At 35.9% G+C, this 126,517-nt stretch overlaps 2 protein-coding genes across 2 annotated transcripts; one reads left to right on the forward strand and one right to left on the reverse strand.

The window, feature by feature from the left end:
* Window positions 1-31,722: 31,722 nt before the first annotated feature.
* LOC132557990 (SLIT-ROBO Rho GTPase-activating protein 1-like) lies at window positions 31,723-66,681 on the forward strand. The gene is made up of 21 exons (XM_060222520.1): window positions 31,723-32,307; window positions 38,145-38,328; window positions 42,870-43,035; window positions 44,085-44,147; window positions 49,006-49,164; window positions 49,875-50,003; window positions 51,171-51,392; window positions 51,974-52,075; window positions 52,208-52,375; window positions 52,645-52,745; window positions 53,214-53,275; window positions 53,386-53,394; window positions 53,435-53,469; window positions 53,998-54,058; window positions 54,424-54,501; window positions 55,039-55,170; window positions 55,475-55,577; window positions 55,790-56,005; window positions 56,349-56,425; window positions 60,625-60,805; window positions 62,414-66,681. The coding sequence occupies exons 1-21, from the start codon at window positions 32,187-32,189 to the stop codon at window positions 63,426-63,428; spliced, it is 3,384 nt and encodes a 1,127-aa protein (XP_060078503.1). The 5' UTR covers window positions 31,723-32,186; the 3' UTR covers window positions 63,429-66,681.
* Window positions 66,682-76,246: 9,565 nt separating this feature from the next.
* Window positions 76,247-91,319, reverse strand: LOC132557985 (uncharacterized). The gene is made up of 6 exons (XM_060222516.1): window positions 91,252-91,319; window positions 83,569-83,676; window positions 80,981-81,124; window positions 80,008-80,112; window positions 78,906-78,966; window positions 76,247-78,783 (listed from the first exon to the last, which is right to left on the reverse strand). The coding sequence occupies exons 1-6, from the start codon at window positions 91,252-91,254 to the stop codon at window positions 76,493-76,495; spliced, it is 2,712 nt and encodes a 903-aa protein (XP_060078499.1). The 5' UTR covers window positions 91,255-91,319; the 3' UTR covers window positions 76,247-76,492.
* Window positions 91,320-126,517: the final 35,198 nt, after the last annotated feature.

Consider the following 126,517-nt stretch of genomic DNA (forward strand, 5'->3'; position numbering starts at 1 on the left):
GATCACCATATGTAGAATTGAGCAATATTAGCATACACACCCACTTGTAAGTCTGATCAAATCCCTAACAGCAATATTATGACTGAAGAAGAGTTTAAACTAGATCATTATAAAATAGTTTATCTATATCCTGTTCTAGCTCGTATGCTGGTCAAATCTCTATTGTTTTTGTGAATATGAATATAGCAATATCACATCGCCAAAGTTCCAGAATCTAATGCTTTATTTGTACTTCGCTGTCATCAGATATCTCCATGGCCTTAAGTTTTGAGAAAGTCTCAACTAAAAGATTTTAACTTTCCAACTCTGTCTAGATTTGAAGGTGCGAACAGGTTGTCATTTAACAAAACTGAGCATGGTCAGATTTCATGCTCATTCTGACTGTGCCTATATATCATATCTTTGTTCTGCATGTACAAGACCCTCAGGTTCAAATTGGTAACCCAGACCATAACTAATTGAGTCATCACCACGTTGCGGACAGGGTTGGTAATGTTATTATACACCTATTGGGTGATCTCAACTGGAAATTGAGTTTTCCTGGTCAGATATTGGTTAGTAGTCAACCTCACAGTTTTGACCTTGTCAATGTACTTGACTTTTCAAACAACGGTCATACATGCACTAGGCAGTCTTGCTTTATAAAATTTTATCAAAATTCCGTCATGTTTGCAAGGGAAATGTCATTTACTCTCTATGCAAGTTTTCTGTGGGAGCCTGTGTAACCTGTAGTTCAGAGATAGGGTGATGTCTCTCAGTTGACCTTTTGTTATAACACATCAGGCTGTAGACATGTAATGTGGTTCTATAGGAATTACCTATTTACACACACCCATACGGGCATGCCCAGAGAAACATTCTTTTAGCTGCAGAAATTGAAGTCGATGGAAGAAAAAAAAAATGGTTTTAAGTACCTAAGATAAGAAAGCAAGTAGTATAATACCAGCGCTTATGTTGGCAAGTTTGATTTGGACGTGATTACAGCATCTCTTGTTATCAGCCACTTTTAATTGCACACACATGAAACTCAAAGATTCCAATGCCCTGTGCAGCATTCAAGTCTATAATTACTGTACAAGGCTTGACTGGTAACCTTGAGGCCGTAGAAGATGTAGTTCCTAATGAGTCGTTGATGTGAACATAGTCTCAGCCTTACCCAGAATACAGGTACTAACTACACTTGAACATTGTCACCCTGACATTGAATTGCTTGTCAGTGAAAAAACCTCTACCTCTACATCACTGCTGCAGCACTTTGGGACTTCTTGTCTACGGAAGTATAACACACGTTATTGCTTTCGTTGAGGGTAACCTTAGTAACCAATTTACACTTCTTTGCAGTATGACTTTCTGAAGTCTGCTGATTATTGCTATAACAGTTGCAGTCATGATGCTTATTGTTGATCAAACAGAGCTGTTAATCGTTTTTATGCGACATTCCTATCACCAGTTATAATACTTGTAGTCATGTCAAAAACACCTTTCCCTCAAATGAGGTGACATGGTTCATTTGATATTTTCGCAAGTCTATTCAAGTAATGTACTAGTAGTAAAAACAGGCTCTGAATCATGAGAATTCTAGAAACAGCTATATCTAATATTTAGTAGCATTTGTATATGTAAAATTAAGGATTGCTCGTTTAAGAAGTTGTAACCGTCTTCCTTTATAATTGTATTGATGAAGGAGTCTGAATTATTGGTAGTCATTTAACATAGCATTGATAGAATTGTTTTAATTTAGGCAGTGTACATTCATGTTTGGAAAGTTAGTTTTAGCAGCAGTATAAGAAGTAAAACCTTAAATGACAAAATAATTCCTCATACTTGGGCCTTCGAGGACTTCATGTTGCAACACTTAGAATTGTAGGAATTTCAACGGGAATGGCTAGAGGTGATATTTGTCAACTATTCAAATTTCAGATAAACTTAATTGAAATTTTGTGCCTGTTTCCACCGTAGTTGGCTCAAATTTCTAAATCACCACTCCACATTTGATTTATTGATATCCCTGGACTAGATAGTTTCCAGACAGTATTATGTGTGTGATTTGGAAAGTAATTGCTTTCCAGGGGTTTTGTATGACTATATATTGAGTCGCAGTAAAATTTCTGTTCCCTGAACATGACTTAGACCGAAGAATCTGAGGCCGAGTACATTAAATACGAGGTCTCTTTAGTGATGATCTCTGTATAGCCATTGGCTAAAAATCTGTAAACCTAATTTTAAACGACAATTTTAAGACAACTGCAGTAACCAGTAATTTCCTTAAAAAAATGCATTAACTTATTTTATAATGTTAATGTTATGATGTTACCCATTTGCTAACATTGAATATTGTCTAATCTGCTGAATTGTAAGGAAAGGTTTATAGTTATATTTTAAAGGAGTCTAGTCGGTCTTTTTCTTTGCCAGTCACAAAGATCTAACCTTTAAATTTTTTCAGTATAAGACACTTAAAGAATTTAGCAGTGAATACATTAAACAATAGCATTTTGATAAAGAGAAGTCAGTTCATGAGATCAACCATGCATAGAATTCTCCCTTCAATTGTGTTTTGTCATGAATAATTCAGTTTGTTATCTGTGAAGTTATACATTTAAAATGTAGGTAATGAGTCAAAGTGTTGGTACCTTACAGCCTTTTCATTGTGATTCCCCACCCAGTCATAATATGTCAACAGCTTGTGTCACAGATCTGTACAACACCAAAAGGGGCATTTGTCACAGTAGCAACACATGTCATTACTATGTTATCTAATTACACTGAAGTGATCAAAGACGGTCAAGACTAGCAGTCTGTTGCAGTTCCTTATGACCCCTTCAAGCTTCTTAGTGATCTTGACCTGTGGTTGAGGATTCATAACAGTCTGCTGCAGTTCCTTATGATCCCTTCAAGCTTCTTAGTGATCTTGACCTGTGATTGTAGATTCAAACATTTATTTTTCTAACCCATTAGGTCCCATGTCAATACTTTGATGTGTGTTGAAAGTGTTGGTGACAGGTAATGGTTATATCATGATTGTTGAGACAAAAGGTCACGCTATTAAATTTTGTGATATGGGAATCAAACAGCCATGTTACCAGTAAACTATCGATATAAAGACAGACAGACTGTACAATCTCCCACCAGGGAATGACCAAGGACTCGAATCTTTTTTTTATGTTTAGCATAGAAAATTCTGTAAGACTTTTCCAGGCAAGTCCAGAGCATTATTTCCAAAATGTTGGTGATACCCATTACGAAGAGATATAGTTCACATTGGTGCTCAAAATTTGAGCAGGTGCACCACGAGTCCCAGAAATCACAGCAGCATTGATAACGACAACAGAGGTTGTCTAGAGTTATTTGCTAATATAAAAACAAAGAGATTTTGTCTTTCATTATGCATCAAATTTAAGAGTGAAGTGATCCTTTTACCAATAAGTGGTCATCACTGACAGCAGAAAGCTCGAGATAGTCCAGATAACAATATGAGCCATCAACCTGTATTTGTCTGCTATCAATGACTGACATAATAGTGCTAAGATTACTATGGAAAAAATTAAAAAAGATATCTGTGTGAATAACAAGGTCTCACTATAAATTAGAAATAAAATTATTCACACACAGAAACATGTCCTTCCCTTCACATTTATAATACACCTCTGTACCAGAATCAGGGTCACCTTCAGATATACTTAGAGTTCAGTTGTTTATAGGGTAGAAAGATATAAATATCTTAAACATTGATAGAGCATGGTATCTGTTGGGATATGGAAATTTGATTGGAGTGTATTATGCTATCTTCTTGCATCCTGTTTTATTTAATATCATTACCAGCTTAATTAATTGGATGCAATGGCTGAAAAAGTGTTTTGTTTTGTTTACAAGCATGCTGTCATATCAGGATTAAAATCATAAAAAGAATGAAATCTTACAGTTTGAACAGACAATGAAGTCTACTGCTAAAGTTAAGCACATTCCGCTAGAAAAGGTATATCTGTACCACTGCGTTAATAATACTTCACTATAAATACAATAGGTTACACTGTGATATGGTATGTGAAGTCTCCTTGAAATCTGAGGTGTTTGACCTCGGTGTGCGTTTTGTCAGTAGGATGCCGGATTGTGGTAAATCTTTACAGAGGCCTGTTGGGTGTGATCAGATTCTGGTGACACCTGCTCCCAGAATTTCTCCTACATACTGAATATGATGACGCTAACCTCTTGTTTATTTAAGATAGACAAATGAATGGAGGGATTTTTCTTCTCGTGCATATTTAGAGTTTGTTTAAGATAGACAAATAATAGGATTTTTCTTCTCGTGCATATTTAGAGTTTATTTAAGATAAACAAATTATATATAGGAAGGATTTTTCTTCTCGTCCACATTTAGATAAGTTAGGACAGAAATGGTTATTTATATAGGTCATAGACAGAGTATATTGAATAGCTAGTGACAAGCAAGACATTGAATTCCGATCAAGAGACATTTAGAGTTTAATGCAGACATTACTCTGTTGCAGGTAAAGAAATATAAATGAGATGGCCCTTTCTTGTGAAATAGTGAATTGAATAGCTAGAAAAAATTGACTTTCGATCAAGAAACATTGAAGTAGTTCCACTATCCAGATATCACAGGTTTCAGAATATGTATGCGAAGCTTCTTTCAAGATAAGTACTGGATGTTAAATGTCATTTTATGATCAGGACACAAAAAGACTGTTTAGGCATAGTTTCTTAAAGGCTGTAGTTATGATGTGTGGGTGTATCGTAGGTGTAATTGAATCCATCAAAATCATTGCTAACATGTAGGCGCACTCAGAACAAACTGTAAATAAATACCAGTACCTGGTATTGTTTGTTTACAGGCATTATAGCCAGGTATATATAACTGGACCAATATATTGTTACCCATATATTTGGCATTGTTTGTTAGTCATCCTCGGCTACACTACTGTATGTATGCTCATACAATACACACTTAAAAAGGAAATTTTAGTTTTTTTTAAAATTATGATCTGACTATAAACACACAAAAAAACCAAACATTTTTATGAACGTTCATACTCAGACTCCAATATCAAAGAGGATTTGTGTACTGTACTAAGCAATAAAAACACAAAGAATTAAAACATCTCTCCCTGTTTAAGGAATTCAAATTTCATCTGGAATTATGAAATATCTTAAATTAGTTGATGCGAGTAACCTGAACAGTGCAGGTATTTATATATATGCAGCATTTCTGTCATAGAATCATAGAACCACATCACAAATTTGGTAAATATTTGTCCGTTCCTTATAAGCACAAAAAATGATATTTAAGACCTCCTTAATCTACTGACGAGAACAAGTACTACGTTTGTGATGGCTTGTTCTATTTTTTGAAACACTGAACATATGACATTGTTAATGCAGAAACATGTCATATTGTCTTCCATTTTGCATCCAGGGCAAGTCCATTGTCAGAGTAAAACTCTTCCATCATTTTACGTAATGTTGTGATTTATTGTCTAGTGGATATGAAAGCGAATATTCAGGACAGACTTTTTTCTGATATTGGATAATATCAACCATGCCATAAGATTCAAATGACCTGTGAAAATCTTCTGACATTTGTATCTTTACTCCCTTGATAGAGGTGTAGACACAAAATGAAACCTTTAATCAATTGATACACTCCAACATTATTTGATGTTATTTGCTGGATATTTCTTTGAGTATAAATTGCCATCTGAGTGTCATTTTTGTGAAATATATTCTTCACATATTATACAAAGATCACAGAAAGGAAACAAGTATTAGTTGGTGTTTTTTGGGGTGGACTTGGTCTCGATTTTCTGTTGATCCTGAATAATTCTTTTTCTATTAGCTCTGGCAGTCACTACAGATCACAGTCAAAGTGTGAAAAGTTAATTAGTGTGTACTTGTTGATTGAATTTTTAAAATCAAACCTTGTTCTATTCAATTCATTGAGCACAGTGAAAACAACATAATTTTCTGATCAGGAGATGCCTAGTTTGACCTGCTTAGTATCTACATTAGGTGGCAAAATTTATTATCTGAAAAGATTTTTTTAGTTGTGTGTTTCGTTTTTTTTTTCCCCCCCCCAAAAAAACCACCTGCATATTATACACAAGTGCACACAATAGACGAATATGGTAGCATAGCTTGAATTTTACAATGTAATCTTGTCAGGCTCTGTAACTTGTGCTTCTAATTTCTCAAGAATCTCAGAAATTATTGATGTAGAAGAATTTTTCTTCTTGAGAAACTTTGATTATAAGACTGAATTATATTTGTGATTGAATTTTCTAGAGACTGGGGCCAGTCTCAAGTCACCAAATTGTACATACTTTAAAGTTTTAACTGCTTACAGCAATATGATATTAGAGACCACTTCATCTGTTTTCAAACGAGAAAAAAGTTAAATTGTTAATGTTGCTTGTATACTGCATGTATCTTAGAGGTGGTGACCTATCTAAATTGTACTTAATGCATATACTGGATACAATGAACGAGTTTGAGATTTCTTAATTAGCTCAGCGCTACTGCAACTTAAAAGCCAGTATATCAAGTACAAGAATTCTATAAATATCACAGCTAGCCAGGAAGTGCATCAGGAAACTTAGACAGAGATGATTTCATGATGAAAGCTCTGTATCTATAGAAAAACATCCTCAGTAGGTATCATCAGCTTAGATTAATCTCTGTAGGAAAGTACAGGAAGACTGATTATTAATGTGTATTTCATCATATAAAATACCTACATTATACATATAATATTGTGTTAAGGGTGTATGCTACCCAGTCACATACTTTTATAGTTATATTAGTAATCTCCCCTGAAGGACAGAGTAATGGATTGATCTGTGCTGACATTGTATCCTTTAGCAAAATCCTTTATTCCTATTGGTCTGGATTGTATGTCATGGGCCTTTCATATACGTTGTTCATGTAGGTAGCCACCAGCTACTAGAAGAAAACCCCACCTGACCACAGCTGTTCACAGGACAATAAACCCAGAAAAAAAACAGAAACATAAAAATTGAAATCATTTATGACACTTCATTGTGATGAATTTAGAGTATGGCCCTTGATTGGCTTTCATCTAAACTCTCTCACTTGATCCTCCCCAGGGGCTGTTATAAGGGTGTAAGACCTTGCATGAACTAACATAAAACAATCCCAGATAGTTGAAGCATTGTCCTTAAATTTCATCATTAGCTGTGCATTAGTTAATAGCCATAGAATCTAAAGACTGAAAAATACATATGTTCCAAAATGAGTATAAAATTTGAAGAAGGATAATAATTGCCCCACTTAAGAATACTTAAGACCTGTTTTTAATGTTTTTCTCTGGCTGTCACTTTCATGTTGTTGCTGCCTTCCTATAAGCATCCATCTACATATGTAAAAAGCTTAAACCAAAAACAAAATAATAAAAATGTAAACTCCTGAGGTCTAGGTGAGCGGCTGTAAGTATGTCAAACTATATCACAAAGAGATTGGTATGTGATGACATGTGGACAGGGGCAGTTAATATTGCCTCCCATCAGTTTAGTCCGATTTTGGGCCTTGTCACCACAAATACTTAGGAGGATAGGGCAAGGAGTGCTTCTTTGTGTATGTGTATTGTATATCAAATGCTTCATTCACTTTATCTGTGTCAAGTGCCAAAGTGTGTTTTGCGAGGACCAAAAAGCTAAAGAAATGTTGACAGGGTACAACTAAACGGTAAAATATGAAACCGTACATATTGTATATGTGTTTTTAAACCTCTGAAGATATCAGCTGAGACACACATATAATTTACATAGGACTTGGCCCCAGGGATTTTTACTATCCATAGATCTAATGTGACGTCCCTGGAGATGCATGGCATGAGTTGTTAGGACGACTGTACACACGTTTGTTAAAGTGATCTCGGGGGAAAGATCCCATTTGTCTGCAGTTTATACTTATAGGCCAGGATTAAATGGTGATGTAACTTGGTGCAGGGTATACAATTTTACATTAATACTTTCAGATATAGTGATATTGATGAAAGATAAACATTCTAATGTTAGAATAATGATACAACCTGAAGGATTGATATTTTTTTATATTATTTCTCTTGGTGGTAAAAAAGTTTTAAAATACCTTTGCTTGGTTTGAAATTAAATAGGGTTATCTGTTAACTGTCAGATGGACAAAGTTCCTGATCACCTAACATAGGTGTCTCACCTTAACGATCAAGCAGTTCTGGGGTCTGACTTATCTTCAAGGTAAACAGGTCTTAAAAGAAGTTAGATTTTGTCTTCCTATCTGGAAAAGATCAGATATCTGTGTCTCTACTCGTTGTCTGACCAGTATCACTGATCAGTATTTTTATAGGTTAAAACAACATTTGTAGTACAGGACAAATTCTGTGGAAATGTTAACTTGATAATCTCTCAAAGCAACAATGACACTACTGCTAACACATATTTCTTAATTCCTGAACACTTATGCTCCATTAATTCGGGCTATATATGTCGCTAGCTTTCTGGTGTCAGTAAGTACTAGACAGGACAAGTCGTTAGTATTGGTGGATCATAATGACCTTTTAAATTGAACATAATCTGGAAAATTCAAGTTAGGCAGTTGCAGTCAGTCTTGGATATGTTTTCAGCGGTTTTTGATCGTTAGAAGTCTAGCGAAGAGTAAATGCTTAAGGATGATAAAATTTACTTATGATCCCCATTTAAATATTGACTTGCCTGTAATCAATAACGGGGCCTATGATAGCTCAGTGGATGTTAAGCTGAGAAACATACCAGTATGGGTTAACATGATTGTGTCAATGGGCCTAACATTTTACCAAAATTGCTGTGGATGGCATGTGATGGACCTTCCATATGTTGGTCATTGAGCAGCTACTAGAAAGAGACCAGGTCTCACAATGACCCCAAGTGTTTATGGAGGGATAACTCAGCAAACAAGCTGTAGTCATTGGTAAATCAAAATGAACACTACACCACTATACTTCATGTTTGTGTTTACTGATGCATTACTTAGATCACATTGTTAACTATCATTATTCCCTACTGATAATTTATGTTCCTCTAAATCCTGTTCCATGTCAATAAGTCACTTTTCTGGAGATAATAATTTAAACACTGAAATATTAAACATTTATCTATGCTGTCATGACATTGGTCCTTGTCCACTGTTACCCTGTCCCAGGATTGTTTACACGGCCTCAGGCCTCAGGTCAAGAAGTCGGGTGAGGTCTCTAGTCACACCTTTAACCTTGATCCCTGTTTATCAGTAATAAGAGCAACTATTGCCCTGATAAGGTGTTTAAATAAGGACAAGTATAATTAGGTTTACTATCTATACACAATATGATAATGGATGGATATCCTCATGCACTGTAGATCTAAATCTCAACAAATCTATTTTAATCAAAACATATTCAGAAAATGTTTACCACTGTGACCAGCCAGGTATTCAGTTCCTGTGGGACTCTATTCTACCTGTGTAATCCTTGTGAATCTGAGTAATACCTGCCTTCAGGAGCTGGGGTGATGTCTTTGGGTCTGTGTGTAAAAGTTTTGAGTAAATACCTATGGGTGAGGCTGTGTGAGGCCATTCAGTAACCAAGACAGGTCTCTTCTTAGTTGGAGATATTAAAATTGAAAAATTTATGTATTGAAAATTAGTATTATTTGATTTTAAATTTGAACTTTTGTGTCATATTACAACTTTTCATGAAAAATTCGCAGGAAACTACTACTTCAGCACCACTTAGGATTCCCTTGATGTGTACTAGGTACTGCCAGTAAGATCGACCAGTCTCAACAACTCTTAATGAGAAGGCATGTGTAATGATTTCCCTTCCACAGGCCTCATTCAATTAGCATTATTCTTGGAGCTGATTGGATTACGAGTATCATTGTCACTTGTTATTTTTTTCTGATAAGGAAATAAAGCATTTAAGTCTCTCTGAAGAAATTAACAGATCACAGCTGACATTTATAGAACAAACACATCACTGCAACTTGTCATGCTGCGATCATTTTAGAACTATAACAGAATTTGGTGATTACTTTCCTTTTTTTTGTAGCTGTTTTGGAGAAGACATTTTTTAGCAGATCCAAATATTGTAAAAGCAGTAATTAGCTCTGTCATTTATAGGAACATTTCTTTATCAGGCAATTATCAAATATACATTTTATTATTCCAGTCCATCTCTAGCTATTGTGAGTAAAAAATAACTGTGTTTTCACTGAAAGTAATATGTCAATTGTATACAATTGCATTTCGCAAGTCATACAGTATCATTTCATACGCTTTAGTGTTAAAATTGTTCTGTTGTTTCTCTGTGTTCATTATATACTGTGCATAGTTATAATATAATTCAGTAGGTATATAAGAAATCGCCAAAAATTTTTCAAAAGCATTTTATCTGACCTTTATTAACACCAGCTCAATTGATATGGTTAATGTATCAGCAGCGTTTTAGATAGCGATCAGTGCTGAAAAATGTCAGGGGAATACCTATCCAGATTCTCACTGGCACATTGACAGGTCAGGTAAAGTCAACGGCTGATTGACAGGTCAGGTAAAGTCAACGGCTGATTGACAGGTCAGGTAAAGTCAACGGCTGATACTGGCGGTGACATAAGCGCTGCTGCATCTCATCCCACAAGTGTTCTATAGGCGACATATCTAGTGACATTGCAGGCAAATTCAGCACATTCATATTGTTCTGGATCAAGAAATCGGTGAAAGCCTGCGTCAAAAACGCAGTTCATGGAGATGAACGACCCGGAAATACATATCTTTGCAATTAGACGTTACACATGAATGTGTCCTGACCGAGCCCAGTCTCTGGTGGTATCAAACTTGTTGCTGTCTCCAGTATTACCAAATTGTCTGCCAATGATGTACACCAGCTTCGATCATGCCTACAGTATGGCATCTGTCAGTTTCATTCAATCTTGGTATGGCGTGTCAAAGACATTTTTCAAAATTATGCTGGTTTTGTGTGTTACAAGTATTAACCTGCTTTTACACAGATTTAGGCGACAAACGTGTTTGCGATTGACTGCTGGCAGAAAAAGAATGTGAAAATGAAGACGTGGGCCAGACAGACAAACAACTCTTGCATTGACCAGTGAAAATGCAGAGAGGCATACACAACTTACATATGTGAAGTTTCAAGCTTTAATTGATAATATTGAGCAATACATGAAGATTTTACATTGTTTTAAGCTTATCCCAAGAATGAAACCTGCAGTGCTATATGTATATCAGCATATCGCTTGTTCTAATGCTGTCTCTGTGTGTTCAAATAATGGAGTTTTGTAGCAATGTAGCCATACCTGGTAAAATAGAGCTTTTAAAATCAGCCTTACAAAACAAAAACTGACTGCTTGGCATTTTAATTTGATCAATAGAAGTTAAGTGATAGAAATGCTAGGTACCAGGAGACAGCACTGAATCCAGGAATTCTGGATAGAGGAAGACGGAGGAGGGGGGAGTGGAAGGGGGGAGGTTAGAGGCACCATATAGACAAATAGACATATGACAAATAGAGGGTAGATGGTAAAAATGATTTAGACTCCATGAGAAAACCGTGAGTAAAAATAAATGAAGATTTTTTTTCCAGAGTTAGTTAAGTACATTAACAGGGAGAATCATAGACCAGAGAGGGTAAACAGTTAAGTGATTTACTGAAAATGATGCTGGTATATACATTGCCTTGTGGCCCAAGGGAGTCTTTTCTTACCACGGCTGTAGATGCAGAACAGACTTCACATAGAACTGGACAATTTGTGAGGATGAAAACAGAGAGTTGATGTCATTTTCCATAGAAACTGGCCTCACATGACAGTTAATGCTTCCGTTTTCTGTTACAATGTGTTGAATATTAATGTAATTCAGATTCATAGCTAAAAGCATATTTCATCAGTAGTCATCACACTCCTGTGTCACCTCATGAAAGGTTGATGTGTGTTATGTCAGGGAAAAAAGGAGGTGATATGTCAGGTTATATCTGTAAACAACTCGCTTTCAATTTCAAGTTGTCATGGCTGACTGCAGTGACCACACATGTAAACTGGGACAGGCTTGGTAAGAATAAGGACAATATTCATAGATTCGTTGAACCATTTGATTGCCTAGGCCTGTACAAAAGTTGAGGAATTAAGTTAACCTCAGCACATTTCATTCAGACTCTCTTCAGTGTTTCCCAATGCAAATACACCATAACTGGAACAGACCAGCCCATCACAATCATGTTATATATAACCTCGTCAAAACTAGAGATAACACTGAGAAAATTGGTCAAGCGTCTGTTCATTACAAAATAGTGCTTCATTCTGTTGATCGTCTTGTTGTAAGGAACTATCTTCACATTTCACTGCTGAACTATGTTGTGAGTCTTTGATGGAGCTAAAGCCAAGACCATTTGTAGTCCAGCCAGTAGATTCAGCAGAATCAATCACTTCAGGAAGTGATTTCAGCACTAACATCATTGAACAACAAAAAATCAATACTTTTAATGTTCCATTAAGACAATAGAGTAGCTTATGTATAAATAATGTTCATCAGGACAATGAAATAGTTTTTGTATAAATAATGTTAATGTTCATTAGGACAATGAAATAGTTTTTGTATAAATAATGTTAATGTTCATTAGGACAATGAAATAGTTTTTGTATAAATAATGTTAATGTTCATTAGGACAATGAAATAGTTTTTGTATAAATAATGTTAATGTTCATCAGGACAATGAAATAGTTTTTGTATTGTTGCTGGGTTTATCATTTCATGAACATCCTGTGTAATTGTGAGATGGGGTCACCTTGTAGTAGCTGTTGTCTACCTCCCTGAACAACATAAGGGAGGCTGTCACATGTCATCCAGGGCAATTAGGGTAAAATGTGTTGTCCGAGTACACGATGACAGGTCTGTAACTCAGCTTCCTGTGAGACACAAACTGCCAAGGTTTGGGAGCATCTAAGCAATCACCTGGGATCTCTACCTGTCACACTCTGGCCTTTGTATCTTCTAAACAACACTTTGTAAATAGATTGGTTTATAACCCAGGATCAGATATGGCTGAAACATAAATACAGTATTGCTGGTAAAGAAAAACGGAGATGCTTTGGGTATGACTGATTTCTTAAAGTTGATCACATACTATTGATTTTGGATTTACAAATCAATTTTAACAACAATAACTTTCTTAGTTCAATCAATATCTTTAAATGATAAAAATACTCAAGTTATTTAGTTCAGTGACTGCTGATTAAATTCGGCTTAGTTCAACTATAATTCGGAATTTGTAGAGTGTGGTAGGTCATGCCCAAACTGTGATTAAAAATCACCATTCTTTGGGTGTAAATTTGAAGCGGATGAGATGGAGCCAGCTGTTTGGATAAGCCATTGTTTCCATGGACATGGCTAACAGTTCGGGTGAGACAGTTTATGATTCAAGCTTTAGAAGGCTTTACACTGTATACCTAGTGTAATACTTTTTTTGTTGATCTCTTACAGGGTTTCACTGTAATGTCTGGTTTCAGTCTCCATGTTTCAGCCGTCGGTAATCTGTGTGTCACAAGGCTGATGGCCAGTGGGGAAATGCTAGCATTAGGATCAATAAGGTTAATATAAGAAATTGTCCAACAGAAACAGATAGAATCTTTAGGATATATCATTTCCTAGAACAATATCTAGTTATAAAAGTCAGCATTACTTCCTGAACTTTTATGTCTGTCATGGTGGCTCTTAACTGGGAAATCTTTATCACAAGGACAAGAACTGAGAATTTTATGAGAAACATCCCATCCTAAAGGAGAGAACTGAGACATTAACTAAAAAATGGCCAGCCCTTTCATGATAGAAAATAGAGTTGCTGTACTGAGAAATTTCTGTCCTTGTTGTGTGAGACATATTAGACTTGTGGACTAGTTGACATATTATGTAACCTTGTGGTAAAATGATTGCCTAGCTCAATCTCCACGACACACACATGTATCATAAATCTGTAATCCCTTGGGAGCATTAAATGTAAAATCATAGAACAAACAGGTTTCATCCATTAGACTAGAGGTCAATGTATCAATATCAATTTTGCAGCGTTGAAAAATTTCCCAAATACATCACTTATTGTGAATAAATTTTCTTTTCTGAGTGTTTGTGATTTTTATACAAGTTGTTATTTGAAATAAAAAATCTTCTTTTTCTCGTCCTACACAGAACAACAAGCTGAATATATTCATGGCAGTAATTCATAAAAAACTATTAGCCAGCTTTCACAGTTAAAATGAAAATGAAACAAATATTCGTGGCCATGACTTGACATACATTTGAACAGGTTTTTTCTTCTTTTACACATCCCAGACTATCATGTGGTCAAATTGATCATTAAAATTCATTTATTTTGATCAAATTTAGCATGTAAATGCATTAAGGTATTGCAAACTCTGTAACAATTTTTTTGAGCTGTATGCAGGAATAGTACAGGTTACATGTACTTTGTACCAACTATTGTATGATAGTAACATCAGAAAGTGTCACCAGAAAAATGTGTTTAACATCTTCGGCACCTCCTGTAGAATTAATTACCTGTTTACCTTGTAAATGTTTAATGAGTCCAGGTTCCTTTAAGTTTTCTGTGCTGTTATTTTTCTCTTAAAGTTACGGTTGAAGTTTTACACACTTAGGGCAATTTTTACAGAACATTTTAATACATCAGGATTTAAATGCATTATGCATTCCCAGTGCAACATGGAGTAATACGACTATCAGGAACTGCAGCCAGATCATAGTAACACAAAATGGCTCGGATAGTTTGGCTTTTTATAGACAGGGAAAGTGTTTTACATTTTAACAAGATTTCAGTTTTATCCTTTCTACATGTTGGTACATTAATTTTAAAATTGTCAGTACTTAATGACTGGATGTTAATGAACTTACACAATGTATTTTTGTTGATGATAGTTAAGTCTGAATAAGGAAATGTACATAGCTATTAAATACCTATACCAGGATACCATACTCCTCCAAGGTCATTAATTATATACTCTGTGACGTCTAATGACAGGGCTGCTAAAAGTTGTCTTCCTGTCTTCCGCACTGCAACTTTAATCATGGTCACCATTTAGCCATTTATATTGTTACTTATTCATTTCAACAGATCTCATTGGACAAAAGAAAATGTGGCTGCAGACATCCTATATTTGTCAAATGAGATTGAGTACGTACAACTCTTATACAGGTGCTGTCATGTGTTTGCCCACCCAGACATTGAAAGTTCTCACTGACCTTCATTTGTCTTTCACTGTAAATCTGGAATCTCTTCAATAACATTGCCTTGTCGGGTTGTTTTTTCTGATAGATGTTGAGATTAGAAGGAGATGAAGACTGTTTATTTGATTAATTAAAGTTTGTTATGTCTGCAAGTGAACAATTCTGGTGTACATTGGTGCAATTTATTGGAAGTTCTTGTAGAGAATTTTTTTTGTTTATAATACAACCCCAACTCTTGCCCTCAAATTCTTTCATGAAGACTTTGTTAGCCTGTTAGGAATGCATTTTGAAAGATTTTCAGTGTGAAGGGACAGCTTTTGTTATAGAAATGTGATTCCCACTATCAGGATTGGTGTCAGGACGCAGGATAGGGCCAGGCCCTCATAGATAGTGCCACTTAGGAACTGAAGGGTTTACTATTCAGTACTGACTTTTATAGAATCCACTGGAACTGGAACCATCTTAATTGAGTTAGGAATGAAAAATGTAAACTAGCACCATAAACCAGTGCATTACATGTCAATATGACATAGATAAAGTCGTGAGGGGAAAACTTGAGAGGAGAGTGTGGGCCAGGCAAAAAACAGAAAGAAACTCACTGCTTTGTTCATGTTGTATAAACCCGGAACAGCCTATACCATAGACTATGATACTTACAAAGTGAGATTTTACCATTATTGTTCAGTAGACATTACCATATAGAATCTCTAGATCCTTTCATTCCTTGTACTCTATTTTCAGATCAGGTTAGATCTTAGTTGCCAAAAATTACAAACTCATTGACTGAATGTGGATGTTGGCACCTGTTTCTGTCTAAATATTACCGGTGAAGCCTGACACCTGTTACTCAAGTCTAAATATTTCCAGCCAAAGTGTTGTCGAAAGAAAAATTGCTGAATGAAGATAATCATGATTTCACCAAGCTGTTTAGACATTTTTACTCTGATGATACTTTTATGTAATTTAGACTGTTGATGATAATTTCTGAAAGACAACATCTACTTATTTTAATGATAAGTATAGATTTCAGCATAGAACAATGTCATGTTTCAGTCATATTTTCTTAAGATGTTAAATAAATTGACCCTTTTGTTTTAAAATTGCTTTGAATGTTGTAAGGATAGACAAATCAGTTATATAGCCATCTTGTTGTTCAATGTGTACAAGAGGTATCAATTGATGTATATATACATATTTCATGTATATCCTCATGTTGCTATGAGGACCAGACTCTTGTTGATGATAAACATATTTTCTCGTTTGTTTCCTTTAACCAAGCAGTGTAGTGTTCTGTACCTTATTAGATTAAGATCTACCTGCCTTAAATTCTACAGATAAAACATAAAAGAGTACATACAGTACAAATAGGGCATCCGTTCAGGGATTGGAAGTGTCTTACTACAGGAACAAGTTGAAATCTACTGTTTCTTTAAATGGTTGTTATGGTTTTGTAACCTTGCTTACATTTGATTGCCAGTTTTTAATTTTTGTTATTTGAAATACCTGCTTGTTTCAGGTCCTAATTTGGTGTTTCCTGTTGTTGATAATTCAACAGGTTGCTTTGGAAGAATTTTGGTTACCATGGTATTTTAGCACCAACTAGTGGCATGGTATGCTGTATCAACATTATTACAGCTGTCATCACATGCGATGATGGTTATGAGAGGCAGAGATCATGATATCTATAGTGTGGTAATAACCATGGCTGGCCCTATAGTTAGGTGTTTGTGTAATGAGGAATGGCCTTCTGAGGTGTGGGAAATGTTTACAACCAGTCTGGTCCAGAGAGATACACATCCTTAGCAACATACACTACCACATGTTGTGTGTTGTCCAACCTTACTCTGGACCCTCCACCAACACCACAATATTTAGACAGGGTGGGACTCTGGCCAGTACAATGTTTGTATAGCAAAGTAGACCATTTCATGGTTTGTTTGCTTCCAAGTACCAACACTTAATCTTATTGGGAGATGGAGAAACGGAATAGAGGTAGGGAGAGGGAAAGTCATGGATGGAAAATAGAGAACTGGATAGGGTCAGGTTCAAGAGAATGTGGTGCTGAGAGAAGAAGAAAGAAAGAAGGAAGAAAGGAAGGGGGAAAGGGCAAAAGACAGAAAAACAGGTTGGAGGGGTTAGATAGATGTTAAAGAGAGGACTGCAAGTCAGAGAGATTATATATGCAGACAGAAGCTATGATATGTAAACAAGAACAAAAAGGGCATTCCTTCATAGAGCCTGGTGTGAATTAGATGTATGTTCTGAGTTGTCCACGAAAATGTCCACTTAGCATATAGATGATGCCATACAGAGTATTGTATTGCTGAAACAGTATAGCCAGGATATATAAATCATTGTCCTCTAGAGGTCTAAGTACTGGTATATAGCTGTTCACTACCAGTGATGGGTCAATATAATGGCTAATGACATATGTGGTAATGATACCACTATAATAATTGCCCATTATCGAGTCTGATAATTACCTGTAGTTCTGACCGGTCTTTGATCTCATGTTTATTTGTTTGTGACCTTCCTTCCTGCTGTTTGTATATGAAATGTTCCTGACGTTCTTTCCTATATGATTTAAAGCTCAAACAGACATATGTTCTATGCATCATCTGATTTTGTTGTACATTGTACTTATATGAATTAAAGCAACCATAAACACACAGATGTTTACATGTACAGCAAACACATGTTATCCAATTTCGTCCTTGCCCTGAAATCTGTTAATAAACCAAAGTCAACCCTGTCTTGCTACGCTGTAAAATCCCAAGGTATAAAATGTTCCAACCTGTAATTCAATCAGATAGACACTACCAACACTGATAAATCAAGTAAAAATAAGTAGCAAGCAGTCTATGGTATTGATTTGAAAAAGGTAAATCTACCACTACAGTAAGATTCAGCTCGGAGATGGGGAATGGGAAGTAGTCACAAAAAGCAGGAAAAAGTGTAGGGGACGATGAGGAGGATTTGGAAGGTTGGGGGGGGGGGGGGGGGGGAGTGGGATGAGATCGAGGAGAGGGAAGCGACAGAAGGAGAGAAGACTGAGGGGTGAGGGAGACTGAGGGTGAAAGTGGGACACTCTTTGAGTGGGGAAATTATCTTTATAGCATGAGTCAGATTACAGGATCATCACTTCTACCAGTACTCTTCTTTTTCTGATGTCTGATCGGTGTGTAATTGGTAGCTTTTGGTAGGAGACAATAAATTATTGGCCTTTCTGTAGACATTTTATCTATCTGATATATATATCTCAGTAGAAAATACAGACTGAGACATCTAATTTTTTTCTATTTTTTACTGTGGCCTCTCCAACAATCACAACCTTCCCGTTACTACAAACTGCGGAATGCTTTTAAGATTGATTTAGAATTTTATGCTCACAAATCAAGAGTTGTGTTTTGTAGTTTCTGATATAAATACCAAGTTGGTAACCATGTTTCTTCTTTGTAGTGAATGTATATTGTGGTAGATCATGAAACCTTTTTCATGAGTGTTCGGTAGGGGATGAGGGTTTCTACAGTTCTCTTTGGAACCGGAAAAGGAGTTTAGTTATATCTATAAAGAGTCCTTTGGGAGAGAGAGGAGAGGTTGAGGTCCCCTTGAAAATTGATGGAAATGGGATTTAGGGGTAATGGATTATTTGGGTTCTTGAACAGTGATGGGAGCCAGCAGGGGTCCTTTAAGTATTGATATGTGATAGGACAGCAATATTGGTAGGATCTTTTAACAGCTAGTGTTGTCCTCTACCTACCAATCATTTCTAGGATGGATGAATGCATTTATATAGTTCATGTACTACCTAATGTATGGTTCATGGTTCGAATACCATATATATTGTTCATACACCCAGGATTATGGGTTATATTAAGCAGGTGTGTGGACAACCAGATTCCTATTATGTATGTGTTTCAGCTGATTATTATCTAAAATAGAAACAGAAATGAATATTTGTTTCCATCCATCATGATCTGTAACAATAGACTATCAGTCTCCTGGGGATAACAGAGCTAGGATGCTGATCTGGCAGAGATATGAGACATAATTTCATACATTAAAAACAACATTAATTTGGTCACATCATTACTGTAGTTGTGATGGATAACCAGGAAGTCCTGATGCCTCAGCCATGTGATTTGTATGTGTTGAAGATCTGCTTCACTTCAATACCCATCTAATCCTGCTAATATTTGTGAACATAATTGCTATTCAGATTTTAATTTACTATTCCAATGGAAAAAAAAAATCAAAATCCCAACAACATATTTCAACACATTATTTACTATCAGGAGAAATCTTTAGGTTATCTACAGGTTATTGTGTTGCCTTGGAAACCGGTTTAAGCCAACACAGAGCTCTTTGTTCTCAAAGTCAAAAGGATATTCTTGCATCAGTTTACAGAGCTTTTCAGGGATAAAACTGCATTGTATGTTGTAGAGGATGATACAGTATATTGAAGCTTGGCCCTCCTGTGGAGTACAGATACTTCTAGCTATATGCCTACACATGCAGGACAAACCAAATATGTATTGATTAAAATCATTGACTTAGAATTAATATTTTGAAGTTGTAAAGTAAATTTTCAGAAATCCACAGATCATGTCAGCAGCTGGTGTGATACGTTGTCATTTAGTGTTGGGTGGCTTCAGTCAACAATAAATGATATTTTTAGCTTTCATTGTCAATTTCACACATTTCTTGTGGTTGTCATAGAGACACCATACATCCACTCATTAGTGACAAATGGAACAAACGGAAGCCTTTATATGAAGAAGGGAGACTAAGTACAGCAACATGCACAATGATCTTAGGAAATTGTCTTTGGTTTCATACGGTTGTTTTCATTAGTTCTCCAAGATAATACATGGTCATGTGTGATTGTCTTCAGCAATCAAGTCTCAAAAAGGACTGTCCCCTTGTTATAGCAAGTGTTAAATCTTAGAAAAGGGTGCTTGTGTCTAGGTCACCGGGCTTAATTCTACCAGAATCATTGTCATGATTTACAGATCTGCATCAAGCTGGGTGTAAATTTATGAATAAATGGATTTGGGAAATTCATCTAATTATCAATTACAGTAGCTGTATCCAGCCAGGATTCACTATTTGTCTTGGTGAATTCCACTGAAATTGACAGAGATTAGGTGTAGTGACTTTGACCACATGGGGGTTTATATTATAGAGGCCACTCAAGTCCTGCAGGGGTTAATTCTGACCAGACTCTCTGATTATAAGCTGATAGGGCCTGACACATGAAGGACTTGCTTGGGTCATGGGAAATTATACAAGGAGCTAAGCCTAAACAAGCTGACTAGCTGACACAAGTTGTTGATTTTTTGGGTGCAGCTCCTAAGGCAAATCCTTTGTCATAGAAGTGCAAAAGTTTGACAGCTGGTCAGAAACGGACAAATTAACCAGGCTTATGACCCTTTGCACTGTAATTCAGTTAATGTTCTTGGTCTTTTGTGAGATATGCATTAGAGGATATGATAAGGATGTGGCAAGATAGGACAGACAGGAAAAATATGGACTGGTTGCTTTTTAGATGGAGAAATTTAAATGGATGTAAGGTCTCTGGCATTATGAAATTTTAAGGAAATATGTATGACTGGTCCTAAGTATCCATAGTAGAGATAATCTACCCTGCCTCAAAGTTTTATCCCTGGTCCTAAAGTTATATCCATAGAATTTGCCTGGTCCTAGCTTCTCAGTCCTTAAGTTTTATCTTATGGATATGTCTGGTCCTAAAATTCCTTTAGGAGACATAATCTAGTTAGTCCTAAACTTTAATCTCTGGGGTATACCTGGTCTTAAATTTCTTTAGGAAAGATGATCAGCTCAGTCCTAAAATTTTATCTTTGGGGCATACCTGGTCCTAAATTTCCTTAGGAAAGATGATCAGCTCAGTCCTAAAATTTTATCTTTGGGATATGCTTAGTCCTGAATGTCCTTAGGAGAGGTACATAAGCTATAGATGAGGAATGAAAGTGGACCTTATAGTTCATAAGTTTAGGGAAGAAGGAAAGAGGTTTGAAAAGTGGAGTGGAAGTTTGTATGGACAGGAGGAGATGGGATAAAATCAAAGGCATGAAGCTTAAGGGTTCAGACCTTGAAGGCTGTACAAAATGGCCAGGGATAACAAAAATAGGATAGAATTCAGAAAATTGGAAGGGGATAAGTACTTCACCCAAAGGCTATGGTTAAGATTAAAAAATAGTACAGTATTGCATTGGTCTGTAAGCGGGAATGAAAACCGATTCCATTAATTATGTATCACTTTTCTTGTTGCCTCCCATTAAAATAGATTGTTTATTCTCCATTAACCAGATTAGGGACTGACTGGGTGAAAGATGATGGCCTTGTCATGATGGCGTGTATTTTAGGAAGAAAGGAGTGACCTGATTATCTGGGTCATCCCTAATTGTTCAGAGGTCAGGTCTAATTGGGGCTGACAGAACAAGTATGTACTGAATCTCAGTAGGTGCTCAGCTTGGTGCAGTACATTAGAGCAGACACAAAAATGTACATAGTAAACAGACTCACTTCTTCATGATCTCTGAGGAAAACAGAGCTCCAAATTTGATTACAGACAGCATCAGTTAAAAGTGATAAGAATTCAGAAGTTCCTACTGTTTATTTGGTAACATTGGCATACCAGTATATTGTGATCTAAATTGAATGTTTCTTAACCTCAAGCTATGTAAGCATAGCTGAACTCCAACTTATTTTAATGAGAGTGGATGTGTGTTTATGTATGGGCAGCTACTGTACAATGTTTAAATGTTTCTGGCTGCGGTTGTAGGGAGGCAGGATAGACATTGTGACAGCCACTCAGACCTGTCTCTGAAGACTTGATTACGCATGTGCCTCCTGTGAATCTCTTATCAATCTTGGTAGATTTGATTTGAAAACCTAGTGAGATGTAGACTCTAACCCAGACAAATTGTCACCTTTAGTATTCTCTTATTTACAGCTTGAATAAATTTCTGGTAAGCATGAGGAAAGATGGAGTTACTTCCCTTAGGCTGTTATGTAGTTATACTAAAATTCTCTCTCTTCATAATGTTACTAGACTGATATTTCTTCTTTTAGTAAGTACATTGCTTATTTATGATATTGACACATGAACCTTACGCAGAAAATACATCGACCTGATATGGTTTGATGAATCCTGAAACGTGAATTTGAGACCTTATCAGCTATGTGTCGATGAGAAAGTCCAGCACCTAAACCTGATATACATAAATGATAAGGTCATGATGTTATATTTACACCTTAAAGGTCACACAGTCAACTCATTCATTTTAAAGGTATCCATTTTATATAAAAATTGTGTATTAAAGTCAAATTTTCATCCAGTTTTACTGATCCAGATTTTATGTTTACTGAATTTATCTGAATGATGAGAACCTTGCTAACTTTTATTTTAATTATTAAAATTACCTGTGTATGTTTAAAGTTTTATTTCATAGTAAGATTCAAAACATATTGATTAGTCTGTATGTTTTATCTGTTTACATTGTTAGGTCTGTCTACTCTCTCTGTAGAAAAATTCTGTAATTTAAATGCTGCACGTGGAAGTTGTCATTTTCAGGTTTATACATATGTAATATAGTTAGTATTCTAACTGTCAGAGACACCTTTAAAGTCTTCCTTTCGGTTGTATCTGTTGCAGCATGTGTTGAGTCACATTTGAAGTTCAATTTAGTTCCAAATGCCCCCTCTACCTTAGAGTCACCCTCTGGAAATGTCATGAAGAAATTGAAGCTGTCCATTGATTGCTTTTAGACATGAAAAATTTACAATAGCTCGGCTGATGTCTTCTTTGTAAAGTTTGAGAAGTTACTACAATACGTCCACATCAACATGTGTAGGTTTCCAAGGCATATATTTATGAATGGTTGAAAAATATTGTAGAGCCACAGGCTCATGAATTTATGTTAATGTAATAGTAGATTTTTCGAGACTTTATTTAATTATCTGTTTTAGTGGTAACATTACATTTCCTGAGATGTATTTGTGGAGTTATAATCATAGCTTCCTGTGGCATTAGTTGGTGGAAGTCCAGATTGCTTGGGTATATATATCAATGATAAAGATATTTGTTAGGAGCTGGAGTAGATACTATCTCTCACAGGAAATGTTCTCAACCTTCCGGCACAGTTATCTTATCAGCTCATCCCAGGTGTCTGAATCAGTCCAGCATCACTCACATCTAACATCATAGCTTGAAGTGGGCAAAGGGAGATAAGTCTGTCATTTCTAGGCACCTGTCAGTGATGAGAGGTAATAAGTGTCATTGAGACCTGAGCAAGATATAAAACACAAACCATATTTCTGATATACATAATTTGAGTTGTGTTGCTTATGAATGTTAGTATTATCAAAGGAAGCTATGTATGTGTGTTTTTGTTTGTTTTTTAATAATTTTTATGACAGTTTTTAAAATTCTGATCCTGTACAACTGTACAAACTATGTATGTTGAAATTTCTGTTAAAAGTTCATTTAGTTGACTTATTTAGGTCTTCTTGTTATAGATATTTGTTACAGTGATACGGTTTAGAGACTGGTGATAATAGATGATGTGTGCGACTCACAATCAGTATATTTAACTCGCTGAAAACATGATTTAAAGTAATGTTAAGGTTTGTAGATGTATATACATGTGTCTTTTCATGGTGTTTCCAATTTCAAATTTTTGATTAGTCACCCTGAAAAAAGGAATAGTAAGATGAGATATCGCCCTCCTTTGTTGTCAACAATTCATCTTTATATTTCAGAAGATTCCCATTGTCTGATTATCAGATAAGCATGAAAAGTCAGTCATGAAAACAAAATTTCCTGTTTATTTGAAATATAATAAGTGGGATTTAAGATAAAATCTCAATATCGCTTTAGAGCAGATTGGTTGATTGTTTAGTTGCAAGTTTTCTGTCTCAATAACGCTTCCTATTACTAAAAATAGAACAGGTATGATATTCTGTATTTTTTGTATTATGTACTTCAGAGGTCATAAGTCAGGGGTCACAAGGTCACAGGAGGGACAGACAAGTGGTGATAATTGAATAATGGACAAGTGACCATAAAGATGTCCAAGGGCTATAGTCACTTGTATCACTTAGAAGGTGTTAACTGACCCATAAATAACCCTGGGTCATCAATAATATTGACCACCACTAGACATCAATAACCAGCTGTCCGGTACTGGTCAGTGTCCTGTGACTGTCCCAGGTAGATTCCGCTGTATAGCAGGAAACATGCTCAGTCAATACGGTACATCAGATTAAACATTTAAACCAAATGATTCAAATGGATCTAATACAGGGAAATTATTGAAACATTAATTTAATCTATTCAGTATATATTTGTTTTCTAGTCATGTGCACCTGTACCTGTTTCTGAAATAATCTATCTGTACATAATTCTCTGTGTGCTTAAACTTACCTGTACAATGTCAATAAGATTCCGGATTCAAACATATTATGCTGTTAAACATTGATTTTCATTGCCTCACCCACTAAGCAGACTGCAGTAAGTGAAATCAGATATTCAATTTGCCAGTTCATCAGGTGCATTCACCCACATCAGTGTGGGTTGTGCATAGAGTCTTTGTGTCCAAAGAAATATGTACCTTTCTCATGCTGATATTGCAGTTAAAATACACATAGGAAGGACTTGAACTCTGACTTTATTTCTCTGTCATTATCGTTGGTACATGACCTAGCTAGGCCCTGATTTTGAAGTTGAAGGTCACTTGGGGAGGGTTGTACCCTCGCTGACAAGGATGGTTTTCCTGGTTAAGGCAGAGTTATTAATGCCCTGTCGACAGTATTGATTTCCAAGTGTGGTACAAGTCTCCTGCTCAGTTTTGAGATATAGAGGAAGCAGCCTAGGGTCTTTGGTTATAACCATGGGAGTCTGAGACCGAAGAGACAAGGAATTGGAGGAATGATGACGCTGACAGCGCTACATCAACCATAAATTGAGTGTGACTTTCTTTGTCTTCTGGGAGAACAATGAGGATGCTTGATGTGGCCCAAATAAGAACTGCTGTTTCATGAGTTCAAAATCTTAATTAGAAATATTGCAAATCCGTTAGAAATTTAATTATTCATGTAAAAAAATTCCAATAAAAGTTGATGCAAGAAATTGCAATTTTTGTCTGTATTGTAGAAATTAATGTTGATGTGCATCTTAAATTATCAGTGTATTGACATAACTGTAGATTGGTTAAGTCAAGCATGGTTCACATTCATGTTGGAATTATATTCAAACTTCGTCCTCAAAATAGTTTCAGATGCAGTTGTTGCTAATACAATTTACTTTCATGATTACTTTGAAAATATTTTTCTCAAAAGCTTTTGTATTGCAAATCAAAAGTCATATAAATCAAACATTTGTAGGCGCTGATATGGTTTGGTAACTCATGATCTTCAGTTCCTTTATGTGGTTCATTAAATCAGCATTTTACTGGTCTGATAGACAATAATGTATAATCAAGATTTTGCCAATTAAATTTGTGTCATAATTACGTTTTGTATTCAAATTAATACCTTCCTTTGTAGTGTTAATGCTGTGTCACAACTACTAGATTCCCTGTGTAAATTCCAAAAAAAGATATGACTAAACCTAATTTGATAAGTGATTTTTTAAAAAAAATTTGTGTACAAAGATTTCTTTTGATGTATTTAATTAAACTGTAATGTTCTGCAGATCAAAGCTGCCAGAAAATGTGAAGGTCAGACATAGGATGCAAAAGGAGTTTCTCGTATTACAGCTGTATCTCAATAGTAGCCGACAGAATTAGTCATTACCTTTGCAACATAACATGACTTCATGCATCAAGGTGTGCCAGCAGATCAGGTGTGACAGACCACCCTGAAATGACTCGGCAACATAAACATTGGACATGTACAACTAGCCAATGTTACCATGTCACCTCACCTGGATATAGAACATATCTATTGCCTCACCTGTAGAATAGTACAAAATTTTACCTGTCATTTAGTACTTACATGTGCAGCCTTTTCATATACAAGCTGATATTGATATCAAAGTGAAAACATTGTTTTCTCCAAGCACCACAATGTATAGATTTAATCGTATTGAAAAAATGTTAGAATATTGAAAATTGAATTAAACAGGCCACTTGAACCTCTTGTGAAGGTGGTTTGGTGTAGAAGACTTGAATTTGAAGTGTGACTCACTGTTATTAGCTATAGAGGGATATTGTAGGTCTTTCTGCCTCATACGCACATTTTAGGCGTGAGGATACAAAATAAAACCTAGTGTTTCATGTCCTCAGTAACCTGCATCACCCTGTTTATCCCCACACATCATCAGGGGAGGTGATACAGCCTGTGTAGTGTACAGCATCATTATAGATAACAGTAGCAGATACATGTACATGATTCACAGCTATCTATTTCCAGTTTCAGGATCTAGTTTTACATATAGGTGATACTATCTTCATATATATGACGTTACCAATTATTTTCTGCTTCCTGATCAGAACTTTGAGTCATTTAGCTAGTTTGGCGCTCAGACTCCCTTGTTTAATGGCTACATAAAGCAAATGGTAGTTTTAAAATGTGATGTTAGATTCCAAGACCTAGACAGAGACTTCATATTATTATGGCTTGGTGTCGATTCATTCACATTTTGTGTGGCATGGTTTATCCAATGAAGGTTATCGGTGTATCTCCCTTCAGTACTGGAATGTTCAAGGAACCAACTTCTAGAGTATTTGATGTAAAATTTGACCAAAAATTAACCAATATTAAATCTGATACTCAGCATCTGCATCTTTTAACATTGAAAGAATGGCAGAAAAAGGATTTGAGTTTGAAAATAAAATTGGTGTGGTGTGGTATTTAATGATTTCTCACTTTTACAGTGGATACCGTGTTCTATTTCATATTCTCAACAGAAATGTTCACAGCATTGTTATCTCATTCATCAGCATTGAACAGAGATTTCTGTATCTGTGACAACTGACCCAATAACATATCACCTTCACCCGAGGAAAATGCTGATCATTAATGAAGTTAGTGGAATTAGTGAATTAATGACGGCCATTGTGTGATTGGATTTAAGGCACATTGTCTCCTCACACCATTTCCATGGCCTCATACTAGCTTGTAAATGATGGATGTCCTTCGGACAAATCCTGAGCACTACATCATTCTCAATTTGGTGTCCATGGAGACCGTGTCATCTTTATAATTGTCATCATCACTAAAGTATTACACAAAGAAATACTCTAAAGTGGCTATACTAGACCAGCTGTTCAGGATATTAGCAAAGTTCAAATTATCGGGAACATCAAAATAATCAAATTTGTACAATACGTCAGTGATCAGTCATGCATGGGGTCAATTTTGATTTTAATGTATTGATTAATAGGTTATACAACAGTATTGTGGATGTTGTGCTGTGTACTTTTTTTAGCCCATCATCATTAGTCAGTGGGCTGTTCATATCATCCTTTATCCATGGTCCATGGTTTGTGCGTTAACAATTTTCATCTCTATTTCTTCAGACATAGTGGACGGATCAGCCTTAGTTTTCACTTGCAGGTTCCCCTTGGTCCCTAGTTGATTTGGGACTGAACACAAAAACAAAATGACTGACTGGTGGCCATCTTGGATTTTGACAAAGAAAGTTTGTTATTGCTATTACATGAGAATTACAGGATGGATCTCTCTCAATTTTCATGTGTAACTTTTCCTTGATCACTACTTCACCCTTTCGATTTTGGAAATCAGAAAAACAAAATGACTAAAAGGTGACCATCTTGGTTTTGGCATTTAAATACTATTATAGCTCTTTCTGCTAAAGAATATTCAAATTTATGTCTTTAAGAGTGTGAAACAGGAGAAAAGAAGGAAAAAGATCAAACTTTTAAATAACAACTAAAGATCAAACAATGGTTGGTGACAAGATCCCTCTGGGATCTCTTGTTTGTAAATTATACTATTTCTAAGTGATTTTCTGAAGAAAAAAATAAAAATACCTTCGTGAAGTTTAAAATGTTCCTACACTACATGTATTTATAAAACTTTCTGAATCAACATTCTTCCTGACCGCATGTACTGTTATAATTACTAGGGATATCCTTCCAGACTCAATGTTGATACATGTTATACACACAATACTATGATGAATGTAGAATGAAATTTTACTCTCAATTATATAGGGGCGTATATTGAAGTTGATACATTTGTTCTGTAATATAAAGGGTGAGTTTTAGCCTGTGTTATACAGGGACATTCTACAGGACAGAGGTCTAGACTGTTTATACACAGGTATATGTTGCAGTTGTCATTGGTAATGGAATTTACACTTAATAGCTGAAATGGGAGATTTACTCCTACTTAGTTTTGTCAATATAAGCTTCAGCATGGTGGTGAGTAGAGGCAAGGCTTCTCCATAGTTACAGAGAAGACAGACAAAATATAGTATTGATCAGTGAATGGTTGTGTACGCAATACTCCTGCACAGCTATGTATGTGTGTGCGTGTGTTAGAGTGTTGTATCCAAGAATGATAACAGGAACGCCTCCAATTCCAAGTTCTGTGGCCATTGAAAGCTTGGATGAAGAATAGACATCTGACAATGAAGATGAAACCTGATTGGAAGGTGTGTCCATCACGAAAGTGTGTTGGAGTTGACCAGGAAAGATCAAGTATGTGATGTGATCTGATATATGAGGACATCTACATTGACATTTTACAAGGACATCTGTATGATCTACAGATAATCCACAAAATATTTCTATCATCAGAACTTTAGAGCATTGACAGGAAATATTTTGAATCCTAAATGTGACATATTTGTGGAAAACTGGCGATAAGGAATGATTTTGCACATGAATGGTGATTTTCTGATATCTTTGTGATGCATGTGTTCTTCGATGATTGACAGTAATATTCTCTACAGCTTCCTGTGAAATCTGGGTCTCAGAAAAGCTTTCAGTCAGTGGATGATGTGTTGATAGATTGTGGTTTTATAAGGAAGAGATACAGCCCTATCATTTAACACTAACTGAACTGGATTATGAAAAAATATACACTTGGAAGAAATAAAACTTATAAATAAGATTAGGGAATGATGAGTGTGGCCTTCATTTCTGATGTGAAGACCTTTATTGATGGTTTTGGACAGATTCACACACAACTGGTCTTCTAGTCTGCCACAAAAATCAATACTGCTACTTTACATTGTTTTGATTCCTATGTCCAATCCTATATGTACATACACCAGCCCCCACCTTAAATAACTGAATCTACCTGTAAAAAGACCGTGGTTATGGATACCTCTACTCAGACTAGTCAATGGAAAGACTAATGACGCAGACATGATTTTATAGGTTTAGTCAACAAATCTTTCAATGATAACTTTACTCTAGTGATGGACTGAATGTCTTCAGCATGAGCTTCATCCTTTCTTTGTTTGTAAACAAGTTTATCATACAGATACTATGGGAGAAAAACAAGATGTGATAATTGGATGAACCAGTCATTTGTTGATGATGGAAGAGATACTGGGAAAGTGTCTGGATTGACAGCTCCGCCTTCCATCATCTGGCCAAACTTTGTCATCTGGTATCTCACTGATCCAACAGATTTGATATGTGCATGACGTGGGGCTGGAATTAGGCTTGTGCATTTTCGGATAAGATAAAAACTAATAAGCTTGGATATAGAGTTGAGCCAGATGGTGTAGTTCATGAGAAAACACTGTATCTGCACGTGCAAGCTGTTATATGATCTGGTGTATGGCATTCTGACCAATATTTGTAAAATTCTTTGGCATAGAAGAACACACGTCTAGAATTGTCTCTCAAAATACATTTGTTAGCATCTGTGTAGGAGATCATTTCTTTGTGAAGAGGGACATTGCTGTAGTGAGACTGTTTCAGGCTGAGGGGACAACAGATGAGGCTGTATCACAGCTGTGAAAGGAGTCTGTCCCAAGATCTTCATATTATTGTAAACAGAAACAGGAGACCTCACCGATTGATAGTCTAAACATACACTAAGTGTGGAGGATCTAATCACTGCTATAAAAACATTTTAGCTCAAGTTTACCCCAGGAGCTAAGGAAGTTCTGTGACTCAGTTTAGGTGTAAAATTGTTGTGAAAGCCTTTCTGCATCAGCTACAGTGCAGTACAGGAGGACAAGGGCTGGTGTATTGGTGTTCATTGGACAAATGTAAATCATCAGGGCTTGTGTACATTCCTACCTAATCCCCGCACATGGTCCTTACAATAGAAAAGGATTTGAGAGAAGTTTTTCTATGGATTAAAACTACTGTGTTTAGTTTGACTTTCGTTAACCACAGTGTAGTAAAGATCTAAGCACGGCAAGTTTTAAGCATTCTGTACACAGACTTCAAACGGCTGTGACTACAATACTCTCTATTTATTAATGAATTGACTGTGATGACAGAACCTGTTGACATGCGGCCTGCACTCCACACTTGGGCGACTTAAGCATGAATATTTCATACCATAAAGCTGAACAAACTTGTTCAACTGTTCTTTTGTATACAGAGGGCATTTCAGAAATACTGTTCCCAAGGATTGTAACGGTATAAAAATTTGCTTTTATTGCCCAGTTTTTTATTCATAAATCATACAAAACCAGGACTGGATGTGATGCATTATGTGAAAACATCAGATGTTTGTGATAAATTCAGAAGTTGTGTCAATTAGTCCACTGAACATAGTTCAGATTTGTGTCATCAATTAGCTTAAGAACAATATAAGTCCTTTATGCTGGTTCGTGTATCAAGCACCTGTTTCTACACTGCTAATTCATGTATTGAGCACCTGATCCTTTAGGCTATACTGACTGTGAAGAGGTGTTGTAATTATTGGTGTATTTCATGCAGTAGGAAGTGTGGACACCCTAGTGAGCTCTAACTTTTTGAGGGTATGCCTGGTATATGTTTGGGTACTAATATTAGATATGTGATCCAAAGAAGTAGGTTTAGAAGGACCCCATATCTATAGATACATCTATGCCAGTGGCAGCCATATATACTGGCTGTACAGCTGTCTAGGTTCACATCTCAGTCGGCTGCAGAAGGCAGTGATATTTCACTTCAGTCCTTACATTTATGAGGCCGACCCTTTAGGACTGGTTTGTTGTATCCAGTCATTGTGTGCTACTGCTGGTACCCCTGGATGTCCATTGTCATCAGGCTGTCAACATTCTACCATTGTTATCTTACTCTTGTCATAACTGGGCCACAGATGGAGGGATACAATCTGTGATCTGTGTGAGATTTTATGATATTCTGATGATATTGTGTGACAACAATCTGAGGAAACTTTATGGATACTTGGCTGTGCATAGTTTATCTGTCGTAGAGTCTACTTGGACCAACTTGGGCCATTGTTATTCTTGGACTATGTAAACACTGCCTTAGCACAGAAGTACATGGCCCCTCTGTGAAAGAACACGACATCAAGTTAGGCTAGTGGACATTGAGTTAGACAAGGAAAGCTTTAAGCTATAAATATTTCCTTAATGGAGAAAACTGTGCTGAATTTCATTTCAAACATCTGTGGAATTACATCACATGACTTCTTCACATAAACAGTTAGAGCTTAAGTTACCAACAGAAGGAGCTTTTCTGTTTGTGAAGTGTTTTATACATTATATAAGTTAAAGTGATCCTTGACCATTAGTTCAAACTGACCTGTGGCCTTGGGCCCTCCCACTGACCACTACCTGGAGATTTGACCATATGTGACTGGGGATGTAATACACAGATCTCTGAGTACAGTGTGTATCTATATATACCCCAGGTCAACCAATCTTCTAACTACCTGTAATTAACAACTTAGACTGGCAATGAAATTAACCAGGATCTGTAAATAGATGTGCGGTCAGTAACCCAATACACATGGTCCTAGGTCCACTGGGCAGTCTTCATAACCTCAACATGCCCACCAAACAGAGATACTCCCTTTTTGCCTGTACCAGGCCCATGGAGGACTTCATGCCTATTGGTCACAGAGTCTGGGGTAGGTACAGAACACTTGGGTCAGTTCCCATTTCATCCAAGGTGCATCTGTTATCTGTAAAGTGTTGCAAGTTATTCATAATTCAGGCAGATTTGTTTACCCATATGTTGTTATATATAACACGATAAGTGCATACTTTATTTACAGGTAGATTTGACAACAATGGCCACATGGCCAAATACACATACAGATGTACCATCATATCACAGGTACAATATACCTTCTTTCTCTTCTGAACTTTTAACCTACTTGTATAGTTTGTAGGTATCTCCTGACTGGTATTACTGACCAGGTGTGAATTCATTATGTGTGTATGATTATGTTAAGGCCTTAAGGATATGGTTAGCACTTATACATGTACAGGTAGCACTAAACAGGAAATTCAAGATATGAATTAATGTAATGATTCATAACATGTAAGAGCATACTATAGTTAATTTAAAGACCAAAGGGTACTTCAACGACCCTGTCTAATCTCACCCCTGGGTATTCCAACAACCCTGTCTAATCTCACCCCTTGGTAACCCAACAACCCTGTCTAATCTCACCCCTGGGTATTCCAACAACCCTGTCTAATCTCACCCCTTGGTATTCCAACAACCCTGTCTAATCTCACCCCTGGGTATTCCAACAACCCTGTCTAATCCCACCCTGGGTATTTCAACAACCCTGTCTAATGTCATCCCAGGGTACATCAGCAACCCAGTCTTATCTCACCCCTGGGTATTCTAACAACCCTGTCTAATCTCATCCCTTGGTATTCTGACAACCCTGTCTAATATCACCTCTGGATATTCCAACAACCCAGTCTTATCTCTCTTTTGGGTATTTTCAGATAACCCCTGTCTAATCTCACCCCTGAGTATTCCAACATTCTGTCTAATCTCACCCCTGGGTATTCTGACAACCCTGTCTGATTTCAACCCTTGGTATTCTGACAACTTTGTCTTATTTCACCCCTGGGTATTCTGACAACCCTGTCTAATCTCACCCCATGGTATTCTGATAACCCTGTCTTATTTCACCCCTTGGTATTCTGACAACCCTGTCTAATCTCACCCCTGGGTATTCCAACAACCCTGTCTAATCTCACCCCTTGGTATTCCAACAATCCTGTCTTATCTCGCCCCTGGGTACATCAGCAACCCTGTCTAATCTCACCCCTGGGTATTCTGACAACCCTGTCTTATTTCATCCCTGGGTATTCTGACAACCCTTTCATATTTCACCCCTTGGTATTCTGACAACCCTGTCTAATCTTACCCCTGGGTATTCTGACAACCCTGTCTAATCTCGCCCCTGGGTATTCCAACAACCCTGTCTAATCTCACCCCTGGTTATTCCAACAACCCTGTCTAATCTCACCCCTGGGTACATCAGCAACCCTGTCTTATCTCACCCCTTTGTATTCTGACAACCCTGTCTTATTCCACCTCTGGGTATTCTGACAACACTGTCTAATCTCACTCCTGGGTATTCAAGTATCCCTATACTCAAACATATATCAATGCCTGTAATTAATGCATTTGTATCTTAAGAACATAATTGTCGTTTATTAATGTAAACAAAATATTTCATTACACATATAGAACAAGCTGAGAGAAAACAATATGACAGTCTTAGCTGTAACAGTAATTGTAAATCATGTCTCCGTTTGTCTGGCAGGTAGGTTAATACAAATTACACATAAAAACAATTGCACAGTAGAAGAGTAGAATACAGGTGGGCTGACAGTCTTGTTACAGGTGAGCAGATGTGTGTAGCGCTTGACTGATGTATTGAAGCTGCAGCTCTGTGAAGATGTACTGCTTTAATTAGGCCCTGTTTGATGAGATTGCACTGAAATGTTACAATTGCATAATGGATTCATTTCCAAGCTTGTATCATACTGGTACTCAAGTGAGTCTTGTTTTAAGTGAGGCTTGTCTTGAGTGAAACTAATAATGAGTGAAGCTTGTACTTGAATGAAGCTGGTATCCTACTCTCAATCCACATTTACACATCCAACATTAGGCTGGTATGTTTTTGTTTTTTTTTACCTGCTGGGTACTCTCATTACTTCTCCGAATGTGGGAAGAATATCCAACACAGTTTGTTTGTACATGAGTGAAGTTAAATGGCCTTTACCCTGTAGCGATATACCCACAGGTATGCAAGGTGATTGAGCAGTAGCACAGAAACAGGGTTATCAATCACAACAGCATCAGGGTAAGGTGTCCTCAATCTATATATTACAGCCACCTTGTTGGTGTTGTGATTGATAACCCTTACCAGTTTCAGTACTTCTAATGACAGTCTGTTCCTACAAAGACTTGGTTACATTGTACATCTGTGGTCTGTGGTACTACACCACTGCTTTCCGGTATCTGTAGTCAAGATTCAATATTTCATACTATTGGACATACCTAGGTGTATAACAAGGTCACACATGTTCAACATACAACAGATGTAGCAGGTTACAATGATATATATATATTGTATATTCATGTACATTATGTACAAGATATATCAAGTTTTTTTTTCAGAAAACCTTCACAGATGAGACATAACGGTGACATTTAATGACAAATAAATCCTTTTCATCTTAGATATTTAGATATGTACACTACGGTATTTCACCGCAAATAAGCCCCCTTCTGCAAATAGGCCCCCCTCCCCCACCACTTTTTCCAATTTGCCAGGAATAGGGGGGGTATTCGCAATTAAGCCCCCCCCACCCCCCATCCTTTTTTTTTGAAAAAAAAACAACACATCTGACGATAGAGCACTACTTACATTTAATTGCCAGGTGTAAGATGGGGGACACACGTATATCTCGTGAACAAGGGGGTTGACCGCAAATAAGCCCCCTCCCCTCTTTTGACAAGTCTTTTATGAACTGGGTGGGGGGTGGGGGGGCTAATTTGCGGTAAAATACAGTAATACTGAAGTATATGTAATTTTCTAAAGGTTTCTTCTGATTTGTAGTTTGTCCTTCAAATGGAGCTCTTTGATACTCCGTACATTCCTGATAAGTAATAACTGCTGCTCAAGTTTTGTTGTAAAGGACCTGTTTGTATTGAAGTTTGTATTAAGATAACTCTCTTTGGGCTGCTTTTCATCATGCAGTCCTGTAATGAATATTTTAAATACCCAGAATAATAATTTTGAAGTAACGAAAGAACCATGATGATAAGCGATTTTAGTTAATGATTTGGTATATTGCTATGGCAGGCAAAAAGGCTGAGTATCTTGTGTAATTTGTACCTCCCACCAAGTACAAGGACAGGTTGGAGGTATAGTAATTACTTTTTGTCTGCATCTGAATTTGAAAAAGAGTTGTGTGCAAGATATCTCATGAACTCATCATTCCAGCAGATTTACTAGATGTTCCTAGAATCTCCCCACTTATATGCTTCTAACACAACACTAAGTTTTGGTACTCACTTTTATGCACAATCGAGATGGTTTTAGAATATGTATTTAAGCAAATTTGGTCCCCCAGCAACAGAAGGATACTAATAATCATCACTGATCAATGATTTTACTGCCAGCCTTGATGAACTAGTGTACGTATCTATCACAAACGATTCTGATCTCGTCAAGAATAGTCCTAATTAAATCCCCTTTCAATTTAAAATGATTCAGCCCCTTGGACGAGTTATATGGGTCAGAGTAACGGTAGTTCATATCTAGTATTGCAGCATCAAGTTCAACCCAACATTTTGCTGGTCATCAATTAGGTTTTAATTTTTAATGTTCCACTTGACCAATATTGAAATCAGAAATCTGTTGTACAAGGTATGTTTGTATCTTAGGCAGATTATCTTCACATTGACACCTTACAATCATTGATTATTGTGAGGGGTTTACTTCCATTGATTTCACAAGGACTCTTTAATCCAGGAATTTGTATGTCCATAACTGTTGAATTTATTTAATAGATTAATCAGACTATATTTTTCCATAAAGTAACCATGAAATTGCGTAAGTTAAACAAAGAAAACATAAAAAAAAAACCACTGATATTGACTCCCACAATTATATATGATTTTACAGTAGGTTATCAGGTTCAAGGGTCAAAGTTCAAGGTATTTTTTATGGTCTCTAATCACGTATACCATTTTCCTGATCAGTAAATGAGGGTACTATATTTATGTTAGCCACTGCTTGTCTTGTTATTTTTCAAGAATAACTACATTTTAATGATCTTAATGATAACAATTTACTAAATGGCCTCTTGCATGTGGTCTTTGTTTTTTTCCAAGTCACAGTTAAAAAGAAGGGGTTTGCCTTGTTTTATAACCTAGCCTGTAGGTATATAGATGTATCCCCCCTCCCCAGGACTAGAATTACTCCTGTATATAAAGGTTTATTATATTGGTGACTCACCCAAACACAGCATTTTGGTGTATGTTGTTAATATCTGTACTCTATAACAAATTCAAGACAAACTTTAAATAAAAACAGTTTTTCTGGCATGCACAGCTTTCCAAGTTACCTAACCTGCCGCTGTTCAGGTGTTTAGACTTAAACACTTCCCTCATCTACATCCGTGTCAAGTTAAATTCTCGGCTTCACATGTTGAAGTTTCACACAGGCTCTCATTGTAAGAAAGACCTGATAGTAAGATTTCACGGGTAAAGTACCAATTGTTTTCCTCAATTGGATCTCTGGCAATTAGAACAAAAGCAGAAAACAACACATAGGGGTCAGGGAAGACTGAGATTGCCCTGAAGTTGGCTGACCCCTTGTTAAGGGTCAATCTCTATCCATTTTACGATTGTGATACTTGTGCTATTTTTCTCCTGATTGTGACGTCCGTGTTGATTCATGGAGCCATTCCAGTTTTTGGAGATTCTTGATATAATCGTGAAGAGTCTGTTGTGAAAGGCTAAAGTGATAGAAGAAAATTTTATGCGGAATTTTGAAAAAAACACCAACTTTATAGCATACATAACTTTGAGTCGTGGAGAAGATGTGTACCATTCATGTACTCCGAGCTGTGTGTAGACCAAGGGAATTGGACAGGGGCTCACGAATCTGTAAGGAAACCACATATTCTAATTTTGGGAAATAGAAATTGTGTGTGTAAGGATATTCTTTTCAGTACTAGATGTGTTTAATATGTTTATAGGAAAGGTGAGATATGTTCAATTTGTTCCGTTGGTGCAGAATATACTCTCAATAATACTTTTAATATAATGCTGATCAGATATATATAAGATTAATGAAAGTCTTGAAATCTATATTATATCATTGTGTTTAACCCTAAATTGTCTCAACCAGCAGACTTGTTATTAGCACATGTTTGTTTTAACCTCTGGATTGTTTTGACCTTGTTCTACGGTATCCCTGACCACTTTGTCCCATTGTTGTCCCATGTTCCTGACCATTAACGCCCATGTTATGTGAGGAGTGAACATGACAGTTGGTCTGACATTGTGGAGTGTTGATTTAACATTACGGATCACATGAAATATTATACTGCCTATTTGTGAGCCAGTTCAGTATGGTTTGGAATATTTTCACTACTATTGTTTCTGATCTAAGTACTGTCCTTTTCCAGACAAGAAAAGGTGCTTGCTGTTTGTGTACTCTGTTAGGCTATTAAGCTTGCGATTAGTGATTGTTAATTGGTGTAGTTATGATTTACATGTATAGCATGTACTATTCACTAAGAACAATAGGCAGGTCAATATTGCTTCATGTTTTCTTCCAAATTTTTCACTCATCTGTGATAGGCTACATCCTAAATTTGTATCACAATTTTTCAATTCGTCATGAGATGAAAAGGATACTTGCACAAAAGAAAATTTAATTGGTTATTTAATGGATGATGTCTTTTGTATTTACAGATATCCGTAACCAGTTAAACGAACAGCTAAGATGCCTAGAAAACAGACTAGAAATTCAAGTTGCCATGGTGACAGAGATACAAGATTTCTTCCGGAAAAAGGCAGAGGTAGAAATGGAGTATTCCAGGAGTCTGGATAAACTGGTCAAATCCACCAAGTTTCGTCACAAACAGGAGAAACAAAAGTAAGTTTCCTGGCATCATTTCAGAAAGGTCTTTATCTAAGTGCTGAATTTGGGCTGGGCTGTTTGGATTGAAGGTATGGTAAACTTCGGTCAGTTTTAAATGGCAGGTAGTTCTAATAGTTGATTTAAAAGAAAAAGGAATTCTGTTTAGTGACTGAACCCATTCTGTTATTGTTCTACAATTTGGACCATATGCGTAGGCCTATTGATATGTTTTGGATTTTAGTGACACAATCATCTCTTCTTGTGGTCAGTGCATTCACATTGATGGTAAACACTACAGAGAGTGGATTGAAAATGAACATCATAAGTTACTCTTACTGCCAAGTGTCCATGTTCATGTCTCTTAACTTTGATTAAGTTTAATTTGTTTTTGTCTCATTTGCTTACCTATAACAACATGTGGCCCCAACTCTGTATAGCAAAGAGACCCAGTTTGATAAAATAATCACATCTAGGCTGTCCCTATTTATGATATCAATAACTGTTAAACTTGCTGATATGTTCTTAAATGCTAGTGAGACAATGTCAGTGAAACATTAATTTATCACCTTTTATACACTAATTTCATACAATATTTACTGTACACGACAAAGTCACTAATTCTGTCAGAGGGCCAATAAGGTCAAAGGTCATAACATAAAACAGATCAAATAAAGTCATGACCTTGTAACAAAGGTCAATTTTGTATGTCATTAAAACCTATATACATGACATCATCAGTGACAGAAGAACAAACATCAACAGGTCGCAGAGAAGATTCCAACACATATGAAAACAAAATGGTTTCCAACAGTTTACACTTTTTGTGTTATTTCACATGTGTAACAGTGATTTTCATTGAGAGATTCTATAGCTCAGTCTGGAATGAATCATCTAAGTAGAGCTGTATTGGTCTGGACATGCTTCTTAGTAACACAATCAATAAAAGGTGTCCAGACAGAAAATTGGTATTTTAGCATAGTACAATATGGTGTAACTTACGTATCTTTATGTGTATACCAATATGCTGTCTAGTATTAGAAATATCTGCGTTATGTGTGAGACAGTAGATATATACCAGCAGTATAGGTAGGGTGTATACAGACTCCTGTGTCTTTATGGATAGATATAGTATTCAAGTATACTAGATACAGATTTTGTAACCATAGCCATTTGGATGTAGTTTTTGTAATACTGACAACTCTCACACAGACACATACTGATTTTTTTTCACTGGAAGTATTACTCAATTTGAATGAATAGACTATTATTGATAATTACTGTTCATATTGTCTGAAAGAATAAAAGATGAGAGCAGTAGCATTCATATTTTAGAATTCATGTATTCAGCTTCATTCCCAATTTTAACGGGGAAAATTGGTGAATTATTAATTGTAAAACACATTACATGATCTTTGACAGAAGCCTTTCGTGCTTTCCATGCTGGTACTCTAGTCAGATAAAGGGTAAAGGCAGGAGCAGGCCAATTCTCTGAAGTCATGTATTATTAGTTAATAGAGGTTGGAGGGACAGAAGGGGGAGGGGGGTGGAGTTGACTGGATGCCGGAGGACTGTTTTTGTTTTATTTTTTAATGTTGAGCTATTTGAAGTATAGATATTGTGTGGAGATATTGCTGTATCTAAAAAGGTGTTGCGTTTGTAGAGAGCATGCAGGGCTCACTGCAGTCAGGCTCTATAGATCAATGGTCGAACTGGTAGGGTGCAAAATACATAATCAATTGATAGCCATCATCAGCTGGCTCCTCTACACATGTGAATCCCACCGAAAAATAGCTGCTTATTGAAACAGCTTACAAAGCCATTATCACATATTATTCTCCATAGCTATATAGTCTTTCCCACAGTATTGGTACTATCAGAGCCATGTCTTTCAGACAGAATCAGCCAGGATCACAGAAAAATGCAGAAAATGGACGGATGGGGGAGGGGGTGTCGAGTGAATTTTGTTTACCTAAGTGATCTTCCAATTAATTTAGCACTGAGAAATTTTGTTAAAATACCATAGAAACCCATTTAGTCAATAAGGTAGGAATGAATCTTATAGCATCTTTCCAGATATAGGTAGGAATGTATGTGATCTTATCCTTATTGGCCTGGGAAGTTGTTAAAAAATAACCTCTATCATAGAAAATTAATAGGAAATGTTGTGGATCCTCGTTAATCTTTATACTCAATAATACTGGTCTGCAAGAACTTACACTAAACATTTAAACTGTGGAATTAAACAAGACATTCATTATCACGTTTCGACTTCTTCTTTCCCCATTCTTTATCAACCTTTGTCATCTCTCCACTTGTGCAGCTGGTTTCCATGGAGATAGAATCGATAGAGGCTATAGAAGAGTAGGTGACCTTTAACCTTTCACACAGGAAGTACCCCAGATAAAACAAGAAACAATTTTTAGCCTTCGTGAATAGCTTTAAAGACTTCCTGGATATAAAATCTTTTGTTGAATTTCTCTCACTAGGGAGGAATACAACAAATAATAAAGTAGACATAATTATGATGTGTCTCCTAACACTGGTGATTAATACTGAAATGTGCACCCCTATATTCTCATAGTAAACCATGTTAACATATCAAAAACCTATCTCCACCATTGTAAACTATGTACATGTCAAACCCCTACCTCGACCTTAGTAAGGTATGTTTACATGTCACATCCCTGTCTCCACCATTGTAAACTGTGTTTACATGTCACACCTCTGTCTCCTCTGTAGTAAGCTGTGTTTACATGTCACACCCCTATCTCCACCATTGTAAACTGTGTTTACATGTCACACCTCTATCTCCTCTGTAGTAAGCTGTGTTTACATGTCACACCCCTATCTCCACCATACATGTCACACTCCTATCTCCTCCATACATGTCACACCCCTATCTCCTCCATACATGTCACACCCCTATCTCCTCCTTAGTAAGCTGTGTTTACATGTCACACCCCTATCACCTCCTTAGTAAGCTGTGTTTACATGTCACACCCCTATCACCTCCTTAGTAAGCTGTGTTATCATGTCACACCCCTATCACCTCCTTAGTAAGCTGTGATTACATGTCACACCGCTATCACCTCCTTAGTAAGCTGTGTTATCATGTCACACCCCTATCACCTCCTTAGTAAGCTGTGTTTACATGTCACACCGCTTACCTCGACATTGTAAACTGTGTTACATGTCAAACCCTTACCTCGACCTTAGTAAGCTGTGTTATCATGTCACACCCCTACCTCGACCTTAGTAAGCTGTGTTATCATGTCACACCCCTATCACCTCCTTAGTAAGCTGTGTTTACATGTCACACCCCTTTCTGCTCCATTGTAAACTGTACATGTCAAACCCTTACCTCGACCTTAGTAAGCTGTGTTATCATGTCACACCCCTACCTCGACCTTAGTAAGCTGTGTTATCATGTCACACCCCTATCACCTCCTTAGTAAACTGTGATTACATGTCACACCCCTATCACCTCCTTAGTAAGCTGTGTTTACATGTCACACCCCTTTCTGCTCCATTGTAAACTGTACATGTCAAACCCTTACCTCAACCTTAGTAAGCTGTGTTATCATGTCACACCCCTACCTCGACCTTAGTAAGCTGTGTTATTATGGCACACCCCTACCTTGACCTTAGTAAACTGTGTTTACATGTCACAGCTCTATCTCCTCCATAGTAAACTGTGTTTACATGTCACACCCCTACCTCAACCTTAGTAAGCTGTTTTACATGTCACACCCCTACCTCAACCTTAGTAAGCTGTTTTACATGTCACATCCCTACCTCAACCTTAGGAAGCTGTGTTATCATGTCATGCCCCTTTCTGCTCCATTGTAAACTGTGTATAAGATTTTAAAACGTACAACACACCCGGTGATAGTTTGTGGTTTACTTGTATTGATTTTGTAACAAAGATGTTAATAAAAGACTGTAGCTAGCGTCACACTTATACTGTACCATGTACAATGTGGGTACCATACCATGAATGTTTGTGTCAGAAGGGATTTGAGAGCCAGGAATGGTTGATCATTTATTTTTGCTGCTGTATGTCAATGATTTAACTTGTCATTTGATCTATCTGTCAGTTTTCTATCAAGTAAAAAATATCAATACTTTTCTTAACGAAATTGAGGAAATGAATACCTACACACAACACAAGTAAGGCATGTAGATGAGATTGTCCATCTAAATCAAAAGTCTCTTTTACAAAATATCACTTGAGCCATCAACAGATTTAGGTCATATTCAACATCAAGTTCTCCTATAGATCTATTTTTAGCAGTCTTAAATCAAGGTGAACAGGTCAGAGGTCATACTTAACAACTGCTAATTAAAATTCTATAACTCAATAAATGTTTGTGGTTTTCTTTTAACATGTTAAACATTGCACTTCTCAGTTTTAAAGTTTTAAGAAAGTTGTTACAGGTATCCATTATTTACAGCTTAGACATCAGGGATTGGATGGATTATATCTGTGAGTCAATACTTTGTTTTAAAATGATGTAGAAGTGCCATGTTAATTCAGTTCTTTTGTTGCATTATAGGAGGGAACACTGGTCCATGTTCTCCACTATGTCGTGTTGGCAACAGTTACTTGACATCACCAAGAAAGAAAGCAGGGACCATGGAGTGATGAGTGAAATTTGTAACAACCAACTTGTCCAGAGAATGGGCCACATCATAGATAATTCACAAAGGATCTACCGAAGGGTAGGTATGGGCCAGGGTGGGGATAAGAACTACCATCGGGTAGGTAATGTTCAGGGGTGGGAACAAGATCTACAAAATGGTAGGTGTGATCCAGGGGTGGGGACAGGATCTACCACAGGGTAGGTAAAGTCCAGGGGTGGGAACAAGATCTACCACAGGTTAGGTAAAGTCCAGGGGTGGGAACAAGATTTACCACAGAATAAGTACAGTCCAGGGGTGTGGACAAGATCTACCACAGGGTAGGTATGGGCCAGGGTGGGGACAAGATCTACCAAAGGGTAGGTGTGGTCCAGGGATGGGGACAAGGTCTAAAAAAGGGTAGGTGTGTTCCAGGGATGGGGACAAGATTTACAGATGGGTAGCTCTATCATAGGGTTTGTATGGTGCAGGGAATGTTGTGAAAGGATCCCCTTCTTTTCTGATGAGGAACGTGTAATGGGTATATTGATATGTATGTCCTGTTACAAGGGGAAAGTCCATGTTAGTATTCATATCAAAAGTCCAGAAGTTTGGACATACACTGTGGTGTAGGACAGTATTATTGTAAGTATGGTGGGACCTACATACAGGAATCCATGTGTGTCAAGGACATGGCATAGGATGAATAGTGTGTGAAAAGTTCAACAATAGATGAAAGAGTGACATTTATTAAAGTTCAATTGGATTTGAAAACATGTGATTAATGTGACAGCATCAATTTAATAGTGAGTTATGAAATTAAAAAAGTTCATGTTTCTATAATTGCACTGAAAAAACTTGTGAAAGAACTTTAATTGCTGGAATTTTAAACTTTAATAAATGGCAATAGCATTGTACATCATGGCTTTTATGTTGGTGACTTTTTAGTTCTCAGTACAGCAATGTCTCTACGCAGCCAAAGAGTGGGTGACCTTTGACCTTTTAGATTTAAGCCTACATCATAGACGTATTTTTTGAACATATCTGTATGGAATCTAGTAAGGTCTTGTCTCCATAGGTTCATTGCAGGATAAATTTGGTATGTAAAGTCTGATTTGTCCAGTTTAAGGACTATTGTGTTTATCTTGCAGTGTCGAGATATTGGTGTGGAGAGCCATGAGGACATTATGAAAACACTTACAGAATTACAAAGTGTGAGTAGATCAGGATGTTTTCTTAAAGAAATGTTATCATATATCTATATAAATCTGTTTTACATTCATATAAAAACGTTTGAGTTTGAAAACTGTACCAGACTGTCACTTGAACATCAGGATGTCACAAGTTTTTCAAATCTCTGATGACAAGTACTAGAGCTGATAAAACTCGTTTTACCCTTTCTAATAAAGATGTTCTCCTATGTATGTAGAAAACAACTCTTAGCTGGAGAGTTTTGACAGTGTTAAACATGCATTTGAAGTAGCAGAATGTATGTTTTTGAAGTGGTAGTTATGTATTTAAGGACATGTAATCAGAGAGGCATCCACATGTAATATGATTATATAAACTATTACTACTACACAGTACATCTGTCTGGTGTTTACAGTCACAGGAAACTCTCAGCAGGAAAAAAAAGAAACAAAGAAACAAAAGTAGGCTCTAGATCAACTCCAAAGAATTAGTACATATGATATAGACTTTTGATCAGTAACACAGAATTACAAGTGATAAATCTACATATATATATATTAGAACTTCTCCATACCGTCCATGCATTAGGGAGGGTACAGTATGTAGAAATGAGGTCAGGACTCAGATAAAATTACATCAATTCCCATTGCTTTCAGCGTTTACCCTGCACATGTCAAACTGAATACAAAAACAGTTTTATAGAGTAGAAATATTTCAGTAAAGTGAAAAAAACAGTGATACTTTTATACTATATGAGGCTAAAGTTGACAAGAAATCTGTGCATTGTCTGGCAATCTTTGAAGTAACTTAACATACAGCTCAACAAAACTTTTCAGATGGTCAGCTTGTCTGAAATTGTTGCAAACAGATAGATATTTGATAAATGTGTTTTTCTTGATCATTATAAAAACATATCTCTTAGAATAATACTCAAATAATATTTCCATTCCATGTTAAAATAGTGTTATTCAATTACCCAATATTTAGATGAGAAACTTAGAATTTCTAACTCTGCATCAGCTTTTATCTGCTGCTGTCATGCATTGTCTGTTGCCGTGCATTGTGTGTCATTCGCCGTCTGTAAACTTTTTCTTTTAAACACTACTCCTGCTTAACGCCAAGAGGGATTTCAACTCAGTTTGGTCTGAGACATCATTGGGGTGGGGGATCATTTCTTAAATTTGGGAATTTCATGCAACCCCTAGGGACCAGGGGATGGAGCCTCAAATGGGAAAGTTAGTGGATATTTCATTTCAAAACACTACTCTTCCCAAATGCTTAAATGGATCCCATTCAGATTTGATCTGAAACATCATGGTTGGTAGGGAATCATTTCTTTGATTGTTAATAGGATCTCTAGGAACATAGGGCTGGGTCCCAAATGGGGATGTTAGTCATTATTTTGCTTCAAATGGCACTCTTCCTTAATGCTTGAATGAATTTCAACCAAATTTGGCCTGAACTTCATTGAGGGTGAAGAAACATTTCTTCAATTCAGAAAGTTGATTTGCCCCAAAGTGACCGGGCTCCATTAGGGAAAGTTTTGAATATTTTGCTTCAAAATGCTACTTCTTCTTAATGCCTGGGTAGATTTCTACCAAATTTGATCTGAAACATTATTGCAAGTGGGTTATCATTTCTTAAATTCAGAAAATTGATTCAACCCCAAGGGACCTGGGAGCAGGCCCCAAATGTGAAAGTCAGTCATTGATTTGGCTTCAAAACACTATTCTTCCTTAATACTTGAATGGATTTATACCAAATGTTGTCTGAAATATCATCATGAGAATTCATCAGATTTGTCCGACCACCATCTGCAAATCTGCAGTTTTTTCATCCATTCATCGATTGTCAGATGACTGTTAAAGGCCACGGCCCTCTTGTATACAATTCAAGCTAAACAAAACCAGAAAACTGATAGTGCACTCATGAAAAATTCAAAGTGTCCAGATAATATTTTTTTCTTCACATAGCAAAAATAAATGAATAAAAAAAAAAACCAAACAAAAAAAAAACAAATTAAAAAAAAAAGCTACATTTGAAACCACTGCTATTTATGAATAAAATTGTAGTTACATATAGATTTCTTCATCAGCAGGAAGTGCAATGGCAGTAGCAGACCCTTTTAACCTTTTGCTTGGATTGTAATAGCTGACATTTAGAGCTGGTCAGCTGTGAGACATTAAGCTTTGTTTACCAGGGTGCATTAAGTAGTGGTGTGCATGTGTACACATGATGCATACAGCTTACAATAAAACATAATTAGACACACACAACCATCTGGTATCGTCGAGGGAGGCAAGACTCCAAGTCTAGCTACAGGGCAGTCACAGTATTTGCTTCTGCATGTACTTATCCTGAAATCGATTGGCTGAAGCAAAAAAAGCTCATATTCTGTGAGAAAAATAGTTTTTAGAGTTGAAAAAAAAATTCAGAAAGACAAATGCATGTACTTTAAAAACAAGTACATTGTGTGTAAATGTTGGCACTAGATGGTACAATTATCACCTTTCATGTTTTTCCTGATGTTTCTGTCCATTTTCTCGGTCCATTGTTTCTGTTCATGTTTATGTCCATGGGTTCTCTCAATATTTCTGTCCATGTTTTCCGTCCATGGTTTCTGTCCATGTTTCTGTCCATGGTGTCTGTCCATGTTTCTGTCCATGTTTCTGTCCATGGTGTCTGTCCATGATTTCTGTCCATGTTTCTGTCCATTGTGTCTGTCCATGGTGTTTGTCCATGTTTCTGTCCATTGTGTCTGTCCATGGTGTCAGTCCATGTTTTTGTCCATTGTGTCTGTTCATGGTATCTGTCCATGTTTCTGTCCATGGTGTCTGTCCATGTTTCTGTCCATTGTGTCCATGGTGTTTGTCCATGGTTTCTATCCATGGTGTCTGTCCATGTTTCTGTCCATGTTTCTATCCATGGTGTCTGTCCATGTTTCTGTCCATGGTTTCTGTCCATGTTTCTGTCCATGGTTTCTATCCATGGTTTCTGTCCATGGTGTCTGTCCATGTTTCTGTCCATGTTTCTGTCCATGGTGTCTGTCCATGTTTCTATCCATGGTGTCTGTCCATGTTTCTGTCCATGGTTTCTGTCCATGTTTCTGTCCATGGTTTCTGTCCATGGTTTCTGTCCATGTTTCTGTCCATGTTTCTGTCCATGGTGTCTGTCCATGTTTCTGTCCATGATTCTGTCACTGTCTCTGTACTGATGTTATTGTACTGATGTTTATATTCTGATATTTATGTCCATGTTTATGTCCTGATTATACAGTCTGTGTTTCTGTACATGCTAAGTAATACTGCCCCATGGTCTCCTTGTTCAATACATTCCATCATGTTATACCCCTAGAGAGCTATATATTCCTATATGATGTAATTGTAACGCAATAGCTGACTTATCAACTAAAAGTGGAGTCAACCTCAGGATATGGTATCTGATGTAATGACATCACAAAGGGAAAAAGATTGGTTTGAGGGTAAAGGGAATTGTAACCATAGTGCATATAACATAGTCGTTGACTATCTTAGTCATCCTTTTTTGGTTCTGACCCAGATTATAAAGGACTAGATTAATTTGTCTGTTGTTAGGTCTTCTGAGACGAAGTCTCAAGTAAGATATTGCGATTGTCTTTTGTCTAGCAATGTTCAAATGAATGACATTGAACATCATTCAAGGTCATAGGGTCAAATTATTAAAAATCTTTAAAAAGCTTGTTCTCAATAACAAAATGACCCAGTGTCATGATATTTAGACAGTAGCTTGATGGGATGAAGGACAACCATGTGTGTTCAAATGAATGACCTTGACCTATTTTGAAAGTGAAAGGGGTCAAATGTGTTGAAATATTTAAACAACTTCTTCTCAGTAACTAAATGGGCAAGGGTCATGGTATTGGGCTAGATATGCTGGGATGAAGGGCTACCAAGTGTGTTCAAATGAATTACCTTGACCTATTTTCAAGGTCAAATGGTCAAATGTGTGAAAATATTTAAACAACTTGTTCACAATAACACAATGATCCAGAGTCATGATATTGGGCCAGTAGCATGCTGAGATGAAGGGCTACCAATTTTGTTCAGATGAATGCCTTGACCTTCATTCACAGGGTCACAGGGGTCAAATATGCTAATTTATAACAAACAACAGGCAGTGTTATCAGTTAAAAATTAAGCCTTCAAACTTTAAAAATAAAAATTTTGTAAGTATGCATATATCAGTTCTGTTCTGTCTGCCCATATGCTGGCACTGATATGGACAAGTTCTAAAACATGTCCAAAGACCTAAAGAACTCAGGTGACCGTTAATGCCCATGGGCCTCTTGTGTTAATTGTGTTTACTCTATACCACTGTATTACTACCCTTATAACTTTTACTGCCCTGTTATGCTGTAATTTTCTTGACTTCTTGTTAACACAATTTGAATCTGGTAAATAATCATTTACACAGACATGCAAGGTCCTGGTATTCTGTATCACCAGATTAATTTCTTTCGTTTATTGAAACAGATGATTCAAAATTATTGACTTGTACACAGAATATTTAGTTCTATATCTTCTATCTCTTATTTCTGTGATGTTGTGGAATATTATGATGACTTCCTAACAGTTATGTAAGTGTGTACATACCATATATTTGTCAGATATATACTATATACAAAATTACATGTGTATATGAATATAGATATTACCACAAACTCAACATTCTCAAGGCCTGATATGATTTTTGCAAGAAATCTGGTGAGATTTTTCTTGGTGATATATTTATATTCAAAAAATGTGTAATTGATGTTAAATTTTATGCAGGTTAATTTACATATAATGTTTATGCTGATTTTCTAGACATGGCCTTGCTATTTGATCTTTAACTTTATTTCAGGCTATGAAAACCTATCACACATACCAGTCGGAGAGTAAACAGGCAGAGGCCAAACTCAAGGCTGTAGAGACTCAGAAATCTAAACTGGAACTTCAGCTCTCCGGCAAAAATGTCTCAAATAACCGCAAACTAAAAAGCTTTATCCGTCAGACGGAAAAGGTGAGTCGGCCAATCACGTGTGTCTGAATGAGCAGAATGATTCAGATTGTTTTCTTGTCCATTATAGATTTGTGAATGTTGATCTGAGCAGCTGAAGACCTGATTTTCTTTGTACGTGTAAAAGTAATTCAGATAGTTCCAAAATTGTTGTCATCTGATTCAATGTTTGTAACTATGTGAAACTTCAGACAGTTTAGAGTGTTATAGACTGTGATAAGGAAAACTTGTGTTTAAGTAATAAATGAGGGATACACTTAAAGCAAGGTCTCATTGAAGGTGACGTTTTCATCATGGGGATAAGGTCACTTAGTAAGGTTATACCAGGATAGGGTGAGCCAGGGTAGGACTTTCACAAATAGACCAATTTTACCTCATCTGTCATAGGCTATGGGAATGAACTTGCTCACACTGGTAGTGCAGGCATGCTGTGTCAGCTATAAATAGATAACCACATGATGGTAGAAACACATGCTCTGATAGTGTTTCTGTGGTGTTCAACTGTTAAAACCAAAACCATCATTCACACACTAAAAAGTACTTGTAAAAAAAAAAAATAAACAAATTGGAAAATGTGCTGTAAAATACATTATCTTTTATTTAGTGAGTTCTGTTTAAATCAAGAAGTGATCATGAGTTATGGGTCATATTTTTTTATGGTCGGCAAATATTAGCATCCAGTACTAATTAAAGGTTCTATTTCTCATTTCCAGAGACAATCTAAATACTCTGAGAACAAATTGAAGGCCTTGAAAGCAAGGAACGACTACCTTCTGTGTATAGAAGCAGCCAATGCAGCCATCAACAAGTACTTTTCTGACGACATATCAGATCTTATGGACGTAAGTATGATGGTCGAAATGTTCAACTTTGGTAAATTCAGGCTCAAAAGTGCTATGGTAGTCTGAAGCTTCATCAGAATGTGGTAACTTTGCCTACATTTGATATAGGTTAGCTGTGTACTCTAGTTAGGTACAATATAAAACATGTTAATGTTGTTGATACAGCAGAGTTTTCATACCCACAGAAAACTCACCATGAATAATTGTATCAGATAGTAGCTAGGCAATATTGATACATTATGATACAAGAAACTGGTTTGAATGTTCATCTGTTTGAAGATACTGTGGATTCATTTTCTTTCGTGGGGGTCCAATTTTCGTTGTTTTCGTGGATGAGCAAATCCACGAATTTAAAAACACAACGAAATATGAACTACTTACTAAAGTAATTTTGGAATTTGACCAGGTAATCTTTGCCGACACCGGAAACGTCCACCGGTAATGACAGAAGCCCCGTAATTAGTCGGGAGTCGGGTAGCCCAGGAACATCAGGCTTTCGCAGATTCAATTTCCCGGATTTTAACCACTGTGTTAACGACATGATGGATAAGATACATAATGATATGTTCATCACTGTGATTTCTTTATACTATCGTCAGTGTGTTGTGTTTTTACTTCATAATTGTTTCTGCAGATCTTGTTTACACACCTGTTTACACACATGGTCCAATCGATACGCGTGGTGTTTTCATATGACTGCGGTACACCGACTGATCAGCACACAATGTTTATCCACTGAAAACAATTGTTTCTGATAATTACCGATTGATTACACGCCTGGATATATACTGATTTGTGGTTTGATATTAATGCGAGACACAGGACGCCATCTTGGAAAAAAACGTTCTTTTATTCTTGTCATCAGTGTTAATTCCTGTGAACATAGCCTTAATACAAACAGAAAAAATTTCGACTGGAAGCAAAAAGAGAAAATTCTAACGTTTTTATTTTTTTCCCACAGAATCAAAAATCCACGAATTTATGAGTCCATGAAACTGTCTAATTTGTAGAAACAACGAAAATTGAACCCAACGAAAATAAATGAATCCACAGTATTTTGTTGTGTCTTGACTAATTCATTTTAAGACACATTACAGTTGTTGATGGCCTGGTTTGTGTGAGATCTTGTTTATGAGCCAGTGTAACTAGATCTTTTTACTGTTACAGTGTATGGACTTTGGATACCATAACTCGGTGAAGAATTCAATGCTGATGTATCAGAATCTTCACAAGAATCTGAGTAGATGCCACCAACAGAGTGTGGACATCGTCCAGAAATGTGTGGCAGAGTTAGATGCCCAGGCCGACAAACAGCGATTCATTGAGCTCCAGAATGCTGCATTCATGCTGCCAAAGAAGTTTGAATTTCAGCCATGTAGAGGAGATGAGGTAGATTTCTCTACTTATTTCAGATACCTTGCTTTGTTTAATTGTAATTCTTTGTTGATAGGTGCACACTTTTTAATGATAACCAAATAAAATGTGCCTCGCAATGTGCCTTTTCTCAAATTGATGTAATGTTTATCAAGAAAAAGATAAGACTGCAGTGATCACTTTGTTGTCTGATTTTGTGTTTGTTCAATAAATTATTCATTTAAATATTTTTAATATTGTCATAGAGTCGTAAGAGTTATGTCCCATCCCTTACACTAACAAATTGTTCCGTATCATTCAGGCTAGAACTGCCTAGTGATTATAAAAAATATAAATTGTGAGAGTCATGTTCAGTCACTTTAGAACCTCTGGAGATTTAGTGTTTTAGTGGTACTTTCATTAGAGAGAGACTGAAAATCAAGGACCAACAACATACTAATTTGACAAAATAAAAAAAAAATTAAGATTTCAATTTGTTTTTGATAAGATTTGAGATATGATCACAATTGATGATTTAAGTTTGATAAATATAATGAGGATCAGTTGCTGCATATTAAATCTATATCATATTTGAACACTATTGTGCTGTCTTACAGGTCCAACAAATCAGTGCTCAAAAACCAGTACAGGATGATATCCTCCAACGACACCGTGCAATACAGGAACGGCTTGTCGACCTTCGCCTAGAGAATGACGAGGTAGGTAGAGTATGATGGTGGGAGAAATGGTAACAGGGCAAAAATATTTACACTTTTGAAATGGAATTAGATATGTACAAGAGCTGGTACTATTTAGATTCATGTATTCAAATGTAGAATATTGTCTTACAGACATGGAAGACGCTTGAAGCAACAGAGAAATCACTCAATGACAAAATTAATGTGGCCGACTACGATGTATCGAGTTTCTTTGTGGATGAGAATCAACCACCGCGTTCACCTCACGAAGCAGCCAAACTACGAGGGGACAGACTGGAGGTGGAGGGCTTCTACTTAGATGTGAGTGGGGAGGACATCTTAGCACCTCTCTCTCCAGCAAGAAAGTTTATGCATCTAAATGAATTAATAGATTGGTAACATTATTTCATTTATAAATTTATGTACTGATAATATACCAAGTGAAGCCAATATTCTCACACCAGTTAAAACTAGACCAGAATTTTTTACTTATATTTCTTTCTTTATAGAACAAATTTAAAGTCACATATGTTGGTTTAATTTCATTGTGCTATATGTTGATTTACATTAATGAATTGGTTTCTTTGTAGAAATTCCGCTCATACACGTTAAGCTGTAACAGAATATCACGACTCCAGGCCAAACAAAGTGCAATACAGAAATCTGTGGGTGACAATCTGTCAAATACTGGGTGAGTCCTAATTTTGATAAAAAAGAAACTTGCAAATCACTGCCATCATCAAAAAGAATCCTTACATAGGATTGCTCTCATTGTTATGACATAAATCGCTGTTGTCAGGCAAAGCCTTCTAAGGGATTGCTGCCATCACATAAAGCCTTATAAGGGAATACTTTCATGACACAAAGCCTTATAAGGGAATACTTTCATGACACAAAGCCTTGTAAGGGAATACTTTCATGACACAAAGCCTTAGAAAGGAATGAGGTCATGACATCAAAGTCACAAGGTTGTCACAGTAAGCTAGTATATTTAGATATATCCGATGTAACAGACATCAACCTCCACTCTAAAGATAGATAATAATATTCCCTACACATACATTCTTACTTTATTGAAGAATAAATCTGAATTTGTTAGGATTAGAAATTTGGAACATGACAACAATATTGATAGTTATTATAATCTTGATTTTTGCAGACGACCACCATCACTACCACCAAAGCCAAAGAAGAGAAGGATAGGTCGGAGTCAAATTGAAGAATAAATCTGAATTTGTTAGGATTAGAAATTTGGAACATGACAACAATATTGATAGTTATTATAGATCTTAATTTGGGGCAGCCGACCAATATCACTACCACCAAAGCCAGAGAGAAGAGTTGGGGCAGTCGGAGGAATATATAGATGTGAGTTAAGAGAGTTGTTTGGGGGCAGCCTGGAGGAATATATAGAGGTAAGTTAGAGATTTAATGTTGGGGCAGCCTGGAGGAATATATAGAGGTAAGTTAGAGAGTTGATGTTGGGGCAGTCAGGAGGAATATATAGATGTGAGTTAAGAGATTTCATATTGAGACTGCCTGGAGGGATATATAGAGGTGAGTTAGAGATTTGATACTGGGACAGCCTGGAGATATATATAGATGTGAGTTAAGAGATTTCATATTGGGACAGTCTGGAGGGATATATAGATGTGAGTTAAGAGATTTCATATTGGGACAGTCTGGAGGGATATATAGATGTGAGTTAAGAGATTTCATACTGGGGCAGTCTGGAGGAATATATAGAGGTAAGTTAGAGACTGGGTGTTAGATATATGTGTAAAGATGAATGTGTTGTGTGTCAAAGAGATAATTTTTCTTTGCTTGATTTCTGGTAATACTCAGACTTGTATGATACAAAAATGTTCTGTTCATGTCCTCTGGAGGCATAAGTCGCTTTGATTAGATATGATTTATCATACAATCAACCTATTTTTTTGCAGGCTACTGGTAACGATATTCCACTGATTATCAGGAGCTGTATACGAGCCATCAACCTTTATGGTGAGTACTTTAGCCATTTATATACATGATTTCAGAGTATACAATGAAATAGTTTTCAATTTCTTACAAAGTATTTGTATTAGAAATTCAGGGGTGGTGGAGTCACTGTTTATCATGTAAGCTGTGCCCTGATGACAGCCTGTTTAAGGCAGAAACAAGTGGCAACCAGCTCTAGACAGTAGAAGATAGAATAAATCTTGATGTAGAATAGACCACTATGTACATATAGATATTAACAGTTATACAATGTTTAAAATTACTCTGTTTATTAACATTTGACATGTGTTTTGTGATACATTATTTCCATTAAAAGGATTGCATAGAGTTGTGATAAAAACAAGTGTATTTTTGTTGTGATTTGACAGGTATGCACCATCAAGGTATATTCCGTATCTCAGGTGCTCAGGTAGAAATCAACGAACATAAGGTAGAATTTGAAAAAGGTGAGTTTGTATAATATTATTTAGTTGTGTTAATAGAATTTGTTCCGGAAGCAAGTTTTGACTATTAAAACCTGAAGTACATGATTAAAACATTTTATTGTTTTATATCAGAAATTTATCCTCTTGTTTGTAAGTTTCATTTTAAGAGTACAAAGAAGCATTGAAAACTCAAAATCTTGGTTTAAAGATTGTCTGCCTAGTGGACATAGTAAATGTTCTTATGTGATGCAATGAAATTTTAGTGTTTTCGGCAAATAACTGAAGTGACGGATCATTGAATCTAGGTAATCATTATCTAAGCAAATGCAGAAACCGTGTTTAGTACAATTGTATTTTAGGGCAATACTTTCATGGCAAAAAGTACTGAAATAAGACTGTTGCTAAAATATGCACATTTAGAATGATTCAGTTTATCAAGAATATGTCTGACTCTTCCATTTGATGTATGTCTGTTGATGACTGTATGTCTGTAAAAACTGTATGTTGTCCATCATGATTGTCTGATCTTTTTAACCATTTAACTGTCTGTTCGCCAAGGTCATGACCCTTTGGTTGACGTGGATCCTAGTGACATTAACTCTGTGGCCGGCGTGCTGAAGGCGTACTTCAGGGAGCTGAGGGAACCTCTATTTCCACTGCCACTGTTTGATGAGCTCATAGACGGCAGCAGTAAGTTATCATCTATATGTCAAAGATTTAACAAACTCCGAAATATGTTCTGTGTCTCTCTTACCTGTATAGATAAGATATGATTCTTAAACCATTACCTGTAGATACATAATATATCTCCCCCAATGTACACAATAAATGAATTTAAGTGCAGAATACACAGCTAGATTAATTCAAACTATTCAGAATTCATTAAAACCAAATGAGGATTTGTATGAATTCTGAAATTGAGTAAGTTTAGAGGCAGACTAAGAAAACTTAAAGTTGATCACATTGTGAATTAAGTAAACATTATATGTTACAGAGCTTGATGACCAACACAGATGGGAGAAGATTAAAGAACTATTGTCCTCACTGCCTCGCTGCATCCTGATTGTGATGAAGTATCTCTTCTCCTTCCTCAACCAGTGAGTAACACACAAATTACCTGATTTTAATACAAAGATGTTGATATCTATCTAAGATGAAGAGAAATCACAAAAAATGAGAACATTTTTCTGCAAAAATTGTAAATAAGAGATAAAAATCAGGCAAATTGAAGTCGCCTAAAACGAAAAACAGTTGTGAATATTTTATTGTTTATTTCTTTTGGTACTAATTTTTTCAATTTGCCGTTTAGTCTCTCGGAGTACTCAGACGAGAACATGATGGATGCCTATAACTTGGCAATTTGTTTTGGCCCGACTCTCCTACCCATCCCACCGGATCGTGACCAGGTGTCCTATCAGAGCAACGTTCACGAAGTCATCAAGACCATTATTATCCACCAGGAGGACATATTCCCAAACTTCGAAAACTCCGTCGTTTATGAAAAGTGTATCCTGGAGACTTCAAGGTATGGTGTGATAGAAACACTTTGGGTACATCTAAGCTTTCAAATATTTGATACAACATGAGAATGAATACTCCCAATCAGTTTGAGAACACAAAGGATTAATAATACTGGGACCTGGTTTACACTGGTCAGAATTGATTAATGATTGGTTAACAACTGATGAACCTGTAAATGATGAGACAAGAACTCATTGTTACAGAAATATTGATGAACTTTTCATAAGAAAGTATGCATAAGGAAAGATACAGTACAGATATCTTTAATGAAGTAAAAATACTAGGATGTATTTCAAACTTGACCAAAAAATGTCTCAATGTGAAAACTTGATTTATGTTGATCTCAGGGATACAACGGATGATGTCACTGAAGACGAAGATGAAACAAGTTCTATCAGGAGCAATGAGGATGAAGATGATGATGGTAAGATGGCATGTATGATGGATGTTGTGTTGTACTTCTTATAAGTCTTGTTCACAGAAGGGTTCATCTCGCCACTGTAGAGCATTGCTCAATTAATTTAGTCTAACCCTGTTGGAGGGAATGCTCAGATATTCTTATGGCAGTCCTTCCACACCATATTGGAGAATACATACTTACTGCTACAATTGAGGAAACAACAGAGTATTTAAAAACAAACATTGCATTAATTGGTACTGAAGTGTGATAAATTAATTTTGCAAAACGGATTAAGAGCAAAGTTACACCTAGGCAGTGATTTTATGAGGTGTGGGAGGATTGTAATGATATTGTATAGCAAGATTTCTTCTATATGTGTATCACCACTTGACTTACAAAAAATTAGTTGGAAAAGAAACTTTTAATTAAATTTGAAAGTAAATATATGATGAGGTTTTGATCATGCGATTCATTACTAATTTCTTGGTCCCGTTCCTTTAAACTGTCTTTTCTTCTTGCCTCTCCCTACTTCTGTATAGCCGGTTATCTTTGCAGGTCTATTTGTAGGATTTTTTCAAAGTGAGGCATGTAATGAATTTAATTTGACTCACAGGTTGCCCTGACTTTCAAACTATATCTTGTTGTGTATTAAAGAAGAAAAAAACTGCAATATTTCACCAATTTGAAATATTCTCATTTATAGTACCACCATGTATACTGGTGATTTGGTCTTCTTGTTTATACATCCATAAAAGCTACAACTATTTCGAACAATTACTATTGCTGAAAAATTGGATAAATTAAAATAACTGAAGTACATATATTCTTAATTACATCTAGAGTTACATTGATTGGTATGATGTACTGCTCAGTAATTTACTATTGTGTATATGCCCTGCAAATTTGTGAAAATATCATCCATGTGAAAATAATCGGCTATATGTTACCTGCTGAGTCCAGCTTGGTTCTGATGTCCGCCTTCAATACTTCCCTCTGCCATACCGCCAGGAAATAATATCAACATGTTCCTACAGCTTTGGTTTGAGATATGAATCCTACAATCCTACAGTGACTTTACCTGTTACATCGAGGTTAAGATTTGTACCTGTACCCAAGTCCCTACATTTGCACCAAAGAGAACAAGATAATTTTTATGCTAAGAGCATTTTCAATGCTCTTCAGCATGTTGTTTTCACTTGGCTGTAGCTGCTGATGCTGGCTTTGTGATGAATGAAGACTTAGAAGTCTACAACTGACCGCTATGAGAGAACCAGTTGCTAATTAAAATGTGTTTTGAATATTTTATCTGCACTTTAACAAAAGTTATCAATTGTGATACCTCTTTTGAATTCAAAACCTGCAAAATAATTTTTGAAACTAAATTACCAATGCATGAAAATTGAAATGAAGAAAAGTAATTGGTGCACAACTTCAGGGTCTTGGGTCACTTTGCTGTAACTCTGGGGTCATGGGTCACTGTGCCATAACTTTGAGGTCACGGGTCCCTGTGTGGTTTAGAATAAGCATCCTGACTGCTGTCTTCTGATTTCCAGGCTCTACGCTAGGTAAGAATGTAAGACTCCCTGCTCCTCTTCAGTTCTCCCAAAGACTTATTCATCATTTGCATATTTATCTGTCTTTTGTTTCAATGCAGATCTTTCATTCTTAACCTGCTTAATTAAATAATTAATACATTTAACAAGTCATAATCAGTTATTATACAAATTCTAAATTTCACTTTAGAATTTTAATGGGTTATTATATATTGATCTATAAAAATACATTTTGGCTTGTCGGAAGTAGAGAAGAGCAGTAATATAGAACATATGAAAGCTCTGCATTACTTGTGACTAAACCTCATTTGGATTTGGTTGGTTGTCATTGAGCCCTGATGGTAACCTTGGTCAAGTGTTGTAGTACAGATGCTGGGTAAGAAGGTTGGCTTGTGTAACCTGTATGTATGGTGCTTTAGGTCTAATGATCCAGATCACAGACACAATTTGTCTAAATTTTAATTTGCTGAAATTGTTATGGAAAGCTTTGATTTAGTTAGAATTTTAATATCTGTTTACTGCATCCAAATGGTTGTGAAAACTAAATGTTGTCATCCCTGATTTGAAATGAATATGCTTTTTTTAAAATAATTAAATTCCTCCGAGCAGGTGATGTCCTTAGATTAGATATTTTAAGTTGTCTCCCTTTGCAATGGCATGTACTGGAACATCATCTCAACTAATAAATTGGTTCATTTAAAACCATTTTTATGTTAAATAGTAAGATAAGAGTACAGTGTATTAATATTTGTAAAGATGAGAGCTGAAGTGAATGTGTGAAAGATGCGCTGTAAATAGTTGCTACTAATGCTCTGCTTTGTACAGGATTAAGGGGAGGCAACTGCATGGCTTCCCATGTAAACACAAGGATGGATGTGTAACACTGTATCACACTGCTCTATCGTAATGCTTATGTGGGTGTATGGCTGTGTTATAGGAATACAAGTACTCATCAACTACATAAAGTATTACAATATTTATTCTGACTAATCCTTACAGAAAATGATAAACAAAATTTCCTGTTACTGTATCTTTCCTTCAACAAGCATTTGGAATGAGATGGAAAGCAGGAAACCTTGATATCTGCTGCAGACTTTAGTGGAAATACACCGTATAGTTGAGGTTGATCAACAGCAAACATTGTTTGGAATTTCGTTGTACAATTCAGCTTTATCTATAGCAGATATCAATCGAATTACACTGTATATTTCAGGATTTACAGCATAATAGTGGAATTACACTGTATAATTTAGGTCTATCTACAGCATACTTTAGTGGAATTACACTGTATAATTTAGGTTTATCTACAGCAGACTAGTGGAATTACACTGTATAATTAAGGTTTATCTACAGCATAATAGTGGAATTACACTGTATAATTTAGGTTTATCTACGGCAGACTTTAGTGGAATTACACTGTATAATTTAGGTTTATCTACAGCAGACTTTAGTGGAATTACACTGTATAATTTAGGTTTATCTACAGCAGGCTTTAGTGGATTTACACTGCATAACTTAGGTTTATCTACAACAGACTTTAGTGGATTTACACTGCATAACTTAGGTTTATCTACAGCAGATTTTAGTGGAATTACACTGTATGATTTAGGTTTATCTACAGCAGACTTTAGTTGAATTACACTGTATGATTTAGGTTTATCTACAACAGACTTTAATGGAATTACACTGTATGATTTAGGTTTATCTACAGCAGGCTTTAGTGGAATTATACTGTATAATTCAGGTTTATCTACAGCAGACTTTAGTGGAATTACACTGTATAATTAAGGTTTATCTACAGCAGGCTTTAGTGGATTTACACTGCATAACTTAGGTTTATCTACAGCAGACTTTAGTGGAATTACACTGCATAACTTAGGTTTATCTACAGCAGACTTTAGTGGAATTACACTGCATAACTTAGGTTTATCTACAGCAGACTTTAGTGGAATTACACTGCATAACTTAGGTTTATCTACAGCAGACTTTAGTGGAATGACACTGTATAGTTAACGTTTATCTACAGCAGGCTTTAGTGGATTTACACTGCTTCACTTAGGTTTATCTACAGCAGACTTTAGTGGAATTACACTGCATAACTTAGGTTTATCTACAGCAGACTTTAATGGAATTACACTGTATGATTTAGGTTTATCTACAGCAGACTTTAATGGAATTACACTGTATAATTTAGGTTTATCTACAGCAGACTTTAATGGAATAACACTGTATGATTTAGGTTTATCTATGACAGATTTTATTGATAATGTATCTTATAAATTGTTGTTACATATAATTCAATACATGTGTGATCTTTCTATGTTCATCAGTATTTCATCAGCTCTGTATGTTATTGCCACAAGGTTTATCTTTTAAGATCTTAAGTTTTTGTATTGCTTATGATGCAGATGACATTATCTACATACATGTATTGATCAAAAGGAGACAACAACTGTTGAAACATGTTTCCAAAAGTTTTATCATTTTTTTATACAGGACTGGGATATATATACTGGTAGTAATCTTTTGAGAAAACATTCTACATTGATGTATGCTAAAAGAAAATATTTGGTTACATTTCTAGGAGGGAGTTTCATGCAGTAGTGTTCCTATTTAGAAATTTCTATTGACTTTGACCAGTTTTAATTGTGTACTACTTTTGTATTGTAGATGCAGAAATCTTTGAAGCTGTAGCTCTGTTTGATTTCACTGGACGTACAGAGCGTGAACTCTCCTTCAAAAAGGGAGATAACTTGATTATTTACAACAAGATGTCTACAGATTGGTGGGAGGGCTGCTTTAACGGGAAGGAGGGCCTGATCCCGGACAAGTACATCTCTCTTAAACATCCGTATGTATTTATAAAACTTTTATACCAGTATTTGGCCGATACATACAAATAGATTTTGTTTCACAAAATAAACATTTTCGTGATGATGAAATGCAATTTTAATAATGTGAGCTGACGTTACGTAAGGTAAACTCGTAAAATAATTTAAAGATTCATTCTTAAACAACAAGTCCATTGCTTGAAATTAATAATTTATGAAAAGATTTTTCCACTGATAAAACCTGGTACATTTACTCTTTATGAAGCATGCAGCTGTTTCCTGTAATAGTGTGGTTGCCTGTAATGGTTTTGTTTAACAAATAGTGTTAACTGAGGAAATTTTAAAGTTTAGTTATTTCAAAATAAATCGCACTTCAACACTAGATATGTATAATGTAATTAACAAAGTCAAATGAAAGCATGTTAGAGTCTTAACCACACATTTCTAACCCCAATAGTCGTTTGCTGTCGACATCGTGACCAGAAGGTATGAAGAGGGAACCTTTAGCGAATCATTTGATCAGCACTTTTATCAAATCATACAGATATCATATAAACCTCACTCATCAGAAATTACTGGTCATACATGTTTGATTACAATAAAGACGCACATGCATGGAACCAGGTCTGAATAAAGCCTGTTTTATATTTGTTTCCAAACTCCCTTAACACTCCCCGAGGGCTGACTACGTAAAATCCACTTTAGTATGATAACCTTTATAAAACAACACACTGCATGAACTAATCATCATGGTACTGTTTCAAAATATTTCCTTTATTGTGTCATTCCTCTAATCATTTTCCTGTCAGACATTTTCAACCAACTTTTAATGATTTATGGTATACATGTACATTTTATGTCATAACTGTGTAATATTGTAACAAACATTAAAAATGTATTGGTCATTACCACATATAGTGAACGTATAGTGCTTATTATTGTAATACAAATAATGTAGTTTGTAATTAAAAATTCTCTATTTTGGAAGTTGAATATTTTAATCATATTCAAGTTCAGTAGACCGTTTTTAGTGAAATGTTAGTGGTAGAACAATTTCTGTTATATTTGTAGTTATGAATACAAAAAGAACATGCAAACGTCCTAAATTTGGTTTAAAACTAAAAATGTAAACATTTAGAAAATACTCTTTTTGTTATAGGGAAAAGAAAATAAGAAGGAAATTATAGTTATACCACACATGACAGTTATGAACATATTTAAAGAATGAAAAATATTATTTCTAATATTTAGAAGCCAAATCTTATTCATAACACAGATAAATCTTCTGATTTTAGTCAAATTTGGTCAATTAAATAGAAGACACTTCATCAACTGAAAAGTATTAAAATGAAATCAGTAACTATTTTACAAAAAATAGTTCTGGTGTAGTCACTACTATAAACATTGGGGTTATATTTTAGCAATTGTTAAATGTTTTGCATTTAAACTAAAATTTTGAAATAAAGAAGTAATTTTCTTGAGAGTCATGAAACTGATTATTATTTTCTTTAATAATTTTTTTCTATTAATGAAAATTTTAATATTATGCCCTGTGAAAATAACGGCCTTTATTTTGGGGATAACAAACATTTATGTTTGAGTGTAGCACTTGTGTTGTTTACTTACAGACCAGAAGATAAGAAAAGCCACTCCGAGGATGAACGCTCCATTTCCTTGTCATCTCTCCCAGGGCGGGGCCATCAACAACCAAGTGGTGGTGAGGACTTTACTCTGGAGAAGTCTGTGTCACAGCCTAATATCTCCATTAAAGACATGTCCTCATCAGCAGGGATGAGTCCTGCCCCTTCCCCACAGACAACACCTCGCTCATCATCATCTTCAACACAGGAGCCTGCTCCAACAGGTGTCTGTGAGAACACGCCCATCTTGTCCATTACTCGAGATGGGCGCCTAGAGATGAAACGTCAACAGTCAACTTCCGACCCCAATACAGAGGAGATTAGTGCTGACATTGACAATGCGTTGGCCGAGGTAGTATCAGGACTCAAATCATTGGAGATGCAGCAACGCGGTGACAAACGTATGAGTCTTCCACTTGTGAAGCAGAAAGCCACACCCAAACACACCCCTGATCTCGTGCTTGATCTGCCTGAGGGGTCCAACTCTTCACCCCAGGAAGGCAGTGGGCCAGACAGTCCTACTAACACTGTCGCGGACCGGTTTGCCCAGTCCAACCAGGGTACACTCAAAAAGGCGAGCTCCATGCCCCGAAACATCAACCCTCCAACAGTCAGTGTTGGTAACGTTATGAGTGCTAGTGTAACAAGTAGCCATGGAGAAAATATAACTTTTGACCCTGCATATCTAGCAGATCAGCCAGTGTTTTCTACATTTGCACAAGGGCGTAAAAGTGTAAACCCAAACCGTTCCAAGAGTCTGACTGACCATGGACCAGTGGAACTTACCGCTGCTAACAAACAGGCCCCAGTGCCAGTCCTACCCCCAGTACCAGTGCTTCCTCTCTCCCACAGCATTCCCTCCGTTGGGGGTGTGACCCCACCCCCTGTGGCAGATAAACCCAAACCCCCTATAAAAGTAAAGCCCCCCGTGATGAAGAAGCCTACGAGATCCCCAGAGGTTCAGCGTCGCTTCCCTCCCCCTGCCCCCACACCACAAGACTGAGTCTTCCAGTGAGTTAGTGATGAATGACTGTGGATTTAATGTGAAAGCAGCATTGCTAGAGGGCAGGGAGTTACACTGTATTAGCAGTGCTCAGGACAGTATCCTGGCGTGGCTGCTTTGGGGCCCCCAGACAGGAGATCTGGATATATAGTGTATGTTGACTCCTTGGTAAGGCTGTACTAGATTAGGTTTACATGGATAAATGATCTGACTTTTTTTATCTAGGAAATTTCAGAATTTATATATATTATATATATACATACATTTAAAACAGCATGTACATTATGATTTTGTGAAGCCAAATCTGTCCTACTGTGTAAAGACGCATAATATTTGTATGATTTTTAAAGGCAATGCTTTACCCTCACCCTGGACTGTGCCTGTTCCAGTGTTTTGTGTACAGAAGGGTGGTTACATAATTGATTAATGGGATCAGAGTTTGTGTATGAGGTGTCTGTCACTGACAACTTCTGGTCTGTATCATACCTAACTTTACTGTGCAATATTAGATTTTAACTTTTTTTTCACTGCTTTAAGCTGTGTATTTGAATAATACACAGTGTTTCTCACTTTGAGTCCAGGTTATGCTATGCTTCTGGGCAATATTTTACTGTGTTTTAGAGCGATTCATTGTGTCACCCACTGAATCACTGCTACCAACTGATGCACCATGTTATTTAGTGATATACTAGGTTGCTAAGGAACACACTATGTAACTATGTGATACAATGTGTTACCAAACAATACACTGTGTTTCTAAGTGATACACTATGTTATATAGTTATACATTGTATTACTATGTGATACTCTGTGTTAATATGTAATACACTGTGTTACTATGTGATATGCTGTGTTACTTGGTAATACTTTGTTACTTACTGGAACATTGGTATGAGGTGATATCTAGTGTTATATGGGGATGGAAAGGATTGTGAAATAGGTTTATATGGTGAGGGCATTTTCTTCTGTGCTAAATGATATCTGCTTTAAAATCAGAAGCTATTGACAGAGAACGTGATCTAAGCTATGAGGATTTATTACAATGTCTTTAGGAGGACCACAATTTTATTTAAACATTGTGCCAAAAGCATCTTATTTTTCCTTTTTCACAAAAATCTGGTCAATCTGTCAAAAGGAGAGGCCACTTCAGGGGCCATAACTCCTACAATTACTGTTTGTAACTTATTTCTCCAACATAAGGTAAAATCTTGTTTCTTCAATATGGGGTAAAGGTCAGTATTTTTGTGAATGGGCAAAACATATCATAGAGGCATTGATAAATGTATTGTCGTAAAATCCATGATATGGTCCAAAGTCTCAAATGTTCACATCCTGAAATGCAAAAATGAACTCAAAAATAATTTAGATAAAGCTTGCATGAAATGTTGTCATTTTCGTAACTTCAGTGATTTCAATATTGTTGTTTTGTTAACTTTCTATCTATTTATTTTTTGGGCTTTTTTAACAGAATGCGAAATATGAGAATGTGAAGTGTAACAAGGATCAACATTTTGATGTGGTTAAAGCTGAACTGGGAGGTGGATTTCAAAAATATATGCAAGAAAAGAGTTTAGCAACAATATGGATGTTATATAAATTGATATCATTATAACTCTGTGTAATTTCAGAAAAAGAGTTTAACTCAATTTAAAAAAAAAAACAGATTGTAGACTTTACTACAGTATTGATAATATATGTATCTTGTCTGAAGCAGTACGGAACTTAGGATGTATAACTAGCATTATAGATTTATATTTTAGAAAGGTGCTAATAATCTAAAATTATAAACTGAAGGTTTATGTTCAAAACCTGCATACTATATCAATCAAATCATTATCATTTTAGATTACAAGACAATTCTATCACTTTGATAATATTTTGTATTTTGTAGTTGTTTTTTTATTACTTATTCCTGAAATCAATAATTGTCCTCTTCCAATGGTCCTAAGGAAGTACTTACTGTATTTTAGTTGTGTATGATATTCATTGTTGGTCAAGTATTTGAATAAGTAGCTACATATTTCACATAATTATATCAACATAGGATTAGGATTATTTTGTATTGAAACTGGATAGATGTCATTGTGTAGGAAAACATAATGTGGAATTTACCTGAAAACACTCCCGATTAATTTTATATTGGTTGTGAACTTGTGAATGAATGGATTCCAGCTGTGTTTCTGTATTTATCCTGTATTAACACCAGTACTGGGTTGTAGAGAAATACAGGACAGCAACAAGATTTCCCATGTAAGCCTGACTGCTCTGCACTTCAAGAGTGGATGTTTTGTTTATATCATTTCAGTATCATTTTAAGAAAACATAACCAAGGTGCTTTTATCATCTACCATATCTATCTATATTGTCAGTGTGCAGTGTTATAATTCAGTTAGTATCACTTATATTACGAAGAACAAGAAATATATATAATGCAGTGCAAATCTTAAATATTAAAACTGTGAGTGATCAAACACTATGATACCAACAAAACCAGTTCCTAGGACTAAGATTTCATCAATATATTGGGAAATTTAAACTTCATAATTCCTGCAAAATAACAGAATATGTGTTTACTCCTTGTATATGGAACATTTCCATAGATATATCGAAACTTCTGTAAAAAGGACCTTGTGAGAAATTCGTTAAAAAGATCCATATTTATCAAAGTAAATTCTATGAAAATGACGATGTATGTGGTGCACATCATGGAGTGTATGAATGATTGCAAGTGCAAGTATGGAGTTGAGTGTGTGTGATAATGATTTGTTTTGAGTCGTAATAATGAAACTGAAGTGGATGGCTAAGAAAAGGCAAGTTTGTCTCTATACACACTAACGTGTTTTACTAGCTTGTTTTAATGTACAATACAATGTTTTATAATGATACACAGTTTTTGAAGCACTGTATCAACATACAGTATTGAGATTGTACCGACTCATTTGTGTATCAGTATTTTACCAACATTATACTTTGTATTGTACTATGATACATCGTATCAATATTTTACTACATCATTGGCTACAACTTTGTATAATGTATGAAATTTTTGGTACAATGTTTAACTTTGTAATGTAAAATACAGTGTAATATTCTAGGTATTACTGTTGATTATCTATCCTGATTACTAATGATAATTAAACAGTTATCATCATTGACCTTACATCAGAACAATGCTCATTTTTTCTCATATATAAGATATAGATGTATAATGTGCTTTTAATCATGGACTCATGGAATAAACAGATGAGATGGATTATGTTATAACTTATTCATTTTATAATACCTGTAAACACATCGTTAATGTATTTATTATTATTTGTTTAAAGGAATAAAGGGAAAAGTTCCTTCTGCACCAAACAAGAAAAACAAATGGATGGCTCCAAGATCAGTTCCAAATTGAAGATATGTGTACATATTAATTTGAGAAAGATCCATCCATACTTTTGAAGAAAAGGGAACGAAATTCATCATTCAAAATCCAATATGGCTGCCTGTCAGCCTTTGGTTTTTGGATCAATCCCTTCAATAATGTAGAAAATTAAGTCATTAAAAATTGTCATGCTTTCAGAGTGGATTCCATGCTGGATGAAGATAAATATTTTCATGGAAGTGCATAAATGACCCTGAGCAAAATGTTTGTGGCTACAGTTACAAGAATTTTTCAAGGAGAGACAGACCAGCAGACAATGAATCACCAGCTAATGGGAATTTAGAACAAGCAGCGAACCATCAATTGTATCTGCCTTTCAATTTTCCTCAATCAGTCCGAAAAAGGATAATGCACAACTTAAGGCCAAGATAATGAAATTCATAAATAATCTGCTATAAATCCAGTACTTCTTTAGAAATAGCAATATCAAGCCATAACTTTCAAACTGAAATGGTCACTAGTCAGGTGTGTTGTTTTTCCAATCAGTTCCATAATGGAGAATGCAAGGGGCCAAGGAGAACCAATCCTTTCAATACTTCTCAAGATATAGCTATGATAAACTACATGTGTAACTGTCAAAATCCAAGATGGCCATTTATCTGCAATTTGTCCATTTTGGGACAGATCAGAAAAACAATATACAACTTGGGATCAAGAGGATCTTGCATATTATCCCATCTGTAATTCTCAAGAAATAGTGATAATGAATCTAAACTAGCAAAATAAAAAATAGAGGTTTTTTGAACATTTTGTTTTTCTAATAAGTCCCAAACCAGCAGTGCATATGAACTTTGGGAATTATCCATCAAGTACTTCTACAGAAATAGCTATAACAAGTGTTGTTTTAGGAAAGACGGATGAAAAGCAGTTTGAACAGCACCCACTAATTGATGAAAGCTAGAAGGGTTAAAAGCAAAGAATACAAACCATGTTAAAATTCATGTTATTCATGTTTATTTGTTCAATGTATGTGCAACAAAAATGACAGTGGCAATGATTTATTTACATCTGTGAGGGACACTTGGCTGATTTGGCAGGTATACTTTAAACATCACAGGTAATGTTGAACACAGTGGCAGAATAGATGAGAGCAGGGAAAGAGGTCAGTCACGAAAAACAGTGGCACAGTATGTGTAAACAAGTTTGTTTTGTGAAGGGCCCACAACCCATTTTAAGTGACTGACCACATCACCCGCATTACCCTCCAACATAGAAGGCACACACTTTTATACTGCATTACATACAACCTTTTCACTTTTCCTGAACTCCAAACCACAGCTTACAGATTCCTTTGTGAGGGAACCGACAATTTCAGTAATAAAACATGAAGTATGCAATAAAACAGTGAAAATTTATCAGACAAGAAAAGTCTCCAGTTGGAGAAATTGAAAACAGTGAAAGTTTAGTATTTCTCAATTCAAATTTTCACTTGACAAAACTAAAAGCTAAAAATTTTTTGAGAGATAAGAACATTTCAATCTCTTAATATCATTTAATATGAATGCATAGAATTAAAGCTTTCATCTCCTTGGAAATTGATCACAATTTGTAGGAGTGCAGGACTAATATAGATATAAACAAGGCAGGGAATAATTGGCAAACGGACTTGTATTTATACTGCAATAATGATTATAAACCATAGTCAAACTTGCCATATTTTTAACCTTTGCAATTTATTCAGTAAAGACAGTGTTCTACATGTTTTTCAGATGAGACAAGTACACATCATTGTGACAAGTTGCCGAGCAAGACAATGCTATATATAACTCGTATATCATTCTCGAACATTTCATTACGATAGTCATTTAAAAAATTATATTAAGATTATAAAATGATACAAAGCAATCATGACTTCAAGATTTTTGTTATTGTTAAGACAAAAAGTATGTTAATAATGTATTCCTGATGGAACAGAGGAACAATTCAGAAACCATTATTTCGTAATGAGCAATGGACTGCAATATCCTAATTGTCAGACTTATAATTTCTTACTCTGTTATGTCATAGAGTTATATTCACTTAATGGTAACAAGTACAAAGATACACACGAAAGCCATTCAGGGAGAATCTGAACGCACTCTGACAGTTGCCTTGCTATTGGCCATATCCCAGCAAACATCTATTGTCTCCTTTTTAGCATAAATATATGTTGGACACAAACTCTGAAGCGACTTCTAAATCCCAGCCAAGATCTTCCATCTCCTTGTAACATGAATGGGACAGATACTATGAAGTGACTTATGTAAGTCCCAGACAAGATCTGCTGTCTCCTTGTCCTAGGACCCAGACTCTGAAATGACTCCTGTAACTCCCACACAAGATCTACTGTCTCCTTGTCCTAGGACACAGACTCTGAAATGACTCATGTAAGTCCCAGACAAGATCTACTGTCTCCTTGTCCTAGGACCCAGACTCTGAAATGACTCATGTAACTCCCAGACAAGATCTACTGTCTCCCTGTCCTAGGACCCAGACTCTGAAATGACTCATGTAACTCCCAGACAAGATCTACTGTCTCCTTGTCCTAGGACCCAGACTCTGAAATGACTCCTGTAACTCCCAGACAAGATCTACTGTCTCCCTGTCCTAGGACCCAGACTCTGAAATGACTCATGTAACTCCCACACAAGATCTACTGTCTCCTTGTCCTAGGACCCAGACTCTGAAATGACTCATGTAACTCCCACACAAGATCTACTGTCTCCTTGTCCTAGGACACAGACTCTGAAATGACTCCTGTAACTCCCACACAAGATCTACTGTCTCCTTGTCCTAGGACCCAGACTCTGAAATGACTCCTGTAACTCCCAGACAAGATCTACTGTCCCCTTGTCCTAGGACCCAGACTCTGAAATGACTCCTGTAACTCCCACACAAGATCTACTGTCTCCTTGTCCTAGGACCCAGACTCTGAAATGACTCCTGTAACTCCCAGACAAGATCTACTGTCTCCTTGTCCTAGGACCCAGACTCTGAAATGACTCCTGTAACTCCCAGACAAGATCTACTGTCTCCCTGTCCTAGGACCCAGACTCTGAAATGACTCCTGTAACTCCCACACAAGATCTACTGTCTCCTTGTCCTAGGACACAGACTCTGAAATGACTCGTGTAACTCCCAGACAAGATCTACTGTCTCCTTGTCCTAGGACCCAGACTCTGAAATGACTCATGTAACTCCCACACAAGATCTACTGTCTCCTTGTCCTAGGACACAGACTCTGAAATGACTCCTGTAACTCCCACACAAGATCTACTGTCTCCTTGTCCTAGGACCCAGACTCTGAAATGACTCCTGTAACTCCCAGACAAGATCTACTGTCTCCTTGTCCTAGGACCCAGACTCTGAAATGACTCCTGTAACTCCCACACAAGATCTCCTGTCTCCCTGTCCTAGGACCCAGACTCTGAAATGACTCCTGTAACTCCCACACAAGATCTACTGTCTCCTTGTCCTAGGACACAGACTCTGAAATGACTCGTGTAACTCCCAGACAAGATCTACTGTCTCCTTGTCCTAGGACCCAGACTCTGAAATGACTCCTGTAACTCCCAGACAAGATCTACTGTCTCCTTGTCCTAGGACCCAGACTCTGAAATGACTCCTGTAACTCCCAGACAAGATCTACTGTCTCCTTGTCCTAGGACCCAGACTCTGAAATGACTCCTGTAACTCCCAGACAAGATCTACTGTCTCCCTGTCCTAGGACCCAGACTCTGAAATGACTCCTGTAACTCCCACACAAGATCTACTGTCTCCTTGTCCTAGGACACAGACTCTGAAATGACTCGTGTAACTCCCAGACAAGATCTACTGTCTCCTTGTCCTAGGACCCAGACTCTGAAATGACTCATGTAACTCCCACACAAGATCTACTGTCTCCTTGTCCTAGGACACAGACTCTGAAATGACTCCTGTAACTCCCACACAAGATCTACTGTCTCCTTGTCCTAGGACCCAGACTCTGAAATGACTCCTGTAACTCCCAGACAAGATCTACTGTCTCCTTGTCCTAGGACCCAGACTCTGAAATGACTCCTGTAACTCCCACACAAGATCTACTGTCTCCTTGTCCTAGGACCCAGACTCTGAAATGACTCCTGTAACTCCCAGACAAGATCTACTGTCTCCTTGTCCTAGGACCCAGACTCTGAAATGACTCCTGTAACTCCCACACAAGATCTACTGTCTCCCTGTCCTAGGACCCAGACTCTGAAATGACTCCTGTAACTCCCACACAAGATCTACTGTCTCCTTGTCCTAGGACACAGACTCTGAAATGACTCGTGTAACTCCCAGACAAGATCTACTGTCTCCTTGTCCTAGGACCCAGACTCTGAAATGACTCCTGTAACTCCCAGACAAGATCTACTGTCTCCTTGTCCTAGGACCCAGACTCTGAAATGACTCATGTAACTCCCAGACAAGATCTACTGTCTCCTTGTCCTAGGACCCAGACTCTGAAATGACTCCTGTAACTCCCACACAAGATCTACTGTCTCCTTGTCCTAGGACCCAGACTCTGAAATGACTCCTGTAACTCCCAGACAAGATCTACTGTCCCCTTGTCCTAGGACCCAGACTCTGAAATGACTCCTGTAACTCCCACACAAGATCTACTGTCTCCTTGTCCTAGGACCCAGACTCTGAAATGACTCCTGTAACTCCCACACAAGATCTACTGTCTCCTTGTCCTAGGACACAGACTCTGAAATGACTCCTGTAACTCCCACACAAGATCTACTGTCTCCTTGTCCTAGGACCCAGACTCTGAAATGACTCCTGTAACTCCCACACAAGATCTACTGTCTCCTTGTCCTAGGACCCAGACTCTGAAATGACTCCTGTAACTCCCAGACAAGATCTACTGTATCCTTGTCCTAGGACCCAGACTCTGAAATGACTCCTATAACTCCCAGACAAGATCTACTGTCTCCTTGTCCTAGGACCCAGACTCTGAAATGACTCCTGTAACTCCCACACAAGATCTACTGTATCCTTGTCCTAGGACCCAGACTCTGAAATGACTCCTATAACTCCCAGACAAGATCTACTGTCTCCTTGTCCTAGGACCCAGACTCTGAAATGACTCCTGTAACTCCCACACAAGATCTACTGTCTCCTTGTCCTAGGACACAGACTCTGAAATGACTCCTGTAACTCCCAGACAAGATCTACTGTCTCCCTGTCCTAGGACCCACACTCTGCAATGACTCGTGTAAGTCCCAGATAATATCTACCATCTCCTTGTTACATGACTGAGAGACAGACTCTGCAATGATATTAAAGTCAGAGTGATTGTACACCTGTACAGTGTAGTCTAAACACACATGTTAAGGATAATTCAGCAAAACCATTAGAATCTTTCAGGGGAGACAACTTGTTATTCTTGACCAAACCCAAGGGATTTGTCATGACAAATATGATTCCCAATCTATCACATGTTATTTAAGAATTTTACAAAACCACAAGGTTTAGACTGTTTGATTAAGACCAACAAAAAATAACATTCTCATGAACACATAACCAGTACAACAAAATCAGTAGCCAAACAAATGTGAAATAAATGTGTCTTGAATCTAGACCTGAAGGACAAATACATGTTGATATAAACCAGTACATATATTAGATCTCAAAATCATACTAATGGTCCATGGTAAAAGCACAGGTACATGGACACAATTGTATTGGTAAATGGAATTGTCCTAATATGAATGTACAAGATATCTTACTTGTCTTAATACACCCATACAGGTAAATGGATCAGTGGTAGGAACTATAGTCTGAACAAACCTGTTCAGATAAATGTTTAAGTCCTTGCAAAATTTAGGTAAATAATTTTTCAAATTCAAATGTTCTGAAACCCCTGTACCAGCAATACACTCATTCTCTGTTAAACAGCTTCACAGTGTACACTATCGTTCACCAATAGTTAATTTTTGGAACATCTAATGATCATCAAATTTTTCCAAAATATATGACATACACACTTTAAAATGAGACTGATTGAAAGGAACGAAGACAATCGTAACAATATCAGGACAGTTTTAATAATCACACCCTATTTACTGTGCATTTCAGCACAAGAAGTGCTTATCACAAGCTATTTCTGTGATGGATGATTTCATCAATAACAAAAGGAAGCACAGTAACTAGAACATAACAATGCCTGATAATACCTCACTGTTCTTTAATCACACATAACCGTGCATATTTCTGACATACAAATAATACAGCTTTTGCCTACATTCTAGCCGGTCGCATCAACCAGTAGTCATTTTTTGTATCTGAATCTTTTATCTTCCCTTTCAAAAATTTATGCATTTCTCCCATAAAAAACCCAGATTATCTAAGTATCCATACTTATGCATAAATATCATAAAGAGCACAAAACTGCTTTATCGAAGTTAATTCCTAGGTCTAGGTAATTATACTTTATGGAATTAATATCATGGTTTTTAATTAGAATTCAATGAATCTGAGTCAACAGAACTTTTTCTATAAATCAACTAAAAATCAATAATCCTTCAAAATGGAAATAATTTTCTCAACTGAAATTCTATTATTTTCTTACAATTTTCTACTTATGGGACATTACATAAATGAAATACTTGCATCAGTTTTCATGAGTTATTTAATCACAATACTGTTCAATTCCTGACAGCACTCCTAATTAATGGAAATGTTCACATTTTTATCCTACTAAAATTTTAGTCTGTGAAGACATTATTGTCAAATAAATACAGGCATCATATATATGAAGTATTTTGTCACAAAATACTTTTAAAAAAAATTAAACTTGGAAACCTTTTGGCACAAAATCATATTATGCTATCAAGCATTTACACTTTCTATTTTTTTTAGTTGATATCTGTTCACAGACTTCACATAAAACGTGTCAACCTAGATCACAATCATGCATTCTAATACATCTGTATCATGTGATCAACTGGAATCTTCGTGTGTATCATATGCAATTCTCTAAGTCTATCCATAATTTCTCCATTACTACAAAGAGGTTGAACATTAAAAAAAATATTATCAAAATAGGTCATTGTTCTAATTTGAGTCCAAATCTACATATTTTCCATCACAGATATATATATTGTGGTACTGTTTACAACAAACTTTCACACAGGCTACTTTTGTACTTGTGTTTAACTATTAATTTTCACCAAGTGTTAAATTTGTCCTAAAACAACTACATGTTTCAGATTTAACATTGAACACCCTCTATAATTCATTTTAACCAAGAGGATAAATTGGTGAAAAAGACAATAGTTAAAATTCAGTTAAAGTTATCCCGTATACAGTACATGTACAGCTTACCTAAGATAGGTTGTACAATAACAGAGCAGATCAGCCAACAACAAACAACAATCAGGCTGTGATACGGTGGAGAAATAGGACATGTTCAACAGAAACAAGAAAACCGGTAACCACAGTGTGGACATAGAAAACAATTTGGCAACTCTCTCATTCTTTGGGTTACAATGGATTTGACAGCTTTGGTTATTCCAGATATTTTTAACGGCACCATCTAATCTAAGTTAAATCATTAAAATGGGGTTTTAAAATATCACAGAGCTTACTTTATTTTGCCGAAAAATATATGCAATATCTTCAAACTTAAATGGACCATCTTGTGACAAGCTATTCAACAGGAAGTGTTTTAATATAAAATTGATCTATTTGAAATTATCACAGATAACAAATAATTCTGGCAAGATTTGTCAGTTGGATCTGCCAATATTTCTACCCATAAACAAAATGATATAGTGATACAATACAATCCAATCAATTTCATATTGAAAGGAACAGTCTTTTCTATCTTTGAAAGTTTTCAAACTTAAAACATCAAATAAATGATGAATGGTGTCAACTAAAAGAGAGAGAGACAGAGAAAAGAAAAAAGAAAAAAAAAAAACTGCAAGGCTGACAAAATAAAAAACTAATCTATTAGGGAGTCAATTCAAAAACAAATCAGCATTGTCTGGACTAATACTATTCAAAATAGAACAAACTAATACTACATAACAGAATTAAGTTTTTATGAAGACAATGATACAGTTATAAAGTTGATCTTCTATCATTACAGATCCATAAGGAGTGACAAATAGATAGGGGTAAAACTTTCTCCTAAGAGTATAGAAGAAATGTTGGCAGACTACACTTACTCTTTCATAAAAATGTTCTGGTTTCAGGAAATGTAACCAACAAATTTTACTTTTAATTTGTCTTAAAGCAATGTCTACAATCATCACCAAAATCTGATAGATTCATTTGTGAAGAAAAAGCCTTTAACTTCATAGCATAGCATACAGATCTCACATTTTCGATTCGTGCAACTTGCTCACACACATTTGTATGACATCCCGAGGATGAAGCACCAAGTGTAGCACTAAAATGATAACATCTTATATACAGTATTTACATAACAACCTTTGTAAAACACACAGTGGCCTTCCATCCTGTCTATCATCCCATCACAAGCTACCAATTTATAGCCACCAACCTCTCAATAAAGCTCAAATGTCGGAATGACGTAAACACAGTTTACTGATTGTAAAGTGTCTTCACAGGTACATACGTACACATCAAATTTTACGGGAACATGTACTATTTAAATCAAATTTCAAAAACAAGAGATTTTAAAGATGGATGATATTTGAAATTTGATACATGTGATACACATTTTGTATAAATATTCAGATATATATAGTATGTCAGATATATGAACTGAAAAAAAATAAATAAACATCTTTAAGATGATAAAAAAGCCTTGTTTTCAATCATCTTTTTTTCTTTCTCAATTTTTTCATAATAAATCTGTATTTTGGAAATTATTTATCCCTCATTTTAATACATCATTAGCAAGCATAGTCAGTAAGACTAAATACTGTATTATAGCATAATTGGAAATGAAAGAGAAACAAAAATTCCTGTTGGTGGAAAAAAAAAAAATACTGTTGCCATAGGTTAAGCTCCTATCCTTACTTCATGTTTTTATGTTGTCTTACATCTATTTCAGTCATGCATAGGTATTATCACATATTAGGTATCGGAAAGAAATACTGGTATCAAAGTTTGTGTCTTACTCCAGAGGAAAATTACCATGGAAAACAAATTATACTAAAATAGTCCTTAATATCACATTTCTTCTAGAAACAGATACTTAGGTAGATATTGCATTAAAACAGCAAAATGGAAAAAAAGATTTTCACAAATGTGGTTGGCATCACCAGACATGATTGCAATGACAATGAAAATCCACCAGCACTTTCAGGCTTGTCACCATATGTAAACTAACTAGATTGCTATAATAGTATGAAATTTTCAATGATATAAGATTCCAAATTTGGTTTCAAAGACATCTTACACTGTCTTCTCTATGTAATTTGATCACCCCTTCATTACAATCAACATTTTCACCGACAAAAATAACAGTGACAACAGTTATCTCTTTATATGAAGGTGAGGACTGATGTCACTGCTATGTTATTACTCCTTACAATGATGACAAGTCTGGTAGTCTGGTCATACTAAAATAAAACATGGTGATCTGTCACCAGGCACTATGGAGATCAATGTGAATGACCAGATGTATGTCATGGATTGTATTGACCAGAAGTCACTATCTTGTTTCCAATTTACGAAGTTTGGCTGGACTGCCCCCTGGAGACCCTGAAGACAAAATCCTCTTTGACCGTCGTGTCGGTTCAATAGACTTAGAAGGGCTGGTTGTATGAGGACTCAAGTCAGAAAGACTCAGAATTAAATCCTTTTTAGGGTTCATTCCCGAGCTCTTCAGAAGAACTCTTAGTGTTGGCAGACCTAACGATTTCTTAGGGGATTCACTTTGTGTGTGGATAGAAACACCAGGCGACTCTGAACGTGACGCCCTGAGAATACGCCGCTGTGCAGACAAGCTCTCAACACTTGCTGGGATATCTCTGACAGGTGACGCTACGTTGTATCTAGCACTATCACTACAGCTGTCTGGAGAGGCACAGGAGGAAGGAGAGGGTGGTAGAACAATGTCTTGTGCAGGGGAAGAAGATTTACTGTTGCGTAGAGACATAATCGGTTCCTCCGTTTTACCAGCAGTAAGCAGGCTTTCTAGTTTATACACATTGTCTGTAAATGCTGAAGTGGACCTTGTACGTCGTACCTCTGATTGATGTCCAACAGATGGAAACTTCCCTGGGGAGGGAAATCCTTTTACATTGAGTTTGGTCACACTTGTAGACAATACACCTTTTGTCGAGGAGGTTGGAGAGGGGTAGATTTTGTGGTCATAGTCAGAACCTGGGGAGGAGAGACAGCTGCAAGGCGAGATATCTGGTGACCTCAACCCATTTGAGGATGCGTAGGGATTAATCTGTAGTGGCGTGTTGACGGGCAAAGTCACACTCTTGACAAGTCTAGCCCTGCTATCTGTATTGGGTGAAGACATGGGAGACACAGATGGAGACCGAAACACTGGGTCATGAGTTGTCGGGCATAGCTTTCTTCTCCGGCACTCCATACAACACCCTGACTTCAGTGATTCTTCATCTGACGACATGGATAGGACAGATATGTCATCATCAGACCGTGACTTTGAGTAAGCAGGCAGATCTAGTACACCGCTGATGACTGGTGAGGAATTCCCTGACAAGGTAGAGCTCTTATTGGTCTTTGAGCTCTGTGAAGATTTCAAATTGTACTGCCGACCACACTCTGAACTCTTTTTATTACTTTTTACATTTGCTGATTTAGCAGCCAAGTTCTTGTCACCATACAAAACACCATAGGAGGAAACATCAGAAAGCAGACACCTGTACAAGGTCAGTTTCTGTTTGGAAGCCTCTGCATTCACTTGTTCTGACACAACATTGGCAAGAGACAGTGGTGGGTTGCTGTTACTGCCAGATCTTCTCTTCAGTCCCAGTAAGTTGTCTATATCCTTGGACATGAGAAGGGGCTCCTTGGGAAATACTGCCTCCTCTTCGACTACTGTTTTTTTAATGCCTTTCAACTTGTTATACATGAACCGCGACAACCATCGCCGTAGATCGCTGTCTTTAAGCTGATCCATAAATACCTTGCACTGTGGCAGACTTTTGAGGAGCTTGTAACTAGATGTGTTTATTCCCGTTCTAACTCTCCTCAAACGCTCTCGCCTCTGTTTGCTATTGAATGTGTAATCATGTGTATAATTTCCCACATGTTTCTTCCTTGCTTTGTATGTCACTGGGAATGTCACAACTCTGTGTCTCAGTTTACCAAGGGTGTCATTTTTCACTGGGGTTTTACAGAACTGTTCAGCGTTGGGTATGACTAATAGTCCACTTTCAGTGTGTATATGTTTCTGTATCCTTTGCCCCAATAATGAGGTCAGGTCAATGGACAGGAGAGATCTCCCCTTCTGCACTGACCCACCCTCCCCTTCCTCACAACTTCCACTTGCAACACTTTCTCTATCACTGTCTACAGGTTCAGAGTAGCTTAAGCGCTTCTTTGATATAGCTGCACTGTCATCTCGGCTGAGTTGGGAAATGAGAGACTTGGGAGTGCGTGGTGTAGTTGGGGACATTGGTTCATCAAGGTCAATTTTTTCACAATCTATCTCCTGACTGTATCTGTGTTTTGCACGAATCTTCTCTGCTTTTTTCTGAGGAACTAAGTTGACCAGTTTGATAAACAAATCCTTGGATGGTCGGATATTTTTTTCAGAGAGCAACATTTTGGGTAAAGGGCTGATAGGTGGTGGGCCCCGAGGGGATATCGTCTGACGTGGAGGTGTACCTACGACCTGAAGGGTAGGTGGTCGTTCAACACATTTCTCCTGATGTTGTCGCATCTCACTGCGGTCCAAGAACTCCTTTTCACAGAAAAAACAAACATAGATCTCTGCATATTGTTTGGCATTAGACTTCTTCCCTGCAATACAAAATAATGTATGTTTGAGAAAAAGATAAATGAGTTCAATACAATTTAATAATAGCATGCTTTTTAACTGTTAATTTAAAGTCTTGTTCAGAAGTAGCAGACAACTGATTTACCTTTTCCTGCCTTCACTCTAGATGCATGTTGAAGAATTGACTGAAGCATCGGGTAACTTTGCTGCAACAAGAAATGGATACTAATATTTAAACAACCTTCAATTACTAAATTGTACATCACATAATTGTACAACACACGTCTCTCAAGTATTGAGGACAATGAAAGTACAACTATATTATAAATTTGAACAATGAAATATTTCTTTGTTTCAAAGTTGTCAGAACTTGAAATAGGACATTGCAGCAAGACATAGACTCACTTTTAACAGTGACTAAAATTTGACCTGTCTACTTAACTTGACCCCTTATTGCATGATCAATCAGATTCATAACCTGTTACTGTTATGACAACACAGATAACATTTAGATTTAAGAAACACAAAGGATGTTCCTTATGATTTATTTCACTTGTTCAGAGTAAGCTGCTGTATTGACAGTAGAGGATAACTTTGAACTCGTTAATTAGGAGATACGCCAGGGTTATTATATCTATTTACTTATGCAACTGGATACCTGTCCACTATTACTGCCTTTTTGGCCTTTCAGTGGACTAGAAAAGTTAGGAAAGCCAGTAGTATGGGTAAAGTATTGAATCAAAGTAAACAGTAAGAGAAGGGAGATGGGATAGACATGGAGTCAACCTGGTAACCGTCAAAATACATACCAGGACTCTAGCAAGGCAAAGATTGTGTAGAACACACATCTGTGATTTGATAAAATAATGGTCAATGGTTTGAACAAACTCAAAATTAAATATCATTACTTAGGAAATAAAGTCTGGTAAAGACACATAATATGCTGTTATACCAAAAACAGGTCTTGGTCATCTATTTTGCATCAAACATATTACCCCATCACAACCAGTTAATAAAAATATAAATTTTTACATATGAATTCTGAAAAAGACCCATCCAGTACATCCCCAAAAATAGTGATAACATGAATTGTTTTAAGGACAAACAGACAACAGACCACAGATGAAGGGCGATTTGAATACCTCACCATCTAATGATGGTGGGCTGAAAACACCAATATTACACTTTTATGTGACTACATATCAAGGTGAATTAAACCTGTGCAATATCATTTCTGTTATACTGACCAAGCTACGTGTTTTAGCCTGTGATTTTGACAACAGTGAACTTTCCTGGCCCATGTGTTTGTAGCAGCTTTTTACCACATTCCTCAGCATATCTGTCCAGACAGTCTAAAATCAGAATAAAATTTAATAAACACTCTCCATTTTAAAGAATTGCAACATTGTCTAAATGCTGACTGCTGATGACTATTTCTCTTTAAATGTCTACCCATTTAAAAAGAAAATTAATACCAAATATACATCTATTGAGAAAATTATCATTGAACACCTCATTAAAATACAAAAAAAAAAAAAAACAAAAACAACCTGGTTTGGTTTGGCCAAAATTTATCAAACTAAAAGGAAAAAATCTTTCAGAAAACTTGTATCTATTTTCCTATGATAGATTCTCCCCTACACCCAAAGGGGATTAGATGCACTGTTTGTACAAAACTAAATGCTCTTAATCAAGGATGTCTTCAGTTTCAACAGAAGAAAAATTTTAAATAATCTGCCCTATTTCCACTATTGGGCTCTGCCCCTCCTGTCCTTGGGGGCTGAGATCCACTGTTTATACTAAACTGATTTCCCTTCCCCACTAAGCCTAGCGCATAAGGCCTTGTGGGGCCCCCAACTATGTTTTACACAAAATCAATTCCTCTTCCGCCAAGAAAGCTTCAGGTTGAATTTGGTCAAAATCTACTCAGACTTCATGACTAGTAGCAATTTATAGGAAAATTTGAAAGACACCAGACACTGAACACCAAAACGACACAGTATCCGTATAGCTCACTTGGCTGTTTGAGTGAGAAAACAAAGAAAGAATAAATAGACTAAACTATGAGGAGCTTCCCTTTCATCCAAAACCTTTATAGAAGAAGGTGTCAAGGTGATAAGCGCATGTAGCATTTTGTGAGTAATATGTCAAAGATGTGATATTAGCAAAGATTTCCACAGTGCAATCCTCTCATCATCAATACTTAGTATGGACACTAACTTCCTGCTGATTGACGTCCGTCTTGGTGTCACTCCATGGAATATCAGAGGGCCACCAGTCAGGTTTTGCATCTTTCCCAGTTAAGTCAACTGTCTTACCACGGACCAATGTCATCAGGTAGGGAATTAGGTCACGTAACTGGTTCTGGAAAACAAAATGATTGGATATTCACATAACTTCATCAAAAATAAGACAGGCATGTATTATACTGACAGATTGTTTCATTATTTATACTGTTAGACTAAATGTATCCCTATTTAAAATTTTCATGTTTTGTTCCCTTTGGTATGAATTACAATACAAAACTCTTTTTTTTTTAATAAACATATTCAATATTTGGATTAATCTGACATGTAATGTAAAACAGTCTGTCAATGAAAAACAAATCAGTGGATTGTGAGCCATATTTCATACCATTTTTCCTTTTCTGCATTAAATCTATAACCTTTATATCATTATTTTTTTGTCAACTGTAGGAGCATAACCATATATATTGTAAATCAAATATTATGTAAAAGAAAGTTAAACCACTCAACTACACCAATAGGGGACATCAATATAAAAATTACCTCTTTTGTATATATTGGAGAATATTTATAAGTACCTCCATTGAATTTTATTGGTTTAATAAGAAGGCAAGCAAATCATTAAAAGTATCACTTCAGTATTAAAATCAGTCCACAGTGATCAATTACTTTTTTCAAAACTAAACCTTACTAAGTTAAATGTTTGTTCCGACCCAAGAAAAATCTATATCTTTGCTGGTTGCTTTTTTCCAGGCATGTTACATTATCAGCAGAAACATGTATTACTTTTAGACCTGATCATGTTAGTTTTTATAGCCTGTCTATAGGCTACATAGACTATTGATCAACATGATTGATCATATGATTGATGAGGAACCTTAACATAAGTACTGATATACACCTGGCCATCAGCTGCTCTGTCTTCTTTCATCAAAGTAACATTTTCAAAAGTGAATATTATCAAATTGTTAAAAACTGCATAATCAAATGACACATGAACTTCAGATTATGTGTCAAAATGTTTCCTCTGGTGCTAACCATTTCTTACCAGTCTGGATTTGGTTATCTTTTGTCTCTTGTTATTCATACGCTTAAAAGCTTTAACCTTTATAACAATCTGTTGATTCAAAATCTCAAAACAAGAAGCACAAGGGGCCTGTCTTGCTCACCTATCTAATTTGAATATTTAGCCTTTTAATAAAGAATTTCAAATATGACACAAAATTTCTAATATAATTTGCCTATTGGGTCCTGCCCTTGTAGTCAAAAAGAATTCAGATACAATATTCATAAGAAACACTTCAGATCAAACTGGTCCAGAAGAAGGATTTTTATGAACTTGCTTTTCCCCAACTGGGCCCCTTACCTCCTTGATGCAGAACTAAACAGAACAGAACAGAAGAATACTTTGGACCAAATCTTGTCAAAAGCCGATCATTTTTGCAGGAAAAGTAGAATTTGAAATGATTTGCTTTATTTCTGCTATTGGGCCCTTCTCCTCAAAAGCATGGGACCAAGATTTCCTGCTTCTACAAAACCCAAGATTCCCCTTCACACAATATTACTTAGATCAAATTTACCCAATATCCATTCCTACAGGTGGAGTAGGTTTGAAAGAATTTACTCTATTTCCCCTACTTGGCTCTGCCCTCCTGCCCAAGGATGTGGAGTCCTAACGTCTACAGAAGATTAATTCCCCTTCACCTAAGAATGCTTCAGATCAGGCAATAACCATTCATTCCTACAGGAAGAGTAGGATTTTAAAAAACTTGCTCTATTTTCAGTAATTGGGTCCTTCCCCTCAGGCAACAGATGGCCAAGATCAACCGTTTATAAAAAAATTATTTTTCTTGACCCTATCATAATTGTGACCAATTTTGGCCAAAATCCAATCATTCCTACAGGAAGAGTAGGATTTTTTGAAGAATTTGCTCTATTACCCCTATTGGGCACCACCCTTCTGACTCCAAGTGACCAAGATCTACCATTTATACAAAGTTTTCCCTTTCATGCACTGCCCCTCTTGTCTCTAGGGGCAAAGAACCAATATTTATACAAAATTGGTTCCCTTACCCTCAGGGATGCTTCTAACCAAATTTGGTCAAAATCTGTTCTGTCACTCATTCAAGCCAGGTGAGCAAAAAATGATACCATGGAGTTCCCTCCAATATGGCATATAACGAAACACAAACATTTTAGAATCCTTCAAGCACATAACTTACATAATTAGTTACTCACACTTGAGGCATTCTTTAAAATAAAAATGATCTACAAAATTAATTTGTGAAGAAATTAATTTCTGAACAAATATCTATGAGAACAATTTGTTTGAATATAGATGTGTCTGTATATTTGCCTATTCATAAAAAAGATGATATATAAATTATCAAAACATCATCATTTCAACATTCCACCGTACATGGTGATTATCATATGCGAACGTGACACTAATTATTATTTTCAACACTGCCTAATTGCTGATACACATTGACACTTAATAGAGAACATAAAGCAATTTCGTTTGAAATAATTGGGTCTGAAAAACTAACGTTACATATTTACCAGAGTCAAAGTGTCGATGGAGAGATGGGGCAGTTGAGGAATTTGACATGCCTCTGCAGAATATGGGTGCATTCCAAGCTTGGTATCTTCTGGCATTCTGCTTTTTCTCTACAAATAAAATTAAGCACATGAAGTAACAATCTAGGGGAATGCAGGGCACTAACAATTGCTGTCTAGATGAATAACGTTTACAGGTATTTGCAAAAATTTGTTTGAAATCAAGCTGACAACCTACATCTTCATGATCATGCCTGAAGAGTAGAGATTATGGTATACTGTTCTGCACAAGGTACATCTAGACTTCTTCCAGGAAATTGTAGTATGTGAGTATAATCCTCTCAATTCTTTTGTACTGTCTGTGTAAACAGAGGATGTCTGAATAAGCCCCCGACAATGGCCAGCCACTTTAGTTAGACACCTTTATGTGAAGCTTAAAACTCACTTAACAATTACTGAGCTGATACATTATGTATACCCAGTCATCTGTAAAATCCTTTTTATCGCATTCTGTATTAAAATATGTGATTTTAACACAATTTGTTATAATTCACTGAGAGATAAAATATCCTTTATCCTTTTATGGTATACTGCAATCCTGCCTATATTTCTTTAACCCACTTTTAAGTGCATATTATTACAACAATAGTATCAATTTATTTGTATTGTCGCAAAATACAACTTTTTTTGTCATCAATTTTAAAGCTGACATACTGATCCATTTATACAAAACTTCCATACTGTAGCTGGTACATGAATTGTATCATAGTTTCATCAACTGTTGGGATATGTTTTATCAGTAACATAACAGTGACTGTTATCAAGACTACATATTTAATACTTTCTCTGGGATTATATATAAAACATACACAGCATATTTAGAACTAGAAATACACCCAGTGTGACATTCAACTTAAGTTTGTTTTTTAATGCTTCTGACATTATTTCATTGCTTTTTTGCCTCATTTTGGGAAGAACATAAGTTAATTGGGAAGGATATTTCACAGGTAAATTGCTGATGTTGGGAATTTGGTTTAAATATGAAATAAGTTTAATTGTGAATGAGGATCATTTTCAGTCCCAAAAAGTCCTAAAACAGCAATCTGTACTTGATTCCAAAAGTAAAACAGTTCAGTATGACCCACAACATATCAAACAATTTAAGTCATGTACTTACATACAATTACTGGGACATCAAATTTTCCTGGAATACCAGGAAGTTATCTTGGCTTACTAGTATTGTGTTTACTTCCTCTAAGCTATATGTCTGTCCTGTCATACACTTGTTAACCAACCAGTCCAACATGAGATAAGGATCTAAACTACAATAACATACACCTGTAGAAAGAGCAGGTGAAATGTCCCAACCACAAATCTAGGGTTCATCACAGATATAGATTAGAAACCTACTTCAAAGAATCCCGAGGGCATATTGATTTCTGCTGGTCTTTCTACTGCAGTCTATTGTATTCCAAACAATGAAAAAATACTGCTACAGAACTACCATACCGATATCCCATATATCTTTGTACTCAAATTAATGTTATTATCAATCTAATTATATGTGTTGGTGTGACACAAATCCACTTCCTGACAACCAATTGGATGAGAAGAAAATATAGAAACTCTTCATGATCAGTGTTGTATGCATTAAATTGTGCACTACTTCTCAGAATGTATCATAGTGATTGACCAAAAATGACAATTTAATCAATTATAGCTAATACACAACTTGGTGTGAACTATTTGTCAAACTAAAGTCCCATACACTTTAAGACTATGCATTTCCTTGTTATCAGACAAAGAAAAAAATGAATTTAATGAAAATAACGATGGTACCCACCAATATCCCCAGATATATTCCTAACAGATCTATCGGTGCTGGATTGTGACGGTTAACTCTGTTGAACCTGTGTCAGTGACCTATACGCTTGGCAGCGTCAAACGAAGTACAATAACCCCATTCAGGGTGAATATACACTTCAAATGTGGAACACATAGATTTTTCTGAGATTTTATTTTAATGAAGACATAATTTATGATACATTTGTTATCTGTATAGTAATTTCAGTATTATGATTTTTTTTTTAAATTCTTTCATATGAACAATTCTTATAGCTATTTAATCTTAGTTTTGATATCAAATCTGACATTTAACAACAATAATATTTATAAACCCATAAACAAATTTCAAATGTTTGTACATGTCAATCACTGCATGGAAACAATGGGACCTGCAGTTGAAGCTAACAAAATTACAAGAGAATTACAGGTGACTGAATGTTGTTAGTCTGGTTGTATAGAGGTAAAGGAATTCTATATTTCATTTGTTGGTGGAGAATACTCTCCACAAAGGAGAAAAGACCAATCACCCACCAGGGTAATTTATAACAATAGACACACAGAGTGTTTATTAATCCACACTTCATATCAATTAATTGAAATAATTTCTTGGAAGGAGACATTAAAAGACAGACAATGCATTATATTTCATTATCGGTAGTATTAATAACAAGCCTGGAATAAGGTATTGTGTTTTTGTTTTCTGTTCGAAACAATCACAATCAAACTCATACATATTAGAATGTGCCTGGAAGAATAAGAACTACTCATTAATGTCATCAAGTCTGATGATATCCACATTCAACAGTTAAATCACATTCAGATTGCCTAATAAATAAACATAAAAGCATTAACAGTCATAAAATTTAATGCAGCATCAAAATTTTATGACTTACAATTATAATACATCTCTAGCATCTTCATATAATTCTAACAACACACCACAATCTTTCAGAGTATTCTCCTCCAACAAAAAGTAACCAGGGCCATGTTTTGGGTTATATATCAGGGCTCTCACACTCCATTTTGGGACTGGGGCCCGGGGCCCTTAGAATTAGGAAAAATAACGTTTTCCTTAGAATTGGGAAAACTTGGGGTATAAATTGGGAAAAAAGATACTATTTTACATTGGGAATGGGGCCGAATATCTGCCCTCAAATCTGGCAGATTACAAAGTGGTAACCGTTAAACTGACCAAAATTCTTTGCTATAAAACATAATGGAGGGCAATTTATCAAGGTCGTCACTGAAACATTTAATAAAGTTTGCAAATGAATTATACACAGATAATCCTTTATCTTATTGATGTGTTTCAAAAAGCTAAAATAGTAAATATCAAACTTGTTTGGCTTGGGTGCCTTCACAGATCGTCTACACAGACACAATTGTGAGCTTGAATACTGCTATGGCTTCAAAGTAACCACTACAGTCCAGTAGATATAATTGTGATTTATATTAAAAGGTATGATTAATTACATCCATGAGAATGTTATTTTTATTTCAATCTTCAATTCATCCTGTATACGATTAAAAAACTCAGTTCTGTCCTGTACTAGTGTACTGAATAAGCTTCCTGTTTTTTTCTCCATCCCACCGAATTTTTTATCCACAATTAAGCCATTGGTATATAAGCTGCACATCCGACTCCCAAAGCAAATGAAAATATTAAAATATTTATCTAATTTATCAAAAAATGAATAAAACCAAAAATTTTAAAGAATAGATATTTGAATTTCAAAAAAAGAAAAACCCTAAAAAAACATTCAAATTATGTACAAAAAATTGTTTAAATATCAGGTGTACCACACAATGTTAGCTAATTATGTAATTAATACAGGATTTTATGCACTCAGAATTATTACATTTTCGTTCTGCAATATATAGATGAATGGAAATAAGCACACATGTGCAAAGTCAGTGCAGTCAAGAAGTTTGCATACCTAAAAAAAAAAAGGAAAAAAAAGAAGCTTTAAGGCTTTAAGACTGTCATGAGTTGATCAGAGTCTCAAGAGTATAAGAGCAAGTCTGCAGAAATTTAATAATTATATCAACTGAATTTTTAATATAAAGAAATGAATTATATCTTTAAACAATGCATCAAACTAATACCCCTGGATTTATCAATGACATTTTCATGAATTTGATATCTATCTCCAATACCCTGCTAAGCTATAGATAATTTCAATAGTGAAGAAACTACACTAACCATATGCTGATTTCATCATTAGATGCCCTTCCTGTTTCCCTCCACCTCTGGAACATGTCATGGCAAAAATGAAGGGTCCATGTGCGACACCTTGTGGACAAGACGAAAAAACTAGTTTGATCGTTTGTAATCTTTGAAAGGAACCATCAGCCTGTAACTGGTCAGTTTTTTCCACAAGAAACCAATCAAATTACTTCATTTGTGACTTCAATTTTGCCATGACTTGTTCCAGGGGTGCAGAAAGCAGAAAGTGATTGTAACCCCTGGAGTATCAACAATGTATGCAGTACCACTCATGATCACAGAATACTTGGTTGCATTGTGAAGAGAGCATTGATCCTTTACTGATGCTTCACTCTTGTATTATGTTTTACTGCAAGCTGGATAGCTGATAACACGGCAGCTCACTTGATAACAAAAAATACTGAAGGAAAAGATAAGTTTTTATGACAACAAAATATTTTTATTTCTCTAATAAGAGCATTGCCGCAGACACCAAAACAGAGCACTTCAAAGACTGGAATTATGGAATTGAAATCAGTAAATGGACTGAGTTACCTCCTTTTTTATGTGTTACCTTTATCTTTGGATGGAAAACCAAAAGCAGTACTCAAGTGAAAAAATAGTCTTGCTCAATCAACTTTTGAATATTTCAAAGCGAGACCGAGCAGCTAGATGAATGAAATTACAGTTATTTCCTTTACACAAATGACCTTGAAGTTTGAGAGAGATCTATCCAAGACTTCTCAAGAAACAGTAATAACAAAATTCCATTGTCAAAATCCAAGAAAGCCACCTGTCAGCCATTTTTTTCCTCAATAATTGTCAACTGTTATGTTTCTTTTCTCTCTACACCATGAAATAAGGTTTTATGTTAACCTCTAATCCTATGACCTGTTTCTTGACAGCCCTTCTTTTGTAACCAGATTCATGTAATTTCCTTTGAATTGAGCATTTTGACACTGGAACATTCCTTAACCTCTGTTAGTATTTACGATCCTTGAAAGTTGGAAACATTTCGGAATTTCCCAATCACTTGGTGCTTCACTTTTGAATTTTCAGTTGATTTTCAACAGATCCAGTATAAATAATTTCTTACATAGCTACTAGTTGGACAGATCTGTATGTTTAACTCCCTTGGCATCAATTAAACATTTCAACTATTAGCAAACAAAGAAGTTTAATCCACGGGTTGACTGACACAGAGAACTTTGATTGGGCTTACTTAACTCTAATGAAATAATGCCAATGCTCAGAAACAGCTAAGACTAACATCCGTTCAAATTCAAGTACATTTCTGTTTGGAGGACTGATTTACGGTGGAACGTTTAATAATAACAACAACACTGAAGGACTGATAGCGCATGCCATGGCTCCTTTGATTCCGTACAAAAAAAATAACACAAGTAATTTATTCTAGCGACAGTAACAATGAGTGGATGAATGGACATTTTAAGGTAGAACAGGCCCTTAACACACTCACAGAAATCAAACTGCACAAAAATGAAAAAAGGATTGCATGATTGAATTTTTAATGACTCAATTTTCATATGGATATTATCAATTTATTTCTTTGAAGATATTTAACGTGTGCTTTACTTGTGATTTGCAATAGATTACAATATTTCCACATAATATAGTTCAATTTTTATTTAGATTCTTGGCTAGAGAGATACTTCAGATAAAAGTTCAAAAAATGAAATATCACAAAATGGAAAATACTTTCGTTATCCATGAATATTGAACAAACAGTCAGCCAATTACATAATTCTTGAACAAGATAGAAAAATCTCTTATATTGATTAATAATGAAATATGGATTTTAACTGACTTTCCATTACTATCTTGTCTTGTTATAGATATATTTCCCATAGTGTTTTTGAAATGGCATATTGATGGGGAAATGGGGTCATCATCACCATCAGTTTAAATATTGCTTTGTTCTAACAAAATATATTTGGTTCATGGTTTGGTTGGTACCTTTCGACGGAATTTACTGGTTAGTATTTAAACATTTCAATAACTAGTGGATGTCAGTGTCCTGTAAGGCAAAAGCCCCTCCTGTTCAAATCTATGTATCCACACTTCTATATCTTTATCATTCCCCCTCCCCCCACCTCATGTATATATAATGAGTGTCTGCATACCAAGACTGGTCTCATCTGGCACTAAAAACACTCTTAATTACGAGGATATATAATAATTATTTCTACTAGATAGATCGACATGTGTATCATATATTAAATGTTATATAAATATATATTTCAAAAATAAATAAACAAAGCCTATTCCACACTTCTTCATATGTAATTTCTAAATCTATAATACGACAGAATAGCACAAGGCACACAACTGTGCAAATAGCAAATTTTGACCAATTTTCTTAGTGTAGACACTGCATATAATCCTTCTTACATCGTGTGCACATTGTGCTGAAATCGTGCACACATTGCACATCATGTTACATCACAAGATCCAAACAACTGTACATATGTCAACAATGCAAATATTTTCATACTCTGAGCTAACCTTAATCGAAAACTAGGCCATCATTAAAACACTTCTTTACACCTTGGTTACAATCTTTCTGTCGATGCATATGAGCATATTGTAAAAGCACAAGTAGGATGCAAAGTACAGGGTAAATTTTTTTTATTTCTGTCACAAATGAAACCTCGCATATGAGTGTGCTACAAAATATTAGAAAAGCAATTGCCATCACTACTACAGCCTCGAAAAATTAAAGTTTCACATTACAGATGTACATTCCTACACCGTTTTTTTATTTGCACAAGTCTACCAATCAGCAATTCTCAATGATCTCAATGAATAGAAAGTGACCTAAAAAAATGTTTCCCTTCTGATATACAAATTTGGAACACCTGAGAAGTATTCAGTAACTGATTCAGTTTAAACACACAAAACCTGACATATAACCATGGTAATTTTTAAAGCCTGCATAAAAGTGTCCACATTCAAAAAAAAAAGGAGGGGGGTCATGCTAGATCGAAATATTCAAATTAAATATCAGAAATGCTTTCCAACAAAATAAATGAACAAACGTATTTAACAACTAAAAAATATCAAGTGCTTTAAAAATCTAATGCCGTTTGATTAATACGAATATCTTTCAAATATATGAACAACGTCGGAGCATAAAAAAGTTTATAAAACAAAACCCGTCTAAGTAGGTCAACACCGAAGTTTAAATTCAAACACGCAGAACGCGCAAAATTACTTATACTATTCAAATGATCACGTTAGCAACATCATTGTGGGATTGTAAATAAAACAGAAATAGAGAAACGTCATAGCAGAGGGAGTATTCTTCGGAATGACATCATAGAGCGTTTTACGTGCCGAACCAACGTCACGGACGTCACAGCGGGCAAGTGCTTTAATTGACAATTCACTTCAAATGGCGTTTTTAATCGATTGAAAATATAGCAATACACATCATCTGCGATATCAGACACATTCATCGCTTAAATCCGACTGAAGGTAACTTTTGTATTGATTAAGCGTCAACGCAACCTACTCATTTGCGCCGAACAGAAGAAGGCAACCGCGACCATCAGCGAATATCACCGCTGTTTCTGCTCGAGTGAAACTCAGCGGATCGATTTGTTTGCACTTACCATTGTCGTGTGTGCTCCGGTAGAAGACTGTACATCGCTTTTATCTGTTATCCATATGGTTAGGCCGGTTATAGCTTATGAGGCCAATGGCGGTAGCTGTCAAAGACTTAGGGAAAATGGCGACCCTGTTGTTCTTCTTCGGAACATCCGGGACATCTGGTCCCGCTCGCGCTTAGCAGTGATTACCTCCCATGGACCGTTGGCATTGGTGATTGCTGTAGTCGACCGTTCGAAAGGACATTGTCTGATTATACAAGTACTGTATATGGAATAAGCGAAAAGAACATATCTTATTGCGAATGCTTGTCCTTTTTATATCCCCGAATGTCTTTTTTTATCATTGCATGGTGATATATGAAAACAACAAACATAAAAATAAGACCGACAATGGTTATCATGAAGAAGCGTACTAAAACGTATCCAGAGACAATTGTAGGACATGAACAATTGATCTAGTTGATTTACTAAAATGAAACTTATTTTACTAGCGAAAAAGAAATTATGTTCATACGAATAAAAAAATATTAGCTTTTGTTTATCTTTTTTTTCCAGTGGATATCAATCTAAATGTTTTTAACTGCATATTAGACTATGAAATATTTCCGTAAATGGTTTATCATCATTACCATAATTATTTTACTAAGACAATTATACATGATTTTGAAATCAAATCAACATACGCATAACCTTGATATAGGCCTAGTTATGACAATATTTATGTTTAATGATTCACGACATTCCCCTAATCAATCGGTATGTATTGTTGGTATATTCTAATAATTATAACGGTTTACTAAACTTTAAACTGCTGAATAGCAAAAAGGGAAAAATAAAATTTGATCAAATAGAAGCATACAACCTAGAAGTATTAAATAACTTGAGCATTCCAAATGTAACTGGAATTGAAATCAACTGTATACCGAGTCTATCGATAACTTAAAACCATGGCATGAAAACCAATCCCAGGCAATCCACTAGAAGATTTTTGAGTGAATTTGAGATACCGGAAGTCAATTAAAAGCTTTTTGTCTTACCAATACCAGTCATATTTTGTTTCTTTAAATCAATCAATCAGTCAGACTAGCCTGATATAGTATATAAGTAAAATATTCGCCAAAGGATTCTCGGGCAACAACTAACAACAAACGGTGTCAATTCTAAAAATATATGTATAAAGTATGGTCAAGTTATAAGTATTCTCCCCTTAGTGATACCGTCAAAATTGGACAATGTTCCTGTGGTACGCGAACCAAAATGCTTGTTGGTTTGTTGTTGTATACAGTTTTCTCAGTTGAGAACATGACATTATTTACTTGGTTTGACCAATATTTACATGGCGGCTGTCGTCGATGAAGCAGCAGACGCGTATTCTTCCAGAACACCTGTTCTTATACTCCTTGTACGTATTTTCATTGGTCTCTGTGTAAATCTTTCTTTTGATCAAGATTGCCCTATATTTTTTTTTAATTTGAGTTTGGATTGTGATTCTGTTAACATGTTGGTATTTTCTTGTTTCTGTGGGTTTTTTATCACGCCAATATGTAATTTATGTTATTCGATAAACACATTTACAAAAGGATTTTAATTCAGCTGATGAAGCTCACATTAGCTGATAATACTGTATTTTTTATGGTTTAGCTCCAAACAAATTGCAATTGAATTTCTTGGAGTTCTGCATAATAACAGGAAGAAAATACACCAAACTCGAATTTGGAGTAAAATACTTATTATTTTTCTTCCTCTTCGAAACGGTCAATGTACAGATAAGCCAAAAACACTCAAAAGGAGGGGTTGCATTGAAAAAAAAAATGCTCCATGGGCATTACACTAACACATTTAAATGTCAAACATAAGGTATTTTATTGCATTTTAAAGACAAAATAAAAGATTTACAAACATTGATATTTCTATGTTTACATAAATTCATTGAGTAATTATATTTTTAATGAAAGATTTTGCTTAAATTACATCAGAATTTAAGAGTCTTTAAATTTGGCCTGCGGGACTGAATTTGAGTTATTCTTGCGTTTAGCTCAAATTGAAGAAGATCCAGATTTATGCAAGTTTTATTTCAACAAAATCAGGAAGAAATGCTCATTGAATTGTTTATGTACATGTTATTCTGAGCAGAACTGCTTTCCTGAATTAGTTAAATAGATGTTGATCAAGATCAGGCTATCATTTTTCATCTGATTGCTGAATATCTTGGCTGGAATTACCACCATAAGATATTCGTTTTAATTACGAGGAATCGCATAACAGTGGGAAGCATATTCTAAATTTACAAAAAAAAAATCTTAATTCCGTCCACAGTACAGTTGGGGGAATATATATTTCAATAAATGTTTAACTTCAAATTAAGTTTATGAAAACGTTTATTGTATGTTGATCATTTGATAATTGGATAGAACCTTTACAAAAATAAAACTTTGTGTTCTTCAGAATGACGGACTTGTCCATTGTTTTACTTTTCAGGTAAAATTGAGTTGGATAAAGTTTTCACCAGAGCCTGGACACATCTGTCGACCTATTTTACCAAAATCAGTTTTTTTTCATTAAGTTTTATATACACACAAAATTATATTAAATGCTCGTAAGCATTAAATATATCCTTTTTTTCGAATATAAGCTATGAAAATCAGTACATGTATATTGTTAGATTTGGATGTAAAATAACACCAAAAAAACTCAGTATGCCAAATTTGAGGTTCAGTAGTTTTGTATTGTCAATGCCTTAATAGTCATGCATGAAAATCACATAAAATGTCGTGTTTTAAGAAGTCGGAAAACAAACTAATATCGTCCAAGGGATTATTTGATAGAGTAACAGGGAAGTGAAAGTCCCTCGAGTGCGAAGCTTTAGGGTGACAATATTCCTTTAAATACAATTAAAACCTGCAATAATAGAATATCCATTATTTACAAAGACAACAAAAGCTGGTATCATCATGTTAAACATGCTTATAAACAATCTTGTTAGTTCATTCTATTTCCAATGCAGTACCTTAGGGAAATATCATGGTATCACTATACTGTATTGCAGCTGGAATTACTATACTGTTATTTTCTACTTATCTAGTAACACCCAATAAATAGTTAATTCACTTCAAAAGTGGCATCCCCGATACTCCAGGGATTACGTTTACTATCGAATTCTACAACCCAGGAACATTTCATGACAAAATCGATGGTTCCATGTGCGACGCGTTGTTGATGAAAAGACTAGTTTGATCCTTTGATGTACATCTAACGAATCTCGAGGTCACATAACGGTTTGCTGTACAAACTTTACAGTTGGGAGTTGCTTCTTTGTAATATTCGAAGGAGTCCAACAAAAGTGGCCAGTTCAATATTGTCTTTGATTTTGACGGTTTATGTTTCAAGGATGCAGAGACCGAAAGTGATCGTAACATCTGGAGTATCGAGGACGCAAAATTGGTAACATTATCTTATTTTTTCCTATTATAATGAAAATATCCACTATTTAATTAAGAAATCAGTGACAAACATATTATTCCTCAAATAATCAAATAAAGTTAAACGACGGCAAAAAACCATCGTCTACATTGCTCAATCGGTAAAGCCTTGATGAATTACAGGCAACGTTGTTACTGAGCAACATGTTTGCAGTTTAAAATCATTTATTACGTGTACATTTCCAGTAGTAAAGAATGACCTATACACACCTATTCCTGTACTTCATATTCACAAGTATCTATTGAGTGATAAATCAGTTTTAGTAATGTCTGAACTTCCATACAGAGTCGTCGCAAACTTTGGTTGAACAGTGATTAAACAATACGGATATAGGTAGACTTACTAGTGTCCTAAAATCTTAACAAAAGCACGATTTTTGACACTATTAACCATAAAGCGCTTCTTCATAAAACTAAACATTTCGGAGTCTTGGCCTTTTGTCTAAGATTAGTTTTTCTTCCTTTCTCAAATATAGATACCGAGGTGTCTATTTTAAAGGTCAAACTTTGATTTTGTAACAATTGGTATTCTTAAAGGACCGTTATTGAACTCTTGGTTTTATTCTATATGTAAAATTTCATATTAAACGCTGTCTACTAACTATATATGTATAACGATATACTATAAGTAAGATCAAACTCAGTGTGTTAAATGACCTCAGATATACAGTTAAGTGGGCGGTGTTTACATAATACCAATATTATAAGAAGCCTATAGAATGTACGGATTGGTAGAATCATTATCGTGTTTGTAAGTAAGAAAATATATTGAAGAACATTTATGCCAATAACCATAGTCTAATATCTGTTTAAAATATATTTCACGACCCTTTTGTCATGTGATATCATCATGATATCTAACTTTGGTTGGTTTTAAGACTAAAATCGGGGCAGCGAGTTTTAGGCACATTTAACTGGGTTGCAACATGTTATTATCACGACCTCTTTTACATTTTTTTTATAAATGTATCTGTTTCAAGAATTCTAAAACTTCAAAAACTTAGAGAAGAATAAAAGTCATAATAAGTAAAGTGGAATCGCACACAAGTACACCTTATTGATGATATTCATATTGGAAATGCTTCAAGGTTGTAACATTCGAAGAAAATCAGTGACTCATTCAATGATCTAATTTCTCAAGTGATTTTGAAAATGAATGTTCTTATTTATTAACTCTTAGATAAACTCTGAAGTGAAAAGAAAACAAGAAGGGAAGTTTGTGGTTTTAGGAATGTCAATAATCTCACAATTTTATCTTCGGTATAGTTCATCTTTGTTGAGTTTTCACGTAATAGGCTTCAGTATGTTTGATAACTTAGACAAGCCAAGCCAGGTCACGTGGACTCTTTATGTCAAACATGTGGACCTAATCAGTGCCTAGACCGTTAAAGGTTATATGAGCGAAGTGTGTTATTCACATAACTTATGATCTTGAACCATACAATCTAGCAAAAATTAAAGTTCAACTAGCAACGAAAATAAGGCATAGGGTTTTATACCTTAAACATGAAAGTTTGTCAAACATACAACATGAAGTGAATAAGGACTAAGATATACACCATAAACAACTTCTCCGTTGTTTCGGGTCTCTTCAGTGATAATACAGAGGACAGCAAATATGAAAAGGAATGTCAACAAACTTTATAATTTAATCAATCTTATAGATTTTGGATATGGAATGATGTCATTTATGAACTTCGTGTACTTTGGAAAAAATTCTTTATTCTCTACTTTTTTGTAGGGAGGGTACATGTGTGTAGTTCTATAGGATGGAATTGTTGGGATGAGGTTAGGGAAGTGTACCAATGTCTTTCCTTTTATTTTCTTATTTCAACTAATCATTTTTGTTTCCTTTTTGGTTTGGTGTGTTTATCAAATATTTAGTTTTCTTTCGTTTAAGTATATTTCCTCAGTAACTTCTAGTTTTTACATATCGCTATTTTGGACGATTTTCCAAAGTTTCCTTGACGCTGTATATCATTTGTTGTTTTTACCAAGGAATCTATGCCATCAGTCTGATAACTCTAATGTCTTCATGAAAGCTGTCATTTTATCTGTTTTGCTGCTAATTGGGATATTTGATGTATCTTAAAAAACTGACACATGATAACCAAGACCTGTCACAAAATTAGGTGTTTGATAATGATGGTTATATCACTTTAACAGACAAGCTATATTGACATATCTTGTCGAACAGGCTTAACCACGATAAATTACAACATTATGATGACGCTGCACAGCAAGTTGTTCAGTATAACATCTAGTTTGTATTTCTTACTAAAAATAGGACTTCAACGCTATCATCTACGAACGAACCTAAAGCGCCACAAAACTCAAGAGACAAGGTCGAATTTCTCTCACCACAAGCGGCACACGAAGTTCCAGTTGCCAAGGACCAAACAAGTCCAAGCATCAATTCAAGATAAACCTTACTGCTCTGTGATTGGACCACAGCATAGACACATCCGAAATATAACAAAAAAGGAAGAATTTAAGACAGCAAGGAACAGTAACAGGAAAACCGGATTGTAACTACTAAGAAAGGAAAATTGAATAATAGTGACACCATAATGTTCACAATTTTAATGTAAAAGGCGACCACAATATCGTAAAGTTGATATAACCGAAATCATTGCAGATATCAAAGATGAGTCTGGTTTCTTTAATAGTAAAAATGAATATTTTATTACATTTATTTAAACAAATTGTTTGATAAAAGTGAGTTTTAAAATATCAATATATCGAAATGTGGAACTTAAAGGCACGATTACTGAAACAAGCTGGTTCGTGATCCATATATAACTCACGCAATGCAGATTTACAACTCTGTCTGATAGGACGAGATTGTTAAATATAGTGCAAAGTTTAAGCAGTATTTGGTCTTAAACAGTGGGTAACTAGGTACGTTCTTTGCTAAATTTTCTATCAATAATTTGCTTATATTCTAGAACCCAGTCCCATAAAAGGCTTCACAACGTACCAGTGTTGTGTGAAGCGGAGACGGCAACTATTGGTCTGACAAAAGAATCGGAACAAAGAGGAATGACAGCTACCGACGCCGTTTGTCATTAACATCTGTTTAGCAGAGAAAAGTTCTCGTCTCTAGGTCACAACAGCTGTAGGCCCAGATTTTATATAAAACGTGTGTGTGACCTCTGTAAATCGAGATGTCTTTAGGTGACGGCAGCTCTAGGCCCAGGTTATTTATATAACGTGTGTGTGACCTCTGTAAATCGAGGTGTCTCTAGATCACGGCAGCTCTAGGCACAGATGTTATATAAAACGTGTGTTAGACCTCTTTAAACGAGGTGGCTCTAGGTCACGACAGCTCTAGGCCCAGAATTTATATAAAACGTGAGTGTGACCTCTCTAAATCGAGATGTCTCTAGGTCACGGCAGCTGTAGGACCAGATTTTATATATAACGTGTGTGACCTCTCTAAATCGAGTTGTCTCTAGGTCACGACAGCTGTAGGCCCAGATTTTACATATAACGTGTGTGACCTCTCTAAATCGAGATGTCTCTAGGTCACGGCAGCTCTAGGCACATATTTTATATAAAACGTGAGTGTGACTTCTGTAAATCAAGATGTCTCTAGGTTACGGCAGCTGTAGGCCCAGATTTTATTTATAACGTGTATGTGACTTCTGTAAATCGAGATGTCTCTAGGTCACGGCAGCTCTAGGCACAGATTATATATAAAACGTGAGCGTGACTTCTGTAAATCAAGATGTCTCTAGGTTACGGCAGCTGTAGGCCCAGATTTTATTTATAACGTGTATGTGACTTCTGTAAATCGAGATGTCTCTAGGTCACGGCAGCTGTAGGCCCAGATTTTATATATAACGTGAGTGTGACCTCTGTAAATCGAGATGTCTCTAGGTCACGGCAGCTGTAGGCCCAGATTATATATGTAATGTGTGTGTGACATCTATTAATCGAGATGCCAAGACGCGTCTCAACTAAATGTCAGATAACAAATAGGTCAAGGTCAACCCACGATGACACATTTGCCAGAAAATTGAACAATAACGACATGGTTTGTCACAATCATTCATATCATCGACAGAAAATCGTCAGAATGAATATAGAGGAATTCAATTTGAAATGTCCATAATATTGAGGCCCCTTTATCTGTCACGGAAATCGCACGACATTAACAATTAACACTCGATATGGCTCATCCAAGTATTTCAGTTAAACTCATACTTAAACTCACTGGTATTGTATTGAGTTCATTTTCTCGTTTGTTGTTGTGAGTCAAACAAATAATGATGTTTCAATAGAGTGTCAGAAATGACGATGCTATTTTGTCAAATAGTTTCCACAGAGAGAGAGAGAGAGAGAGAGAGAGAGAGAGAGAGAGAGAGAGAGAGAGAGAGAGAGAGAGAGAGAGAGAGAGAGAGGAGAGAGACAGAGAGAGACAGAAGTAGGAGGGGAGGGGGGGAGAGGTAAACAAGGACATTTTAACTTCATATACTTGAATTGGTGTAGTGGTGTTAATGAGAAAAACATGGCCGTTAATATCGTTTAGTTGTGAGGCATCATTACGATACCTTAAGATGACGAGGAGAAGTCTGGTGTCTTTAATCTTTTACATATTACTAACATGTGTTGTTAATAATAAAGGAGAGTTTGGAAATAAGGAAAACATGTTTGGAAGCAGACTAGTCCTTCATCAATACAAACAGGTACGCGACACAACTTTCAAGGTAACACAATGGCATATATAGATCCGATAGTTTGTGTGGTTATACAGCCTTAAGCAGCTTTCTATACTCTTTTAGCTAAAATGAAATTTAAGGAAGTCGTCCCTCTTCCAGTCTACAATTATTCTTTGGAGTATATTTATCAAAGTTTCCACAGAAACGTGACTTCCGGTATCTCCATTTTTTCCAGGTCTTTGCGATATTCAAAGCCCTTTACGATAAGCCACTGTATTGCGTGGTAGAGATGACACCAAGTGCTCTAACAAAAGACAATAACAAAGAATACTGTTAACTTAGGATAACATTTGTGATTAACATTATGTAGTGTAAGGGAGTCCGTCGTTTTTAGTTCACGACAACACTAGGCCTGGGTTTTGTATTCAGGGTGGGATAGCGGTTAATCGTGGTGACTCATTCACACCGGTACGTGAGACGCAACACAATTAAAAACAATTGCTACCCACTGGGGGTCCTAAATAGGTCAAGGACGAAACCTTCAGGTAACAGTTGCTAAATTTAGTATGTATTCACATGTAATGTGTCTGTTGAATAGGTGCAGGGAAATTCAACGTAAAACAGGCGACTCTAGTTGATAAACACGAGACACGCTTATATCTTAAGTAAATATATTGATATCACTTTATCATCAAGGAAAAAAGGCGAATTTTACACGATATGAATTGCATCCAAGTATTTTATTAAAGCTCACTTTCGAGGGAATCAAATTTCGGGGTATCTAAACAAAAATACATTACTTTGGCACTTGATTTAGGAGATAAAACACAACACCAACTACTACTATAATCCACGTGAATTTTGGTCTGATTATCATTTCGTGGATATATAAATTAGCGGATTTATTGTAAACACGAAATGAATTGTCACCACGGAAATAAACGACTTTACAGTATAGATATGCCTTGTCCCACTTCGTTAGTCCAGATATCATGTGAGGTATGAAGTATGTGATAAAGTTCCAACAAACAACCCAAAGGAATCAGCAATGATATGTAGACTTCACACACAGCAATCCAACACTGAAGAGTTGTTAATAAGAGGGAAAATCGTCTTATAGTGCATTTGGCATGTGCGTAGTTTGGTTGTCAAGTCATCGAATCCCTTAGCTGACAAATATAAGTCTTGACATCTTTAATACAATATCTTTACGGGGCCAATGCGGTGTTTGCAGTACTATCAATAAATACTTTTAAAACTAAATCATTAATATATCAGAGTGAAATTAAAGACCACATTCTTTAAAGCAGATTTGTACTTCATCGAAAAAAATACAGCTGTCAAGGAAACGAGATAAAAATTGTTTAACTTGGTGAGGTATATAATTATTCATCCGCGGGGAATCCTCTCTTCTCCACAATTCATTTCTATTCAAGCGTCCAAACCGATAGGGCATATTTATAAAAAATGTTTCCATAGGAACAAGACTAATGGTACCAGGCGTACTGACAAAAGACTGTAACAAAGAGGAAGTCAACGCTATTGTAATAGCTGTAGTGCAGATAGGTCATCGTCTCTAGGCCAGAGTTTTAAAATCGTGACGAGTTATTCATACTGGCGTGTGGGACGTGACACAATACGAAACTTTAACAGGTCTGTGAAAACTGCCACCTACTAGGGACTCGAATTAGGTCAAGGTCACAATCTACAGGTAACATAGCTGTCATATTTGTACTGTTATGAACATGTATACCACTAGCACTAACAGACGTTGAATTTGTTGAATTAAAAATGTATCGACATACAATCAACAGAACCATTACATATGAATTCAACGTAAAGCTAGCGATTCAAAATGATGAGTACCAGACACACTGTGATAGTCTATAAAAGTCACTTTCTTCCCAAGAAAATTGAGATGTCTATTAATGTTACACACACGGATATGCCATTATCTTACATTAACTGGTTATTTCCTGTTTGATGTGGTAGATCCAGCCCTTCAAAGATGTGAGAGATATGACGACTGTACTAGGTACCGTAGCGACACGTCGACTTCATAAAGAAAGAGAAGTGGGGTGTTGCTAGTGAGAGACGGGGAATTTTAACTAGTATTTGATCATTTTCTGTTCTTTAATGTATATCATTTCATTTACCTTAGAATAGGAGTTTGATGACTGTCATTCAAACATTTATAGGACTAGAATGGAATGTGTACTTCTATAAATTATTGTTATAATAAACAACTTCAAGGACATAATCGCATCAGTACAGATAGGTCCGTTTCTCAGATTCTTGCGTAATTCAGAAATCTCTGCTTCCTTCTGTTGTACACTGTACTGTATGAGACGGCACCTATCGGTCTAAAAATAAATTGGGGCAATGCATAATGTCGACCCATAATGTCGTTTGTTATTGAAATATTTTTTGTGAAAAGAAGTTATTGCTGCGTTATGCCCAGGTTTTATATATAACGTGCGCGCTGACTCGTTGACATTAGCACGATACATTTCCACTAGAAAAGGATACATGTCTCGGATATGACAAATAGGCAAAAGACACTATCTACAGGTCAATATACATGGACATTGTAGTTAAATTCAACGTAATACCGGCGATTGCAGTCAATAAATAAAAGATATGCGTTGTAATTGAGCGATGGGAGTTGGGGTTAGGGTTACAAATAGTGTCTGTTGAAGCAAGTTTATCTAACCAGTCAGAGTATATCGATAGTGACATATGGCGACACAGTTCAGCAATTTCTCCGGATCATTTGAAAAATTTGACGTCATCAATAGAGCGTTACAAGGCTTGGTTAATGATTTCCTGCGAAGGTTGAGATCTTTCAATATCACCTACGAGGGGATGGATGGTTAACTTTGTCTTACTTTCTTTCAGAATGCTCTCTGTCGTGATGGCATAGCTATGAAAGCTTGAATACACCTGTCCAGGATAGGAAATATCACTGCCTTACCGCAGCATAGCGTTGCAGCAATGTGTGGGACAACTGTGCAGACAGATGACGGCGTCAAGTTTCACCAATACCTACTTATACTCATACAACGCACAAGAAACGGTTCATCTACGTTATGGTGGGATGTGTAGAACATATGTTTTAGGTATTAATATGATTTAATAATGTTTAATGGTTTGGAGTGACGCTTTAGCGCTGTCAGATACATGTAAATATTAGCTCCAAAATGGCTGGCAAACTGAAATATTTAGAGTACACCATGTTGTAATGGCCATTCTTCTTATTTTCGTCGTAAAAAGATGGACATTAATTCAGAAAAAAACAGAATTCACATTCCCAGACATCGCTCAAGATTTATTTTACATAGTTGATAGTAACACAGAATGCATTATTACGGGCCAAGTGTAATTAATGTACAAGTTACTTGTAGGTGGTCACTATGGAGACTACTTTGTAACACAAATACTCACGTTTGTTTCGACATGTATATTCCATTAATTAACATTATAGGATGTTTTGCTGTAATATATAAACAATTAATCATTTATAGATACGTTGATGCTCAATATCATAACACAATACATTACATCAACTCTAATTACGACCCAAACGCGGTGAATAAACTTTCATTTATTCGCAACGCGACACCTTACAGTGGTATATCTACATGTTTATAAACATTCGTTTACCGACAAACATTATTTCTGATAAATAACAGTTACAATGTTTTGTATTCGAATGAATATCTTCGGGAATTTATCATTATTTTTACTAAATCGTATCTAATTATAATCGTTTATTGGAAAGCGTCTTTTGTAGTCTTCTAATTATAATCTGTGTCTGAACAAAATGTGATTTCCTGAAGCAATGATATAGATCCTGTACCTTTTCAAACCACCTGTAACTAGAATATTCTCCTGTAATATACTATTACAGTAGGATCGCGGTAAAGCTGTTTTGTTCTTGTTGTGTCAACCAACAATGAATTCAAATTAATTTAGTTTACGCATGTTTGTTCTCATTTAATTAAGACATACCGTTGCCATTAATTAGAAATGATACGGATACCGTATTTAATTACTTAAGGATGAAGCACAATACTTTGCTGCGCCATAGTGATGTTAAATTAACCTGAACAGTATTCTAATTATTGCTAGATAGAATATAGAAAACATAACACCAAACACAAGAGTATAATGGGATTGTACAAAATACACAAGTGAAGAACGCATTGTTAATACGAATTAAGAGTTAGATACAGCAGAGCCACACAATACAGTAGACTGAACCATACAGCTGTTTCTTCCTTCTAGAACTCGAAAGTGATGCTACATTGTACATCATACAACTGTTTCGTCGTCCTTCTAGGACTAGAAAGTGATGCTACATTGTACATCATACAACTGTTTCGTCCTTCAAGGACTCTAAAGTGATGCTACATCATACAGCTGTTTCGTCCTTCTGGGACTTATCAGTGGTGCTATACTGTACATCATACAACTGTTTCGTCCTTCTAGGACTTATCAGTGATGCTATACTGTACATCATACAACTGTTTCGTCCTTCTAGGACTCGTAAGTGACGCTACTTCATACAACTGTGATGCTAAGGGCTTAAATTTTGAAGCCAAGGAGGTAACTGAAGAAGCCTATACACCTTTACAACATAACTTTTACACACCTGTCCATTTCTAGCGGGAAAGGTGTCCTGCCACATGGTCTCTTACTTGATGTTCTTCGTCTCCCTTTTATTGTTGATTTCTTTTTTATAGGTGACGAACGAGAAATAGAGTTGTTCCCGACTAGTGATATAATGTGTGTCCTTTGTTATCTGGACATCATCGCGCCCCTCCATATCCTTAGTGTAGCTTTATGTTGTTATCAAAATATCGATGTAATGTATGCATTTTTCTTTAACAAATTGAGAAAACACTACAAGACTTCATTTTCTGTACCACTTGTCATGTACGTGCATTCCATTTAGGGTATATGACTGTAACAGCACTTAAGCCCAGGTCAAAGGTTCAACATTCCTTATAATGTACATATGTATATATAATATCCATACCTACACAAAGGAGCTACTATACTTACGGATATCGTACAAATAACGAGTTAATATACTCACGGATACCGTAATTCATCAGGTTCACACATTTGAGGACCATCGATTGGTTGGATTGGGAACAAGACTGATATTTAGTCAATCAGAGAAAATAGCCTTTGCCTAGGTTACTGACGTCAGTAATGACAGATCACACACACAGCCTTAATACAGTTGGTATATAAAGACACATTCTTTTCAGTTTGATCCCTTTGTTGTCGTGTCCCGTCATAATTTAAGGACGAGGGTTTGTATAGACACTGTAAATTATCAAATTCCTATCAAAAATATTTTAAAAGAAAATGTCCCGTGATAAGTAAATCGGCGTATTCTTTAAAGATTAATTTTAACTGCTTTATGTCTCTGAACCGTGACAGAGCAGGGGGTACACTCTAAATAAACCGCGAAGTCGTTTATCCCAAGAGAACGCTCTGTGTTTTGTGTAATGGACCGACATAAAATGATGAAAGATAATTCTTTAAATTTGATTACAGATTATAGTATTTTTGGCATTTATAACGGACTCTTTCTTTAAATAAATGCTTACACCACCACTTTGGCCAATGAAACGTGGCGTTACAAAATGACGTCGACTCTTTTGTTATTGGTTGATAACATGAAACATTGACCGATGAAAATTCTCGTTTCACAGAAAATTGAATTATTTAATGATGATGATTAAAAGTGCACCGATTAACAACGGTAAAATCAAAGCTGACAGAAAGCACCGAGATGACACAAACATAAAATATTCGATGTTGAATGTTTCCCGTACATCTACATGGGCTGGTAAATGTCTTTGAACATGTTCGTCATCACTCGTGAGGAAGGAACCGAATCTACTACAATGTCAGGTGCCCAAGGTTTACGGTTTACTATAAAGCCAGTGTATGGAATATGTCACCTGTCTAGACCCTACATTAGATATACATCATGTACATCAATCTGATGACAGGTAAACTCGTTAGCCGACAATAATACCATCGGTCTGGTTCGAGAGGGCAGTGACCCCAACCCAGATAACCCACCGATCTCCCATATCCTTGTTGTTCAGTCATCCATCAACTGGTGCTTTAATTGTTCATGAAACACTTCTATCCAAAACATAAAGGACGTCCTTATACGTCATTTGGAAAAAAATGTTTAAAAAAGAGGAGAAAATGACATAATTCTTATTTCCTGATCAGCCAATTTGGACTCTTTAAGCATACGTTTTAATGGTGTGAACAGCAATGCTAGAATTGTGAGTCTTTGATCTGATTCTTGCTTATAGACTGTAATACTCTTTCATCACATGTAGTGCAACAAGAATCCATACCAACCTTAGCAACATCCGCATTCATTCTGACTTAATATGGTTGAAATATCACTTATTAAAACATTTCATTTGTTGTAATATGCTAAGATGTACCAACATGGCGACACAAGGAGGTTATGTAATGAATGTTTTGATATAAAGTCTGTCAAACATGGTATCTAGGCTTTACAGATTAAAGTAGAATCTTTATAGTTTCACTTCCTAACTCTAAATATTGACCCTGTGACTCGTTCAATTGCATTTTTTTGTTTTAGTTGTTGCCATTGTTGTAATTTTGTGACCTTATGTAATTATTGTCGCAATGGCATATTTTCATATACAGTGTAGTAAGTATTCGCGTATATGATGACTTGTATGCTGCCGTTGTTGAAAATACTAAGCCCTGTGTTGTCACTGTGGTTTATCATGACCTCGTGTCCTATTTTAAGATTCTGATCCTTCCTTGTTCATGTTTCATTTCTTGTGAGTGTGTGTTAATCTTTATGTGTATGATTTTTATAAGGGTTAGAACCTCTTGTTTATCACAATGACTGTTCGTCATTTAAGTTAGGTTTATTACTGCTGATTATTCACAATTATGTGTCTGAATTTATGAAGTTTTCGTCGGCGCGTGTCTGAATTTATAAAGTTTTCACCGACGCGTGTCTGAATTTATAAAGTTTTCATCGACCCGTGTCTGAGTTTATAAAGTTTTCATCGACGCGTGTCTGAATTCATAAAATGTTATCAACTCGTGTCTGAATTTATGAAATTTTATCGACGCGTGTCTGAGTTTATAAAGTTTGTATGGACTCGTGTCTGAATTTCTGTGGTTTGTATCTTTTGTAGGGGTGCAAATGTTTTCGTTACTGTTAAACTTACAACCCGTGTATGCCGTGATACACTAACTATATTGCTATTTCACTCTTGATATCACAGTTCACTGTATATACAATCGAACGCGGAAGAAATGTGTCTTCAAATTACTCGTTTTAAATACGTGCTCTTTATACGTCCACGATATACTTAAAGTGTGTTCATTGAATTTGCATTTACAATAAATATACGATACAGATCTCCTTTCATGAATGACGATGTCACATGATGAGCTGTACAACTTAAAATAACTTGGGTCAAAGTCAAGGAAGTGCTTTGATGACTGTCCTTCTTCCTTTATTTATGAAATCAATTTTTCAAATTTGTTGAAGCTTACATAAAACAGATAATTATTCCAAATGTCCATAACATGCTTACTTTACGTCATTGTTATTAAAATGATACGCCCTCTCTTAAAATCTCATACAAACTTCGTAGCTATAGTGTTAGGGTTGTTTTTGTCATTCGTTATTTGCCTAAGAATATGACGTCATCATTCCTTCTTTGATTTCCCAGGGGGAATTGTGCAAAGATTTTGAGATTTTATGGAACAGTGACGTGTTCATTTTCAGTTACTTATAACTTTTTTCCTTATACTATTATAGGTGTGAGATTTCCCTTGTTACATCTTTTCACATGTGGCTGTTCTGTTGTTAACGGGTTAGAGGAATGCTGAATCCATCTACATGTACCAAGTACAAGAGAGCTCATCTCTCACAGTAGGGCGACACCATCAATTTGTTCACGCATTTCTTGACACCACTGGTGGGGTGCCTGTATACAATCGAACATCGCAATACTCAGTATTAACTGTAGCAGAGCAAGGAAGTAAATAATCAGTCACCTTGAATGATTTAAACATAGAAAGTTCAACCTATGGGAAAAGTAAATCATTCGACAAGGTTCCTCCTTAACGTGATGGTTGAATATCAGCACTCCGTCATGGCAACTGAATGACGTTATGCCTACCATTGCGTTGAGGGAAGTCAACAAATCGTTTATGCCATGTCAACTATGCACCACAATGTGGAACACAACGTGCCAATCCATTAGGTTTGTGGCATTGTTTTCGACCATATTGGATTTAACTTCTCTCCAGTCTTCAAGGTTTCAGTAATCTGAGCCCTTCACCGCTGTAAACTTCTAGATGAACGAAACAGCTGTATGATGGAGGAAAATTGTTTGGCTCTACTGTATCTGATTCCAAGTTGTATTGAAAAATGCTATTCATTTGTGCGTTTTTTGTACAATACATACAAATCTCCTGCCTCTAGTTGAAATCCCCTATCTTACCACCTGGCGGTGAAATATTTGTTAATCTCAACTGATATCTAACACAAGTGATCAGATATCAGAACATTACCGTATTTAACATAGAAACCCTTTACAATAAACAGATACCAGTATATCACCGTAATTAACACAGAAACCTCTATAATGAACAAATATCAGTACATTACCGTATTCAACATAGAGATCCTTTATAATGAACAGATACCAATACATAACCATATTTAACATACAGAACCTCTACAATAACCTGATACATGTACATTTTAACATATTTAACATAGAGACCTTCTATAATGATCAAACACCTATACATTACCGTATTTAACACAGAGAACCTCAATAATAACCAAACACCTGTACATCACCGTAATTAACATAGATTATCTTTTATAATGAAAAAATACCAATACATTACCGTATTTAACACAGAGAACCTCAATAATGACCAAACACCTGTACATTACCGTATTTAACACAGAGAACCTCAATAATGACCAAACACCTGTACATCACCGTAATTAACATAGATATCTTTTATAATTAACAAATACCAATACATTACCGTATTTAACACAGAGAACCTCAATAATGACCAAACACCAGTACATCACCGTAATTAACATAATTTATCTTTTATAATTAACAAATACCAATACATTACCGTATTTAACACAGAGAACCTCAATAATGACCAAACACCTGTACACTAACGTATTTAACACAGAGAACCTCAATAATGACCAAACACCTGTACATCACCGTAATTAACATAGATATCTTTTATAATTAACAAATACCAATACATTACCGTATTTAACACAGAGAACCTCAATAATGACCAAACACCTGTACATCACCGTAATTAACATAGATATCTTTTATAATGAACAAATACCAATACATTACCGTATTTAACACAGAGAACCTCAATAATGACCAAACACCTGTACATCACCGTAATTAACATAGATATCTTTTATAATTAACAAATACCAATACATTACCGTATTTAACACAGAGAACCTCAATAATGACCAAACACCAGTACATCACCGTAATTAACATAGATATCTTTTATAATTAACAAATACCAATACATTACCGTATTTAACACAGAGAACCTCAATAATGACCAAACACCTGTACATCACCGTAATTAACATAGATATCTTTTATAATTAACAAATACCAATACATTACCGTATTTAACACAGAGAACCACAATAATGACCAAACACCTGTACATCACCGTAATTAACATAGATTATCTTTTATAATGAACAAATACCAATACATTACCATATTTAACATACAGAACCTCTATAATGACCTGATACCAGAAAATTAACGTATTTAACATAGAGATCTTCTATAATGAACATATACCAGTATATTACCGTATTTAACATAGATACCCTCTATAATAACCAGATTCCAGTAGATTACCGTATTTAACATAGATGACCTCTATAATGACCATATACCAGTACATTAACATAGAGACCATATACAATGACCAGATAGCACTAGATTTAAAATGCCAACAGCTAAGTTGTGAATTTGAAAGAGAGTCATCTCTGTGTCTGTTTGCAGTGATGAGAAGTTCTTTCTGCTTTAGGATTTAATATTTGCGTGCAGACACCTGTTGTTCATTTGTAAAATTATGTAATGTCTCTAAAGGCAGGTGTCGTCAATGAAACAAGAGACGCTTACATGTACCATCCGAGAAACCTGGTCTTATTCACCCTGCAATTTTTCACTGGTCTCTGTAAAAATCGTTCTTTCATATTTTGTCCTAATTTTATCAATTTTAATTTCACAAACAAGAATATACCAGCAAGTCAACAAAATCATAATCCAAAACTCAAATTAATATAATCGGAGCAAAATATCAACAAAAAAAGGTTTACACGGAGACTCATGGGAAAAATAGGTTTAAAAGACCAAGTGTCCCGTAAGAGTAAGCGTCCTCTACCTCATCGACGACACCCTCCATTTAATCTTGGCCAAAGTAGGTAATGTCACGTTCTCAAATGAGGACAAGGTTTACAAAAAAGAAACTCATTAAGATTCTGTTGAGATGCCGGTATATTCTTTGATGTCTACATATGTTTTCGAAGATATGGTGGCACCTTAGATTGTAAAGGGTCGAAAGGATAATAAAAATGTGATTCAGAAAGCGATACCTTCATATTTTTGGAGATCCTTTGGGCGTTTTCTTCCACTCTCTTTGTATTACTGTAGAAATGTAACGATTTCATTGCATCGGCGTCAAATACAAGTACCAAGTCAAAAATATAGAACTACCTTATGGTTTTCCAGACTTTGCTTTCGGTGAAGACAGACCACCTGGTATACCAGCTTCGTAAACTTCCTGTTATGTCGCGTGTTTTCATGTGTCAGTATAAACAATCTTAAAATTACAAATTTTAATCATAACCTTGTCATCATTGTCCAGGACTTAGAATCAGTATGGTTAATCTTAAGTGGTGTACGACCTTCCTGGTCTTGACATTGCTGATAATTTTTATCCCTTTTGCTCCAATATTTGATAAAATTCTTTTACAGTTGTCAATCTGCATGTTTCCAACCAAGTAACAAAGTTCCTCTAACGAGTTTCGTGAAAGATTTATTCATCGGAGAAGAAAATTGTTCGGTGAAAGTGCCTGGTCCTGAGCCTTGTTGGGATTAATGCTGTTCTCGTACGTTTTACCGGATTTCTTCTTCATGACCTTCAATTACCATCACTAAAACAATTGTATATATACCAGATCAGGTTTTATTGTGGTATTGACTTTCTATACTGCTTTCTGTGTTGATGTGTTTTCCTTTGATGTAGGTTATTAGACGGCTCTCAGCCGGATACAAAGTCCTTTTGTAAACAATCGGCGCGCTGTATACCGAGTACTACAGCTATTGAACCTTATATGTAGTACTGAGAAAGGGTGTACACTGTATACTGTGTAATATGTGTGTATAAGGTCTGTTTATAATTGATGTTTTGATTCTTGGTTGCGTAGATACCCGGGAGTTTCTACAAACTAGACTACAATTCAATCAAATCGCTACAGATCATACATTTATATCGAGGTCAGATTAACTATGATGGGGGCATCACATACAACTGTTAAGCACTAAATGGACGCGATTTCGTAAATGAAATTTTCAGCCCATAGGACATATCGTTTGTATTTTAATTGGGTGTCAGATTGTTTGTCTTTCGTGTTATTTTTGGAAAAGATGTTTTACGTGTATATCCACACAGTATTCCAAGTTAGATGTCACAAATGGCACAGAACACGTTGAGAACGTATGACAACATGAGCGATATATTATTGTAGAAAGCATTTAATTCTTGGTTTTATTGGGACAATATATACATCCTCCACTTAACTGACCATTTTACATATAGATATACCCTCCACTAATCATAAACATATATATACCCTCCACTGACCATACACAAATACATACCCTCCACTAACCATACACACAAACATACCCTCCACTGACCTTACACATAAACATACCCTCCACTGACCTTACACATAAAAGTATCCTCCACTGACCATACACATAAACATTCCCTCCATTGATCATACCAGTCCATACGATTTTCTATGTTACACAAACATATTTTAAACATATACCCTCCACTGACCATACCACTCATACGATTTTCTATGTTACACATACATATTTCAAACCATATATCCGCCATTGTACATACGTCAGACTCATACCCTCCACTAACCATAAAACATACACAAACCCTTCATTGATCATACCATGTACATATATCCTCCACTGACTTTACCACATGCACATACCCTCCATTGACCATACCACATACCCTCCATTGACCATACCCGATAACCTCCATTGACCATACCACATACCCTCCATGACCATAACACATATCCTCGATTGACCATACCACATACCCTCCATGACCATACCACACACCCTCCACTGGCCATACCACATACCCTCCATTGACCATACCAGATAACCTCCATTGACCATACCACATACCCTCCATGACCATAACACATATCCTCGATTGACCATACCACATACCCTTCATAACCATACCACACACCCTCCACTGGCCATACCACATACCCTCGATTGTCCTTACCAAATACCCTCGATTGACCACAACACATATCCTCGATTGACCATACCACATACCCTCCATGACCATACCACATACACTCCATTGCCCATACCACATGCCCTCGATTGACCATACCGTATACCCTCCATTGACCATACCACATGCCCTCGAGTGACCATACCGCATACCCTCCATTGACCATACCACGCACACATACTCTCCATTTACCATAAAACATACACATACCTTTAATTGATCAAATACACGTGATCTCCAGACTATACACATGTACATACCCTACATTGACATACCACATACAAATCCCCTTCACTGACTTTACAACATACTCATACTTTGTATTGACCATACCACATATCTTCCATTGATCATATTACAAACACATACCCTTCATTTAGCAATTAACAAATACACATATCTTCCATTGACTAAACCACATAACCTCCATTGACCATACCACAAATACACACCCTTCATTGACTATATAAATCATACACATATCTTCCATTGACTAAACCATATACCCTCCATTGACCATACCACAAATACACACCCTTCATTGACTATATAAACCATACACATATCTTCCATTGACTAAACCACATACCCTCCATTGACCATACCACAAATACACACCCTTCATTGACTATATAAACCATACACATATCTTCCATTGAGTAAACCACATACCCTCCATTGACCATACCAGAAATACACACCCTTCATTGACTATATAAACCATACACATATCTAACATTCATCGACTAAACCACATACCCTTCACTGACCATACCACAAATACACACCCTTCATTGACTATATAAACCATACACATATCTTCCATTGACTAAACCATATACCCTCCATTGACCATACCACAAATACACACCCTTCATTGACTATATAAACCATACACATATCTTCCATTGACTAAACCATATACCCTCCATTGACCATACCACAAATACACACCCTTCATTGACTATATAAAACATACAAATATCTAACATTCATCGACTAAACCATATACCCTCCATTGACCATACCACAAATACACACCCTTCATTGACTATATAAACCATACACATATCTAACATTCATCGACTAAACCACATACCCTTCATTAACCATACCACAAATACACACCCTTCATTGACTATATAAAACATACACATATCTTCCATTGACTAAACCACATACCCTCCATTGACCATACCACAAATACTCACCCTTCATTGACTATATAAACCATAAACATACCCTCCATTGACCATACCACAAATACACACCCTCCATTGACCATACCACAAATACACACCCTTCATTGACTATATAAAACATACACATATCTAACATTCATCGACTAAACCATATACCCTCCATTGACCATACCACAAATACACACCCTTCATTGACTATATAAATCATACACATATCTTCCATTGACTACACCACATACCCTCCATTGACCATACCACAAATACACACCCTCCATTGACCATACCACAAATACACACCCTTCATTGATTATATAAACCATACACATATCTAACATTCATCGCCTAAACCACATACCCTCCATTGACCATACCACAAATACACACCCTTCACTGACTATATAAAACATACACATATCTTCCACTGACTAAACCACATACCCTCCATTGACCATACCACAAATACACACCCTTCATTGACTATATAAACCATACACATATCTAACATTCATCGACTAAACCACATACCCTCCATTGACCATACCACATATACACACCCTTCATTGACTATATAAATCATACACATATCTTCTATTGACTAAACCACATACCCTCCATTGACCATATCACATATACACACCCTTCATTGACTATATAAACCATACACATATCTTCCATTGACTAAACCACATACCCTCCATTGACCATACCACAAATACACACCCTTCATTGACTATATAAACCATACACATATCTTCCATTGAGTAAACCACATACCCTCCATTGACCACACCACAAATACACACCCTTCATTTACCATACCACAAATACACACCCTTCATTGACTATATAAAACATACACATATCTAACATTCATCGACTAAACCACATACCCTCCATTGACCATACCACAAATACACACCCTTCATTGACTATATAAAACATGCACATATCTTCCATTGACTAAACCACATACCCTCCATTGACCATACCACATATACACACCCTTCACTGGCCATACCACAAATACACACCCTTCATTGACTATATAAAACATACACATATCTTCCATTCATTGACTATACCACATACCCTCTATTGGCAATACCGAAGCATCAGAATCAGAGACAATATTATATGCATAAAATAGCATCTGAACATGTAATTATCCTAATCGGGAATCCAACCCTTCTCGTAAGAATGACAAGCCATTAGGAAACTGTTACTAAACGAAATCCAATTATCCGTTTGATTGCTGAAAATCCTAGAAAGTTGAAGTATGGTAAGGTTTTGTGGGCTTAATTCTATTGATTAATATTAACGACGTCTTTAGAAGTAATTATAGAGTACCAATTAATGCTGATTCTAAATTTCAATTTATCGATGAATGCTAATAGTCTGGGGCTTGGGAGGTATGGGGATGGTAGTTCTAGACTTTCTATGTATGGGGAGGACAGTCCTGGACTATCGATGTATGAGGATGGCAGTCCTAGACTATCGATGTATGGAGATGACAGTCCTAGACTATCGATGTATGGGGATGGCAGTCCTAGACTATCGATGTATGGAGATGACAGTCCTAGACTATCGATGTATGGGGATGACAGTCCCAGACTATCGATGTAGGGGGATGGCAGTCCTAGACTATCGATGTATGGAGATGACAGTCCTAGACTATCGATGTATGAGGATGGCAGTCCTAGACTATCGATGTATGAGGATGGCAGTCCTAGACTATCGATGTATGGAGATGACAATCCTAGACTATCGATGTATGGAGATGACAGTCCTAGACTATCGATGTATGGAGATGACAGTCCTAGACTATCGATGTATGGAGATGACAGTCCTAGACTATCGATGTATGGGGATGACAGTCCTAGACTTTCGATGTATGGGGATGACAGTCCTAAACTATCGATGTATGAGGATGCCAGTCCTAAACTATCGATGTATGAGAATGACAGTCCTGGACTATCGATGTATGGGGATGACGGTCCTAGACTATCGATGTATGGAGATGCCAGTCCTAGACTATCGATGAATGAGGATGCTGGTCCTGGAATATCGATATATGAGGAGGACAGTCCTAGACTATCTATGCACGTAATGTCATTTTTTAGACAGTCAATATATGAAAATAACAATCCTCGACTATCGATGTGCTGGAATGACAGTATATATATTATAATGCATAAATCGATCTGAAAGTCATAGTCGATAACGATTATTTGAGAAAATTGATATCATGAAGGTAATATCAGAATATGTGTTAATCGATTTAAGCTGTAGATTTTCGATTTATGCTGGAATCCTTGATTTGTTATGTTTTCGGTGCTCAAATATCTAGCGTTTGTTCGGAATTGTATGTGGAGCTTACTAGGATTTTTCCATACATTTTTTTTGTTTACATGTCAGCCGGTTCATTCTTAATGGCAACTAAATGGCTAACCACACACGACTCCACAAAGCAGATTGCCACAATCTATTAGAATTATTGGACTGTATCCTAGTATAGCCTGATAAAACTCAGTAACCTACACACCAGCAGAAATTTTGACAGGAACATGAACTATAAATCTTTTCCTGAATCGAACACCTAGAACAGGGCATTGAGGAGATAAAAAGGGGTAAGTGATATTCATGTGTTCCTAATGACAATGTTTTCACATCTTGTCTTTACTGGCTTGAGTGCCAGTGGAACAATGGTGTTGAATGTCATCACACACAGAAATACTAGACGAAAAAAGGCTGAAAATACTTGTTTTAAACATCAGCTGGTATAAAGTGAACAACTACACCATCACGTCAACATCACAGATGACATCAACCTAGATCAAGTTATTGAGTGTTCCCTGATCAATCACATGCGTTGCTCAGTCACCAAAATACTTATGATGTACAAGAAAGGACGTAGAAGAACCGTTTGTGGATCTATGAAGAGCACTTGACTGGAGGCCAAGACATGACCGATAAATCAATGACTCACTGCTGTTACGGTCTACCACACTTCCCGCGGCGTCCGACCGCTTTGGTGAGTCAGACTACAGTAGGCGTTGTACAGTGTACGCGCGCTAGGTAACGACCGGTTGTATAGGGATTGACATGTACGATAATAAAGCCAGCCACACACAGGAAACTAGAAATCTTTCCTTCGTTGGCACCGTGCCAAGGTATCGTACACAGTGCATTCCATACACAATGTAATACGGCTGACGGTGGATAATATACAGGTCGTTACAGCAAGTGAAGGCAGGCTTGAGCTGCCGTATAACTTGGTGAACAACAGTGATGTCGGCATGACGATAAAGCCCATATATCATTAGTGTCAAATCAAGCAACAGAAACATTTTGAAAAAAAAATTATTTTAAGTTTTAGATTGTTATTCAATACTTGACAGAGCACTTTGACATCAATTACTTTTGGCTTCAATTTTTTCTAAACTGCAGTGACCTTGACCTTGACTAAATCCCTGTCTCGAAATAACTAATATTTCGACAAAATAAGAACATGGTTTAAGCTTTGACCTTCATTCTGGTGGCCTTGACCTTCTCTATCACATTTTTACAAACTCAAATCATTACAACGTAATGATTTCGACCATGACGTCTCAATTTTCAACTCCCCATCACATAAACAATTGAACCTTCATCCCGGACCTCTAATTCCCAATTTCATATCCTGTTTCGTATCCTCGACCTTCAAATCGGTATCAAGTAACAGAATCGACCTTCTCCCAACACGGATGACCTTTATCTTTCCTCTCATTTCCGACCTTCGTATCCCTATTTCGACCTTTGTGCTCTGGTTTCAGATCTGACCTCTATCACAATATAGCCTCGATTATCATTCATTGCTACAACACAGTGACATTTCTCTTTCCCCTAACGTAATCTCGAACGGCCTATATCGTAGTCGATTCACTACAACGCAGTTATATAGCACGGTCATGTCAAGCATACAACACTGTGGCGTCTTTCACTACAGCTCAGCGTTATTTCCCCGATATCGCAATAAACCCAACCATCCTATATCGAAGTCACTAGAACTACACCCACTACAGCAAAGGGACACCCACTTGTGCCTTCTCTACATCACACGCTTTAAGATCTGCTTTAGAATGTTTGCCTGAATACCATGTAAAACATCATGAGGTCATAATTACCTTTTTCTTTATATAAATTGCCCAATCATTACCCGATTCAAAGCCAACCTCTTCATCTATCAATATAATTGTACAATCTCAGTTACAACTGATAATAAACACCTCTTATTTATCAGAAACAGAGTGTAAATGATGTGTAATTTATCATAAACCACATAGAAATATATCAACAATAACATACAATTACAATCTAAATAGAAATCGTTGATTGATCAATCAGATTCTAGTGTTTCTTACAACTGCCTACGACATTACCCCTGTTATGTTACTGCCAACACCGTTTGACAGCATGACAGCATAATGTTCACTATGACAACAGTGCAATCCCATACAACAGTTATCAACAGAGGACTTAGAAGCATCTGGAACTCCTCGGGATTTTTGTCCAGATAAATACACTAGAAGAATGGTTCGAGGTGTTCTGGATGGCTGAAGTGTAAATGGATTCACCGATTTATTACGATGAACGTTTGCATCGACAAGTACTTTAACGACCTTGGCCTGACGCCAATTGTCGTCTATCATGTGACCACAAACTACAGTCTGATGACATTGTGAATTACCTACAGTATCAAGTAGGAAGTTCCGAGTTCGATGTTGATTTAATTGGACAGTTTTCATTCACTACATTGAATCTATACTTACAGGTAAATGGGGTTTCCGATCCAACCACTGTGAATATCCAATTCTTATTCTTTGGAAGCACTGACTAACAGAATTCAAAACAAGACAATAAAATCAAGACGCTATTGTTTACCAAACGTATTAAGAACATCAATGACGTTCAAACATAATCAAGCCGAAACCATCGTTTTATAACAATTTTTTTTATAATACATTGATGTTATATAAAAGTCCCTTTTATAGTTTAAGAGCCTATTGTTTCCGGTGACCAATCCGAAGTCATTAAATAAAGAGCTGCTTAGTGATGGTATGCAATCTTTCACTCTTACGAATGATATACAGAAAAGATTATTGTAAATATGCATAGGGACACTTTACACCTCCAATGTGTGTTTCGTGCAGTGTCAGCAAAACTGAAATCCTGAGCGTATGTATGATGTGTTTGGGAGAGAAGGTGTGAGTGTGTGTGTACACATTGGAAAATACTTCCCATGTTCCTTAAAAGTACTAAATCGCTTAAATTTGATTGTGGCAAGTTAATTTCATGTACTGTATTCAACTTAATATAAACATGAAAAATGTGACTATTAAACAAGACAAGAAGACAAGCCCTGCGAACTGTCCTCTTCTACGACTAAGTCTGCGACAGAAAGGCACACTAATCCCAATACTATACACCTATGTGTTTCTAGTTTGGTGTAAATTCACCATATTTCTTTGGTCTCGATTCATTGCTGCACTAGATACCGATATGCTAGATATACAAACAGATCTTAAATTCTACATTTAGAATCATTATAAAAATAATAACATACCTACCTTTTGGCTCCTGTGTTTTGAAAGCATCGAACACATTGACTCTAAAATAGAACAAGACATCATCTTTAATAGATAATTGTCAAGGAGTGATTGATGTTGGATGTGTTTCTTAAAAGACTTTCAACATCCTATGCACTTTTGAAAAACACAGTTATGCTCCCTTGCAAAGCTTTGAACGTCACAAAAAAGAAAATATTGTACAGTTTTGTCTGCCAAGGTTCATCATTAATGTCATTTGGTATTCATAATAAAGAAAGACCTGTCATAATGGAAATTCCATATAGTCAAAATGGTAATTGTTTCCATATAAAAGTAGCTGATAACACGGAGATGAAACTTAAGTAGAAAGTATAGTTGGTGATGAATAAAACAAACTAGAATGCAAAAACCAATTACATCGGAAAATAAAACATTAAACAATACACATAATACCAAGCATCAATACAAACGATGTGTTTATATGTATAGTCAATTATGTGTAATGAAACCAACATCTCGACAAAAGTGTCCAAAATGCCACACAAACTGATGACAGGAGTAACACATTGAACATTTAACTCAAAAAGATTTTCTAAATCTGTTTCTATAACGTTATTTTAACAACCACGTGATATCGTCTCGCAATCGTTCCTATTGTCTATACCTATTCTGGAAAAAACATGCAACTTGATCATATTTGTTTGATTCGATTATAAGTTAAATGGACGAAGGCTTGGAATTTATAAAACAGCAGTATTTTCGAGCTGGGAAGAGAGGAATATTCTGAATACCCTTTAATACATATTTAGAATTCGACTTCATCATGCAGCTGCTTCGCACTTGCTGGATTCGTCACTGATGCTAAAAGCCAACATTTTAAAATCAAGTAGGCGAATGTACCAGATAACTCCTTAGTTCTTTCCTTTAGCAAGTTGTATTCTATTTATATAAAGTCAGTTAATTATTTCTGTATAGTTAGAAAAACTTTATGTTTTCCTTTAGAATTACTTTGCCAGCAACGCCAGTTTGCATATGAATGTGTGTTCAGTGAATGTTTGTGGGTTTTTTAAAAACAAGTCTGGGGTCATTGATTTGAGCTTAATTTGTATATTTATGAGTTGTAAGTAAACTCCATACTACGTAGATTTTATTTATGCATAACTATTCGATTTACATCTGTATGTCAAGCTGACAATAATAAAGAGATGATACCTGATGAATGATGTTATAATGTAACTGATAAACAAACGACTTTCGTTGATCGACAGAAATAATAAGTTGTTGTCAATACCTCCCACAAAGATGTGTTTGTTGATGATTACAAAGAAAGCAAACAGTGACTAATTGTCGAATACTGAATATGTATCAAATGTGATCCTTTGTGAAGGTATATATTTAAATATATCTAATTTAGATATGTAAATAAATAAATGAATTATGATTTCTGTTCAGACAAACTTGGCCAGTACCTTCGATTTTTTTATCCTTCTTTTTGGATTTTTAAAATTTCCATTTTGGATTTTTTAAAACTTCCATTTTTTATTTTTACACTTTTACACATACCTATTATCAAAAATCTGGATGGATGAAATTCTTCCATAATTACTTTATACATTATTCGACATACGTATTGTATATGGTGTAATTCACTGATAAAATAATTTTTTTTTAATATGGAAACATCGACTTAATAGACCAAAAGTTCAACTAGTCATCAAGTATGCTAAACTGGGCGAATCCAAACCTTTACGATCATTAGTAGTACACTGTTTCTCGATGTGAACATGGTGATAATTTTGTTCATTAAATTATCGCATAATAAATCTTTATAACAAAATCTATACAAAATAAATCTTCAATAAATTTGAAATTGAAACCAAAATTGGTTTAGCATTTCTTTACTTTGTAATAACGATTTTCACACGTCAGAAACCAGGGGATTTTTTTTTTACAATTTTCCCCGGATACAAATGCAATTAGTTTGTAGGATGTAAATATATACACCGTCCTCTATCGATGTATATACACCTGTACCGAATGGTATAACCAATCAGCTACACCTGAACACAGCCTATGATTAGGTATAAGGCAAATAAACCTTAAATGTGAAATTTCTACAAAGTGTTATGTCTATTTCTTAATAAATGTATATTCCTCTTTATATCTACAATGCCTTATGAAATCATAACAATGAACCAAAAGAAGACCTTTCGAACAAAGTTCCATTGACTTCTAAAAACTCAAAATCAATTACCCCATATCTGTTTGAAAATAACAGATATTGAATTCCATTTTATAATTAGATTAGATTTTTTTGACATCAAGGGTATACGCATGAGTGTTAGTCATTGCCAAGTAAAAATGGATACATACTGATGTTATACATGTTACTTATTCTTATTACAAAGATTGTTTTCCTATGAACAAAAAGGTTGTAAATACATATTTGTATAGTAACGAGAAAAGATGACGTCGGTTCTATGCAAATTGCAGACAATGGAACTCAATAACAGACAAGTGCTGTGTTTATGAAGAGTTCAAAGACCAAGACTTCATAACGAGGATACGTCGGTTATTGTTTGATTTCCACAGCGGTAAGCTTAACGTTAACAATACCAACAAAAGAAAACTAACCATTCAACAAAGACCGTGCTGCTTATTCTTAATAGATGGATGGAAATACGAAAAAACATATTTAGCGGATACCCCTAAACAAGATGTAAATGACCACATGTTCCGGAAGGTTAATGTCTTGCTTCATTCTTGACACCCATCGAGTAAGCTTGAATCGAATCATATGAATGTGATGTTCTGAAAGCTACACACAAGAAATCCGCAATGGTATCCAAACAATTATCGAACAAAACCAAATGAAAAACTAGAAAATAGAACAAAAATGATGTCATATAAATCTTAGTCAATCCGAGTAAATAGTGTCACGTTTCACGAATAATCACATGGTTCATAAATAACAAACATATCTTTAAAAAAACGAACAAGGAAACATCATGTTTCCTGATTAAATCATGATGGAGCCCGTCAAACTTCCCCATGGTCTTTATCGACATCGCTAGAAACCCTATGTTGTAACTTCAGCTGTCGCCGTCGTTCAAGGAACTGATGTTAGAAAACTATTTCAAATCAACTTAATTACAAAATGTACACCTTAAAATGGAAAATAGTATTCTCCTATAAAATCACACTGGCAAACCAAACAACTTTTCCGTATCATCATCGAAATTCCATCTTTTATATTTTTCTATAATATATTCACCCTCGAATGTAAAGCAATTAAGGCTGTAGTTAAATCTGAACGAAAAATATATTTTGATATTATTACGAAATGTTCGTCGATGTAAATTTTATGAAATAAACCAGGAATAGAATTAACAAACATTTTTTAAAATAAATAATCTGAGATTACCGATTAGTTTTCCGGAGACTAATTAGGGTCTTTTGCCATTCACGCAATGCAACAGCGCCTTATTTGTAAATATACAATATTTATCAGCAAGATCGCATCGCCTTATCTCCAGGATATGTCGACACCTTCTTCGTGATTAAATACATATACATTATCAAAGTTTTACCGCGTCATGTATCCTTAAAGCTACTCACATGTATGACTAACGCATCACTACAAATATAGCAATGATATGGCGTCTGTAACACTGTATGATTTAGCGCTTGTGAAAGAGTATGTCATACAGCTGTCTAACACAGGTGTCTTACCTACAGTCCGTCAGGCCGTGTACAGGGAGTTACACACACTGTGTACATATAAAGATAAGTGTATGACAACAGATGTATTTATAGCATGACCGGATAAAACTAGTTTTATTTCGAGTAAGTCAATGAATATGATAAAATAGAAATTTATATAAAATCGGTTATACATAGTATGGTTTATAACAAGTCCAAGCATGACCTGTCAGATTGAAAAATAAGGTCAGGACATGATCTGTTTACAGTATCAAGTAAAACAACAGAACTTTTCATAGGAAAACAAAATGGTACCAAATTTAATGAATATCGATGAAAAATGATTTTTAAAATACCACCAAAACTTAAGATTTTCAGTATGAAAGGTTATTGCACATTTTTTGTTTTAGCAATAAATTGACAACAGAAACAACAACATATGTTTCCTTGTGTATTTCTGAGCATCAAAAAGACAAACATTAAAAACAAATTTAATGACTTTGTTTTACTACAGTATGGTAAATGAACCTACAAATCTTCCTTACGAGGACAAAAGAGAGACAGCATAAGAGAAAAGGTCTTTAGAAGAAGATATAAAAGATAAGGATCCGAAGTTCAAATGCCTCTTGGAACCATGCTATGCGAATAGTAGGTACTCGTGCCTATCAGCAGAGTAAAGAAAATATTATGAACATAGAATTACCTTTGTAAACGTATATCGATGTTGAAAATCAAAAACAGCAATAAAAATGACTAACATTTCTTCAGACAAAATCTAAGATACATTGTTTTCACATAACCAAGAAGTTTCTTGTAACTGATTATGAATTGTAATCGAATATCTACAGGCCATAAGGATAGAATTACCCCCATTGTTACCGCGAAAAGCGACTGCACTAATGATATAGATGTGGTCAAACTTTTATTACAGTGTTACCCTTTAGTATTGAATATAAAATTAAAGTGGTTGCTGACAGGAAATGAATATAGTGACGAAAAATATGAACACATCCAATCTATGACAATCGAAAATGCTATAACAAAGTAACCATGCAGCACCGTGATCACACAGAGTTCAAAGGTACAGATTCACAACGATGATGAGCTATGATTGTTTGCTTTTTACAACAATTAAATCAATATTAACAAAATTAAAAGAATACCGTCATGCTAACAAAAACGTGATTGTTACTCTAAATCCATTCAAAGGGGCAAAATCCAAAAGAAAGATAAAAAGCGATACCCTTGGAAAATACCAGGATTGCATGTTAGACCTGGTGTTCCAGAATGTTAATCGACTTCTGTACTAACGATGAATTCAACCATTTTCAACTTAACAGTTATATCAATATTAAGTTCTGTAAATTAGACCTTGGGTATTTACGTCGAGTATCGAACACGTTGCTATCGTACACTGAAATCTTAGTCCTGTACTCTCATGATTAACTACAAAAATATATATCTGAATATTACCGCGTCAAGAATTCTTAAGCCCTAGCAGGTGTGATTCATACGTCACTACAATAGAGAGAAGATTGCTTCTTCCTTGCCGTGTGTGTTTGGATAACTGTATGATATAGCGCTTGTGAAAGAGTATGTCATACAGCTGTCTAACACAGGTGTCTTACCTACAGTCCGTCAGGCTGTGTACAGGGAGCTACACACACTGTCTACAAAAATAGATAAGTGTATGACAACAGATGTATTTATAGAATAACTGGATAGAACCAGTTTAGTATAATGAATTCTAAAATTAGATCTAAGTATGGCAATGTATATAGTAAAGTAGATGATGTATCAAATCGGTTATACATAGTATGGATCTGTAACTAGTCCAAAGTATAACTGATTTAAGATTTGGGTCATGAATACAGCTGCACGTGAACTTATGGCATGGTGGTCTACTTTTAGCATTACTGGATATGTTCAAAGGCTGAAAAACCAAAAATCATTTGACATTTAGTAGACTGATTGTTTAAGTTAACCTTTGAAAGACATCCTATTGCAATGAAAAAGCTATCTCCAAGCTAAGATATGGGTATGTTAAGTTCCTGCGCTCACTAAAAAGCCAGGAAGACGTTACTAAATGCTTTGACTATCAGTATACATTTAACGGAATATTTAATCTACTTTGCGTGTTATAGAGAGTTGTTCATGATATCAACCTGTGTGTAAGAGTGTAGATGCTACTCCATTCTCTTTATCTCCATACATTTTTATTGCCAAAGGTGAACGAGTGAAAATCAATGTTGAACGTGCCAATACTCTCTTCGTTACATAGTGAGCTTCATTATTCTCACAGATTGTGATCACAAGAAAACATATGATGAACTTCATAGTACACAGAATGATAAAGATAGCTGGAAGATTGATCACTAAACTCCTGATATTTTGAGCTTTTGACCGTTTGGTACACTTTTTAATCGCTATTGCACTTGTTAGACATTACAGAGTGAACTTAAACTCACTAATTGTCAGTATGACCTTCATGAAACCTGTTTATGATGAGCTTTAGTTAACTCATTATTTTAAAGTATAATTATCAACTATCAGTAAATTAGTTTGATATGACCGACAGGCAACGTGGATGACAATGTGTATAAGACCTTTTGCACGCTCTAGAATGTCAAGGTGACATTTGCTATCTTATATTGGAAATATAGTATATATCAAAACATAATAAATAAGTTATCAGATAACATATTAACCCGTAAATATATAAAATACTTGAGGCTGTTATTATATTTGATTATCCAATTAGATGCCATGACCTGATTTTCTAGTAATATAGAAGTAGACATTGGCGTCACGTCTGTAGACGAGTAGATCCGCCATCACATTATTGATTTTTAGGTTAGGTAATTCGGACGATATAGTAAATGACGACACAATTTGATTGCTTTGACAACGCCTAGCACGCCGGAAATTGGTTTCATAACAACATAATATAAAATTGGTCTTGTAAACCGAACATAATAATTTACCACTTTGATAAATTTAGTTTCATTAAATTCCTCAAGGTTATTAATGGCGATCGATCACAAAATTGTTGGTAGACACATCTTTCCTAAAGGGGAAATGAATTCGAGATTCTTCAATATCATAACTAAGATTGGTCACAGTGACGTGTATGTGTCTGGTAACAACAGAGTAAACATTGATGAAAAACACTGTTAGGAGTTAATTGGTGATATTTGATGACGTTACAAATTAAGGATTAGTTGTTGACGTTTCAATGAATTGACATAGTGTGTGGTTCCTTGAGCTGGCGACAGAAACGATCATGGCGCCAGTAACACATGTAATGAACACAAACTGTACTGAAATTTTTCATTTCGTCAACTTGGTGAAATTCACAGCCACTGAAAATGTTGAGACCAAAACCGAAAGCAGTAGTAGTGATAATCACCACGAAGTTTCCGGTCTTTATGCGGTACGATGTGATTTTTTAAAATAGGAGTCATGGATAGTGATTTACTTTGTAGAAAATATTTGTGCTTGAGGCTTTATTGGGCTGTTATAATAATAAGGATGGTGTGTATCTATAGACGGATACAAAGCTATCTAGACACTGACGTGGTAGTCTGTAATTATAACGCAGTGTTTGGGTTGGTATCTGGTGTATTTGAATGTTGTCACGTACTGAGTTTCTGTTAGCGATAGAGGTAATAACTTATTATACATCCGTTTTGCTTAAAGATTTGTAGAAACCAGCAGTAATATGAACCGTCGCTAAAAAATAACTTTATAGTATTTTCTGGATAAAAAGACTAATTTTAGATATTAAACATTACATTTTATCCCGGTTATGGTTAGAAGAGGAGAATTAATTTATTATCACTTACTCCCTACACCAACTCCCGATATTTCAGTTGTGGACATTCTATATAGGTCTAGCTAGAACGAGTTACAAATGGTCCTGATTGCGTCACAATACA

The sequence above is a fragment of the Ylistrum balloti genome, unplaced genomic scaffold (genome assembly GCF_031769215.1).
Source record: "Ylistrum balloti isolate Yb309-2 unplaced genomic scaffold, AGI_CSIRO_Ybal_v1 Utg370742, whole genome shotgun sequence".
NCBI lineage: Eukaryota > Metazoa > Mollusca > Bivalvia > Pectinida > Pectinidae > Ylistrum > Ylistrum balloti.

Bases quoted from the DNA above. Each gene is read 5' to 3' on its own strand.
- LOC132557985 (XM_060222516.1), bottom strand. The intron at 81,125-83,568 runs GTAAATATGTAA...TTTGTTTTCCAG, and splicing joins CCATCGACACTTTGACTCTG to AACCAGTTACGTGACCTAAT. The intron at 80,113-80,980 runs GTTAGTGTCCAT...TTCTGATTTTAG, and splicing joins CGGACGTCAATCAGCAGGAA to ACTGTCTGGACAGATATGCT.
- LOC132557990 (XM_060222520.1), top strand. From the start codon at position 32,187: ATGGTCCTAGGTCCACTGGGCAGTCTTCATAACCTCAACATGCCCACC. The intron at 52,746-53,213 runs GTGAGTCCTAAT...TGATTTTTGCAG, and splicing joins GACAATCTGTCAAATACTGG to ACGACCACCATCACTACCAC. The intron at 53,470-53,997 runs GTAAGTTAGAGA...ATTTTTTTGCAG, and splicing joins GCCTGGAGGAATATATAGAG to GCTACTGGTAACGATATTCC.